A 134,283-nucleotide genomic window follows, 5' to 3' on the forward strand; every position below is an offset into this window, starting at 1 on the left:
TTATTTAATGTCATATTTCTCAAACAAGTTGATGAGTAACCTTGTAAAATGGAAAAAAAATAAAATCCATTTCAATATCAGTATTTCTGTGTTTTCAAAGTAAAGGACCTGCCTCATATTTAAAACTTTCATGATTTACATTTCCACAAATTTCCACTAAATAACAAATGGTATTTTCCTGGGGACATAAATGTCACCATATTGTAAGAATGACCCAAACAACATTTAAAACATTATACATATTGAATAAAAAATGCTTAACAGATTTGGAATGCTGTTAAATAATTATTTTTGAGAAAAATAATGAAATTTCACTGGTGATGTAATAAACTGTATTATATTATTGAGCATACTAAGATACAGTACATTGTGAACTGTACAGCCTAAGCTAAAGACAAGTAAGAGCTTCCTCAGTGACATTCCCAGAATACAGCTGTGAAAAGGCAACACAAATATTAGAATCTAAGGTTTTCTACAGTCCCTGATTTTGCCCATTATGACTATTGAATATTTTGGACTGTGAAGCTTAAGATTGTACCAACCTGTTTGTATTGCAATTTACATAATACATCAATATTTTATGTATATCCAGACATATTTTATGTTACATCATTATTAAATTATATTATTGTTATTGCTTTCCACCCTGTTATGCTTCACTACACACTATAAGGTCAGAATTTAACAATACCTCAATATAGTATGCATATGTTTGGGTTAACTTGTAGAGATTTAATTGTTCAACTAAACATAAAGAAATGTATGGTTATTCACCCTTTTTTCCTTTTCTTATGTTAAATAAAATGTTCCTTTTAAAAATAACACACAATTGACTTAATGATCATAGTTTCATAATTATTTGAAGAAAAAAAATTGAATGAAGGACATTTGGTGTCATTGAAAATGTACATTTATGTAAATACATACATTGTTAATGCTTTCAGATTATGTTTGTCTCGAACAGGGTGAAAATCTTATGGTCTAGTCTAGTATAAACAATCTGCCTACATTTATTAGGACTTTAATGACTGAGTTTGAACATTATGTTTTTCTGACAGTCAACCATTACCCTTTTCTGAAAGTATATAAGAAACATTTGCAAAATGTTTGAGGGTTCCAATGTCCCTATATAGTAGGAATGACCCGCTTATCAATTTTTATGACGTTAAATTATATACCTTTATTTTGAAACAGAACTAGAAGAATATTTGAATCCACTGTTTTGTTTTACTCTGGTTGTGGTTGAAAGTAGCTTATCTTGAGTTGTGTCGACGCATCCTGTATGGAACTAGAGTTAGCGATTTTCTGGATGTGTCAGTGATAGGAAACATTGGATTACATGAAAATACGTTTCACTATTTGAGGTATTTATTTGACATTACATATGCTAGCAACTCGTTATTGTATTTATTGTGTAGTATCGTCAAGTGACTGTTTACTTGAAAACCGTTAACAAACCACCATGGACTCTGCACAGATAAGTGAGATAGCTAGCTAACGGTTAGCTAATTAGCTAATAGGCTACCTATACAACAATTTTATTTCACGAGTGGTTTTATTTTCTTGGGGAAATATATGTCTCTCCTTTGATTCTTTAGATTTTACAAAATTAACGGTAGGTTTGTCTTTAAACTCGGTTTATAACTTTTGAGTTTAGTAAATTATCCGTAACCCGTAGCTAGCACATCCATATCTAATGTTATTGCACATTAAGTGGCTATTTCATTCATTCATGGCGTTATTGTTTTGCCATCATCTTGAGTGTTTTGATATGTTGTATAACAGACACTGCACGTTCCAGACAATTATGTCCAGACGTTATACTTTATCTTAAAATATTTCTATATGACAATTGTTGTGTTATGTTGCAGGAAAAGTCACAGGATTTCATAATGACAGGTTTGTATATTGGGTCAGCTATCGTTCATTCCGCCCACAAATGCTAGAATTCCACCATATTCAAGATTTCCTGTTGAACGTCTGCACTACCATCCCATTTGAAATCATTGGCAAATCCCTTTTCCTCTTTTCAGACCGAGTCAACAACTTCCCTCCACTGCCTCAGTTCCTGCGAATCAAGCCCTGCTTTTACCAAAATGTGGAGGAGGAGATCCCTGCCCCCCACAGGCAGCTAGTACGCAAGGTCTACAAACTCTGGATTTGTGAGTTAACACAAAATACTGGTTTTTGATTGAATGTGCTCCGGGCACTACTGTGTATCAGGGATGGAAATTAAATTTTTTATCCACCGGCCACTGTGGCTGGTGGATTTCAAAATCTACCAGCCACTCAATGTTTTTACCAGCCACTTTCTTGTTTTTAACCAACAACGTGAAGCGTGTTGACGACATACAGAGCAGTACATTATCAGATTTGTCTCGTCGTAAACTAACCAATTGCGGGACTACCCATTGTCTGCTTTTCTCCATCGTTCTTAAAAAAAAAAGCGGCTAGGTCTTTTTAGAAAAAAATAATTTGTCCAATTTGCGCGATGTACTCGCTTTTGTCCAACATGAATTGACAACCAGTGGACAAATGCAAGGTTATCGCTGGCTTCACCTACGCGCGATTCATCGAGGTTTCCCATAAGACGGATTATTAAACTTTATTCTTGATATTTAATGAGTTTATTCTCAAGATTGTATTTCGACTTTTTTCTCTAAATTTAACGAGTTTAATCTCGCATTATAATGACTTTAATGTCGAGATGGTTTTATTATTGCTTGGCACTAATCCTCTTCCGTAAAAGTGTCCGGGTGAAACCGTATGCTATTTTTTTTACCCGCCACGGTGGTCGGTAGGTGAAGCGAGTTTACCCGCCACAACACAAAATCACCCGCATTTGGCTGGTGGCGGGTGCTAATTTCCATCCTTGCTGTGTATGGAAAGTGATTCATTCAGATCTGAGTGAATGTGTGTCATTTGATTTTCTTGTTTCTCCATTCTGCAGTGTATTCAGTCACACTGTGTGTGAACGTGGTGTCGTGTATAGCTTGGTGGGCAGGAGGGGGAAGCGCAACAAATTTTGGCCTCTCCCTCCTCTGGCTTCTTCTCTTCAGTCCGTGCAGCTACACCTGCTGGTTTAGACCTCTTTACAAGGCTTTTCGGTAAGGTCCACTCCAGAACATACCAAGCACATTGTTTAAAAAAAAAAAAGTTTTCTTGACTAACGCCAAATCTCACTTTCGCTTTCCTAGGGCTGACAGTTCCTTCAACTTCATGGCCTTTTTCTTCATCTTCTTCTTCCAGTGTGTTCTTGCTCTCATTCAGACTGTGGGCATTTCTGGTTGGGGTGCTTGGTGAGTAGGACTAATGTGGCTAATCCAAATGGCTTACTTAGCAATAAAGATCACCTGTAGATTCTATATAAATACCTTTCACTTTCATTTCACTCATTACGCTGACATGCTGTGATTGGTGAATAACTGTACAGTATATGTAATTCAGTTTTCATGCCATGACAAAAATTAACCCACTGCTCCAAACACTCTGCCAAATCCTGAAAGTGGCTGGATCGCGACAGTGATGTTTTTCAGCTACAGCATTGGTTCTGCTGTAGTCATGCTATTTTCAGCGCTGCTCTTCACAGTGGTGACTGTGTTAATGGGACTGGTTCTCATTAGGGTGAGTCCAACACACCTACCCACACTCAATCCTGAAACATTTATGGAAACACACACAAACCAGAAATACATTTTTTGACCCTTTTTAGAGAAAGAGAAAAAAACTATTGTGATTTTGTCTGTGTGACTAGTTGGTTTGTCCGCTCTGCCGTTGTCAGGTTCACAGGATGTATCGTGGTGGAGGGGGCAGCTTTGAGCGTGCACAGGAAGAGTGGAGCACTGGACTCTGGAAGAGTGCCCCTGTTAGAGAGGCTGGCTTCAATGCAGTCACTGAAACTGGCCCAAGCCTACCCCAATACCCAGCTGCTGTGCCAAGCTACCCAGATAATGGCCCCTGGTGAAACACTAAGTGGGCTCTAGATGGCAACAGAGGACTATTTCTATGGCACGCAGCATAGCTAAAATCTTGACCACGGTAGTACAATCTCACATTGACATTATATGCATACCTGGAAATTTAGTATGAGAAAAACCAGCTGATTTAAAATAGATAGGGTATAATCAGCTGATTTTATTCAGAAGTACTTTGTAATTTGACTGACTTTAAATTTAAAGGGGCCACTGTTATAGACATTTTAGTGAAGAATATAAAGCTTTTCCATGGAAACTCGAAACACTTGGAAGAATGAAATGGATATGCAAAATATCCATTCATTGCAAATGTTTACATTTATTTATTCTTAAAATATGAACCTGATCTATTATATTTGGAAAAGTAACTTAATTTAAAAAAATCTAATAAATTGTAACAAGTTAATAAGAGGTGTAATATTTTAGGGTTTATTGCAGAAGCAGTAATACGACTCTTCATGAAGATTGTCGAAGGCTTGTGCCTTATGTTAAAATGTCTGAGACAGAAAAGGTGATTCCAAGTTGTCTGTGGTTTCCTTTTGACGGCCATATTCTGTGATCAATTCTTTCCAATTCAAACAAACACTTCTGCACTAATCAACAAAAAGTCTTAACACTACTTGACCTAAGTGACAGCAGTTCAAATAGTGCTCGGTTTTCATTTAGTGAGAGTGTATTTGGATATACATAGAACTGCACCTCAATTTATTTGAGCAACTTCTTGCGGTTCATTTGCTTTTGCCTTGTTTCTGAACTCAACACGCCTTAATTGTATGTGCAGTTCTTGCATGTAGAACGCATTTTGCTTGATTTTTGCCTTAACTACTCCTACATGTTTCAGTGTGTCTAGGCTCAGCCAATGAAATGTGTTGAAATGCATTTTCATCACCCATGCTTGCGGACTTATAAAAATATTGTATCCTTCTCATTCAACCTGAGCCTTTCCCCCCCCATACTCTTACAAAATAGTTGCACTGATCTCTCTTTGATTTTGGGTGGTCAGAGCTCTGTTGTGGAAGCACCCTATAGTCAGTATTTTATAACGAGGCTTAGGGCTCTGTTCAATCCTCCATTATGCAGTGTTTCCTGTAACTGCAGTCTCTGCTAACATGGAAAATTGATTTGGAAAAAGAACGAATTTCAATCACACTGTAATGCTGAACTTCCACAGTACAGATTGAAAAGGGCACTTAGTGCATTCCGGTCAGGAGCCCTTTGTTTACAATGTGAGAGTGGCAGCCACTCGTGGCCTACCTTTTCTTTGTGTCCCTCTCCAGCGTTAACTGCCATAATTAAGTTTGTGTTTTATCTTGTTTTTAATGCGTGTCATTCTGTAGTTCATATTGTCAACATTCTTTGAAATGTATTGCTGAAATGACTACATAAAAAAAATGGGAGTGAATATTCCTGTTCATACTACCTGATTGGTGTTACTCAGTTTCTTTCGTCATTTACAATTCACACATCTCTCCACAGGTTTTAGTGTATACTGCATTTAGTTCAGATTCTAAATCCACTTTGTTTATTAATTGCTTGGTTTTGTGGGATTCACACTTTTGTAAACCGCTTCAGGCACAACATATGTGTCTCTAAGCCATGGATTTCAAAGTCATTCTATGGAGGGCTGAGTGCATGTTTTTGCCCCAACCTTTTACTTGTTTAATTATCTTCACTAATTTGTTAGGAAATACCCTCACTTAGTTGTCTAGGTCTTAGTTGGCTTCCATTGAAAGGATAATGCCCAAATAGGGGAATCAGCTAGTTGGTTCAAAGCTACAACAAATGCATTTAACATCTAGGAGTCTCTTAGGAGAGGTGTTAGACCCACTTAGTACTTATCAACAATGAAGTTGAGAGGAGCGTCTATTTCCTAGTACAATAATTCTCTAAAGGTTGATTATAAAGATGTAGGTTGATGAACTACTGGCTGCATTCCTGTCTTTGTTGGCTGAAGTCCAAAATTACATCACAAATAAAAAGAACAACTGATATTTTGGTTGCTGTAAATTGGCAACAGTGTGCCTATTGAATCATCTTCGATTTCAGATCTTCAAACTAAAAATATAATATTAAATGGAACCCAAGTTAAGACTGCTCTCATTTGTCAATGGTCTTGGTGTGCATGGTAGCCACTAAGCCTAAACATTTTCTCCGTTTGCATGTTTTTGTCTCTGTTTTCAGATCTTCAACCAAAAAAGTATTACATGGATAAGTATAACCAAAAAAATATTCAATGGAACCTGAGTACATTTTTAAATGTTTTATTCCATAGACAAATTTCAGCAACAACCAATGCCCCCATGTGAAAACCATTGTGTGCCCTTATACTTAGTTTCTTGTGTGTAAAACCAAATGCTTCCTGTAGGTGTCGATGAACTACAATGCATTTCAACTGCTCTGATTTAACTGCTCCAATTGGCTTTACGGTCCATCCTGCTCAGGTAACAGAACAACACCTCTACCAACCTTTTGGTTATTTTTTTGGTGCTCTAAATGCTAGGCCATCAGTTACCCCGATGTGGACTTACACCAGGTGTGCTTCAGATTCTGCCAGCTTCTCTTAGAATTCTCTGATACAGAGCAGAATTTATGGTTCCTTGAAGGATGGCAAGTTTTCCAGGTCCTTATATTGCAAAACATCATACTTTCATCACCATGCTTGACCTGGAATATATTCTGTCAATTTTGTGAAAGGGTTTTCACTAGCCATTACACAACAAATACATGAATTTGATCATCTTTTTTTTTATATTGTATTCAGGTTACTGGGTTTTGATGGAAAATACAAATAAATAATACTTAATACAATATGTACACCTGTTTGACTGTACAAAATAGTTAATCGTGGGATTTAGTGATTTTGTTAAGAATGACTTAATCTCCTGTGTGTGCTGGCGTAAACATCCTGGTTAACCGAGCAGTGTGGTAAAAACAGAACAGCCTTTTCTTTGCAGGAAACATTACAATATTGGAGTGTTCCTGCACATGCTGTTGATATGTGATGACTTGCCAAGGCCATAAATGCATATCACGAAATTGGGAGGGTAGAAAAAAACGCACCACCTATCAAAGAAAGCATGTGTCTTTTCTCTATCTGCATATTCCAACCTTCATCACTCAAGCAGTGTGTTGGCTATTCATTCCCTCAACCCCTCCTAAGCCAATTTATTGTATTCAGAGATTCTAGCATGGAATTTGCTTTTACTTCTTTTCCTGCCACACATTTCAGAGCTTTCATGGATTTTGCCTCATGAAAAACAAAATAAATTCCACATACAGATGAAGTGGCTGAAATATTCTTACAAATATTTGCCTCTAACACAAGTAAATTAGCCAGACATGGCCTTAATCAGCTGCCTGGTGAAAGAAGAGCAAACTCCCAATGGGGTCAGATCTCCGATTCATCATGAATGTACCCCAAACCATCCACATTCATAGTGTTCCCTCCAGAGGAGAAGTTTTGCTCCCCATTCCCTTTTAAGGTAATGATAGCACAGTGATTATTGTTAGCATTATGAATGGGTGCAGTTCTCAGCGGCTTGATCTCTGAAGTCCGACTGTTTTGAATGTGCGTGTAGTTAATGGATGGGTTTTTCAACTGGCCAGCTCCTGAGGTCGCTGAGGACCTCTTTCTAAATTGTCCTTTATACAGGTTCCAGGCTACCAGGCCGACCAGCATCAGAGAGAGAATAGCCACCGCCACCTGCAGGCCTACAACCCTGTGATCCTCACTTCGTGAAGCAGGGGGCAGGGGGGGATCCAAAGGGTCCGTTTCCTCCGTTACCTCTGGTCCTGCGGTACTGTGGCCATAGGGGGGCTCTGTTGTCGTCTCACTCCCCCCCGTGTGTGTGTTGGGCTGCAACCGATAGATTGCCATAGTCCTGGTGATTGTCCTGCTGTTGACCTGTTCTTCAGACTCGCAGGTGTATTGGCCGGCGTCGTCGGCCGAGGCATTGAGGATAAGGAGGCCTTCGTTGTATATGTAATGCTTGGTGTCAGAGGGCAGAGGTTGTCCTGAGAAAATCCAGTGTACCACTGCCAGGTTGGAGTCAGGCTGGCATGGCAGCTTGATGTTGTTTCCAGGAAATAGGGTGTAATTCTCTGGCTTCACTGTCTCTGCAATATACACACAAAATCCAGTATTTGTATGTGCATCTACTCATCAATGTAAATACTAACTACAGTAATTCTGTACTCCAAAAATGTTGGTAGTGTGGTAAACAATTACATATTGTTAACCTGATTTGGGACATTTTGAGATATCACCCTCTTTAAGACTTTGAATAATTTTCCTGAAAAAGAAAGAACATTTACATTTAAGTAATTGAATTCATGAAAAAGTATAGTGTTGAAAAAATAATCACATCCCTAATTTAAATAGCTGGTGTTGCAGTTTTGGCCTACAGTCTCCTACATTAGAATTTTTGCAGATTCTTCTTTGCAGTACTGCTTCAACTGTGTCATGCTCGAGGGACTTTCTAAAAGCCCTTCCATAAACCTCAATTTTCTGTGTTTTGATAATTGTCCTGTTGCCAGATCTGTTTGTTTCAGCTTCAGCTTTTTGACAGATGGCCTCAATATGAATGGTACGAATATGAATATGGTACAATATGAAATTAATTGTTGACTCAATGTATGGCAAGTAGCCCAGGCCCTAAAATAGCAAATCTGCCCCAAATCTGGTTGGTATGAGGTTCTTGTGATGAAAGGCAGTGTTTTGATTTCACCAAACGTGGTAGTGTCTGGTGTTACGGCCAAACAACTCCACCTTTGACACACCTGTCCAGAACAAAATATGACTGTAGTTTTGGTCGTTACCCAGAGAAGTAGGAAGTGATTTCTGAGGCATATTTTGAGTTGGACACATCAGAGCAGAGGCCAGCAGACAGGTCCCAGCCACAGTAAGGGTCTCTGGCCAAGACACAGTCCAGACACAACTCATAGCGGCCGCAGTCACTCAGAGGCATCTGCACAGCTCCATAGTCTGAGCCTGTATACAGCTGACCCTGGGGCAGCCAGAACAAAAACACAAACAACAAATACCACATGAGTGTCAGCAGTTTCATGATTTTGCTCCAACCACTGTTATTGAAAACAATGACATGGGGTAATAGCATAGTCCTGGAATTCTCTATCGTACATACTAAGGATATGACTAACCATCTGTCTGGAGAAAAACAGGGAAACAACGAAGTGCCATTGATTGAAATAAAACCTTACATTGACATGAACGACCATATTATTATAAAAGCAACAAGGCATATTTTATTAAATGCTTTGTAACAGTGCTGCTATATTTGGGGTTTTAACCTGAGTTGCTGAGAACTTTGTGACAAATAAGCTTATTTAAAAGCACTACAGATATGATGTTTGATTGACATCCTGAGTTTGTGTTACCGTGCTTGAGGAGAGACGCATGGTCTTGATAGAATCTGGGGTCTGGTACAGCTGTATCTCCTCAATGATAAACATCTCCCCAGCATAGTTGACAGCCTTCTGCACATATCCATTCTCTGTCAGGAGAGGTGGTCACCCACATCAGCATCGGAGACCCACTATCACGAAACGGTTTGTGTTGGGTGTGTGGTTGTTGCATTTAGTACCTGTGCCAATGAACAACACTGCGTATCTCTCTCCGTCGAGAGCTAGCACGTTGTCCACCACAAGGCGTGTGAACTTGGCCCCTTTCTTGACCAGCAGCGGACGCCCAGTCAACGGGGGCACAGCGTCATCCATAAGAGGCCGGTCTCTGATGAACTGCAGGGTCTTGTCTGGCAGGTCCAGGGAGCTCATCATCCCATGGGACCGCGCTGCGTTGTTAATGCACTGTAAACAATATGATGACAGTAATTCTTGTGTGGATCTCTCTATTTGCAAATAAACTGTAGTAGCTAAAATGTCAAAAGGTACATTGTTGCCTTTTGTGGCCCAGTTTGATTCAAAATCATCACATCGATATATAAATGACACTTACAGCTCCAGGTCTAGGGGTGGGCACTTCTCCACTGTACATGACCCACTTCACATGGGACGTCTCAACAGTCACTGGTGTCTTAAACTTCCCTGTATCAAACAAGTGTCCTATGGCTGATATATTGTATGCACACACTGTAGACACGTCGGACGAGCTCCTAGAGAAAAATCACAGAAAAATGTGTTTGTTGTTTTCAAACATTCATTTTTAATCAAGTTCTTTGAAAACTGATTGGATGAAAGCAATGGTATATGTATGCAATAAGGTTTATGGTTTCATATACCGCAGCCAATCAGCATTCGGGATTCAAACCACCTGGTTTATAATAGCAGTTGACCACATGCCATGGGTATGAGATCACATGACTTGTTCACTGTTCTAATTGCGTTGGTAACCAGTTTGGAACAGTTAGAAGACATCTTGGGGGTCATATTTTGCCAATGTATCTAGTGCTATATCCTAACACTTCACGATGTGATATGCCAATGAAGAGCTCTCAAATAGTGTAAACTGTTCATATTCCAAAACCAGGTCACAAGGTCATGATAACCGTTATATTGAGAATCTCTAGCAGATTAAAAAACACAAACTCTGACTGAAACAATATTTTCACTGGGTTCCAGGGAGAATACTCACGACTGGGGAGTGAACACTGCATAGAAAACACTTTTGCCCCAGTCACTGTCTTTGACTAGGAAGACATCCTGTACAACAGAGGGCAGACTGGGCTCTGGTAGAGAGCAGTCCAGACGGGCCTTCAGGAATGACGTCCACTTTCTCTGGAGAGTCCGCTGGCCACCCATATCCTTCTATATAGACACACAAAAAACAAAATGTACACATACAAATGATACACACATTGTGAGAGACAGTGGTTCTAGTCATAAAATGGTAAGACTTGTAGGGAAGGGTTCCAGTCACACACTATACCCTTTCTTTTATTATCATAAAGTACCATGCATTCACCAATAAAAGTGCCCAGACGTGCACTTCTACCAACTTAAATCAACGTAAATATGAAGCATGTTGCTACCTTGCAAACACGGGCCACTCTTGACACCACAAGCTTGTTGTAGAAGTCATACTCCACAGCGTTTTCACTGAAGAACAGGTAGACTTTATCATCATCGCCCTCTGGGTTGTTCATGCTCTCTGGGACAAGGTCCATGTACACAAAGTTGGGCTCTGAAAACCATAAACACTTATTGTACTATTTTACAGGAGCAGTTGAGGTGTCACAATTGAAAACACAGAGCAAACAGAATCTAGGCTATTACAGACCAGTATATGCGAAATTCCAAATGGATAGATGTGTTGGTTTCCTCTTTAGGTGCACAAACACCTAAATGTCATTACCTATGGTGTTTAGCAGTATCAACTAAATGATAACTCACCGTTAAGCCATGAACTCTTGAACTCAGTGCGTAGTGAAGAATTGGAGCTGCGAAGAACCACAGGCTCAGATCCCAGGAAGTTGATAGACGTAGCAGAGTACAGGTCATTTCCTGCCAGATAAGTGGGATGACAAGAGTTACAAGGGGAACAAAGAATGTTCAAGCAAAGTGACATTGTGTGTTTTTAGGAAAACAGATGCAGGGAGACAGTATAGACAGCAGAGATGCATTGAGTTCAGTGAGAGAACCAGGGGCGCCGCTGTGGAGGGAAGCATATGGTTTTGGAGGCCAAAGCGTTAACCCCTCAAGCTGCCTCCAGTCTCTGGCTGCACCAGGAAATGCAGTCACTTTAATTTGCAGTTGGAGGATTTTCCACATCACAGGGTGCACTGCTCTGTCCTCTTGTGAGAACAGATGAGCAGAGACTGACTGAGTCCCGGTACATACCAACCATGATGGAAGAGTATCTCTGGAAGGGATCAAAGGGGCATTTCCCTTTTCCCTCTTCCAACGTATTCTCCAGCGTCAGTTTTCCTTCAGAGTATGTCTGAAACAAAGCAACTATTTAGTTTGATGAATTCCCTTTTTCATTCCAGGTGTCTACATTATGCCATTTCACACAGTAAATGTTCAGCGTTACAGCTGCCTGTGTATAGCAGTCACTTCCGGTTTAGCCCAAGCTATACTTACCATGTAATCACAGATGGGGCTGAAAGCATTAGTCCCGCACACATACATTCGGCTGTGATCTACTTTATGTAGCGTCCGTATGTAGTTACGGCATTCAATCTGCAACATCATAGCAGTGATAAATATCATGGTAGGCATATGAATGGATCTGGTTCTGTTTGTTACTTCTTTAGTTGGTGTCAGATAAACAACTGGTAGAATGACACTTTACCTAGTGTGTGGGGGAAATCATTTGTGGTTAAAAGAGGCCCTTACCTCAGCGTGTTTCCCTTTGTATTTACAATCTTTCTGTTTCTCATCCGTGACCTGCCAATATACCTGAAGAAAAAGACTGATTGTTGCATTGGTTGCAGGCAATAAAGGATTAATGACAATATAACAGGATAACTGAATAGCTGAATTAAACATTGGTTCCTACCACAGCTTTCTTGATGGAGATATCAGAGATGTTCAATGCATAGACAACCTCTCGAGCCCCAAGAAGCAGCAGGCCCAGATCTTCTCGAACCAACATGGTGGAGTAGTTCCAAATCCCCTCCTCTCTGAACAGCTTCATATTGTCTAAACAAACAAAAACATGCAGAACAACTCAATGACAGAGTGGCTCACAGTTATAGAGGTTGTCACCAGCTATTCAGGACACCCCAACTGCAGACTATATGGGAACAGAAAATGTTTTTTCCAAGGCAGAGTCACCAGTTGAATTGCATTGGATTAAGTCATGTCCCCCCCCCCCCACTAATTTCAGCACGACGTTCCCTTTTGTAAGCGGACCTGAATCATGTTTGGGTGTACTTTTCCCCACATTGCTGATTAAATATTAAATATCTTTCCACTGACTTTCAGTATTTCAGGAAAAAGATGCAGTTCACTACAGTACGCCATGAAGGAAACGGGAGAGAGAGAGAGGATGGCTTACTCTGGTAGAGGACACTTTTCCGTGGGATACAGTTCAGAGTGTTGTATTCACTGAGAGACAGAGGAAGGAACAATCCACAAAAAACCCCCATGGCGGTGAAAGGAGACATTGCGTGCGGTCCAGGTCTAATTCTTGGGCTGCACATGCACAATAACATACGGTAGATCAACAGTTCATGTCTCTATGGAGACCCCAGTCTTAGGATTCCAGTGGTTGATAGACATGTTTGTATCATCCTCCAATATAAATGCTTGCTTGCCGCTGCTACCTCCACTGTATCTCAGGAGAGAGTCCATGCCGTTCCAGGTACTGTCTTAGCATGCGGTAGCTCAAACTTCTTGAAGCAGGAGGTCTTTATATTGGTCCAGAGGCTCTGATCTGACGAAATGAAAAGATAATACATGAGACATAACACTTAAGACTTCATGTCCTCTAAAAACAAAACATACACACTGACAAGCCAAAATATAACAACCACCTGCCTAATATGCTGCTGGTCCTCTGTGCGCCACTAAAACTCTCCTGACCTACTGAGGCATGGACTCTACAAGACCCTTGAAGGTGTCTTGTGGTATCTGGCACCAAGACATTAGCAGCAGATCATTTGGAGGGCAAGTCATCACCTTGAACTCCTCGTAATGTTTTTCAAACCCTTCCCAAATATCGTGTGCAGTGTGGGAGGGTGCAGTATCCTGTTGAAAGAAGCCACTGCCATCAGGGAGTACCATTGCATAGTACACAGCATCACCAGGGACCCTACACACGCATGCCACAATCTATTTGCTTTCCTCCCACCTGACAGTCGGTACAGGTCTCTCCGTTCTCGCACCAGCAGGCTCAGGAATAGTTTCTTTCCATCTGCTGTAACCCTGTACATTTTCTGTCAATTTGTGAATTTTCCACTGCAGATTTAGAACTGCCATGTCTAATGCATTTGCATTAATTGCACACCTATTCATTTCACTTGTATATACATGTACTTGTAAATCTTTCTGCACTCTTCTATTTGCACTTCTGGTTAGACGCAAAATGCATTTCATTGTACTATACTTATACTGTTCTATATCTAATCTAATCATTGCCATGAAGGGGTGTACCTGCAACAATGTTTAGGTAGGTAGCACGTGTCAAATTGACGTCCACATGAATGCCTGGACCCAGGGTTTCCCAGCAGAACATCGCCCAGAGCATCACATTCCCTCCACCCGCTTATCTTCCCACAGTGCATCCTGGTGCCATGACTTCCCCAGGTAAACGGTGCCAACGTCCAAGGCCGTCCACATGATGTAAAACAAAACAGGACTCATCGGACGGGCAACCTTCTTCCACTGCTCCAAGGTCCAGTTCCGATGCTTGCATGCTTACTGTAGACACTTTTGACAGGGTTTACAGCGGTCTTCATGGGTATTCTGACCAGACTGTGGCTACACAGCCCCACACACAGCAGGGTGCAATGCACTGTGTTGTGACACATTCCTCCCAGTAACAACAATTCAAAATGTCTGTGACTTGTGCCACAGTAGAATGTCGGTTCGGACCAGGCGGGATAGCCTTCGTTGCCTTCGTGAATTGACGAGCCATGGGGGCCCAACACCCCGTCGTCGGTTTGTGGTTTGTCCCTCCTCGGACCACTGTCGGTAGGTACTCACCACTGATGCCCAGGAGTACCACGCAAGCTTTGCCGTTTTGGATATGCTCTGACCCAGTTGTCCCAATTTGGCCCTTGTCAAAGTCGCTCAGGACTCATTTCTCAGGACTGCCCATTTCTCCTGCATCCAACACGTTTACTACAAGATCTGATGTTTTTCGCTTACCATCTAATCCTGTAACTGATTCACAGATTTGAATACTTTAACTCTGGTCATTACAATTTTTTCTGACCTGAGAATTTGAACAAACACTTGTTCCTGTTAAGACTAAACAAGGCCCCAAGCAGTTCTCATAAAGCAGGTCACATGCACTAGAAAATGTCTTGTTTTTTTATGTTCAAAACAAACATACAAACATATTAAAGCCCCTACAGGAATGTTTATACAGAAAGGCAGGTTTTCCCTCTAAACCTCCCAAAAGACTCTGATAATATACAAATAAAATCAGAGTCGGGCAGACTAGGTGCTTGCTACTCCACACCTTTTGTGAAAACACCTCTTACAACCGTCATGCTGGTTCCTTGTTTTTACTTCAAACAGAAACAAGCTGGTGCAAGTAAAGGAGTTCTCAACAGTCAGCAGAGCTGGAATAACTCACATGCTTTATGCCTCAGGCACTGGGAGGTCTAGTTAAGCAAGGCAGCTGGTAAAAATGTCTACAGGTTGTTATTCACTGTTTGATTGATACTTTTAAGCAGTGAAGACAGTACATGCCTACAACAATACTCAGAAGACTGCAGTTGCTCACTCTTCAGATGTGTTCCTTTTCATTCATCTAGAAAGTGCAACATTCTCTACCAAGCCCGATGGATGTCTTGTCAAAAGGGCAATGCTGTTTGTTTTGTGGTCACGACAAGCAGCCAATGTAGAATTTGTCATTTACAGCTTGCCAGAAATCTACCGAGTTTATGTTTAAGTAAGAAACCATCAAAAAAAGTGTTTATCACCACAATACCATGTAAATATTTTTGAGTAAATATTTTTTTAAACTGGTGACAAAATGTTAAAGTCTTTGTATCGCATTAGAGAGTATTATGGATAGATCAGGTTGTTTGTTCTATTATGGATGAAACAGAGCAGACGTCTTTATAGAAAATACAGTGAGTGGTCACCACTGCCATAGCTGTACTGGCTTCTGATTGTGATGACAGAATAGAAACACACTATGTAAAATACAAATACTAAATATTTTTTATGACAGAGCCCCCGGGCCCGGATCTCCTGCACCCCCGATAGTTACACGCATGGTGGTCACCCAAACCCACAGACAGTGAGTCACCAGGCCATGGCTGGCTACCCTTTTGAGCTTTTAAAGCACAACATTTAAAAATGGAAGAGACAAACCACGTATACATTTTCTGAAACCTTGAATAATGGATTTGCAGAGGTTCAAAACGATCCCATGTAAAGTGCATGCTGAATCAAAAAGTTTTCAATGTTTTACCATTACCATTTTAGTTAAATGTTTAATGAAATTGTCACCAACTGAAAATATGGGTTTTATGTAGGCATGCACTGATAAGACAATATTTGTCCGATACTGATAGCCCAAGTTCAACCGGCTGATGTCAATGCAGATGTTTTTGATATTTCTGTACGTATATGTACTCTGGCAAAAAATGAAGAAATTCAAGTCATTTCTATATATTTTAATAACAAAGGACTCATAAAACATAAGTCTGCTATCTCTGGTCTCTTGGACATCCCACACCTACCGGATGGCTGCTCCCACCAAAGCAAGTCAAAGGTTTCCTTTGTCCTGACACCCCAATGATGGAAACAGTTCCTAGCAGACCCAGCCCATCTTCCGGAAACCTCAGAGAACCCTCAGAGTGTTTCAAAAATGATTCCACATACAACCCCAAAGTAATCTGTTCTTTCAATTTCACATCTATGATATTTCAGATTGACATTTAAAAATGTTTACTAAGTAGTTTAGATTCTGCAAAATACTGTTTAAAGAAACTTTAGTGATGCAATTCATATTTTTTCTCACAGTAACTTTTCTTTTCTTTAACTTCTGTCATTGTGAAATAATTGGCATCTTGGTAAACTGGCTTCCCTGTGTGTTCTATGTGGCTGAAATTAAACAGGAAACTGGCTATGGGAGTGAGTTCAGCTCTGATCCTCCTTGTCCTAGCCACTGTTGTGAAACACCATTATGTGGAAAACACCCAGTTCAGGCTAAGGACATGTTATTGCTAGCTCAGATAACTAGAGCAAAGAATTTCATCAAAACGACAGCAGTCCATCAGATTTGGTGAGAAAGTTAAATGAGTTAGTTAGAAATAGACAAATCTATTTGCTGTTAATGCCTCGGACCAGGCCGTGCTAGAAGCATGGCAGATAACCAAACATTTGACCAGGAACTTTGATAGATTTAATCCCTAGTAAACAAGGTCAAAAACAATGTTGTTCTGACTATGTTTTTCCTGACAATTATCTCAAATTATTCCTTGGGGCATCACCAATAGAGAAAAGTTTATTTAAATTCAGTTTGCAAATGGACCGATATCCCCTATTAGTATGTTGAGAGTTGCTTCAGGAGACATATACTGTATGCTACAACAATCTATAAATGCAAAGACACAAAAGTAACAAAACCTGTTTTGTTTCCTTATACCTCATCTTTCATTACAAGCCCAGTTTTAACCATTTTGGCACAAGCCCTGAAACATACCTGGCTTGGCAGCCTATGCACCACAGGCAAGTCTCAGCAGGAGTTGGGAGACAAAGAAAAAGATGAACTCCTTTAAATCTCAGACTGTAAACAGACACTCCTCCTGAATAGTGACTAGTTGTGACACAACGTAATGGGAACACCCAACTGCTGCCAACTGACAGAGACGCTATTTGATTGAGCAGGTCACAATTTTCCACTGGTAATATCAGGCTCATGTCCACTGGTTAAGTCTAGCCCTATTGATTTAAAGCATTGACACCAATGTTCCCCGCCACTGAGCATGTTATGTGGCCACTAGCAACTGAGATAGAATTGGATATAATGTGATCACAACAGCTGCATGTCACTGATCACTTTTAGTGTTCACTATTTCTGAGCACACAGTATAACATTTTTAAATAGATTGCATTCAAGTAAAATTCCTTATTTTGTAAATAATAAGATACATTTACATTTTAGTCATTTAACAAACATTCTTATCCAAAGCAGCTTACATTGGCAATTAGATTTAATGGTCTTGTGCAGGGCCAAAATTACAGAATATTTACTTTTCCCACTCAATCAAGCAATCTTTCAGTTACTGCTGCTCTAACCACGATGCTATCCCCTAATTGTATGTTGTATAATTTTCAACTTTAAATGTTTGACTTGACTGTGATTCATCTGCTGACTCAACCCATTAATTAAACCTCACACCTGGTTGCTGTATACATTCAGTTCACAAAAGTACACCTGACAAGACTGAATCAAACATTTATACTACTGATTTGAGAATTTTACATTTACTGCATTTGCTGACAGCAAAATCTGAAAATACTTCAGTAACATGATAAGAATATATCTGTCATCTCCAAGTCGCGCCACACACACACACACACACACACACACAAACAGCTCAAAAGAGGGAACAGACATTTCTGTGCACTTTAAAGACTCAATAAGGAGTCATAATACAAAATACAGAGAAGCATACTTTTCTAAAGTTTTTTTGTAGTTTTTTCTATTTTCAAAGCATCCTCACCATGACACAATAACTGATGTTGTTTCCACAATCCCATTATAAATCACTGTCTCCTTCAGGTGGGCATAACTGTTAAGCATGTTCTATTGTCAAGATTGCTAACTTAGTTACAACCTGGTTTCCAAAAAAGGTGGGATGCTGCGTAAAACGCAAATAAAAACAGAATGCAATGATGTCCAAATTAGTTATTCCTGTGTTTAATTGACAATAGTACAAAGACAACATATCAAATGTTGAAACTGATAAACTTTATAAATTTGTGAAAAATACAGGCCCATTTTCGAATTTGATGCTAGTAACACGTTTCAAAAAAGTTAGGACAGGGGCATGTTAACCACTGTGTGGCATTACCTCTTTTAACAATACTCTGTAAGGGTTTGGGAACTGAGGAGACCAGTTGCAGTGAAAGTGAAATGTATTCCCATTCTTGCTTAATATAGAATTTCAGCTGCTCAACAGTTCGGGTCTCCTTTGTCATATTTTTCATTTCATAATGTGCCAAATGTTTTCATTGGGTGACAGGTCTGGACTTCATGCAGGCCAGTTTAGCACCTGGACTCTTTTATTACGGATCCATGCTGTTGTAATACGTGCAGAATGTGTCTTGGCATTGTCTTGCTGAAATAAGCAAGGCCTTTCCTGTAAAGGATGTCATCTGGATGGCAGCATATATGTTGCTCCAAAACCTGCATATATTGTTCAGCAATAATGGTACCTTCACAGATTTGCAAGTCACCAATGTCATGTGCACTAATGCACCCCCATACCATCACAGATGCTGGCTTTTGAACTGTGCACGGATAAGGAGTTGCATTGGACCCAGAGAAGGTGGCAGTGGTTCAGGATCTTGTTTATACAGTACATGTTTTCTTCGTTGTATGGTTGAGTTTTCATTTGCATTTTGGAACCAGCGACATACTGTGTTCAGAGACAATGGTTTTCAGAAGTGTTCCTGAGCCCTGCAGTGATTTCTACTACAGAATCAAGTCTGTTTTTAATGCAGTGCTGTTTGAGGGCCCAGAGATCACGGCCATCCAGTAATGGTTTTTGGCCTTGTCCCTTGCATACAGAGATTTCTCCAGATTCTCTGAATCTTTTAATGATATTATGTACCATAAATAATGAGATCCCCAAACTCTTTACAATTTTACGTTGAGAAACATTCTTAAATTGTTGCACTATTTGCCCACGCAGTCTTTTACAGAGTGGTGAACCTCACCCCATCCTCACTTCTGACAGACCCATCCTCTCTGGCTTGATCTTTTAATACCCAATCATGTTACTGACATGTTGCCAATTCACCTAATTAGTTGTGTGATATTCCACCAAGTTTAGTTTTCTAGCAATACACAACTTTTCCAGTCTTTTGTTGCCTCTGTCCCTACTCTTTTGAAATGTGTTGCTGGCATCAAATTCAAAATGGGCATATATTTTTCAAGAAACAATAAAATGTAGCAGTTTTTACATTTGATATGTTGTCTTTGTGCTATTTTCGATTTAATATATTGTTTAAATTATTTGCTCATCATTGCGTTCTGTTTAAATTTACATTTTCCGCAACGTCCCAATTTTTTTTCAAACAGAGTTGTATATAATACAATATTACAGTGAAACATATTGTATTCACAGTCACAGCTTGTAATTTTATAGTGCAAAGAAAGGACGTATGAGTGCACTGAAATGCACTGAAGTAAGCGTGCAAAACATTGATATGTCCCAAAAGGTTATGTACTCTTATAATCTTCACCCAGTACAGCCAGAAAAAGACTGGCTATCCCTCAGAGTCAGATTCCTCTCTAGGTTTCTTCACACTAGGGAGTTTTTTCTTGCCATTGTGCATAAGATTCTTGTTGTTGCTTGTTCTTTGGGATTTCAGGCTGGGTGAAGCACTTCGTGACAACTCCTGATGTAAAAGGGGCTTAATATGATTGATTGAATATACCACAGTAACTTTATTCACAATACATAAAAATAGGAACATTTGATTCAGAACAACACAGGATGTATCTTCATGTCATGTTGTAACTGTAAATCAAACAGTGATTTACATTCACATTGAGTATAACATGTTTTTTAAATAATGACAACTGCACAAATTTAAATTTAAACTCATGGTTTGCTTGCATAGCATCAACAACGCAATATATTATTATAATATTTGATCTCTCCTTTTTAATTGATACATAAAGTCTGTTTAATTTCCAGCATTTCTCAGACTGAAACAACATTTTTAATAGCTGCCACGGTATTCGCGGTGATTCTCATTTAAACCAAAGTAAATTCATTTATTTTAATTGCTTGTTTTTAAAATGTATATATGGCATCACAAATGTTAATACATGCAATCTGGTTGAACCTCTGTTCATAGTTTGAACAGTGTAAGAAGAGACCTGAAAGTTTTTGTGTAAAAAATAATAATATTCAAGTCTATTGGCGTTTTCCTCAAATAGAAGTACGAATTGTACAGTTGTCATTGCTTTGCAACTAGACCTAAAAACACAACTGTGATTAGATTTAGAAACAAAGACAGATGGAAAGACAGGTGGAAAAATATACAATATACTTCAATTGCTATAATTAGTTAACGGGAATAATATTGACACTTATTTTGTTATAGGCCTATTGTTAATTATTAAGTCAGGTAAGGATGAAAGGGCGCCAATCAAGTGAAGTGGCTCAAATGGTTTTGCTTCAGGACCCAGTTAAAACCAATTCACTCGCGAACCAATATTTGCATGGTGATTCTTTTGTATATGAGGGCTTTATGGAAAAGGAAAGAATGCTAAATTGACAGTGAATGTAGGAATGTTATTACGCAAGGGAACAACGTTTGTAATTGTCATTAATTTTCATATAGCTTGTATTAATGATCAATAATCTGGGCAAGCTCTGAGATCACAACATGCGGCTGAACATATAGAGCACATGAAAATACTGCGTTAAGTATGTTTTCACATAATTATGTCATAGTGCATGTTCATTTTAATTCAAGTGTGTTTAAATTCATACTAGAGGTGTCCTAAATACTGAAAATTAAAAAAGAAACAAAAACGTGGTTGACCAAAGCACCCATTCAAAACCGTAGTGACCCAGCTGAAAACCAATGCACTAACCTTAACATTTTTAAAACGAATCACCAAGGTGTCCACCGCCGGGAGTTAATGACGTGTATGATAATCTTGTTACAGCACCTCACCTGATATCAAGGTGACTGAGAATAACTTTCCTATCTATAAACTATGAACAATGACACAACAAATGCAGCTCGCGTAAATTACAAAATCTATCAAAGACTCACCTGTAACATTGGTATTTATTCTCAGTAAAAGATCTAAATTCTTCATTTGACACCGATATGATTTTTCGTCTTCGCCTGTAAAACGTTTGCTGGCTAGTGAGTTAGATTATCCATGTAGGCTGGTGATAAATCGTTAACAAACGAACGGCTCTTTTCAGAACGGCTCTTTTGGTGAACACTTGGCTCTGAATCGGATTGGCGATTCATGATTTTCTTATTTTCTTTAGCACAAACAACGATTACTTACTAATAACTCACTACAGTATCAATTTAAGATTGCATATCCGCACGAAAAAAACAAGATGACTACATTTCAGGAAAGCGCAAATGTGAGTTGCAGCAAATGTATCCAGTAACGTTGGTTAAAAAATAGGCGAACTAATAAATAGGACATGGAACTGATTTGAACATCAATTTCATGCTCAACCCATGCCTAATTCTATATATATTTACCTTAACATTGGTGATTTCCTCTTCTCGTCGTGCTAGGGTTATTTTTAATAATTATATACGAAGAGCATTTGGGAACCAAGTGAGACGGTTCTTTCAGGTGAACTGGGTCATAAGAGCCGAATCACTGAAACGACTCGAAATGCCCAACGCTAATGGGCTTGGCTCCTCAAAGCACCTGGCTGGAACTAGCTGAGTGTCACGTAACCATGTTTTTCTGCTGGAAGTTGATTTAACGTTCGACTGGCACATCTGCCTTTTTTGATAATGTTAACATTTGAAGTGACCATGTTTTTTCTGTTGGATATTGATTAAACGTTCCACTGACACCATTACTGTTTTTCTATGGTGATAACAGTGGAAGTTGCCTGGTAGACTCCGTGTCACCTGCGTTTTAAATGAGACTGGTCAAAGTTGGGACTGGTCAAAGTTGAGCTGTAATGAAAAAAGGCACCACAACATAAAACACATTTCACCCTGGCACTGCACTGGAAAAATATATTGCATCCCCTCCCTCACAGAAATTAGAATACTTGTAATACTGTTATTGTGTATGTTAAATCAGGTTTGATAAATATAATGTAGAATAATTAACATAGACATGTTTAGATTAATAATCTGACCAAAATGCCCATTTCTGTTAGGCACTGCATAGGCTACATCATAATTCAGAATTTTTTAAAACTTTTTAACCATTACCATTCCTTTTAAACATACTTATATAATAAATATTTCATCTCATTTTATAAGTCATACCTTTCAACGTAGCCTAGTCAAAATCCACCTAGAGATTATTTAGAGATTGCCGTTAATCAGCATTATTTTCCCTTATGTTCTATTGGTCATTGTACAAAAAAAGCAGAAAGAAGGTAAAAAAAATATGTTCATCAACATTTTAAGCCAAACATAGAAGTAATAATATATTGTAAAACCTAAGTAAACAATTAAAACACACATCTCTCCAATAAAAATAATATAATAATTGGTTGTTACATATTTTATTAGTTCAGCATTATGTAAACACATTAAGAAAATATGGACATATGGAATTGAATTAGGAATTATTGCACATTAGCTTTTTTTTTTAATAGCTTTCATTCTTCTGCATGGTTAGACATTTAAAATCTATTTCTGAAAAAAGCCCTTATTTTAATTATTGCAAAATTAGCCTTTACACAACATTTTCTAAATTGAGTAGGCTACTACGGCATGCCATCTGCTGGAAAAATAAGGAAGCGCAGCCCCCCAAAATGTTTTTTCAAATATGAGCTCCTGTTGCTGGGAACATTGAAATCTTAACTCAGTCTCTTGGTGATTTCAATGAGGTTACAAGTCAACATAACATTTTAGACAAAGCAATATTTGACGCTGTTCACTCCATTAACTTGCAGAATGAGGGATCGAAGAGAATTTCACCGGAATACCCTCACTGAGAGAGCAGGTTGTTAACGTGAGTCTGCACCAGACTCTCTGGTGAAGAAAGTTCTTTATAAATACTGTCTTTGCTTTGTCATAGCATCCAGCATATTCAATACCTGAACAAATCACCTGTTCCTAACAATGTAAGACATTCCAGAACAGAGTCAAGTTAACTCACAATAGATTAAATTACTTGCTGAGAATAATCAGAATTCCTAAGAGAGGACATTTTGGAATTATAAATTGTCTTAAGTTTTTGGACTCCATTTGCTGCCATTGGCCTGGGATGGAGTTGGAATTCTAAGCTGTCTACAGTTATGAACGCGAGGTGGATTTGGATTCCTGATGAGTTTGTTGTCAAAGGCTGTGCTGAGTTCTTCAAGAGCAGAAATCTTCTGGTTGTCCATCTGTTTTCCTGGACGTGGGGAGGGCTGTTTTTTTGCAGGTGGAGGCATATTCGTATAGATCGGATTCTCTAGAAATACACAATACAAGGTATTATAACAATAATATATAGAATAAGCAATCAATTGATTTAAGCTAAATTAAAATAATTATTCGTGTTGTGTGCTTTATAAATGATTGATTATATTTGTTTAGCAGCTGCACCGTTAAGAATGCATTATTACGGGGGCAGAGTAGAGAAGACACAGTTAAACTGCAAAGAATGAGGCTATAACCACAGGTAGTGAGACTAACACTGACATGTAATTTTTACTTTTCCCCCATCTCTGTCTCTAAGCCTCTAACCACATACCACCCGCTTTCTCATTCAACACATTCAAGGGGCTGTGAAAAGACAGACCTTATTAGTTGCTCTGTAAATGAAAGCAGGTTTGCTGTTTTTTTTTTTTTTACTGCTGTTGCTCTCCATCTTTCTATGATATGTATCTTTATTACATTGTCTTTCATCTTTTGCTTTGCTCAGATCATCCTCCCCCTCTTTAAACTACTTTTCTCTGCAATAGGAAGTTACAAGATATGGTTTGAGTTTGAAACAGTTTAAACTGTGTTTCCTAACTGCATAAATTCTCACATTCAAACCATACCTGAAAAAAACTGATTTTGATTCCTCAGCTCTTTGTAGTTATTGGCCAATCTCCAACCTTCCAATTTTAAGCAAAATACTGGAGGAATTTTTTTAAACACCAGCATTTTTTGCGCAACCTGAATTTCAGAAATTCCCTGTCTGGTTTTCTAGCCCACCATTGCACTGAGATGGCCTTTGTAAAAGTGGTACATTATCTTAGAATCAACGCAATGGTGCAACTTAACATATGACAGACATGCTTTTAAGCTGTACCCAGTAGGTCTATCAAACTGGCCTCCAACTATCCTAAAGCCTAGTAGCAAGACACATGGAGGAAGCCTTTAGTTTTTATGCCCCCAGCCTGCCAGAAAAGATGAGAGGGGTCAAAACTGGATACAGTTGTGTTCAGAAGTTTGCATACCGTGGCAGAAATTGTGAAATATTTGCATTGATTTTGAAAATATGAATGATTATGCAAGCATTTTTTAAATTGTATTTAAGGATAGTGATCATATGAAGCCATTTATTACCACATAGTTGTTTGGCTCCTTTTACAATCATAATAATAACAGAAATCACCCAAATGGCCCTGATAAAAAATGTACATAGCCTTGAATGTTTGGCCTTGTTACAGACACACAAGGTGACACACACAGGTGAAAATGGCAATTAAAGGTGAATTTTCCACACCTGTGGCTTTTTAAATTGCAATTAGTGTTTGTGTATAAATAGTCAATGAGTTTGTTAGCTCTAGCTAGATAATGAACCATGGGGAGCAGAAAATAACTGTCAAAAGACCTGCATAACAAGGTAATGGAACTTTATAAAGATGGAAGAGGATATAAAAGGATATCCAAAGCCTTGCAAATGCCAGTCAGTACTGTTCAATCACTTATTAAGAAGTGAAAAGTTTGGGGATCTCTTGATACCAAGCCAAGGTCAGGTAGACCAAGAAAGATTTCAGCCAAAACTGCCAGAAGAATTGTTTGGGATACAAAGAAAAACACACAGGCAACCTCAGGAGACATACATGGTGCTCTGGAAAAAGACAGTGTGGTTGTTTCAAGGAGCACAATAAGAAGATACTTTAACAAATATGAGCTGCATGGTCGAGTTGCACGAAAGAAGCCTTTACTGCACCAATGTCACAAAAAAGCCCATTTACAATATGCCCGACAACACCTTGACACACCTCACAGCTTCTGGCACACTGTAATTTGGAGAGATGAGACCAAAATAGAGCTTTATGGTCACAACCATAAGTGCTGTGTTTGGAGAAGGGTCAACAAGGCCTATAGTGAATAGAATACCATCCCCACTGTGAAGCATGGTGGTGGCTTACTGATGTTTTGGGGGTGTGTGAACTCTAAAGGTACAAGGAATCGTGTGAAAATTGATGGCAACGAAAATGCATGAAAGCTGCGCATGGGACGACCTTAAGCACAAGGCCAAGTTGACCCTCCAGTGGTTAAAGCAGAAAAAGGTGAAGGTTCTGGAATGGCCCTCACAGTCTCCTGACCTTAATATCATCGAGACACTGGGGAGATCTCAAACGTGCGGTTCATGCAAGATCACCAAAGACTTTGCATGACCTGGAGACATTTTGGCAAGAAAAATGGGTAGCTATACCACCTGCAAGAATTTGGGGCCTCATAGACAACTATTACAAAAGACTGCACACTGCCATTGATACTAAAGGGGGCAATACACAGTATTAAGAATAAGGGTATGCAGACTTTTGAACAGGGGTCAGTCAATTATTTTCTTTGCCATGTTTTGTTTTATGATTGTGCCATTCTGTTATTACCTACAGTTGAATGTGAATCCCATAAGAAATAATAGACAGGTTTTACCTGCTTACACAATTCTCCAAGGGTATGCAAAATACACTGTATTTTTTAATCAAATCAATCATTACTTTTAAATAGTGCATTTCACTGTGCTTAACAAGTAAAATTGAGAAAAAATTTAGTATAATATAGTGCAAATAAAATATATGTAGGTAAAGAATTGTTAAGTACGATAATAGTAAAAACTGCCTAAGAATGAGTGCATAAGAATAAAAATATATACAACACAATACAATATGTAAATGCATTGATATGATTAGGTTTACTTTTAACACCTTTTAAAAGGCAAGGCTAAAATGGTGAATTTTCTGTATACCTCCGATTTTCAGGCAAGCTGTTCCAAAGAACAGGCCAATAGTGGCTTTAAGAGGCTTCACTAAACATTTTGGTTCTGAGCTTTGGGACAACTGGACATAAATGTAAAAAGCATGTCAGACATATTTGGGTGCCATTAAGTGTGTACAAAAATCAATAATGCAATTTTGGCTGTTTTTTTTCTCTTTGTTAGAAAATATGCTGCTGAATTATGAATGAATTACTGACAAAGACAAGCAGAAATTGCAGTGGTATTTATCCTTCTTTAGTTGCAAAAAATGCTCTACCATCCATTTATTTATGTCAGCAATGCATTAAATCAGGTGTCAATAGGGCTATAATTATCATGGCATACAGACATATATATAGTCTTGTATCAACAGCGAAGCTGTGAAAATCATGGTGGTCATAGGTAGCAGACATATTGATCAGTATAGGTCCCAACATTGAACTTTCAGGGACCCCACTTTTGATCTCTTTTTACATTAAACATGAGAGGCCATCCCAATATGTGTAGTCTGTCAACCTTATGATCTATAGCATCAAAAGTTAAAAACAGTAGTACAAGGAAGTACAAGGAAATGCGCTATACAAAATGCATCAAGTAAATTAAGATTAACGTGACTTGTAATGGGTGCATTGTTATAGTAAAAAAGTATGTACCTCTTCTCATGCGTCTCTTTCGTTCGAATAACATCCAGAATGTGACCACTAGAATGATCAGTATGGCACCCAATACTCCCACTGCTACCCACACCTTCCAGTCTAAAGGCACACTCACAGAGGAAGGGGAAGATGAAGTTACTGCTTGTGGAAAGACAAGTCGGAAAAGCTGCTGTTACGGTAGATATCAAAAGGATACACATCATTATTGAAAATTCAAATGTTCGTGCTGCAATCAAGAAAAATAATTTTCACCTTTAGAAAGATCTTGTAACCAACAATGTTTAAGTGAAAAACAAATAGATAATATCTAAGACAAATTATAAGAAATACACAACTGCAAATTAATTGGCAAATTGATTAACACTTTGTGGTAACACATTTTGCTTGGATTACAGCAGCAGTCCGTTTGCGTAAGTCTCTCTTAACATAACAACCCTGGATTTAGTTATTTTAGCCCTACACTTCTTTTTTGCAAGCCATTCTTTGTTTGATTTGGCATGTAGTGCTTCATTGTGGTGTTGAAAGATTTTTTTGTGTCAGAGGGCAGCAGGGTTTGTGCCAAAATACCTTTGATATTTGTTTCTATTTATTGTTAGTTCTATCCTGACCAGAATGTCACATCTGTACATAATATGTATTATTCCTTTGAAATACATGTTATTTTTTTTTATCCCTCTCCGCATTTGCAGCTTTCAACAAAACAATCTGATAGATCTTTTATTAGCTCCTGGTGGACCATGGCTATCTTTGCAGTGTGCAGCCAATTAATACTACAGAAACAGATCATTTTATTTAGAGCTAATCAGAAATATTTCAGTTGATGTCAGTTGAGAGTAAATTATCTTTGTACATTATTTGAAATGTGATCTCTAAACAGAGCTATGAGCCCCATTATAAAGGGTGGGTACGCTTATGAAACCAAGGCATAATTTTGTATAATTTTACCAAGGAATCATCCATATCTATCCATCAATGTTCCAATTTAATATTGTTTATTACAAAATGTTAATAGGGTGGAAAACATTTCTGACATGATTTGCATAAAGAAAAGCTGCATTTCAATAAAAGTGTGTAGAAGACCTTTTATAACTGCTGTTTATATTCTAAAAATGTGTCTTGTGGCAATCTATTGTAAATAGCGTGGTAGACCTTAATATTTCAAAACACTGAAGCAATACATTTTCTATCTATAACAAATTAAAAGGTAAATACAGAACAGACTTCAGAGCAAATATCTCTTCCTCAATTCTGTATTGTATTTGAAGTATTATGCATGGATGTATCTATTTACATTTAGTCATTTAGCATAAAATGTTATCCATTCTGATTACAGTCGGGAGACCTACCTGGGGAATAAGTGGGATCTTTCCTCTTGGCTGCTGTAGAAAGAGCATAATGAGATTTAAGAATAAATTATGTGCAGCTTCTACGAAATTATTCTGGAAAGAATGCTTCCCCTAATAACTTTTACCTGGAAGTGTGTATTATAGAAATTGATTCAATTGTTACTTACTAACTGTGACTTTAGTTCCATTGCTGCAGTTTTGTTTCAAGATGGGAATCTCTACACTAATTTTGCAATAGTACCATCCACTGTCATTGTATGTGACCTGTTTAAGGTTTAATGCTGACCAAGTGTCCTTTGTTGTTATACTGTTGTCATTCAGTTTCTTTGCAGAGGTCATGTCATTGCAGCTTAATTTGTTATTTTGGTGAAAAATCCAGTTTACGCTGATACGCTGCAGGTTCTGAAAACTGCAATTGAGGGTGAGATCAGAGCCAAGAACAACGTTTTCTTCTCTTGGTGGCTGATTTAGAATCACAGTGCTCAAAGCAGCCTTCACCGTTTCTGTTGAGGGCACCAAAGAGATTTACTGTTAGTCTGGTTAATTAGTTTACTGTATGTGCCAACAGATCAGGGGCAAAGTAGAGCAAAATCTATGGAGTATGATTGGAACTGCAAAAAACAAATCCAGCTGTTATAATGACTAGATAATCAAACTTAGACTAGACATTGATGAGTTGAAGAGCAAGGAATAGTAATCCTACCCAATAAAAGCAGGAGAAGGGTCACTTCTTTCCAGATGTCCATCGTGTGGTCATAACGGTGGTCTTCTGAGTGTGTTCCTGTATATAGCTACGGTACCTCTCTTAGTGAGAAAAGGAAGTGTGGGTGGAAGGAGGTGCTTAACATTTACTGTTTGCTGAAACCACTCATGGGGAAATGAGGGATGGTGGATGTGCACAACAACCATAACCACTGACAGGCTACATGCAATGAACTAATGCTCAGTTGGTAAACTCAGTACCCAAAAGATGGCTGTACATTCACAGGTCCACAGAGGTTGGTGCTGTATGCATTTTGTATACAGCACCAACATGTAAGGGCTTACGATGTCTATGTTTGTATATGCGGTCAAACAGATCTTGTGGGTTGGGGTACCAAAGTGTTACCCTTTGCCACTACAATCAATGATAGTACGATTGGAATATTGGTGTGACTTCCTGTGACAAAACCATTGTTTTGTGTGTGTCGGGGGGGGGAAGGGTTGTGTTTTTTCTACATTTATGCCCGGCAATCAGAGTTAATGAACTTATTTTTTGGACCACAACACCAGTGATTGACAAAACTATGCTAAATATCATGAAAGTTTACATTTAAAATAGGCTTTGTCACTTAATGTTTTCTTAAAATAAACATTAGTAGACACATTTTGTCTTTTTCTTTATATAATAATGTGTTACTTATGTGGTATGAAGAAAAATGGGGTGAGCCACACCACACAGGAAACAGAAAGCATAAAAATTTTTTTTATCTGAAACCCATGGTCTAAATGAGACTTTTTGTGACATATTTGGATATTGAAAATAATTCATAAATTATTTTGAATCTGTCAAGTTGTCAAGGTGAAAATAGGTTCTGTCTTTGAACAAGACAATTAACTGTAATTGCTCCAAGACTATTAACATTTATGCTACTTCACCCCTGATTGGCTGCTTAGTCCTGTCCACTCTGTTCTAACAAACAGAAGACATACAGTACATATGCCTACCGCTTAGCATTCAGGCCTAATAGCTGGATTTTGACCTCATCACACCAGGGAATCTTTTTGCACATGCTCTCAGAATCCTTCGAGGCCTTTTACTCTACCATTAAGACCTGATTGATAGAGTGCTTCAGAGATGTTTGTCCTTCTGGCAGGTTCTGCCATCTCTGCAGAGAAATCCTGAAGCTCTGCTAGAGTGGCCATTGGGTTCTTGGTCACCTCCCTGACCAAGGCCCTTATTGGCCAGTGACTGAGGTTGACCAGGTGACCAGCGTGGGAACGTGAGTGGATGAACAGGGAATGACTGGGATGTGAAGCGTCTTTGGTAATGCTGCAGGCTCTCCTCAGCCATCTGATAGATGTTCTAGATGGGTGAGAGCACAGATCCTGCAGTATGTGGAGATAATGCCATAGGGAGTAAAGAGAGTAAGACGTGTCAGCTCAAATAGACAGCATGTTTCTGATTGGAAATATGGACGGTGATGAGTGCATGTGCGATGACTACATTTGTCTTGCACTCCTTTGAAACAACATCATCTAAGTGTAAAAAACAATTACAACTTATATAGGAAAATTGTAGCAGAAAAATCTGCCATTTCACTTCTCAGGCTTCCACTGCACTCTGTTTTAATACAGTAGGCTAGAATCAGATGTCACTTTTATTTTGCCTTCTAAACCAATAATTTGTTTGAATGCTGAGACTTTGCAGCTGGAAAATGATTTCAGATGGATAATCATATGACCAGAGTGCTCCTTGAACCCATACCCATACCTATACATAACCTTAACTCTCACAATAAATGTAGTCTTCAAATTTGCGACTTCTGGGCAGATCATCCTTGAAGACATGTTTGAGAAAGTTAAACTCCCATTTCTTGGCACTGTTATTGTAGTATACTGTAGAACATGGCGCTTAGCTCCTTTTGAATGTAATTATAAATCTTAATTTTCAACACAATGACTGGAGTTTCTTTCTTAATTCCACAATTAATGGAAAAGATCATGTCAAAGGCAAAATCTTCACTGAAGTGTGATTCAAATGCTACAAATGGTAAAATATTTTAGGATATGCATCTGACACAGAGCTAATCCTTATAGGTGGAAATGAATGAACTTCCATTTGTACGTTTTATTGATAAAGTGTTTCTCACTCCAACTATTTTAACTATGACTTAAACTGTCTGATAACGATTTCATTACTGGATTGGCTTGGCTCCTAGTTGTTTCTGATTTTGCCAAGTTGGGCTATAAGAAAAGCCTGCAGGTATTTCAGACCAGTCATTTAAAGCAATGGTTTTAGCAAAGGTTCACATGCAACAAACAATAGAAAACGACACTACCCAGAGTTCCACTATAACGCGTCTGCGCAAAGCACACGACCGCCATAGGCGTTGGACGAAAGATGCAATGCACTCCAGCAGCATCAGTACCAGCCTAGTAATCAATGTGCTGCAAATAACTGGAAAAGAGAACACGGCGAAGAAAATACATTTTTGCTGATACACCGACACCGGTTCATTGGACCGGCGAGATGGGAGATCAGAAGGTAGTATGCAGGCTTACTTCTCGAACAGGTGTTTTGTGTTTGCGGCGGTAGCAGGGCGTACAAAGAAAGGGGAGCGGGGAGGACTTGGACTTTGTTGCCTACATCATTGCTTGCAATATGAAACGCTAAAATGTTTAATTGTTATTGATTGAAAGGAGGTCCTTATTTCTTGGAGGTAAATCGACAATTTACCTTTCGATGCAATGCATTTGTTCTCTTCTAGAGGACACTCGTTCGTGAGAAAAACTGCGCCTGGCCGTGACAGGTCCCCGAATAGTCATTGATTAAACGTGTTAATGTACACCAATCCAATAAACATTCTTAGCAATCGGTTTACGTTTTTGTTCCTATCTGCCGAGCCAGACGTTGAGATACTATTCTAGTGGGTGCAGAATGTCACATTATACATATTATTGGGGCCTGACGCATTACGCTATATGAATAATATCAATGCCTCGAGGAGTGTATGAACTCACTTGACGGCCGTAGGACTGGACCTTGGAAATATATCTTATAATTTCCTTAAATCTGTTTCTTGTTTTATTCGTACAGTGAGTCAACTTGGCTATGTAAAGATAGGGTGTTCATAATGCCTAAATGATGGGTTAAACACAACCACTGGAAACATAATTAAATTATTGATGCACATACTTACGGTCTTGTAGCAAGATGTACACCCTGGCCTTAGTTAACACAGAAATATATCACAAACATCCTTAGATGCCTTATATTAGATGTAGATGTGGAAGAGTGAAACGTTACTTGACGCCATTGCACGTGGTGAACAGTCTCATATTCAGGTTTCAACCCACCGGTTTTACATTGCCGTCCAAAGGGGACGTCCATCGATTATTCTCAGGCAAACCCTTTAAACTGTATGTCTCTTTCTGCAGGAATCGCTCCGTAAGATCACCACCACCCTAGCTCTGAAAAATGAGGAGATAACAAACTTCATATGCTGTCTGAAACAGAGCCTGGAGAACCTGGAGGTGCACACATATAGACAGCCTATATAGACAGCCTACAGTATTCCAATCGCTAATTATTTTGTCTGTCTGTGCAAGTGTTAAATTGTCAGTATGTTTACAACACAACACTTTTACCAACCTATTATTCATACTATACCATTCAGACTGGGGTGCTCAGATAGTGTATCCATGAACTAATTCCTCCTCTGTTGATCCCAGAGTAACTCCAGCCGTGTCCAGGAGGACTTGGAGGCAGAGTTCAACACCCTCCACTCAGTCCTCGATGAGCTGAAGGACAGCATGGTCACCCGGATCAAACAGGAGAGGGCCAGCCGCACCTATGAACTGCAGGTTAGTTAATCGTTAATGGGCTTTCACAGGAGAAAGATTTTACATGCTTATGCATTTCAATTTTTGAGGTTCCAATATTTCATTTATTAATATTCTACATTATAACTATTTGTATGACTTCCCCAGGGTATCCAATCATAAGATGAACTCATGATCAGTGTAGCATGACTCATTCTCAGGGTCAGAATCAGGATAACTATTTGTGAGTAAAACCATGTGGAGACCTATTCAGGGGTGGGGGGGAGAGATTTTGCAGTGAAAGGCATCATGTGTTGGGGTCCAAAAGGATTGTCCTGTCTGTGTGTGTGATCCTGTTCATCTGTCAGTCAAAGCCACAGCTTATGCAGCTGTGTAATGACATCAAATCACTTGTTCATTTGGGAGGTGTATGATCGATGTCCTCTGCAACAGATCATAGTAGGTTAATTGAAAATGTGACTTGTTAATTCAACTCAAACAACAATTTTTGCTAACTTTTTTCTGTGATGGGAAACCTCTCACACACACACAGAACAGCTCAGAATACGTTTAAGGAAATGTTTGCTACTCTTTCTCTCAGAATCAGTTGAGCGCGTGCTCAAAGGCCTTAGAGAGCTCAGAAGAGCTTTTGGAGGTAGCCAATCAGACTCTCTGCTCCACAGAAGCAAACGACTTTAATCAGGTAAGGCCTGGAAAGCTCTAAAACCAGATTTTCTGCCCCACATTTTATGCAATAATGCCCCAGTTAATTTTATTGCCCCTTTGTCATTCTGTCGTGGTTGTTTGTGCAACAGAGATGTAATGTTTATACTGTAATTGTAAAGCTTTGTCTGCAACTCAGTTTTCTTTGGTCCGTATCTCTCTTCTCCTCCCCTCTGGTTCTTCTCCTTTCCTTCTCTGCTTCTCTCCAGGCGGCCAAAGACATTAAGGATAGGTATAGTACACTGCTGTCTTTTTCTAGAGTATGTTGTTAACCCCTTAACCATCAGCTTACCCAAAGTCCCACATTAAAACCAGATCTAGATTGTAAACCGTCATGCTATAGCAGACCCTTTCATCACCGCTCTCTGTTTCGCCTCTCCAAATGTATAGTTAACTTACACATACAACAACTGCAATTGGAAGAAAATGGTTAATTCAACTGAGAGAAAAGGAAAACTTCAGTCATTTTGGGAAAAACTAATTGTCTCTAAAATAGTACAAAATATCATAAGAACAGAAGGGTTTGGAGGATCAACTACAAGCACAGAAGAATGTAACACCTATAAAAAATGGGAAAATTTTAGTTTAGAATAACTTAGAACCAAAATATTCTCTATCTCTCTCCTCCTCTCTGTTCTGTCTGTCCCAAACATGTGAGTATTTCAGAGCACATGTGCCAGTTCCTCCCAGTTTGGGTAGTGTCAGTTCTGCTTTTCGGTTTCATGTATGTCCAGTGTTCATGAGTGTGTGTGTTTGTGGTGCTGTGTAGGTAGCATACTAGGGCTGTAGTAACCCTATTTTAATTGGTCATTTACTGCACTCACTAACATGTCATTTCAGTCCTTCAGGGGGTTGAATAATGAGGCATGTCTCACTCTCTGTGTCTTTGTCTGGGGGAGAGCAGTGTGACAATGGCCCCAGCCTTCCGTTTGTCGCTGAAAGCCAAAGCCAGTGACAGCATGAGTCACATGATGGTGGACTTCACCCAAGAGAGGGAGATACTGAAGGCCATCAAGTTCCTCCCGGGTCAGTCTGTCAACTGTCATGTCTGCAGAAGCACAACATTACATAGATGTGTTGTCTTAATTCTGTCAAAGGGCTAATAGTGACATTGAGACTGTGACAGTGTTGATATAGATCCGTCAGGAAGCAGGACACCCTCTGTCTCTCTCCACAGTGCCTGCCACCCCGGAGATTTTGTTGTCTGAGTGCCAGGTGTGTGACAACACCGTGACTGTATTGTGGGCTCTGCCGGAGCCGGACGCAAAGATAGATCACTATGACCTGGAGTACCGCCGCACCAACCACGAGGGGCCGCCCAGAGCCCGGGAAGACTACCCCTGGATGGTGGTGGAGGGCATTCGGGAGACAGAGTACACCCTCACAGGTAGGAGTTTAATTAGGGTTCGAGTGAGGAGAGGTTTAGGGTTGATATGGGGTAGGGTTGAGTAGAGGGTTAAATTTGGGTTTGTGACAGGTTTATGTGCACAGGAATGTGCACATGAAGATCGGTCCATACAATGGTCAATGTATAATTACTACAAGCCTATCTTTGGAAGCAGTACCCCGGGATGAGCATATCAAGATGCTGTCGTGTTTGTGTGATTCCAGGGCTCCGCTTCGAGACGCGCTACATGACGTTCCGTGTGAAGGCATGTAACAAGGCCGTGGCAGGAGAGTTCTCTGAGCCGGTTACTCTGGAGACACATGGTGAGTGAACTGGACACGTTCTTTGCCTTGGACTGGTGTTTCTCCACCCTGCTCCTGGGAGCCCCCCTGCCCTGCAGGTTTGAGATAAATCTGCCCTGCAGGTTGTACAGGAAACATTTGTATGGATTTCTGTTCTTACACTTTAGCTACACTGGCCACACACTTTGTGTTGCTATTTAGCCATGTTCATTTTGTATTTTCCCCATCAGAGACAGGTTAAAATACGAAAACCAAGTGTGAATCAATTTTGTTCTTTCAGAGGCAGGTTACATTGCTTTCTATCCTCGAAAAAATTGTAAGGACACAAAGCAAGACTTGCAGTACACCGACCGTTTCAAACAGACCCAAGTTTATTTTTGCATTTGGCAATGCAAATGCTTATTGATGCGCCTGAGCTTTGTGGATTAAATGATCCTTCTCCTCTCCCTGCAGCGTTCTTGTTTAAGCTGGATGCAGGCTCGGCCCATCAAAACCTGAAAGTGGAGGACCTCAGTGTGGAGTGGGACAGCTGTGGAGGAAAGGTTGTCCAGGACATCCGTAAAGACAAGAACAGAACCAACCAGTCTCCCATGCACTCCCCTGCCAGGTCAGAAACACGAATCCTGTGTGTGTGTTTGTGTGTAGAATGAAAGTCGATGCATTTGTTACAACTTGGGCCTCCTCCTACTGACTCTCCCTCTCGTCGCCCAGGACGGCCATGAATTCACCAAAGAGAGTGCCCTCTGCTCGGGTTGGCCGAGACCGTTTCACTGCCGAGTCGTACACTGTCCTAGGAGACACCTTTATTGATGCAGGCCAACAGTACTGGGAGGTGCGGTTCGATAAGGAGAGCAAGGCATTCGCTGTGGGCCTGGCCCTGCGCAACCTTGGCCGCTTTGACCAGCTGGGCAAGAGCAACGCCTCGTGGTGCATCCACCTGAACAACTGGCTACAGCAGAGCCTCACAGCCAAGCACAACAACAAGGCCCGCACCCTGGACTGTCAAATCCCTGACCGCATAGGAGTCTACTGCAACTATGAAGAGGGTGAGACGGACCCCCAGACACACCCCAGACAGAGCTCCTTCCCACCTGATGCTCTAGCACTCGAGCGCCACAACTCAGACTTACATACAGGGCAGAACACAGGGTTCAATCTTCATTAAATAGAATTAAGTTGGTCTGGAGTAAAGATTAAGCCAGGAATGGGTTGGGTAATGTAATCAAATGAACATGTTCATTGGAGCCTAGCTGCTGTCTGTATCTTACTGTCCATTGTTTCTTTCTACTGGTGTAGCTATGCTACTTTAATTGCAAACTTCCACAGAGTTAGTGATTACATTTTTCTCTTCATCCAGGTGTTCTGTCCTTCTACAATGCCAGGACCAAGACACTGATGCACACCTTTAGAACCAAGTTCACTCAGCCTGTTGTTCCAGCCTTCTCGGTGAGAAACGTTTCATTTAGTGTACTTTGTTTCACAATCTAACAGTGGTATGAAATTAAAACCACTATCTTACAGTTTTTTTAGTCACTTTGGTACTATTATCAATAGTAGTGTTTCAAAACTCTTAGAACAAGACTCCAAACGGAGATCATACTTGCAAACCATTAAATTAAATCTTGCATTTAAAACTTTCATTTGGATTGTAAACTTTCACTGCAAGATCAGTGGTCCAACCACTAAGCTTTTGGTGAAATACAACGAGATAATTTGTTAATTCATCAACACATAACATAGTGCAATCCTTTCATAGTGCAAATAATTTTAACAATCAGTTAGTCCAAGACCAAACAACATAAGTTTCAAAATGACATGTTTCAAAATGACTCATTGAAGTGCTAAAGGTCTGTTACAGATTAGGTAAAACCTTTCCTATCATAATTGACAGAAAATAATTTCCATAATTTCTATCCCATAATCATTTAATAATGTTTTGTCTAATCAGTTGTAGCAAATACTATCACAAAGAAACAAAATAAATATCATTGTTTTAAACACACTACACTTATTTGCGTCAGTTCTGTCTTTGGTGTTTGGCCATGATATATTGTCCACATCACAATGAATATCTTAATTTTTCATACAATGCGGGAATAGATTTTTTGGCATGGCAAATACATATGTGATATTGGTCACCTTTGATGTCATGACATGGCTTATCCATGAGCTGTAGGAGGGTGACATGCTCATGGGGATGGCAGTCATTGACCTTCCACCTCCATAATATAAAGGAGATTACAGGGCAGGTCTAGGAACAGGAATTAGGGATTGGCCCAAAACCATTCCGGAATCACTTCTGAATGGTGGAACCAACATTATCACACACAATTTCAATGAGTTCCTCAATGAGGTGTGCAACTCCAGCATTGTAAGACCCAGGAAGTGTCACATGTTACCAGTTGTGGTTACCAGTGTGAATGGCAATCATGTACTGTATATGACAGTATGGTGTAGTACATAGGCAGTGCTGTGGTATTTCGTGTCTCACACTACCAACACCAAGGTTGTGGGTTTGAATGCCACTGAGGTCACATACAAATCTATGGCATTAGGGTGGTGAATCTGTACATTTCCATCTGAACATAGTAGGCAAAACAATGTAAAATACAGTATATTTACCAAATGGTTGAGTGATGATTAATTGGGAACAATGAGCATAGCGATAATAAAAGGTATTTTAACAATAGAGAAGAAAATCTCATCAAAAGTTATGCATGTATGTTTCATGTCAGTGTGAAACTTCTTTGTAGATGGTTTATTTCTGCACTCAGTCAATATCCGAGGTACACAGAGTTGTGAAAAACGGTATCTATTGTGGTTCTGTTGTGTTTATCTGATCTGTTGTGGTTTTTGTACTAAGAATGATGAAATATTACCAATATTACTTTTGTGAATATTACCAAAGTGTACCAAAAAAACGATAAAACCTAAATCACGGCTTGAGATTCGTTTGTGTCCTGGTGCCCCCTGCAGGTGTGGAATGGGAGTTTCTCGGTTCAGACGGGTCTGCAGGTGCCTGGTGCAGTGCAGAGTGGCCAGAGGAAGAACAGTGGTACTAGCAGCTCCAACGCCAGCCTCACCTAGACCCAACTGGGTCCCGGCCTCAACCGCTGCAGCAGAACTTTACCCCATAAAGGCCATGTGGTGCTGCCCATCACATGCCCGAATGCCACTACACGCCACGCCTGCCCGGGTTCCTGCTCTGCCTCATCGCATTCAGCTCACTACACTCCCTGTGCCTTCCAGAGGGGCAGTCATCCGCATACACACGTATGCAGAACTGTATCTTAAATTTAATTCATATCTATAATCAAACAAAGGCCAAAAGACCATCACCCAGTCACCAGTGTGTTAAATGCTAGGCACAGAGTTAATATTTCAATGCTAGTGACATAGACCCCCATGCAACTGAAAACAAATCTACAAGTTCATATAACGTGGTTGTCCTAGAGTATTCATTAACATACACTGAATGTTCAGAATCCCATGCTTCTAATTTCACTAGTTGCTTCTCAGTATAGAATCACCCATATTTACCTGCATAACCCAAATAATTTAGTAGCAAAGTTAACCCAACTGCTTAGAACTACTATAAACACTAGGTTAATTCAACATAAGGAATGTATTGAATTCTACATTGCCAGCAGGTGTGTGGATGCAGAGGTGGAGATGCTGTACTGCTGACTAGAGTTGAGGAAGTGTATGTATGGAGGAGCATGAGTCAGATGTACTGAATAGGAGTGCGTTTGTAATGTACTGTAACGTGTTCCTCTATTTTGTCACGTTTATTCCCCAGATGAGCAGCCTTTTATGCTGTTTACAAATGTTAATGGCCGTCCTTATTCATGTCACCTGATGTCTAAACTAAGCGCTGGGGTGCGATGGTTTTAAATGTAGTCCGAATGACATTCTTGTCATGTCGATGCCTCGTATGAATATAACCTGCAATGCAAATGCCTCCACTTGAGTTTTTAACTTTGATAGGTTAAAACAATGTAAATATTCCTTTAATTTTTCCACTACAGTTTGTCATCCACTGAGTTAATAAAGCAGTAAGAAAGTCCTGTGTTTCTCTGTACATTGACAAAAATAAGTATTTCAGGAATATAAATTACATTTTAAAAGACAGGGTACATTTTCTTTGTATACAATAATATTGACAGGATATGGTACCTATGGTTTTTGTCAAGTCTTTTGACCAATCAGATCAGAGCTGAAAAAGATGTGAAAAGATCAGATGTAAGTAATGAAAAAAACTATTAACGGAATATATATCTTAATTGGGCTGCCTGTTTGGACAGCCTAACACCTTCACTGACAATTATCTGTTGTACAACTAGTAGATGGTCCCAGTAATGGTAGATTTTTTTGATCAAGCCAGAAAACAAAAAAGGAACAAACAAAGAAACAAAACTGACAGTTATAGACATATTTGACACTGAAGGCCTATTAGAAAATCTATTCACTTATATAATGTGCAAATATACAAACACTTGGTATGGATAATGTGGCATTTACATGGTGATTTACAGTCCATTCATTTGCTAGTGTGTTGTTTGGACAAAGCGATCCAGGAAGAAGGAATCAATATGGTGTTAATCTTCTAGTCTAGGCTGACACCCAGCTGACAAGAAGCAGAGACTTAATCTTCCAGTCCAGGAGAAAAGGGTAGGGCAGCTCAAAGAGGATGAGTGGAAAAGGTCCAACATGCATTTTCTTTCCTGATTATGTCCATATTCTGATGGTGCACACATTTTAAGACATGTTTGGGCAATTGAAAGCATTGCAATCTGATTGGGATCATATATTAAGTGTAAACCGATCAGGACAAGATCAGGATGATGCATGTTGGTGGCAGGTATAAATGGGGCTACTGTTTTTGCAGTAGTTGTAGGTGGCTGAGGAACAGGTTTGTTCACTGCCTGATTGTCTAAGCTGCCAGAAGATGTCACTGTTCATGGGCACGCCTCTTCTCCAACTTAAGTTTCAGCTCCTCAGACAAGGCTGAAAGATGAAAGTCAAGATAACAGCATTTAGGAATTTAACTTTGGATTTAACGGATGGAACTCTTGTTAATGGTTTGAAAATATAAGGACGGAAAACAAATGCTGGGCTTACTCTGTGCAATAGTGTCTGGTAGGAGAGAAGTCAACCTGGCATCCAGAGTGTCTGTTACGGTGTGAGTGGTGCTACGAGGTGTAACAACCGGGGGCTTCAGGGCCTTCCTCTCAGTTCCTAAAACACAGAGGGAGAACATCTTCACTGATTCCCAAAGGGAATATTCACTGTCAGACAAGCAGCAGATTTTAATAGCAAGACCTAAACCATGGCCATGTGAAAATCTGCATCCCTTTGCCATCTTGGTTGTTCCTATACGGCTCCTCACCCTGAATGTAGATTATGGGCCATGGGAAATTATAATCCATGCTGTTTTTCACCATTACAAACGCTAGCACAAAACCAATGGATGTAGAGTGAGCCATTTTAAAGGGTCTCTTCCTTGTGGAAGAGAGTAGGTTTCATGTATACTAAGAAACGAAATAAGCACACATCTCAGTTCTGTATTATTGTCGGTCTGTTTTATTTGCATGGTTTACATAAAAGATTTACAAATGTCTAACCATGCGTATTCCAGAATAATTTGTCTAAAATAAATCTTGAGTTTTCTTATACTTTTCATGTTTAGGAACAAATCATGTATTTCTGTTTAGCCACATTAAGTATGGGTTTTAAAATGCATTTCTGTGCACCAGAGCAGTAGAGGATACTATCCCACTATGTCTGAGATCTTTGGAGTAGTAGGGCACCAGCAGTTTCAAGACAGTGGGACTCACTTGGTAGACAGAAGGGAAGAGGCTGAGGTGGTTTAACAGGCAACTTGGCAAAGTCCTCCTCCGCTTCCCCTGAAAAAGCGACAGAGTCTGAGGAATTAAGTACTACCTAAAGAGCGTCCGAAGACACGGGCGTTGGGAAGGCTACCAGGAATGTACTCACGGTGATCGTTGAGGTAAAGTCTCCTGTCTGTTTCTGACTGAGACTCTGGAAATGGCATACGATCCCTTTGACCTGGAATAAAACACAATAACCATCTTTTCATGACAACTTATTGAATCTGATAAACATATCCACTTCAAAGACAACACATTTATCATTTGACGCTTGAGAAGTGTTTGTGTGTGTGTGTGTGTGCGTGCGTGTGTGTGTGCGTGCGTGTGTATGTGGGTGCATGTACTGATTTCCGTAATCAGGATGGAGGTCCCAGTTAGGTGGGTATGTACTGTGTACCTGGTTTGGGAGGGGGGGCAGGGACTGTCACAGATGGGGTGGGGGCACGGCGGGTAAATTCTACGCTGTTCTCCTCTCTTCTCTCTCCATTCTCCTCATTCACATGAACAAATGCTGTGAAAACAGAGGATGATTGTTCTGACCGGCATGACGGAAAAGTAACAGAATCACACTAAAAACGTAGAAACAAGCCCTTTCTTACTGATGCTCTCTTCGTAGGTTCCCTCCATAATAAAGGGTGTCAAAGCTCCACCCGTCTTCTCCACCAGACAGCTGATGACATCATGAAGCGTGTCACAGTGGATCTACCGGCAGAACCATTATTTTTAAATAACATATTCCTAACATATTCCTAACATATTCCTAACTCTCACATGAAGTGCACTTGCTATATTCACTTTTACTTGTTAATTTGGATATAAGCATATAAATGTGATTAAGATGTTAAAACTGTTCCCTACTCTACTCAGTGCTTGTTTTCTCACTTAAAAAAATGTAGTGGTCCCTCTCTACCTTGGTCTGTTTGAGGCCAATGGAGAGTGGAGGTCTTCCATCAGACAACAGAAGACTTTGCGGCTTATGTTGACCAACATAAATGTGGCTTTTGTATAGAAAACTATTTCTGGTAAAAGATGTTGTAAAACACTATCATTCCACTATTACTATAGATATACTAAAATGCATTATGTATAATAAAATTCTACATAATGCCCCTTCTGCATGTAAGAAAGCTGAAAACAGACTGTGTCGATGTGAAAATCACATACCGTGTCAGAAATAAATCTAAAATGTTTAAAGATCGGCTAAAGCAGAACTAAGAAAAAGCCACCATGACAGAAAGCACTAATGTAAGTAAGATGTATTATCATGGTGATTAGCTTTTCTACAGAAAGACAGACAACTCAGTGTGTTATGGTTTATTGTCTTGCGAGAACCTGTGGAATGTTTCATCAGTGTTTCCCTGACCTTTCCCTTGCACTGTGTTAACCTGCCGTTCAAAGTCTTTCTATGATCATTCTGATGATCATAGAAAACAAGAAAAGTGGAATCAAAAATAAGTTCAATAAATAATGATGTCATACAAGGTTCTAATACATTAATTACAAAAAAAAAATATTGTTTCAAGTGTGTGTCCAATACATCTGTATTGAGGAAGGGAAAAGCAGAATTGTGGGATTCAGGAAGAGCTCTGAAACACTCACAGGAGTCTCTAGATCAATGGCGAATGCTCCATCCTGGGTCCTTGACACACGATAGTGTCTGAATATAGACCTGACGGGAAAGAGATCCAGTGTCAGTTAGAGGCACATTAATGAGTAGTAAGTAATAATCTACTGTTGTCTAATCGATCACATGAGCAAATCCAGCTCTGGAAAAAATGAAGACCACTGCACCTTTTTCTTTCCTTTCCAAAAAAGTTGAAAAGGAAGGTTTTGAGCGAGGAACGGAAGGGTTAAAATTAACAGACCACTGCAAACTGAACGCTTCTGTTCCTCACTCAAAACTTTCCTTTTCAGCTTTTTTGGAAAGGAAAGAAAAAGGTGCAGTGGTCTCTTCATTTTTTCCTGAGCTGTAAATAAGGGCATGCGCATTCAGGTGGTTCAGCACGTGTATGGGCTATCATGGACACTGGGAACGTGATGTCAGTTTTCTTTGATTCAACAGCAGACGTCATTGGCCAGACGTCATTGGCCTGACGTCATTGGCCAGACGTCATTGGCCTGACGTCATTGGCCAGACGTCATTGGCCAGACGTCATTGGCCAGACGTCATTGGCCAGACGTCATTGGCCAGACGTCATTGGCCAGACGTCATTGGCCAGACGTCATTGGCCAGACGTCATTGGCCTGACGTCATTGGCCAGACGTCATTGGCCAGACGTCATTGGCCAGACGTCATTGGCCAGACGTCATTGGCCAGACGTCATTGGCCAGACGTCATTGGCCAGACGTCATTGGCCAGACGTCATTGGCCAGACGTCATTGGCCCGGAGTGAGGGGGAATAGGGAAAAGCGTACCCGCAGAGTTCCTGTCGGGTGGATACGGCAAACGAGGCGCCGTCCCTGCCGGGCCGCAGCAGCAGGTTTCCACTCTCCGGGTGCTTCTCCAGCACCATCTCTGCCTCAGTACGAGACACAGGATGGTAACACCTGCAACGCAGAGCCTCAAAATGTAACACGTCTGAACAGCAGATATCAAAGGCCTAGACCATCATGCAACTTGAATCCCACTGTCGTCCCTCAGTCCAGCCGCTAGCGTCCACTCACGCTGGCATGTCCTCTATGAGGCTGAGGTAGAGGTTGGAGCTGGATGCTACAGCAGTAGCGGCGGGGGCAGGGTGTGCGGTTTTCCGTCTCTCCCTCTCGGCCTCCACAGTCTCCCTCAGCATATGGATCTGGCCTGGCAGGAGGTTGAGTGAGTCGGGGACTGACAGCTGGGGGTGGTGACACAACAAGGTTTTACCATCATTGACACTGAGAAATGCTGGAAATGCTTCAGGCCGTAATGACTAACATGTGATGTAATGCCATTGCTTCTAATGCCGTCATCATCAAATTCCACAGACAGATAATTACACGGTGTTACATCAACATTCACCCTGAGTGAGACTTGCTCACTTTGCAAAGCAAACTTTAGTGCACCCCCCTCTTCAGTGTCTGAGGAACTTTTTCTTATGTCATGATTAAATAAATCTCATGATCTTCCCAAAACAAGGGTAAATATATATATATTTTATTCAAAGGTCCTATCTGGACTGCCTGAAGATTACTGACCACCACAATATGAATTAATATTATGGCAAAAATTGTTCTGGCCTGTGGAGAGCACAGCTCATAGCCAAGGGATCAGCTCATAGCTTGGGGATCAGCTCATAGTCTGGAATCATGTAGATTACACTGAAATACATTTACTAAATTACAGTATAATCCTGTCTGTACAAAAACAAATGACATCGTCAAGGTCAGTAAACAGCAAGCCTTTCACTATTTCTTCAAATACATTTGTGGGATTGTGGGAATACTGTTTGATTTAGGCGCTGTCGCCGTAATGTTGGTGAACTATGACTTTTAATGGCCAACTGTTTTATTGATTTGACATGGGAATATGTGCATTTCTTTATAATGAATACATCTACTGTGGGAAAAAGATTTGCTTTCTCACCGTGAACAACAATGATTTTCAGCTTGCTCAATGCTATACTTGCAAACTCTCAAGTGTTATTTAAAAGCCTAATTACCAGGCTATGGGCCCAGAGTCAACTGAATTATTCTTAGTTTGCTGACCAGGTGTTACAAGGAAGAACAAGCCTATTGGGACGTATGTGACCTGCTTGTCATCATTTTACACAAACCTCAACTACAGAGTAGATGAAACCTTTCCATAGTTCGCGAGTCTCTAAACTGGGGGCCTGTAAAAGAAAGGGAGTGAGAGAATACATAAAACCACTGAGAAAATAGTATTGTAAAAGACTGAGGAAAAAAATAACCTCTGCCCTTACAGTGATTTTGATTTCTCTGTCCTTCATGTGCAGGATAAGTTTGGCTGCCTCCAGATTTTTGTCCCGACTGCAATCATCTTTCAAGGAGATGAATTCACTGAGATCCAGTTTCTCCACATACTGTTAAAACAAGCCGAGTTGAGCGTAAAATAATACTTGGGAGTGCCCACCACTCCCAATACATCCACCACTGTCACATTTACAACTATCACATGTCCTCATGTCTCTTGTCATTCACTCACAGTGTTTTCTTTGCTGTTGTTGAAGAAAAGAAGAGTGTTTCCACACAGGCATGTCCATAATTTCCGAGACACCTGGATAGACAGACAGAGAGAGGCCTGTTGATCAAAACAACATTGAATGACAGACCATGAGGACATAAATACGCCTTCTGACCAGAGACCATACAGTATGACCTGTTAGACCCTTTGTTTGGCACCATTGTGACATTTCAAGATTTTATTCCGTTTTTTAACTCTTATCTAGAAATTAAAGCAGCTGCCTGAAGAAAGTGCTGGACCATACGGCAGTTTGAAAAAAGGTTGAAATAGAAGGTTAATATGCGATGTTTCAAATGTACAACACACAGAGCCATGAGATACGCTTCCATTCACTGTCAACAGTGAAGCTGTTATGTAACATCTGGCCAACTGACATAGTGTTGAGAGTGTAGCGACGGAACTGTTTTTTTTAAGTTGCGAAAAGAATTCTTGCCAGAATACATTTTATGAATTTCCATTTGAGTGACCAAACAACATTGTCTGCTTTATGTCCCAGTTGTTAGCCACAGTGTCATCGCTAACTTCCTAATCTGGCCCCATTTCCATCATGGTCACTAAATCATGTCCCCCTTTCCAAATACAATGCAAATACATATGATTTTTTTTATTATTGTTTATTAGCTCGATCTTACAGTCAATCAAATCATATGTATCTAAAATTGCCATCAAGGAATAATTGTGATTTTCAAAAACGTGCGTGCAACAATCATTGGCCGAAAATCTTATTAACAAAATCAAATTGATGTATAATCATGTGAAAAATAAGTACACCCCTTGGAAAGTTGTGATACGTAATCTTCATTTCAACATTACTGACAGATAAAGTTAAAGTTTGAATAAAAAATAAACGAACCCCTAGCTTCAATAGCTTGATTTGCCTCCTTTGACTGAAAGAACTTCAGCGCTTCATATTGTGTTTTTTTGTAACTGTCCATCAGTCTCTTACATTGACTGGAAGGAATTTTTGCCCACTCTTCTTTACAGTCCTGCTTTAACTATGTAATACTCAACCTTTGACTTGTCTGTCCAGAACAAATTTTTCCACATTGTTTTTACCTAGGGGTTATTTGAGTCTAGGAACGTCTTTTGGTGAGCTATTGGCCTGGGACGACTTGTAGAATGTAGATTGCCAGTGGTTCTGAATTTTCTCTAATTTGTAAATTATCTGTCTGACTGTGGAATTATGCACTTTGAAATGCTTTATTTTTTTAGTGTAAGTTAAAGCTAATGAAGAACATTTTATTCACAGCCTTTTTTGTTCATTTTTACCTAGGGTTCCAATGATTCTGGAGGGCACTGAATCTCATCTTACCTGGTGTAAGTTCTGGCATAAATTGCTGGCAATAATCACCCAAATGGGTGCTACATGTTTGATGTGGAAAAGGTGATGTTCCCAACTTACTATAAAAATACCTTCAGTTGTCAAAAAATAAACAACATCTTATTATTAGTAAGCTCTGGGTGAGCACAGTATACAGTTACTGATAACTGGACTTCCTTCATGCATATCCTGTTAACTTGCCTGACTCACACTGAGTTCCCATCAAGACTTTGTGGTTTGTAGATTCAATTATGGTAAATAACACACCCTATTCTAAAATAGGACAATAGAGTAACAAAAGAAAATAAGAAAAAGTTTGTTAATCTCTCTCCCTCAGTGACACCAGCCGTATATTTTCTTAATGGCTCTGTGTATCCTAGTAGATAAACCAGTTCCGAAAAATTTCCTTCTGTACTTACAGGGAAAGAAAAACACCCTACCAGAAACCATTTCAAATGCCTGCTCCACCCATTAGCTAGGAATGTCTGAACTTTAGCCTAGGTCATATACCTTACATAAGAAAAGTAAATCAATATTTTTAGTTGAAGAATTGTTTCACAATCAAATAGTTTCATATCGCTAGGCCTGCATGAGCACAGATTTAAACCATACCCAATTGGAATCATGATTTGGAACCGTCCTATAAGATTCTAATGTTTCCATATTGGTCTAGTTCGTATAAGAACCATTCCTATATGATTCTTGGGCTTTTCTAAGAGTTCTTACTGGAACTAATACCATAAGATCTCTACAAGACTTCTCTAGCATAATTTTCATACAACATGCAACATCTCCAGTTACAATCCCAGGATGGTTCCAAATCATCATAAAAATCCAATGCAATTGTTGACTGACGTAGAATCGTTGCAATTTTGAGAATTGCCAATTAACTTGGCACATTAGTGAATCTTGCTTTTTATCCAACCTGTCTTTTGAGACACAAAATGTGTAGGGCGAGGCATCCTGAGTGTCGTCATTTAACTTACACAATTGGGCTAAATGGATTTCCAGTTAATAATTTTGCTCTAAATTACGAGATTACGTAGTCTTGTGTTGAATACAGCAAAATATAGACAGCCCATAATTAAACTACATGTATTAAAAGAATAGCCTCCATAAAGTAAGAACATTATACCTTGTCTTGGAATGATCTCTTCTCCAGGAATCCTTCGTAATAACAATATGGAATCTGGTAGCGCCTGGCTCGCTTCGTGGCCGCCATCAATTTCGTGCGCCCACGATCACTTTACGCAGGGTGATCGTGGCTCCCCGCTCTGTTGGTAAATTGGTTTGACAACGTCTGTGACTGGGTGGACTTGGAAGTAAAAAAAATATAGCAAAATTACCCGTGAGGTAATTGGTTGTCCAGCTGTAGTTTGTAGAAACATTAACTACGTGCGCGAGTGTACTCTGACGTGCGGATTGAAACAGTGATGCTTTCAGTGAATGCTTACGTTTCTAAACGTTCAGTTACAACGTTAACAATGCTGTACTGAACGATCAGTTGAAAAACTGCGGCTTTGGGTTGTGGAACGCCATCGTCAATTCACGCCATAATTCGCCACACCCACCGAACGGGAGCAAAGTAACTGAGTCGGTGGACGACGGAATCAAGTCAATTGGAGCTGAGGCTGCGTCAGTGGGCTCCAGCAACCCTACTTCCCGGAGCTATGGTGATATCTATTTCTGATTCTTAACAACTTGCTCGCTCAACTACGTTTAGACAATAGTCCATGTGTCAGGGGGTATGCACACTTGTTCTCTACCTTGGTTCTGGTCTTCTACATTTATTGAACATTTATTGATCAATAAAATGTATTTATTCGATTACTAACCCCAAAACCTGGATGCTGGCCACCACCCTCCAAGGGTACTATCGACTTATTTGCGAGCAGTAGGCTATTCGAACTCTGGTCTTGCAATGATGCAGATAATTGCGAGGTACTTTACTACTGTCCCACTAAAGGGGGTACAGCTGCATCCTAGGTCAAAACCTTTTAAACTCAGTGGGAAAACGTTAGATAGCCCATAGCTGTAGGAAATTGTCACCATATGAAACTTTGCCCTTTGATTTTTCTATTCTAGTGATTTGCTTTAACCAACACACACTAGCCGATTCTACATGTGTATGTTTAACAGAGCACACCCTCTTTGTGAAAAAATACATTGCAATGTGTTAACTAACAATGTTTTTAACTTTGCTATTGCTAGCTAATGACAATAAGTAGATGATGATAATGGCGAAGTTGTTTCATATTTTATCCTATGGTATGCTTTGTTATGTTGTAATTTGGCTTTTGTCTATACACATTTGGAAATAACAGGAATACTACATAACACACTCCAAAAAGCAATAATGTCCCTAACCAGATACCCAACTGTAGTCTACTTAATTACTAGCCCGACTCTACACACGTGTTTTTTTTAGTTTTTCTCAGAATCCATGTCTTCTGTGTAAGATAAAGAGGATAATTAAAGACATTTGTTCTTAGCATTTTTGCTAATCTTTGCCAAGGGTGCCAACAATTGTTAAAGGCACTGTAAATAAACACTAAATTGACGTGTGGATGAAAACAAAATCTGGGTATAATTCCTTATTTTTGGGGAACTGCTTCAAATGTCTAATCTATCATCCCAGTTAACAGCTTTACTAAATATAAGCCTGGCCTGTGTTATGGTAATCGTAGTCTGAAGCTAATGCCAGGGTCTGATGTGTCTTTCACAAGATACCAAATCTTAACAGGTGGTTAAGTAGGTGGTTCGAATCATGAATGCTGTTTTGGCTTGTATCAGTGGTACATGAGACTGTATGCCTACCCCACGAGTATGATATCAATCAACTTTCTACAAACTGTTACCAAACTGGGTAACAGTTTGTAATAGCAAAAATACATGTCGGGGTTTGTGTTATATGTCCATGAGCTGTGCGATGTGTTGTCCCTAAGAAATTTGAGTCATTATTGTTCAACGCTCGATCGTCCAGTAAAAATAACTCTTGTTGGTGGAGATTTGCTGCCCTCCTCTGGATTTGTTAATTTATTGCTTTTAGAGATTGAGGAACCTCGCGAGGAAAAAATAAGCGAGGGGGAGCTGCGTAAGACTGTAGAGAGGAGGGGTAAATATATGGAAAGTAAGCGCTAGGGATGCGGTTTGGACAAGGTTAACTTATTTATAAAAGGTTTGATAGTAAATGTCTCTTCAGCTAGTTATTTGACGTATTTATTATTGGCATGAGTTCAATGTTATTTTTATTAATGTGTTTTATGTAGAAACATCATCGAATGGACAGACTACCCACATAGCGGCTGGCTCAAAGCACCGAGCGACACTATCTTTCCGGAAGCAGGAATTGATAAACTGAAGATCTAATTCAGTACTTGTAATTACTAATTTACAGATACATATATATTTAAAAAAATATCAAACTATGTCGGATAGCGAGCAGAGATTTGTGTAGTAACCGATGGGAAATGTAGGGTAGCCTAAAATAAAAATCGCTTTAGTTTACGGGTAGAGTGACAAGGACGAGAGTGAGGAGAAAGAAAGGGGAGGGGAAATGTCATTAAAGCAACACAACAAGGAAACTACACTGCAGACACAGACGCCTTCATTTTTTTGTTTTTGAATAGCCTAATAGATAGCCAGCCAGTTTGTCGAAGTGTGTTCATTGAATCTATTCTGAGCATTGCTTTAAAGTGCTCTGAAAAGAAAACCTCTTGACGGAGTCGGAAATAAAGCCGGTTTTGGACGCTTTCAGAGAAATGGGTGAGAATGACAAAATAGTGATTTTAATTATAATACTGGGGGAAATTAATCTCGAGCAGCAGGCCTCGCGTTCCAGAGATGCAGAAATAACCATTGGTCTGAAAACAACAACAAAGAGCATCCATATTTAATCACATTTGAAACCCGGTAATTAATAAAACAGCAAATTAGATAAAATCAGTTGTCTAAAAATTTCCTATATATTTTATTATACTTGTTTTTGTTTAGTCTGACCACACAAAAGGACGGTGTCTCACAAAGGCCCCACTGTTATATACTTAAGGGCTGTCACAAAAGATCACTAGTAGCAACTAATTAGCTATGTCACACAACTTAACTTAATTTTTTACAGATTGTTACAATATATTAACAATGATTTATCTGGGTCAGCAAGTGGCTTCTTAACCTTAAGATTTCATGACCTCTAGTCTACAAGTTCAGATCTTTTTCATTCAGAATCAGGTATATAATGTTATTTTGGATTCATAACATTCTCTGGTAACCCATTTTATGTCAAGGTAATTTGACCATAATCATGATTTAATTTGGACAATGTAATTTGTATACCCCAAGAGTTGGTTCTTTCAAACGTAAGGGCCAAAGCCTACATTACCCACATACTGTATGCATTATCAGTCGTTTTTTAAAATGTATATGTGTTTTCTAAGAGGACACCATTCTGTTGTATAGGGCCAAGGCCTACAATAACTATACATGCATTATGTGTAAAAGTGTGTGTGTGTGTGTATATATCTGTGTTCAAAGGCTCTGAGCCACCCTCATCTCCACAGGTGGTGGAGGAGGGAGGAGAGGAAGAGGAGGAGGAGCTTAGTGGAGGAGAGGAGTCAGAATTGAGGACCCCCTCTGGGCGTGGCTCACTGCTGACAAGGAGAGGCATCACCCTGAGAGTGCTGCTGAAGGACGGCCTGGTGGAGCCTGGAGACGGCGTTCTCACCATACACTACCTGGTAATGATTATAATATGATGTCCATACACTAATAACATGTTTAAAATATGTATTACACATAATAATAGATTAATACGATAGCTTGTAGTAAACGTTCTTATTAAAATGTATTAGGTGTCAAAATGTGTTTTCCATTGGATCTCAGAACACTTTACATTGTAGGACATGCAGTCAATATCCATACTCAAATGTTTCAACCCATTGCATTGCCCTGCAGCAGCCTAAAGATCCATCCTTCTCTCACTCTCTCTCTCACTCCACCCAGGGTAAAAAGTTTGTAGGCGACCTGTTGAATGACGGGAAGATCCGCTGGGTGGAAACAGGGCAGATATTCAACTCTCCCAGTGCCTGGGCCACGCACTGCAAACGCCTGGTCAATCCTGCCAAGAAGTCAGGCTGTGGATGGGCCTCGGTGCGATACCGGGGCCAGAAACTAGTGCAGTACAAGACCAGTTGGCTGCACAAGTACCAGCCCAGCGCAGACATGGTGAGGAGGGGCGGTGCTGGTGAGGAGGGGTGAGGAGGAGTACAGAGAGGATGGGTAGTGATGAGGAGAGTGGGAGGTGCTGAGGAGGGGTGGTGGTCATATATAGCTTGTATAGAGTATGACTCTTGCATCACCAGTATTGTAGGTTCGATTCACACGTGGGGGGTGGGGGTGGGGGTTTTGAATGAAAATGTGCAGAGTAGGAGTGAGAGAAGGGGTGATGGAAGGAAACGAGGGGGTTTGATGATACAGAAACTGTCAAGGAAAAACAGGAAGTGTTGATGAAAGTGGAAAACTGGGAGGGAATGAAATGCCAAAGAACTCTCACATCCCTCCCTCGTCCTCTGGTCAGAGCTTGGTGAGCGAGGGAGAGGATGACGAACTGGGAGATGAGGAGGAGGAAGAGGGGAAGACGGCAGTGACGACAGATGACCGGAACAAAAAGAACAAACCAGAGCTGCATGGTAAGACACATTACAGGTACATACATGTATTCCACTGCCTACTTATTGCTGTACCATCATACAGAGAGTTTTAAAGTGCCATTCTACAGCTTTTTCTTATCTAGCTTAGTCTATGAGCCATGTTAGTTGTAGTGGAATTTTTCAGATATTACAAGCACAAACATTTATAAGGTAAGCAATGGAACTTTGGATAAAACTTTCTTATGCTACGGCACAAAAAGTGGAAAATTAGGTAAAACGTGAAAATAAATTACAAATCCATTAATTATCTGTTAGCAATGGCACTAAGCAATCGAAATAGTGAAAATTGGAGACAATGAAATGGGAATGTTTTAGATGTTATCTAATGTGCTGTCTTGAACAGATGTCAGCCTAGTCCCAAGAAGAGGCGACAGAGAGAGGATCCCCGTTAGATACTGCACTCTGGGTCCTCGGGATGCTGCACGGTATCGTAGTGCTTTTTCTAGCTGAAGTCTCCGTAATGCAGATGAGTTAGCATGAACCCTCTGAAAGACGGAGGCAGGGTACAATATTGTTCTTTTGGGAACAAACATATAAAAATACACAATGTACCTCCTGATGGAAACAAATGATCTCACGTGGTACTGTTTGATATCTTTTGGCTTCATGGGCTGGGACAAAAGAGAAAATGTTCAAAACAGACCACTTATATCAGCAGGCACTTTGCTGATATATGATATAGTTTATTGTTATATGTAGCCTATACTACTACTATTACTTATTTACATATTCAAAAATTCATTAAAAATAAATTTGATAGTACGCAGGGGTACATGTCAGTACATGTACTTGGCTTTTTATAATCCAGTGTTGAAAAATAGTCCGCTGTTATTTGTGGTGCAAATATTCAGAGCATCTGGGTAAAATAAGTCATATGCAGTCGTATGTTGCAACCGGAAGGCAAAAGTCAGCAAGTTAATGTTGACCCTTTTCATATTTTCCTCAAGGCGGTGTTCAGAAAACCCCTATTGGTTCCTCAGACATTCCATGTATTGGAACAATTCCAGAGCTAGCTAACATTCCAAGTAATCAACACCATGACTAGATAAATCAGGACAGCTAATTGAAGACATTTGTAAACATTTGAGGGTCCAAAGGATTGGTTAGAACAAGATATTCAATTAGCTCAAAAGGTACAAACTCCAAATGGAAAAAAGTTACTCTGTGCCTGTAAGTACAATTCATATTTTTTGGAGGAGTGAAAACTAATCCAACACATTGTATTTCACCAGGGATCCACACACGTTGGTGGAGTTATCGGCTTTCTCAGCCATCAACAGATTTCAGCCCTTCAATGTGGCGGTATCTAGCAATGTGCTGCTTCTCATGGTATTTATGAGTCATACAGTAGGAAAAATACTGAAAGTGGAGTTATGGTTTGAGTTGTTTTTGGGAAATGTAACAGAAGTTTGTTTGTCTTCAGGATTTCCATTGTCATCTCACCACCAGTGAGGTGGTGGGCTACCTGGGAGGACGATGGGACACCAACACACAACGTGAATATTTCAAAAAACAGAAACATGATCTGGCACTCCTCAGGCTTTGCTTTAGTAATGATGTGATGACATTCTCTGTGCCCTTTGCTTGCAGTCCTGACAGTTTTAAGAGCATTTCCCTGTCGCACGCGATTGGCAGACAGAGATTCTGCCTCTGCTGTTGAGGAAGAGGTAAGGCGTAGTATCACTGCTACATACGGTGAAGGCCCGCAAAACACCAGCCTTAACGTCAACAGTGAAGAGGCCACTCAGGGATACACTCAGGGATGCTGGCAGAGTTCTTCCTCTGTCCAGTGTCTGTTATTTAGACCATCTTAATTTTTAATGGCCAGTCTGAAATATGTCATTTTCTTTGTAGCACTGCCTAGAAAGCCAGCATCCTTCACTGGTGACGTTGAGACTGGTGTTTTGCGGGTACAATTTAATGAAGCTGCCAGTTGAGGACCTATGAGGTGTCCGTTTCGCGTTTCTGTGAAGGGAGTACTACACATTGTTGTACGAGATCTTCCGTTTCTTGGCAATTTCTCGCATTGGAATAGCCTTAATTTCTCAGAAAAAGAATAGACTGATGAGTTTCAAAAGAAAGTTCTTTGTTTCTTGCCATTTTGAGCCGGTAATCAAACCCAGAAATGCTGATGCTGAAGATACTAAACTAGTCTAAAGAAGGCAAGTTTTATTTCTTCTTTAATGAGCACAACTGTTTTCAGCAGTGCTAACATAATTGCAAAAGGGTTTTCAAATGATCAAATAGCCTTTTAAAATTACGAACTTGGGCTAGCGAACACAGATGGCTGCTGATAATGGGCCTCTGTACACTTATGTAGATAATCCATTAACAATCAACCGTTTCCAGCTACAATAGTCATTTACAACAATTTATTAACAATGTCTACACTGTATTTCAGATCAATTTGATATTATTTCATGGCCAAAAGTTTGATATGCTTTTCTTTCATAAACAAGGAAAGTTCAAAGTGACCCCAAACTCTTGAACGGTGGTGTATATGATACACATATGATCCAGCCATAATTGTGAGTTTTTTTAACAATTCCTTTTTCAGATCTGCCAGAATCTGTTCATGCGAGGGCTGTCATTAGTGGGCTGGTATCACAGTCACCCTCGAGGCCCCGCCCTGCCATCCCTGCAGGACATCGACTCCCAGATGGACCACCAGCTGAGGCTGCAGGGGAGCAGCAACGGCTTCCAGCCCTGCCTAGGCATCATCTGCGGTCAGTACTGGGTCATAGAACGGTGCAGTGGAACAATAGGGAGAACACAAGGCAACAGCTGGCCCTTACACTGACATCCCCATGTGTCCCTATTGTCAGGCCCTTATTACCACGGGAACCAAGGTGTGGCGTCCACTATAACGCCCTTCTGGGTAGTCCCACCGCCTGAGGTGAGTGCAGCTTTGACCGGAACAACAGGTTCCTGTAGAGTTCAAGATGAGGTAAATGCCTGTCAACTCGCCACCATTCCTCTATCCACAGCAAAGGCCCAATGACTACGGCATCCCGGTGGCGGTGGAGGTGACCTATGTACAAGACAACTTCCTGACCAGCGATGTCCTCAATGAGATGGTACTGTTTGCAGATGTCGCTGTCATCATAATAACCATACCTATGCAAATGAATTCAGCTGTTGGTGATCTACACCAGTGTTTCCCAATCCTGGTTCTCGGGACCCAAAAGGGCGCATGTTTTAGTTTTTGCCTTAGCACTCACCTGTTTTCAAATGAAAGGCCTGATGATAGGTTGATACGCCACTCAAGCCACTCGCGTGTGTAAGTGGTAGGACCAGGATTGGGAAACGGTGATCCACACTGTTGTGACTGTTCTTGTATTCAATTTCTGGTCCACAGATGCTGCTGGTGGACTTCTACAAAGCAGCCCCTGACTTGGTGCAGTTCCATCAGTTCTGGTGTCCTGACACCACCATGATGGACAAAATCAAGGTCTGCTCACTTTAACGGTTAACAAGAAGATACGGCATGCTGTGACCTTGGGCCAGTATTTAACGCATGATGCTAATGCCTGTTATCTAAATGATCCCATCGCTCACCAGATTTCACCAGATTTCCATCAAACCATATTGTGCCAAGCCCTGGGGTTAAGACTTGTCCTTGAATTCGACATCAGATGTATATGCATCTCATTTGCATGAAGTTTGAGTTGCCAGTTAGTTAGGATTTCCTCCTAACTTGTTCCTTTGTCTTTTTTCAGGGCTCTTTGAGTGGCCATGCCCCCAAAGACCAGGCCTACTGTCAGATCCTGGAGCACGTCTACAACCAGCTCCTCAACACACACTGACCTCGAATGACACCCTGATCCCTAGATAGTGCACTCATTTAGACCAGAGCCAGGTGGCACCCTGTTCCCTAGATAGTGCACTCATTTAGACCAGAGCCAGGTGGCACCCTGTTCCCTAGATAGTGCACTCATTTAGACCAGAGCCAGGTGGCACCCTGTTCCCTAGATAGTGCACTCATTTAGACCAGAGCCAGGTGGCACCCTGATCCCCATGTAGGGCATTACTTCTGTAGGTCTCCATACAGGGAATAGGCACCCTGAGGAGCCTCTCTGATGTCACCAACCTAAATGAATGGTTTGCAACTGAAGCAAAACAGAATGAAAGCTTGCAAGACTTTAGGTGCATAAGGCTTAGATAGTAGGCTCCACACAAATGTTGGTTGTCATTGGTGTCCTTCGTCTAAGTGCTATAACTGCTGCCCTGGCTTCAGACATACTGCTGAACATGCACTGCCCTGACCGGGGGAATGCCCAGGGGGTGAGTGAACAGCTCTCCATGGCCTTTTCTGTTGACGAAATCAACATCAGACTGATGCTTTTACAGTATATGACCGGGTTAGTGCTGTAAATGTGTCCCATACTGTCTGCTGCCAGTGTCTGACGTCAGACTGTTGTTGAAGTGGACTTGGAAATTCGTCCAGTTCTATTACCTGTGGTATATTTATCCAAACTGTGGTCTGTGACATGTGGAAGTACTGATGTGAAAACAAATGCCTTGAACCTGCTGAAACGTAATGTTAGCTAATACATTAAACACACTGGAACTACCTCTGTCTGCTCAGTGTTAGTGCTAATAATGCTTCAGAAAGAGCTACACTGCAACTGTTGGCCCACAAACTATTTAACGTTCCAAAATCATACATTTTACAACAGATTTTTCACTCTGTTGGCTTGTGATTTGAGTATTTCAGTTACTGGTGAACAAATGTGCCCCATACAAGAAAAAATAAATCTAAAAGGTAAACATTATTGTTTAAAATCCACATCCTTTCATACATGAACTGTTTGGTCCAAAGAGTTTCAGTTGATTGACTTCTTTTAACTGACATTTCTTAATCAGTCCATAGACTCAGTTTTTTTTTTCTCCATTTATTCAAAGTCAGGAGAACAAGTACAAATATTTTGATACAACAAGACAAGATATTGCGGTTAAATTTGACATACAATCTTAAAATGACAAACCAAAAGTGAAAAGAACAAACTAAAAGACATACACAGTACTGGATAGACCTACATGCAAAGATTAATTAGGTTTTGTATATAAAAAATAATACTATTGAGTGCCAGAACTAGCTTTCTTTTTTTTTGTTCAAATCTTATTCTGGTTCTGTAATGAATCTAACAGAAAAATACATTTTATGTGTAGTGTGTCAAAGGCACCTGTGTACATTTGAAAAGACCACTTGTACACATTAAAGTGCCAGGCTGGGAATGAACAGAACCTTTGGAACAGAAACGTATTACCATTGTAAGTAGCTTGGTTATTTTGGTTGTATTAGTCTTTCCCTCCTTCCTTTCCCAAAGGCACTAAAGCACCCTTAACTATGACATCTCTTTGTTTTGGACTTGTGTGTGTGTGATCCAGTCAGCACCAAGTTGCTTCTAACCTGTCCACCACTTCACTCTGCTACTGAACCACGAGCAGGCCTGTAAACGTGTAGGAGAGATCTCACATCGGACGGTGTGAGACAGAGCAGAGCGATGCACGGAGGCAGCACACTCGAGGAGAGGAGTATTTTAACTGTTACGATGGATGAAAGTAGCCTGGGCCTCAAAATGGTGGGGAGAAGAATATGTGAATGACAGAATGCACGCTCTGCACAAGGGTTTCTCCCCTCATAGTATGCATCTTGGTTTCACAGGCTTTTCCATCACAAATAAAATAAGAGGGTTTCTTGCTATATATTATTTTTCCCGTTGAGTCCTCTTTCACATCCCTCCACAGTATTTGGCCTCTAATGTGGTCCTGTCCAGCAGTACAAACACAAAGTCCAGTCTAGAACCAAACCCTCAAAGCATGAGCCCCTGGGAGAAACATGAACAGCGTAGTATAATGCTAATACAGAAAGGGACTGGCATTTTACTGATTCCTAAAGATGTTCACAGTCATTAAACACCCATGCACATGAAAACCGCACGTGTTCTATGTGATGAAGGCGCTGCCAGCAGCATGGTTACCTACAGAAGCACAAGAACAAGCAAAATAAACTATTGACTACGAGACGCGAAAACAAGAAAACAAATGGTGTCACCATATCACCGTGAAGCAAATACACTTCGGTATTACTTTTCACTTCGGGCTGTCCTTTAAACGAAAAGACGAATAGACACAAAGTAAAACACGCAGGCATATATGTCGCTAGCGTTACTAAATGTGCAGAAGACCACCTCGGTGGTTCAGCGTTTCTCTTATGTTAGTGTTTGAATGTGGGTCTTCTGTTCTCAGCAGGGGTTTCAGTCTATCATTATGCCTCGGTTTAGACAAACTCTCATTAGAGGCTGAAGACTACAGTCCCTCATACATCCACAAAAGCACTGCAGGACAAAGTTGCAATTTAACGGTTTAGCTCATGCATCCTACTGTACATGAGGAAAAAGAAATGATGAAAGAGGCTGAAACCAGACCTGAGATCAGACCGTAGAAAAACTAAACAATGTCTGAGGCTGTTTGCGCTGTCTTAGTGCTCAGGCATACAAGATGTACATATGGTGTTGTAAATCTGCTGACTGGAAAATAATCGCCACTACATTGCTGTAGTAATTTACTGAGGATGGTTGCCTACACCTGACCAGCAGGAGGCTCTAGAGTCCAGTCAAAATCCACCATTTAATAGGCTGAAATACTTTCCTCAGAGATAAGGGAAGTATTCAGAGTCTATATTGAAATGTGGGACCTAAAGAAATGCATGATGTGCATTAAAACGTCTTTTTAAATGAAAATGAAAGTAAGACTACCAGGTTTTTACTGAGTCAGAACCAGCTAAACAAATGTAAATGCATTTAACTGCTTATTGGTACGTAACTTCACATTAGCTAATAGATTTTGACTGTCGGCATTTTAATTAATTTCATTCCAAACCACCCTTTCCTATAGGGATATCTGTGGATCCAAAACATTTGACAGTAAAACGTTAATAGTCTTCAGTCTGGTTGTTCGTGTCTGTGTCCTTCTGTCCGTCTTCTGTTTTTGGTTTGGGTCAAAGGTCATATTAAAATCTCAGAACTCGAATGTGAGGCCACCATCTTCTCTCCTTGAAATGTCAAAATGACAAAGTGCCAAAGAGTACAGGCAGGTCTGATGATACTGATGATGGTGAAGATGAGGATGAATACTAAGATCTGTCTTAGAGATTCTCATTCCCTCCATCTCCCCCCCCCTCACCTTCCATCCACCCCCCCCGCCCCCCGCCCCCCACCTTCTCAACAGACCATTCTAGTGTGGCAGGGGGACAACGATTTCCACGTAGTTGAGGGGGAAGAATCCTGATTGGCCGTGCAGCATGCCTTCATACCAGTTCTCGTCGATCTGATTGGTCAGTGTGATAATGTCGCCCTCCTTGAAGCCAAGCTCTCCTTCGTTCTCTGGGTCAAAGTCATACAGGGCCTTACAGCAGGGCTGGTCTGAGACTGAAGGACAGAAGAGAGGAAAGAGTGGAAAACGGGTGGAGGTGTGAGTAGATCATACAGGCTAGCTCTCCCCTCCCTTGGCGGGCTGACAGAGCGGACGCAGTGTCACGCTGAATATAGGTGTGGTTCACACTGCAGTTTTAGCATTAGTATGTGGCTGGCTCAGACAGTGTTAGCGGCCGATACGTGAAACAGCGCTACAGAGATGACAAACCTGCTCCCTACCCACTCAGTCCTGTGTTGTTCTTAGCTGTGGTCTGCAAGAGCTCAGGGACTAAAGTGACTGGAAGGAGCACAGAATGTCCACCTCCTAAACATGCCTGTCAGTCTAAAGAAACACACACCCACACACAAACCACACGTGCATAAAGGTAATAGGCAGTGGTCTGATGTCAAAATCCCAGTGACAGTGTTCTGAATCCTCTCTTTGGCCCCCCCCCCCCCTCCCCAGTGCAGTTCTTCTGACCCCCCGTGCTCTTTTCTATCCATCCATTTCTGCCAGCACTCATGGCCATGGCTCCATGTACACACCAGGCTCTGTCTCCAAACAATTTCCTCTTTGTATCAGTTCACCCCACAGGCAGTTGGCACAGGGCAGGACCCACTGTCTATGGAGAACCACCCATCACCGTCTCTGGGACATTTCATTGTGGGTCAGAACACATCTTCACCCCATCACTCTAGAAGCCTTCCTATACACCCTAACCCAAAGATGTATCACGTCTAGTAGAATTATTCAACCCATCTCTCTGTAACAGGCACATGGTGAATCTATTGGAAACTGAATATGCTTTACACTTCCAGTAGCTTTCACACACCCAGCTGGCCTTTTGAGGTGTTGGTTCAGTCCAGGGGCTGTAATGACAGGACTGTGGTCTGGGATGGAACCCCACTGTGTGTGTGTGTGTGTGTGTGCGTGGGTGTTTCTGTGCCATTTCAGAGGAAGTAAGTGTCTCCAACGCAGGTTAATAAACAGCTTTTTTCTACAAAACCTCTATGCTTTTTTGAAAAAAGCTGATAAATGTTGTAATCATCATAAACCTAGCTGTGATCCATCCTGTAATAAAAGTGTCTGTTGTTTTGCCTGACTGCCTCGCCTGCATCCTCTGCTGTAATGCCTCCACCTCTGTGTTCACTTGATTATGGGATAAGTCTCTATATTTTAATTTCTCAATTGTCATTACTGAGCAAAATGTGCAGTCTGCCTACCTGACCAGGTGAGTGTAGCAGATTTAACCTTTTTCTATTTTATACACATTTTTACCTCCTCCTCATCAAATTCGATTTGATCTATGGCCCGGTCTCATCACAAACTTTCCCAACTGTATGTGTTCAGTATGTGTTCTAATTAGAGTTGGTGACCTGGTTAATGTGCTTGGAGTTTCCAGGGACATATCATTGCACAAAAAATTTATTAGTAATATAATTTAATTGCATAGATTATACACTCACCTAAAGGATTATTAGGAACACCATACTAATACTGTGTTTGACCCCCTTTGGCCTTCAGAACTGCCATAATTCTATGTGGCATTGATTCAACAAGGTGCTGAAAGCATTCTTTAAAAATGTTGGCCCATATTGATAGGATAGCATCTTGCAGATTTGTGGGATGCACATCCAGGGCACGAAGCTCCCGTTCCACCACATCCCAAAGATGCTCTATTGGGTTAAGATCTGGTGACTGTGGGGGCCATTTCAGTACAGTGAACTCATTGTCATGTTCAAGAATCCAATTTGAAATGATTCAAGCTTTGTGACATGGTGCATTATCCTGCTGGAAGTAGCCATCAGAGGATGGGTACATGGTGGTCATAAAGGGATGGACATGGTCAGAAACAATGCTCAGGTAGGCCGTGGCATTTAAACGATGCCCAATTGGCACTAAGGGGCCTAAAGTGTGCCAAGAAAACATCCCCTACATCATTACACCACCACCACCAGCCTGCACAGTGGTAACAAGGCATGATGGATCCATGTTCTCATTCTGTTTACGCCAAATTTTGACTCTACCATCTGAATGTCTCAACAGAAATCGAGACTCATCAGACCAGGCAACATTCTTCCAGTCTTCAACTGTCCAATTTTGGTGAGCTCGTGCAAATAGTAGCCTCTTTTTCCTATTTTTAGTGGAGATGAGTTGGACCCCGGTGGGGTCTTCTTCTGTTGTAGCCCATCCGCCTCAAGGTTGTGCGTGTTGTGGCTTCACAAATGCTTTGCTGCATACCTCGGTTGTAACGAGTGGTTATTTCAGTCAGCTTGAATCAGTCGGCCCATTCTCTTCAGACCTCTAGCATCAACAAGGCATTTTCGCCCACAGGACTGCCGCATACTGGATGTTTTTCCCTTTTCACACCTTTCTTTGTAAACCCTAGAAATGGTTGTGTGCGAAAATCCCAGTAACTGAGCAGATTGTGAAATACTCAGATCGGCCCGTCTGGCACCAACAACCATGCCACGCTCAAAATTGCTTAAATCATCTTTCTTTCCCATTCTGACATTCAGTTTGGAGTTCAGGAGATTGTCTTGACCAGGACCACACCCCTAAATGCATTGAAGCAACTGCCATGTGATTGGTTGATTAGATAATTGCATTAATGAGAAATTGAACAGGTGTTCCTAATAATCCTTTAGGTGAGTGTATATCATCGTTATAGATTATCTTTGGGCCTAGGCCAATAAAATTGTGCTGCATTAAAATACAGCCTGAAAATATTTTCATTTTCAACAACTCCACTCTTAAATGCCCAGACTTCCCTCTCCCTAGACACTTCCTCCAGCGTGTCCTAGGTCTTCCCTGGGGTCTCCTCCCGGTGGGACAGGACCGGAACACCTTCCCAGGAAGGCGTTCCGGAGGTATCCGAAACAGATGCCCAACCCACCTCAGCTGACCCCTCTCGATGTGGAGGAGCAGCAGCTCTACTCCGAGCTCCTCCCGGGTGACCAAGCTTCTCACCCTATCTCTAAGGGATCGCCCAGCCACCCTCCGGAGAAAGCTCTTTTCAGCCGCCTGTACCCGGGTTCTTGTCCTTTCGGTCATGACCCAAAGCTCATGACCAGAGGTGAGAGTAGGAACGTAGATTGACCGGTAAATCGAGATCTTCGCCTTGCGACTCAGCTCTTTCTTCACCACGACAGACCGATACATCGACCGCATTACTGCAGAAGCTGCACCGATCCGTCTGTCAATCTCCCGTTCCATCCTTCCCTCACTCGTGAACAAGACCCCTAGATACTTAAACTCCTCCACTTGAGGCAGGCACTCTCCACCAACCTGAAGTGGGCAAGCCACCCTTTTCCGACTGAGGACCATGGCCTCGGATTTGGAGGTACTGATTCTCATCCCCACCGCTTCACACTCGGCTGCAAACCGTCCCAGTGCATGCTGAAGGTCCTGGTTTGAAGGGGCCAACACGACAACATCATCCGCAAAGAGCAGAGACGAAATCGTGTGGTCCCCAAACCTGACACCCTCCGGCCCCTGGCTGCGCCTAGAAATTCTGTCCATAAAAATTACAAACAGAACCGGCGACAATGGGCAGCCCTGCCGGAGTCCAACATGCACAGGGTGTCTGACTTACTGCCGGCAATGCGGACCAAGCGTAGAGGTGATCCCGACTATCTCTAGTTGGAACCTCTCAACCTCACGCACAATCTCAGGCTCCTTCCCCCCCAGTGAAGTGAAGTTCCACATCCCTAGAACTAGTTTCCGTGTCCAGGGATCGGGTTGTCTAGGCCCCCGCCTTCGACTGCCGCCCTATCCTCTGCACACCGACCCCTTATGGTCCCTCCTGCAGGTGGTGAGCCCACGGGAAGGCGGCCCCACATCGCTCCTTCGGACTGAGCCCGACCGGACCCCATGGGGAAAGGCCCGGCCACCAGGCGCTCGCATACGAAAATAGATGAATGTTTAATTTAACTGTCATTAGGACCACTTCACTTGACCCCTGAACTACTGTGCCTGCTGTATGCACCTGGCAAAACAGCACCTGCATACCTTCAGCACCGGCATACCTTCAGCACCGGCATACCTTCAGCACCGGCATACCTTCAGCACCGGCATACCTTCAGCACCGGCATACCTTCAGCACAAGATTTAATGCAAACACGGCAAACCAGCCCAACAGCTGTCAGTGGACACGACAGGAAACAAGCAAAAACGGCTACAATACATTTCCCACAAAAAGATTATCGGAAATGATTAGTCATTAATTAAATATATTAAAGAACAACAGGTGATATTATGAATAGGGGTTTGCTACAATAATAGCAAGGACCAAATTGAAGTACTTGATTTTCTGAGCCCCACACTCATGCACTACAGGCAAAAGAAATCCAGGTGTAAAGCTTTGACACATAGCCTAGCTGTTACCGATGGGCCGGCGTCCATCATTCCACACAGAGCAGCTTGGCTGCAGTCTCTCTGACAAACAAACACATTAACATCCTCTGACTCACGTCTCATTTTGCGAAATGACAATCGTGCGTGGAGGAAGGGTGACTCTGATGATGTCACAGGAAGAAAGGAACAAGGTCAAAAAATAGGAGATCAACCAGCTGATAGCTGCCTGCATCCTCCTCCAGTTCAATGTCTCTCAAACACACACCTACACATACTATAAGACATCCTATAAGACACATACACACCCCTACACATACGCATGGACACATCCTAAAAGACACACACACACCCCTACACATCCTATAAGACATAAACACACCCCTACACATAAGCATGGACACATCCTATTAGACACAAACACACCCCTACACATCCTATAAGACACATACACACCCCTACACATACACATTGACACATCCTACAAGACACACACACACCCCTACACACCCTATAAGACATAAACACACCCCTACACATACGCATGGACACATCCTATTAGACACAAACACCCTCCTACACATCCTATAAGACACATACGCATGGACACATCCTACAAGACACACACACACACCCCTACACATCCTATAAGATAAACACACCCCTACACATACGCATGGACACATCCTATTAGACACAAACACCCTCCTACACATCCTATAAGACACATACGCATGGACACATCCTACAAGACACACACACACACCCCTACACATCCTATAAGACATAAACACACCCCTACACATACGCATGGACACATCCTATTAGACACATACACACCCCTACACATACGCATTGACACATCCTACAAGACACACACCCCTACACATCCTATAAGATATAAACACACCCCTACACATACGCATGGACACATCCTATTAGACACAAACACACTCCTACACATCCTATAAGACACATACGCATGGACACATCCTATAAGACACAAACACACCCCTACACACGCATGGACACATCCTATAAGACACAAACACACCCCTACACATCCTATAAGACACAAACACACCCCTACACACGCATGGACACATCCTATAAGACACAAACACACCCCTACACATCCTATAAGACACAAACACATCCCTACACATACGCATGGACACATCCTATAAGACACAAACACACCCCTACACATCCTATAAGACACAAACACATCCCTACACATACGCATGGACACATCCTATAAGACACATACACATTCATACCACACTAAAAAGTATGCCAGAAAATGTCTGCAGTAGTAATAGTTAAATAATTTACAAATATACAGAAATCTATATTCCCTGAGCTGATACAGAAGGCAGGTAGGCTGCATGTGTCTGTCTTACCAGAGTTGCGGGAGGCCGGTGGTGCCACAGAGCTTTGGTAACCACCATTGGTTGATTGGTTGTCGCTTTCAAAATCAAAGATGGGTTTGGGCTTAGGCGTGTACTCGCGACGTGGTCGGTTTTGGGCCTCGTTCATCCTGAAGAGAGCAGAGAGAGCAATCTAGCAGATCTACATGGGATGGTTTTTCAAACGTTATCTCCCCATGTTCGGACTATCTGTGGGAGGTAGGTGAGTAACAAGGACATTATGCTTGGAAATGAACCTCCCCCTCCACCAGTCCATTTCAGACACGCTGATTTGTCCAAAAACAGAATGGATTCCCATTATTCAGTGCACTATTAAAGCATTGAGATGTTGACGAACAACTGAAATATATTTGAAAAACACCATGTGATCAAGGGCCTTGGATGTGTCCATGCAAATCCACTGAAGGACATGTTGACACAGACTGTGGTGAGGACACGCAGGCTTGCTGTGACTACGCTGGGGCTCAGGGTCGGGCAGGGGGCTACCTGACCTCAGTGTACAGAAATGCAAGGCAGTGGAAGACCTGGCTAAGGGGCGTGTGGAGTGGTTTACATACCTATCCCTGAGTTTATCCGAGAGCTCCTCCAGGATCTGTGTGGCCTGTCGGTGGTACTGCAACTGGGACTCGACCAAAGATGACAGCTGGCTGACCTGCTCTATCTGTACAGAGAAGGCTATGGTTACTGCACTGCAGATGGACAGAGGCCAGCACACTAAAACAGTCACACAGACACCCCCACAAGGACCCAGTCAACGGTGTGGGTAACAGGAGTGGTATTCCCTTGGATAGCCAGTATCATATTGCTGTTAATAAATAATCTGTTGTACTGGGTTAGTGAGAGAAGTGTTATGTATTTACCTAGGGCGGGCAGGTCAGTCATAGTAATTATGAACCATGGAGCTGTTCAGCTCATAAACACTGTATATAAGATATGGAAAATAAGATATTGATTACTGACCTCAGCTTGTTCACAACACCCCATGAAGAAGTTTGCCATTTACCAGTAAAGCTAATTAAAGAAATGAACTTTAGCCCATAGATGGCACTGCTTCCCCCAATTCAAACTGGCCTGTCACTGAGGAATTATGATTTCTTAGGAAATCATAGGCTACATTCCAAATCACCCCCTTCTCCTATTTGTACATTCACTTGTCCTCTGTTACATGAACAAGGGTCCCAAAGCAGAGAAAGCCTAATATAGAAAGTGTAGTGGCTCATCAGAGCCTCCATGGCCACTTCCGACAAGTCTGCAACAATGCAGTTTTTATTAGTAAATTTAATCCCATTCACTATATATTTTACATACAAATGTATACAATGGAAAAGTCTCTGCTCCACAACAGTGTAGTATGTTGTTTTCTGTAGAGGTGAGCCAATTTAGTTGACAGGCTGATTGTTTGGCTCTTGGTTAACCAATCATTTTATAGTCAAGCACTCAAAATTGTTAGGTTGGTTCTGGGTTGACCAACATTTTTTAATTCTAGCAGTCTAAGCTACGTTTGGTTGTTAGGCTCTTGGTTAACCGAGATTTATATAGTCAAGAAGTCAGAATAATGTTTTGTTGTTAGGCTCTTGGTTAACCGAGATTTATATAGTCAAGACGTGGAGGCTGTGGGAGTGGAAACTGCGGGTATGTCACAGACAGGGTTGGGTAGGTTACTTTTTAAATGTAATCCGTTACAGTTACAAGTTACCTGTCCACGTTTCTAATCAGTAACGTAACTTTTATTACTCAAACTCAGTAACATAATCTGATTACTTTGAATAACTTTTAGATTACTTTCATATTAATAGGCATTGGAAAACAAATAGGAATAGCCTATAATCAACTGAACACCTTTTGCGGGATCAATCAATTTTAGAGTTTACATAGCTGGCCAAAAACAAAATTCACATTTTACCTTATGGGTTGTGTAGGCTACAGTGCCATAGGAAATGAGTTGCTAAACCATTGCTTTTTACTTTAATATGATAGGGCTACATCCAGAGGCTTTGCTAGGATCACAATACATCAAATGCAAAATAATCATCTTTTGGCAGAGTGCTTCCCAACACACCTTTTCTCCTCAAATGTCATGGTAAATTCCATATAATGCTTTATCTTGAAGGCAGCGCCATCTAACAAACAGCTATCTAACAAATAGTTGCCTAATCTATTAAACAATTCCTGTAAAAGATATTCGGTGCAACTCGTCCTGGCTGTGTTGTTCGGTGCATTTGACAAATAATCCTTGAAAAATATATAACACCGTGTAGGCCTATTGCCTATCATTGTTCTGAGAATGATGTGTAGAGTAGATAACCAAATAACATTTTATATGACTCTGCTAATATTATCGAAGATAATAAACCAAAACCGGAGAAATGGAAACTATCGCTTCCTCTGTCACTAAACTGGTTATGCGTGTCCACCTTTGCGGATGATGATCACACACAACTGAGGCGCGCCGTCCATATTTTGGTTCAAATAACGATGTTTTCAGAACATGAAATAATAAACTCAAACATACAACGTGTCATAATTATTCCGCGCCCCTATTGTTTTTCAATTGAAGTAATCCAAAAGTAATCATACATTTTTTGGAAAAGTATCCGATTACAATATTTTGGTTGGTAACGTAACAGAATAGAGTTACTGTTATTTTGTAATCCGTTACTCCCCAACTCTGGTCACAGACTATCATTGTAGGCCTGGGGTTCTAGAAATGAATCTACAATTAATGAAATTAAACATATGTAATTATTATTACGCAATCTACTACAGATTCATCTGACAGAACTGGGGAATATTGTATGATATTAGTGGAGAAAAAGGTCCGTGCCCAGTTGACAAATAGCACTGGCTTGAAGTGACAGTCATTTTGGAACCGGACAGAATGCTATCTATATGATTCCTAAAACCTCTGCTGCATTCAGGAAGGCTGTAATATTCTGGTAGTTTTTGACACCAGAGAAGTTACATAATCCCCCTAGATAATATCTGACAAACATGAATGACCTCAGCAGAAAACTGCAAACATATCTTACATGATGAAAAATAATGGCTGATTTTGGCAACATAACCATAGGCTAGATTTTAGCAGCAATTCTGTTTTTGCATTTGAAAGACAGAAATGTCAGGAGTGTAAAGGCTGAATCTGAAATGATTGGGTCTTATCTTGATTGCTCTTATTATTATTATTTATTTATTATTATTATTATTTATTTTTATGGTTACTCTTCAAAAGAGACAGAAAATATCTATCAATCAATTGGTTGTGAGAACTGGTGACTATTGGAAGTTTGTATCTTGTAAAACTACAGGAAGGAATTGTATATCAGAATGTCATGCTTACTCTATTATTTCGGAATTGCATTGCTCAAGTCATCAGTGCAATCTCGTTGCTACTGACAACAGAGGGCCCTCCCACTAAGTTGATCGGTTAAGAGACTGCTTAGATACCCACAGATTAACATCCGATTGGTGGTAAGCTGCTTCTTTATTGGGGGACAGGCCGACAAGCACAGTAAGGTATTCCACTTACGTCAGTCTCCAGTATGTTGTACATGCTGGTCTCTGCCACCTCTTTAGACTCGTGGAACTTCTCCAGGGCCTGTCTCAGCTCCTCGTCTGGGATCTTTCCCTGGCGCTTCTTTTTATAGTCATAGTCCAGACGCCTGCCCTCCAGCTTCTTCAGATGGTGCTGATATATGGAGGGGGAAGGTAGAGGACAGGAAGGAGAACATGGGAAGATTTACACCACACACACAGTCAAGTTGATCCACTCCCCCCCCACACCCCCCACCCCCAGTCAAATTGAGATGACAAACTGATTGCGTTCAGGCTGCAGAGGTGCGTAATGTGTTTAAGCACCTGTATCTCTCTGAGGTCCTTGTCACACAGGTTCTGTAATGGATCGATGAAGTTTTGTTTGACATCAATGTCTAGAGAGTCTTTGACCTCTGCTAGCCTCTTCATGGTCTCCCCAGCGTCAACTAGAGCCCCACCTGGAACACAGCAGGGCTCCAACCTGAGTCACATGAACATACTAAAAACGACACACCATGACAGACAGCGTCCAACACAACACACAGACAGACGCACATGATACGTACCGAAGTTGGTTTCCTCCCCTAGGTCCCGGCCGTACTTCACCATACACTCTCCAAGCAGGCCCTCGGCCTGGGGATACCCAGGGTTCTTCACCTGGCCTCTGATCTTAGACATGGTGTTCAACATTGACAGCTTTGCCCGCGATGCTGAAAGGCAGATGAGAAGGTGGACAGAGGGAGTGGTTGAGAGGTGCTTCTTCAATGTGGGTCCAATCGATAAATGTTATACTCATTTCCACTGGAGGTTGACGAGGTCCTTATCCAGTCCACCTGGTGTGATATCTCACCTGGGTTGGGCTGCAGATACTCAGAGGTTTTGGAGATGACCTCCACCACAGCTTTGTTGGTCACATCTACTTTCTACAAAACACAGGGGAGGGAACATCACTGAAAACCACGAGGAAATATAAAACAATGTCATCCAGTGAATGTCCTCCAAATCACGTATTTGGGATGAGAGAAGTGGGGTGAATTACTGTTAAATAAGACAACATTAACCGTGTGTAACAGAGCTAGCATATGACATGAGTGTCTGCAGTTTACATGTATGCATTGATGTGCCAGGCCACTCTCACATTGGTCAGTGCTGCCATGTTGTTTTAGGTACTAATCTGAAGGATTTGGCTTTGAGCAAGCACAGATGCCGCTATCCACGGCACACAGAGAGACTGATCAATAAGTACAGAAACCATTTGGTTGCAGTGATTTCTGCTAATATTGGTGTAACCAGTCTGAATCTAGGGGGAAACAGGAGTTACTGGGTGTTTCATTCATAAAATAAATATCAAAATGTTGCATTGTTTTGTTCAGGTTCCCCTGTGACCTAATAATAGTGTATAATGCCCAAGAAATTCCAACAATTACAAAACTCTGAGGAAAAATACATTTTCATGGCACTGAGGTATAATGTAAAAAGGCCTATACCCTACATTATATTTAAACAGTAATTTCAAGGGTCAACTTTGGAAAACCACTGACTAGTTGCATTGGTACCAACATTCTTTTGCATTCAAGGTGTGTACACATACCTGCCTCACGTCGACTGGAAAACAGTCTATAGAATGTGTTCCTATAAATATTTCAGGATTACTGTGTTTATTCCTAAAAATACTTTAGGACTTGAAAATCTTTCTTTTAAAATACACTGAGTTAAGAAGCTAAAGATTAAAACGTGTTTCTTTTATAGAAATCATGTTAGTCACATGAGCATAGAAATTAAGTTTTGCAAGCAACTTTTATGTCCCTCTTAGATTATGTTTGATGTGCTATGTATGCATGCCTCAGCTTTGACATAGACATGTACATCTGGATGTAGTCAATTATCCATCCTGGAGCTTTATCACTGCTGAAAATGTTCTTATACTTACTAAAATCAGCTGGGATTCTCAGAACTCTAGAATGGACATGCATTGGTTTGTGTGTTTATATAAAATTGTGATGTAGAAACATCTTGATTAAGTAACATCAAACCTTTGTTGAAAGAACAGTAGTTTAAAAAAAATAAAATAAAAAACTGTCAAGCAATAGAGCCTGTGCATCCCATCAACTAGATTATAGAATAATGGGAACATGTGTGCACAATCAGCACTTGCTTGTAGCGGGAGTGGTCAGTGACTCAGAGGAAAAGGGCTTTTTTGTGTGCTAATGAACATTTACAAATACAAAACCAATATTCACACAAATTGTGTGTGAACATTTTGGGACAAACATGCAGCCACTAAGTACATTCCCTTTTGCCCGATTGTTTAGTTTACTTATCCCAGGTAATTCGGAAACCAGAGCGTTAACCTATTACATCAAGACCGATACTGTGATTGTGCCATTTGTGTTTCTGTGAAATATGTCTCTGGTACTCTATATGAATGTGCCTAATATATGTCATTCGCACAAATTAGCCTACTGTAGGTAATAAAATCAATACCCTTTCCAAATCTTTGAAGTCTTCATCCAGTTTGGTTCCCTCTGCACCACCGACCTTCTCACTGACCATCTGCAGAGCGGTAGGGAGAGAAGCAGGTCAGTACCTAATAACTGAGTTAATCAGAAAGGTCTTTACACAGATACCACTTTTTCCTTCTCTTCCTAGAGCCTTACTCAGTCCAACCAGGAAATGCCTTCAATGGTTTGCATATTTTACCAATAACAGCACTCCCTCCACATAAAAAAAACAAACAGCAGATGCAGAGCGTAGCAATTTCATGCTACAGTTTGGGAAACATACATGTACCGTTACACCTTCACCACGTTCTACAGTTCAAACGAGCCTCACGGTAAACCGTTACTTTGTCGGCACATTTCCTTGAAAAGCTGGAAATTTCACCGCCTATTTAAATTCTAAACGAAATAACTGCTGCCACAAAAACAAGAGAATCAATCCGACCGATTCCACCATTCTCACAGTCAAGGTTCTAATAGCAGACCTAATAACCGTTTACTCTCAACTGACACTGGAATCCTTATGGTGGAATCCTGTAGTTTATTTTGCTGAATGGTAGTAGTCTATCATCACAGCTCAAAACTGTAAACATGCGCTACAGAACGTCCCTCATATTTACTCCAACATGTTGGAACTTGTGGTAAGACACCACTGCGTGTGAGACACCACTATGTGAATGCCATCCATCAGTTACAGCTGCTACCTTCACCCTCCATCTTGACTCCTGTGACTACTCCTTTTTATACTAGCACTTTTAACAAGGTACATGTGTAAAACAAATGTACCCTCCCCCACCTGGGCTTGTTCCCTACATTTTTCCTTTTTTCTTATTAAATTAAAAGCAGAGCTTCTCTTGCTTCCTCACTGTATCAGACAACAACACAGCATCGCCCCACCCCACGGGATACCCAGTCACACACCAGCAAGGGTCTCCAAAGTGTTTGAACGTGATCACAAGTCAAAAACTAGCTTAGCCGTGGCATATAGGAACACAGCGCTTAGCCGTGGCATATAGGAACACAGCGCTTAGCCGTGGCATATAGGAACACAGCGCTTAGCCGTGGCATATAGGAACACAGCGCTTAGCCGTGGCATATAGGAACACAGCGCTTAGCCGTGGCATATAGGAACACAGCGCTTAGCCGTGGCATATAGGAACACAGCGCTTAGCCGTGGCATATAGGAACACAGCGCTTAGCTGTGGTATACTGGCAATATATCACAAACCTGAGATGCCTTTTATTGTTCTTATAAACTGGTTACCAATGCAATTAGATCAATAAATAGTGATATCATAGCTGTGGTATATGAGACCGTATACCACGGGTATCAGCTAATCAGCACTCTGGGTTCAAACCACCACAGTTTAAGGGAAAATAACTATGGTGTCATTTAAAATCTGAATTCAGGTAAAACTGTTCCTAAACAGTTTTCTCTGGGGTATTTTTCAGTCTTTAAATTATGTTGCTCAACAATAATTGGTGGATTTGGAGGACCCTGGATGAGAGGCTTTTGAGTAATGAACATAAAACAGGCACTGTGAATCCCACTATGAATACCACTGTGAATCCCACTATGAATCCCACTATGAATCCCACTATGAATACCACTATGAATACCACTATGAATACCACTGTGATTCCTGCATCTAACATTAACTAGACTGAATTTAAACAGTAACAAGATTTGTCCCCTCCTCTACCCTAAACAAACAAAAACGTAATAGTATTAGCCAGTCCAGGGTGATTTAAGGTAGGGGAATAGTATTAGCCAGTCCAGGGTGGTTTAAGGTAGGGGAATAGTATTAGCCAGTCTAGGGTGGTTTAAGGTAGGGGAATAGTATTAGCCAGCCCAGGGTGGTTTAAGGTAGGGGAATAGTATTAGCCAGCCCAGGGTGGTTTAAGGTAGGGGAATAGTATTAGCCAGCCCAGGGTGGTTTAAGGTAGGGGAATAGTATTAGCCAGTCCAGGGTGGTTTAAGGTAGGGGAATAGTATTAGCCAGTCCAGGGTGGTTTAAGGTAGGGGAATAGTATTAGCCAGTCCAGGGTGGTTTAAGGTAGGGGAATAGTATTAGCCAGTCCAGGGTGGTTTAAGGTAGGGGAATAGTATTAGCCAGTCCAGGGTGGTTTAAGGTAGGGGAATAGTATTAGCCAGTCCAGGGTGGTTTAAGGTAGGGGAATAGTATTAGCCAGTCCAGGGTGGTTTAAGGTAGGGGAATAGTATTAGCCAGTCCAGGGTGGTTTAAGGTAGGGGAATAGTATTAGCCAGTCCAGGGTGGTTTAAGGTAGGGGAATAGTATTAGCCAGTCCAGGGTGGTTTAAGGTAGGGGAATAGTATTAGCCAGTCCAGGGTGGTTTAAGGTAGGGGAATAGTATTAGCCAGTCCAGGGTGGTTTAAGGTAGGGGAATAGTATTAGCCAGTCCAGGGCGGTTTAAGGTAGGGGAATAGTATTAGCCAGTCCAGGGTGGTTTAAGGTAGGGGAATAGTATTAGCCAGTCCAGGGTGGTTTAAGGTAGGGGAATAGTATTAGCCAGTCCAGGGTGGTTTAAGGTAGGGGAATAGTATTAGCCAGTCTAGGGAGGTTTAAGGTAGGGGAATACAGTCCCTGACAAAAGTCTTGTTGCTTATCTACTTTGTAGAAACACCTGCTATTAACCTGACTTTTAATTAATCAATTGGTGTTAGAAATGGCTCATATGAAAAGCTAAAACCCTCCCAAATGATGTTTAATGCACTGAAATAAATTAGTTTAACTGAAAAAAGATTTATCATTTAATCAAGACCGAAAGGTCAGATTTTGGTAAGACAAAAGTTTTGTCGCCTATACAGAAATTTAACAAATTTACTGCAAATACAAAAATGTGTCAGCAAATTAAGTAGTGGTGCTGTGAGATCCAAATTCAATATCTTGTATGACTTCCATGAGCTTGAAGGACTGCATCCATGCGGTTTGGCAAGGATTCATACAATTTATTGATTAAGTCATCAGGAATAGCAAAGAAAGCAGTCTTGCATTCCTCCCAGAGTTCATCAATATTCTTTGGTTTTGTCTTCCATGCGTCCTCTTTCATCCTACCCCACATATGCTCAATGATGTTCATGTCTGGGGACTGGGCTGGCCAATCCTGGAGCATCTTGATCTTCTTTGCCTTGAGGAACTTTGATGTGGAGATGGAAGTATGCGATGGAGCACCATCCTGCTGCAGAATTTGGCCTATTTTATGGTTAGGAATATAAGAAGTAGCTAAGATTTCTCGGTATTTTAGACTATTGATATTGCCTTCCACCCTGCAGATCTCTCGCACACCCCCATACTGGATGTATCCCCAGACCATGATTTTTCCACCACCGAACTTCACTGTTTTCTGGGTGAATCTCGGATCCATGCAGGCTCCAGTAGGTCTCCTGCAATATTTGCGGCGACTGTGGTGTAATTCAACAGAAGATTCATCTGAAAAATCCACCTTCTTCCACTTTTCCAGCATCCATCCTTTTAGCAGGCTGTGGGCCTTGGCAAATGCCATTGTCTTTTGTTTAGTGCTGGCTTCTGGGCACTGATTCGACCATGGAGGCCATTTCGAGACAGAATCCGACAAACTGTTCTGGTTGACACAGGGACTTCAGGTGACCAGGTCTCGTGGAGCTCTGCTGCAGTGGAAAAGGGGCTGGCCTTGGATTTTCGAGCCAACAAACGGTCCTCTCGAGCAGTTGTCTTGCGGGGTCTGCCTGACCTGGGCTTGTCAAAAACGTCTCCAGTGTCTTCAAATGTTTTTTTTATCCTCGGTACTTGACGCTGAGACACATTGAAGGTGTCTGCCACATCAGCAGTGGATCTGATCTTCATCCTCTTGATAATATTTAAAACTTTGGTCTCGGGGTGAATCTTAGGCATGTTTGCAGAGGTCTAGTTGCAGTTGATGTGAAGGTCTAGTGTACTGGGGTTGTTTTTATACACACCTGAGACCTAATTGATCCATTATTAGTCACAGGTGAAGCTCATATGACAAGGCGACAACACTTATGTCTTTGCAAAAATTGACTCAATGGGCTTTACCAAGCTGTGAATATTAGAATACTTTTTGACAGTTTAGTTTTGCACTGAAACATTATTACAAAAGCTGTTGGGATTAGAATGAGCCATTTCTTGTAAAGACATCCTGATTAGAAATATATTTCAGCGGCACTTCAGCTCAATTTGTACACAAGCGACAAGACTTTTGTCAGGGACTGTAGTATTAGCCAGTCCAGGGTTATTCAGGGTAAGGGAATAGTGCTCTGTGTCTAAAGTGCGTATGAGTCAATTCAAACTGATATACAGACAAGCTTTAAAGATTTAACAGGGAACACCTCAGGCACATGTAACAATTTTGTAGAAAACTTTTAAAATGTTTAAAAATGTTAATGCCACAGTCACTTGAACACTTTCCATACATATATGCAAGTGGCAATTTATACCAAGAAATTGTGTCACAGCTTATTTCAAAGTATTTCCGCCCTTTATTTCATGGAATATGAATCATCACATTTATTCCAACATTGCACAGCAACAATGAGGAGCCGCGAGCACTGTAGCCTAGAAAAGTGATGAAATATTCACTTTTAGAATCCTGCACACTAACATAACACCAGCAAATGATGTCTATTTACCTGGAAAGGTTTATCACAATTAACATGTTCTCAGGTCACATACTGTATCCATCCCAGTTTAAAACCTTCTCTTGCATTATAAACCAAGATATTGTATATAATTGTTAGGCTACAGGTAATTCTCTGGCAATAGAGTAGCCAACATATACCTCCCACTCCTACTATGCCAGTCCGTAACATGGTAAAGACTTAACAAAAAACAACAGTCTACAGGGACAAAGAGACGGTTCTACAGCAGCAGAGAGTGTCAGTAACAAAGCACCACATCTATACGCTACTCCTGCCCTGCCTGAGGCCATAACACCACAGGCCATGTGACCCAATGCCGGAAGAAGTTCACTCTAACAAGAGGAGGTGTGTTAGAGATTTCTACCTCTTTCAGATTAAATCACTGAAATCCCTTCCCTGTGCAAATTCGATATCACACTAATTAGGCTGGTATCAGGCATTTGGTGGGTGCAGTATTTACAACCGTACCTTTTAGACAACAGTAATAAACAGGGCCTTGAGTTTTGTCTATTTGGTGTAAGCCAGAGAATGGATAAACTCAAATAGGCATCTAGCTGTGTTAGTCCACTGAGGGAAGGAAAAGAGTAGGGATAGCCAACTTTGGTCCTCAAGGTCAGAAACACAGAAACAGTTTTTTTGTTATAACAGCCTAGTCAATTGCATTCTCGTTTTGCCCTAGATGTGACTCGTATTTGATAAGGAGTAAATAGAGAAATTATTTTGTAGCTCTTCCTAGAATCTAAAGATCTACTGTGGTAATAAAGATCATAAAGTGGCAGTTTTTGCCTTTTATAGGGCTAAAACTAGTTGGTGTGAAGTGATCTTTAAAATAGCATACCTGCAGGCTAGATGATTAAAAAGTATATTGGAATAACTTGTAATTAGGAATTGAGTCACATTTAAGCTACGCATTGAGGCAGACACACAAGGCCACATAAGAAACCGTTGCTTCTCTGCCCGTGAGATGAAGACGGGAGAGGGCACAGCACTGACGCCTGAAAGTAATATTTATTTGACAGAGAATAGTCTTATTGTATTATCGGAATCAAGACTGCGTGATAGGGAGTCAGCTGCCTACTTAACAATGGGCCAACCTCTGCCAGGCTCTCTCCTATTATACCACATTATAAAACAAACATCTGTCTCACACCTGAATCAACAAAACTCATCACGCAGCCACTCACGTAACACTTCTGACCAAGTGAACATGATACGAATAACGGGATTCTTGAAAAGCTTGTTAACATTAGCAACATCTGAAATATATATTTTTAGTGGTCAACGTATAACGCTGCTATAGGCAAACTCTCGCCTCCCTCTTCCCCACTCCATTGCTCCAATAAAGCACATAATGTAATGAATCTCTCTTACTGAAACTTGTTTTACTGAAAACAAATTACATGGACAAAATGATTGGGACCCAAGATCTTGGTTGCACAGCCTTTGGGAAAGTTAACTACAGGAAAGTGCACTGCTGGAACACCCACAACTCTTGTCAGCTACCCAGTGTCTGGACATGAGGCTGAACATGGCACACACCTTTATTATTAATAGCTGATTTCAAGATGCCTTTCAAAAGTTCAAGTACCTAAGCACCAGAGACAGCAAAGCCTGATCGACCTCTTCCACATTTCACTGTGGTTAGGGTTTTTCTTTTCTTTGAACACTGCATTTGGTATTCTATAAACATAGGTCAAAACTGCTTTGACAAAGATCTCCACTTTTGTTGAATCAGATCACAGCATCCTTTCAGAGAAACATTTAGGCTTGTTTAGATTTTTTTTAGATAGTTTTTTTAACAGACAATATAAAACTAAATGGATTGACAAGAACGCATTTTCTTCAGTTTATATTACAAAGAACTATAGAATTGGCAATATCTGACACTCATGGCATGATCCATCAGTAACAGTAATGCTTTTACGTGAGGCACTGTTTGACTATAAACAAATTCTATGTGCACAATAATATTGTCGGTTTAGTGGTTCTAACGTTACATTAACACGCAGTTCAATCGCGCATTCAAAAAGAACGATGTCTCACTTCAAAACAACTCATACCATAAAGCCAAACTAAAAGGAGCTCTGAAAAGCAGACAATGGTACACTTGTTACAGATTAAAATATGCTGAGCACTACTCAACCTCTGTTGACATGGCTCCAATGTGTTCTCTCAGGTGTGCACGCATCACTGTTGTGCTCCCATGCCATAAAAGTCAAGCGTTGCACATTCTTTGGAAAAATGTCTTCAATGTGGTGCAGAAGAGGAGTTGAAGATGTCTTTCCACTGCCACAGCCTCTGCCATTTTATTTTAATTTTTTTTAAGCTGTGCCCCACACAGATCTGACTAATTGTTTCAACCTAATTTATCATCATCAACGTTGTCAATTCGTTTTTTAACCGCCCTGATCACTACCTTTAAGACTTCTAGGTTAACTGTACTGTGGGTTGTGCTGGGTGAAACTGCTCTTCAGGTCAGCGTGCAGATCATTAGAAAATTGTGCAAGGTGCTTTGTCAGCTGTTTGAACCAAAATTCAACATCTGAGGTGGGATATCTAAGCGTAGCCATATCTTAGCCAGTTCCATGGACTGCAAATGTCTTTATAATATTTGTGGAGTGTGCCAACAGGAATTCCAAAGTCCAGGGAGATCGTCCATGTTTGGGGATAATTTTGTTTCAGACAGTTCTTTACTCTCAAACATCTTAACAATGGTAAAGGGAGCAGAATGTCATGTTGTTCCTCAAACCATGTTAAGTAGCACATTACACTATGTGGGCACCTTCCATTTCACCACAGTTGAAATAAATAAATCAGTAAATAAGGATGACTGGCCGCAAACCTAATTATTTTTTTATTATCCAAATAAATTTAGTCTAGGCAGTTAAAGAGGAATTGTGTAGAATCCTGCTGGCAATGTTTCCAAGACTGAATTTGAAACAATGCCAAGACTCGTCTCCTCTTCCCTTACCAAATGAGACTGGAGTAGTATTTGTTATTCTACATGGAAAATTAGCAGGTTATGGTGGTAGTACTTTGAGTGTCTCAAGCAGGGCTGCCAGACCACGTTCATGGAGACATACTGTCCTGTAGGTTCTCTCCCAAACAGCAGTTGCGAATAACCTGATTTAGCTAGATCTCCAGCAAATTATTATAATTAGGTGTGTTTTGGGTAGGAAAGAAAATCTCCAGGATGGTAGATTTCCAGGAAAAGGATTGGGCGCAACTATGAGACAACAAGTCTGTGCAAACTGATAGACAGACCAGCAAGAACGATTCAGTGGGGAACCTCGCAGGCACTTGGAACAATTTTGCAGAAAAAAATATTTTAAACCTTAACTTAAGACTTTTACTACAGATGTCTGTCATTTACAGCAGTAATACAGTAAAAACCTTACAAATGGTTCATATGAAAACATACCATTTAACTTGATGAAATACCCCATTAAAGTTTAAATTAGTTTATTAGGTAACCAAGACTGAAAGCAGGTCAGGGTTGCCAGATTCTAATAAAATGCACAATGACCACCACAAATAAACATGCCCTATGAATTTTTAAGATTTCAAAGATGACCACTTAGAAGTTAAATACTGGTGAAAAAAAACAACTTATCAAGAAAAACAACACCAAACTGGTAAGATTTGAATTGTGTGTTTCTGGGGAGCGATTGCCCATTTAACCATAATGTAGGCCTATCATAGTACCCTACTATATACAGCAAATCCAACTGAACAATCCTACAATAAAAAATTTATGATACAGCCAAGTATGTGGTAATCAAAGCAGGCCTACCTAAAAATATTATTATTTTGGGCAGGGACACCTTTATTAATGGGTGTTGTTCTTGAACATTTACATAAGGTACAGTCATTTTAAATTGTTCATTTTCTATGGACAGTGCGAAGAGCGCACGTAAGAAACAACTGAAAATCATACCTCCTACTACAGAGCCTATACAGAATTGTTCAAAGTGGACTACCCTCTGCTCTGCCTATTGTTATTTGCATATTCAAGCTTGCCTAAAATATACAATATGGCCCCCCTTAAAGGGCTTATTTACATTACAATCTCAGTAGCTTGTAATAATTTTAAACAAATATTTCTAACATTAACTTATAACATTAACTGCAGATGTCTGTCAGTAAAAATCTTACATATGTCCCCTTCAGTGTATGCTTGAATACAATTGTTACATTGCCATACTCATATGCAAGTTGCAATTCATACAAAGTAAATTGTGTCATAGCTTATATCAAAGTATTCCCGACGTTTAGTTTCATGGAATATGAATCATCACATTTACCCCACGTTTCACAGCAACAGTGAGGAGCAGCAAGCACTGTAACTTAGAAAAGTGACAACATATAAAGTGACAATATCCTCCCCATATAAAGTGACAATTGGTTAAACCACCCATTCATAAATTAATTGAAATGTAGCAATATACCACACTCAGAGTAATACGTTTACACATTACCTTTTAGAAACATTATGTAAAATGCACATTATTGGTTGTTTTTGGTGTAAATATTCAGAGTGGCTGGTATACTCAAGCAATAAATCTACATTATTCCCTGAAATGTATCTAACGGCTTGTTCACATTACCAAACATTTTCCGAAACATATTGAAGACTTGAGACGCTACATTAATTTGTTGCATAAACTTGCTGATATCAACAGGCGAGGACACAACTATCCGAACAAGGAGTATGAACATTGTGAATCATGTGCTATAGCCTTCGCAGCCACCAGATCTCTACCCAACTGAAAACATCTGGGAGATTTTGAAACGACATGTTAGACAGCACTCTCCACCACACTCATCTTCAAAACATCAAATGCAGTAATATCTTTTGGAAGCATGGTGTTCCACCCCTCCAGTATTCTAGAGACTCGTAGAATCTATACCAAGGCGGACTGAGGGTGTTCTGGCTGCCCGACACATTACTGAGATTATTATTATGTTGGTATTTCCTTTAATTTGTGACTTTGTCTGTAGATGTATATTGAATCAGCACCTACATTTCTGAATAATATCAAGTTGTCCCTTACAGGAAAAGTAGAAAGCAGTAACTCCCCCATTACTGACAAATACTTAACCTTTAAATCACATGCATGCTTTCATGTTCTTGGCCTAAAGAGTGCATCCAGTTGTGGGCTGAAATGATGGCTTGTTGGCTTTAGTCAATATAATTCTATTTTTAAAGGGATAGTTTGTCCTAGATTTATAGTTGGGTGAAATAACACTTACCTTGAATTTTCTTGAAGACCCATGGAGTCATCATTCATGACAAGCCATCATTCTCCTCAACCCCAGCCTGGAATTATCATTATTCGAGTCATCCAAATTCATGAATTGAAACAGAAAAAAAAACACTTCAAACTAAATTCAGTAATCTGTTGTGCAGGCATCGATTTTTTGGACTGCATACTGACAAAACAGCTGGCGGAATTTGGTGACATCAAACTGGCATTATGCAAAATACATTCTGTAGCTACCAAACACAGCTTCTGTTATTCGACAATGATGTTATTTGCAGCTAGCAAATGCAAAGTGGTTGTTCTTGAAAAAATCTGTATTGATACCAATTTGTGAACAAAACTGACCGGTACACAAGGAAGCATCTGTTCAGTTAGATTTATATAGTAACAATGAAAACATCATTTTGAGGAACACAACATTGACAGGTTATTTGAGGTAAACTGCACCACTAGTCTTAGTTGGAATTGGTTTGGAGTAGGTTTCCACTTGCAGTGCAACTTTTGTTTTAATTCATGAATTTGGACAATGCTAATTCCAGGCTGGGACAGAATTGAATGTCTTGTTGTGAAAAATGACTCCATGGGCCTTCAAGAACAACTCAACGTGTTGTCAAATATGAATCTAGGACGCTAAGTTCATCCTGCATATATAATCTATAACAGGGGGTATACCCTACAAGGTTTTCTGCTAGTAGAAACCTTGTAGGGTATACCCCCTGTTATAGATTAGGTTTTCTGCTAGTAGCATATGGAAGTGTAGATCAGCATGTGGCTTTTGCAACGTTATATTCTGAAGTGCCTATTCTAAGTTGTTTAAGCGTAACAAATTGTAAATTAAAAAAACAAACCAATGTAATCAAATAGAATATACAAATCCTACTGTCTCTTACCTGGCTTTTTTGTGTGTCTTCTTGCCAAACACCGCCAACCATATAATTACAAAAAAGCTAAGTTAGCTAATGATGCCAAAATAATTATATCCTTCTTTTTTAGTGTGACATTGCAGAGACATTGTTTTTGGGTGCGACCACATTTTTGGCTGGAGCCACCAACTAATAAAAGTTAAAATCACCAGTGCCTCAGGGCAAGGATATTCATGTTGTCATTTGAAACACTGGAGGCAAACATACTCTGCAATGTTTAACTAACTTGCCAAATGTCAAACTCTGATTACATGAAGCTAGAAAGTCACTTACTAGGAACTGGAACTCAAGCCAATTTTAATCATATGCTTACTATCATATCGTCTGGTAGTCTTAGTTGACCACTGGCAGACAAGCTGTCAAATTAGGGTTATTTTTCAGTAACTCAGTTTGAAAAGGGGATAGCATCATAACAATACAGATTATTTAGTCACAAGTACAGTGTCATGGGTAGTTAACATGTAGACAGCGCCCTGCATTTGCTACTAAAATATCCTAAATTAACAGACAGCGACTTTTGTAGCCTACAAAAAATGGCAGGGTTTAATTTATTCTGCTCAGATATATGAGGCAGAGGCTTGGGCCAGCTGAACAGCATGGATAAAGATAAAGAGACACAGGGATTCAGCAGAAGACACTGTTCATAAAAAAGAAAGAGCAGCAACTATGTAAACAGCATAGCAGAAAGCAGTAGAAAGTGCTTGATGTGGAGTGGCACAAAGGCTTGTTTAATTTATTGAAATAAGTAACAAATGTGAGGGATGCCAGGCAATGAAATCATTGCAACATCTCCTTGACTCACAGGACTCAAGGAGGAGAACCATTTCAGGGTATACTACAGTCGAATTGCATAACCATTACAGGGTCAACGTCACTGTAAACGTTAAAGGAGTTTTGCATAATTGGGGAAACATTTTAAGGTTTTCATAAGGCCCGAGATCAACCATCTGTAGACCAAACTGTGACCCACCTTTTCCTGTAGCATTCCAAACAACTTCCCTGTGGATAACCCAAATTATGCTGACGGAAAGTAAAAGGGCTTCAATTAAGTTATTGACAGTCATTAAGTACTATATATGATCCTTGGTGTGTTCAATCAATTTCATGTGCATGCCATGTTTGAACAATGTAGTGAACAGCAAGGAGTTCAGTTAGAAAACATGGGTGAGTGGGGTGCTGCAGATTCTAAAGCCAACTTCCTGCATTCCAGAACATTCGAAAAAAAACGTGTTACAGAAAACAGATGAAACCAGTTCTTACAATTAGGCCCATTTCCAAACACATGCCATCACTGTTAGTGACCGCACTACTACATGCTCCGAATATAGGCTACATGTTATATTGGGCCTTGCAGAGGGGTTTTAGATTTACTGTTGATATCAGGAAATATTGAAGTAGTTGGGCAAGGAAGTGCAACTGCATGCAGTCTAATTAGGAAAATCACACCCTTGTTCATCTCTCAACACCTTGATTCATCAGAAAAAAACAGACACGTGAACAAACCGCAGTTCTGCCCCTCCATATTCTCTTCCAGATAGATCAACCCTTTTCCCTGACTCCTCATATCCCCCTATTTATCTAACCAAAGGGGTCTCCTAACAGGAAGTCGAAGTAGAAAGCAAATGTATTTCCTGCTGAGATCAGCATGGGACAGGAAGAAACTGACTAAAAAGTATTTTAAAAGTCAAAAGAACTGAGATTGGACACAGCTTCAACTGAGGAAAATAAACTAGGCTATGAACCCATACTACCAAAAATGTATTGGCAATCTTATAAATGTAAATAATGATAAGGTATTCTACTTGTCACACTTTTGACTGAATCCAATTCAGAGCTGTAAATTGAATTAATTCCTGGAGATTAAGTACAGTAGTAGTGCCTAGTGACGAAAAACAATGGGTTATAATTCAATTAACACCAAAATTGATATCCGTGGCGTCCGGTTTTTCAAAACCAAATCTAGCTGTCTTTTGCTGATCGAATAAAGTGAAATGCATAAAAATAGAACAAATATTATATTTATATAATAAATATTATATTTTACAACAAGAATGATGTATATGGATGTGGCTAATCCTAACGAATGTGCGAAATCCAGGTAGCTAAGCTAACTTGGAAAAAAGGACACAGGCCAGATCAGCAGTACTGACAGAAAGTCAGTAACTACACAGCGTTAGCAGTGACAGTTGACAAACTTTACATGAACCATCATCATTACTAGCTAGGTAACGTTTAACTCTGCTGTGTAACATACGATACACGGCTAAAATGCTACAGGTACAGTACAGTAGCAAACTAACTTAATTTGCTAACGTTAGCCCGGACCACTGTTAGGGAATAATTAGAATGTAAGGTAACTCGTTGCTAGCTAACACAGTCGTTACAGTGGTGGTAGCTGGACAACTTATTTTCTATGAATAAGAAAACCACCATGTCTAGCTTAACTACAGATTACCAACGTTCACGTCAGAATTACATTATTAAGCATCAAAAGTTCAAGTTAGCAAGCGAAACTCACGTAAACGCTAAGAAAATCAAATACACTTGTTTTTAAATCCAGCGATTGTTGTACAGTATAAGTTAACATTGTAACGATCAGGCTTTTAAAACATACGATTTAGCTATGTATGAATTAAACAGGCTCGCAAAAACGAAATACTGTACATAAATTGTGTATAAAAACGAACTTGCTAACGTTACCAGGCTACTGTATTATGCTAACAACAGTTATTCGGAGTGGAGTACAGTAAAATTGTTTGCTAACCTGGCTGGCTTTATAAAACTGCTTCTTGAAGCCCGCTACAGACATATTGGAGCCGGACAGTTCTTCACTTTTTCCGGAGGATTAAAGTTGAGACAGTATCGTAGCTAGTTGTTGTGCTAAATTGTTAGCTAGCGGCAGTATTCCGTGGTCCTTGTGGAGTGGTCATAGGATTGTGCTATCGTCGATCAAACCTTGGTCAGGAGAACACGGCCAACAGATATCTGCGGACTGAACACGTCTACGAGGATTTTCTGTGGTTCACGAGCCTGACTGCAAATACGCCTGTACGCGCACGCGGATTTCTATACAGTGCAGATAGGGTTTGAAAGCCTTGTCGACTACGTATGAGTTTATCCTTGCAATCTATACGTTTGCAAAGCTGCACAAATCCATCAACTTGACGCCCACAAAAATTCCTGCACTGCATTCTTAAGTCCACAGATGTTCTTTCCATAAGCAAGTGCACAGCGCCCACTATCGCAAGAAAATAACAGTAGCGCTGTGTTTCCGCAGTGTCAGACGTGTTCGTAAATCTTTTCTCTTTCTGAAATACTTTAGTGGAAAATAAATTGTAAGAATTATGCACTGAAACATGATCAAGGAACTGTAACTTTCATGAAAACCACCACAGCCGAGCCCCCCGATCCCCAGAATGCAGCATTGATAGAATCTTGATCAGCTGCTTGACCTCTTGTAGGGCAGCATCCCAATGTCAATAGCATCGGCTTCAGGTGGTGGTGTGAACCGCGGAGTTCATCGCGGGGCCGAGCTCTCTGCCATACATGGCCTCTACACCTGGTGGTACAAGAGGAAGGCCCTAAAAATAGCCAAAAACTCCTGTCTCGGAAGTGGTAGACTGCTATACTAGTGCATTGAAAATGAAGCTTTTTTTCATGTAAGGGCTAAAATCAAGACAAATCATGTCGTACCTTTTTCCGTCTAAGAGTTTAAGTGAGAAAAAAATTGAAGTGAGAAACAAATGGATGATCTAAATAAAACTTTCAATAAAATCAGCTTTTCCAGTAAGATTTCCTTGAAGGTTTCCTGGCTACGTACTGCTGAAATAGTCAAATAATAGGATATTATTGTTGAAAGGCACAAATCAGGAGAAGGATATAAAATATTTATTAGGCATTACATATATCATGGAACACGGAAGACCATCTTCAAGAATTGGAGACAAGGTGGCCCCACCAGGGCATTGCAAAGATGTCCCTCCAAGATTTATCACAGAACAAGAAGAAATCTCATCAGCGAGGCTACCAAAAGCTAACAGGAACCTTAAATAAGCTGCTGGCCCTAACCTCTGCTGACCTACTAACCTCTTAAAATAAAATCTAAAATTATAATAATTATAAAAAAACAGTGAAAAAGCTAAAGATCAATTTTGTGGTTACTTTGTTTAAGATGATTTCTATTCTCATAAGATAATTTTTTAAATTGTAACAATACTAGAGAACTATATAACATTTCTACCATACTGAAGGAACAGGTGTCTTGAGTGTTTGGAAAATGAGTGTCAAGATTGGCCAAAGCCCCTCAATTCTATTGACATGTAAGCTTTATTTAAGATACATTCTGGGTGTGTCCAAACTTTTGACAGGCACTGTATGAAAATAAAGGAAACACCAACATTGTGTCTTAATGGTAACTTGTCCCACCTGAAGTCACAGTCAAATTTGATGTGACATACTAGATTATACACATACCTTGAACTTCATAGGAGGGATGTTGTTTCCTTGAGTATGGTGTAGTGTTTCACAATTTCTCATAGATTATCACTGAAAATGCTACATGTTTTGGTGGGTTCTGTGTTGTTGTCAGATTTTGATTTAAATATTAACAATTAACCTACCTATGTATATTATTAATAAACTTTTATGAATACATTTTTATGGTTAGGAACATTCAAAACACAAGTAAGCACACAACTTTAATTGTAAAAAGACTTTTATTACATTCTGAAATCCACATATCATATCCCCATTGTACAACAATAATGTTAAAAACCTCTTAGGCTTCATATACCTAACATATCTTAAATTATATCTTATTAAAATCTATGTATGTAGATTTCAATAATAATCTGAAAATAGAATGAATACATGATAAACATAAGGATCATGACAAAATAGTAACTTTTATGGTGATATTCTTAAAAATAATCTTAAAAAATAGAATTACAACTCTCCAAGACAAAAAGGAGGACACTAAACTGAGGAGAAAAAAGACAGGACAGAAATAAAGAAAGAAAAGATCACAACAAAACCAACACAGCATTCAAAACCTTAAATTCATTTTTAAATGTCATTACATTTTAGATCCTCTTTCATCTACAATTCAAGCTCTAAGGTCCTGTAATAATATTAATATTAGACAGGGGTAACATCTTTGATACTTCTGTGATCAACATTCACAAGAACATGTAGGCCTACTGTGCACAGTGATGAAGGTTTTAAGGTCCTCTATTGGGTGCAAGCTGTCTGAATCAGCAAACCGATGAAGACACTTAAGGAGCCCAGCTATCTCCCTGAGTGACTGAGTGGAAATCTAACTGTACACCATGAGAACTGCCTCCAAAGACATAACCCTACACACTTACAAAAGCATTTACACTTAGTTACAATCTTATAAACCATGAACTCATGTCAGTTAATACTAGTTCTGTGTATAAGTTGGGTGTTGTTGAGAGAACTTGAAACCTTGTGTGCTGTGCCTTTAAAGGATCTCTGGCTGGAGTGCTTTTCAAGTCTACTGAGCCATCTGTTAAGGCCCTCCTAACTGAAATCGGGAAAGACATTATTGCACAGTCCCATTACGACACTGTTAAGCACCCCAACAAACATATACCACTACATACCAACAATAAGAACAGCACTGTTCCAGCAGTGCAAAATGATTTTTTCCCCCATAAATATAATTGGACAGAAAATATCCAAGGCCTATAAGCGATTGTCTCATCTTGTGGTAAAAGTAATGAAAGTATTCTGTTTTGAGCAGACTGTTCACACAGCAGCATGTCGATGTACAGTCTTTGTACTGACGGCGTTAAGTTAGCATTTTTTTGAATAATAAAAGCCCCTTTGAGAACTGTTAAAAAGTAACATCCTGCCACACCCAATATCCATTTTCCTATACTGAGATGTTTAACTTTGACTTCCTGATAGAGATTAACTAAAGGCTGCTCTTTCATTGAATACTTTTTTTTTTCACAAAAGAACAGCATCGAAAAAATATACCTGCAAAAAAATATGTTTGTTTATGTATATATAGAATTGTCATTGAAATTGCATTGCAAATTTTGAAATCCCATTCTTTCTCATCTGAATGTAGAAACTCAGGGGGTAGCTGATGGTTCTGTGAACCGTTTCTTCTGCCAAAAGTGTTTGGGAAAGGGTGAGGTAAAAGGGGGTGGGTTAGAGAAGACATCATTAACAATGTCAATACATCTTTAGACCAGTCTGAAACATAAAGACTGCTTTTCCCTGGAGGACTGGACATAGTCCCCTCCTGCCCCCTACTGGTTACATTAGATCTTTTCACACCCCCTTCCCCACTGTTATTGTTGCTAAGGCTGTCACACAGGAAAGTGTTTTGCCACCTGTTTTGTTTTCTTCATATCTTCTGCCTCCTTGGACTCACAAACCCTAGGCTTGTAGGGGAGAGGGACTTCCTGAAGCTCTCTGGGAGCCATCTGCTTCAGTGGCAGCTGCCATGCCTATCAGTGGCGGGAGGATGTTACACTTCTGTTTCAGGAGAACAATCAGCAGTTTTGAATTGGAACCCTTAGTTTCTTGGTAGCATAAAAAAAAAAATCTGAATGGAGAGCTGAAGATGGAGGGCTGATCGGTGACTTAGAGCTATTTGTTTTAAGTGCTATTCACCAAATCATTTTCCTTCCCAGTATGGACAGACAGTCTGCGAGACTGGTACACATTCATCACACTGTCCTGGTGAACCCATTTCTTTATTTGTCTTCATTTAATTGCCTTTGTTAAACCAGGTAAATCTTTGAGTAAGCATCCTCTTTAACCATGACTACCTGAATCATTCTATCTTATAAACCTCCTTCCCTCTCAAAATCCCTCTCTCTATTGAGTAAATATACTGTAAGAAACATCTAAAAAATACTTTCAAAATACTTCTGTTACTACTCTCTCTTGCTCTCTCTAAGTGGCATTTGCAAAGGAAAAAGGTAATGGGACTGAGGTCTTTGGATTGTGTCTGAAAAAATAAAGAGCAAAAAATATCAGTGTATGAATGTGTAAATGTGAAATGAATGTGTAAATGTAAAATGAATGTGTAGGTCAGCATAAGCATTTGCATGATAATAGACACCTTGGGTCTCCTTGTCCATGTCTTGCATGCTAAAAACCTTTTTGCCTGTCTGTTTGATCTTGGTCCCTTGAAACAGTTTGTTCATACATACAAAACTGTGGGCACTGCCAAAAAGGAGCTGTGAAACTGCAATGGAAATATAATAAAAATAGACTACACCGCAACTCTTCCATGGCGAAGGTTGGTATATAGTTAATTCCATGTCAAGCTTAGGGCTGCATGTCTGCGAGGTACATTCAAAATTAGCTTAGAAAGACATGGAGAACAGGGAAAGAAGTCAAACTCGTTATAGATGACTTTAGCTTAAGTGAGATCTCAAACTCTCTTTGAAAGAACATCTGAGATTGCAAAATGAAATCTCAGAACTGTTTCACTCCGCCAAAATAGGTAGCATGCACATAGTAACCAGCACCTAGTGTTGAATCGTATAGCATGGACTGGCTTACAGTCCAAGCAGCTCCATAGGGTGGAGGTCTGAGGTGAGAGTAGAGTGTCAAAAGGTGTAGCATGCAGGATTGTCACTGAGCTGCTCGTTGCTTCACTGTTGTCAAGTTCCTCTCCCTCTGTAATTCTCCTTCCCAACAAATTTCTGTCTCTATATGAATCACTTTCATATCTGAACTGATTTTTAACCGATTGTGGAGTCTGGATAGTTGATTTCACTGATGAACACCTCGCGGTACAGTGGTGGGAAATTGTACACTGTCTCTGGGTGGAGTAGATGGAAAAACTCAAGCTTGTCAATGTGGAGATTGCAGATGGACTTCATCGTGGGAAGTTTGGACACCATCTTAAAAGGTAGGAGAGAGAAAGTAAAAAATATTTTTACCACAAATCCATTTACAAACATGAATCATGAATAAAGGAATATGTTATAATTTGTCAAAATGTACCTTTGCCAGTTTCTCCTCTGATGAGCCACTTCTGTGTAGACAATGCTGCAGAGCCAGATAGACTTTCTCTTGAAGCTTCTGTACCTGTTGGCTGTCTGTCAGCCATGGTCGGTCTGGAGGTAACGAATTGAAATAACCAGTTATTCACTGTTGGTTTTCCCTCTAAAATGCCACAACAAGTGGAGAAGAGTCATTTTGGACAAATAGGGCAGAACCCTACCAGTTATTCTGGTATTAATTAGTCTGACATTCAAATACTAGCAAGCAATAATATACTATGTAAATAATAAAACAACATACTTGCTCTCTTTCCCTTCAAATTATTGTCTTGGTACATTTCATTTGAGTAAATAACCAAAAACAGGCGCTTCAAAATTCCACTCTTTCTGCATTGCTCAGTGCTTTCTGAGGAGCTAATAGACAAAACGACTGGTGTAGGCGTTGTTCAATTTCTCTGGCTCTGCTTGATTAGGTCAGGGTCTGTCACTCATAGGTACACTATATCACTATATAATATACTTGTATGCTAGCATAGTGTTGGCCCCTTGGACGATTTCATAAATTTAGTGTTTGAAGGATTTAAAACATTGGATAAGTTTGCCAACAAAATGTCTGACTTCTTGGCCAAATGAACAAAACTGGGGGCAAAAAACAGTTTGGCGGTGCAGTGGTAACCATTGTGATAACCCCATAGCTTTGCTGTTGGGGAAGGTTCAAGAATTACTTATATTGTTTTTATCCATGGTTTACATGATCAAATCACCACTGCTATTTTCTACAGTCTGATTCTGACTTTCGACATTCCACCAGTCAAAGGGAGATGGTGTAAAAAGCTTACCTGGAGAAAGGAGAACAGAAGCACTGAACAGAGCCATCTCCTCTTCAGACAGCTGCAGACGACTCAGGCTCTTGGCCAGGTCAAACACGGCCCCCACAAGGTCATCACAACCTGTGTGGAAGCATGGGGAAAAACAGATGTCATCAAAACCAAAATGCTTGTCTGTAGCTACAGTAATGAACAGTTCATCTAGCATTTCTACACTATGTGGGTGTGTGAATAACTGAGTATATTTCTGCTGGAATGTTCTCAATATGGTTTCATAGGAGAGACTCACCGAGTGCTTTGAAGGTTTGTGCACTGGCAAACTTGCCATCAAACAGAATAGTGTTATTGATGGGGTTGTAGGCGCGACACATGCGAATCAAAAGCACATCCAGACATCCTGAGAGGAGACCATAATAATACCACACACAGGGGGAGGAAGCAGGAAAGAGAGGAAAGGAAAACAAAGTATTGTTCAATGTGTACACACAAATAAAATGTGTATTTATAACATTTATTGAATTTCAATAAATAACATTAAGAAAAAAATATACACAACCGTTCAAAAGTTTGGGGTCACTTAGAAATGTCCTTGTTTTCCATGAAAACAGAATGAAATTAGTTTGAATTGGAAACATAACAAACGGATATGAGATACAGTCATTCACAAGGTTAGAAATAATGATATCTATTTGAAATAATAATTGTGTCCTTCAAACTTTGCTTTTATCAAAGAATCCTCCATTTGCAGCAATTACAGCCTTGCAGACATTTGGCATTCTAGTTGTCAATTTGTTAAGGTAGTTTGAAGAGATTTCACCCCATGTTTCCTGAAGCACCTCCCACAAGTTGGATTGGCTTGATGGGCACTTCTTACAAAACATAAGGTCATAACACTTTTTTCCAATCTTACTCAGTCAAGTGTCAATTGTTTTCTTTTTATTGACCAGTCTGAGACATGGCTTTTTCTTTGCAGGCCAGCATACCGGAGTCGCCTCTTCACTTTTTACATTGAGACAGGTGTTTTGATGTTTTAAATGAAGCTGTCAGTTGAGGACCTGTGAGGCATCTGTTTCTATACTTCTATAATGTATTCCTCTTGCTCAGTTGTCCACCGGGGCCTCCCACTCCTCTTTCTATTCTGGTTAGAGCCAGTTTGTGCTGTTCTGTGAAGGGAGTGTATCACACTGTTGTATGAGATCATCAGTTTCTTGGCAATTTCCCGCATTGGAATAGCCTTAATTTCTCAGAACAAGAGTAGACTGACAAGTTTCAGAAGAAAGTTCTTTGTTTCTGGCCATTTTGAGCCTGTAACCAAACCCAAAATTGCTGATGCTCCAGATACTCAAGACTTAAGTAGATATTCTATAAAAAATCAGGCATTTCCAGGTATAGTAGTCATTTACAAAATTAACAATGTCTACGCTGTATTTCTGATAAATTATTCTGATAGTTATTTTAAAGGACAAAAAAAAGTATATTTTCTTTCGAAAACAAGGCAATTTCTAAGTGACCCAGTAGTGTTGACACTGAACCGTAGCTTATATAGTTACAATACAAATGAATGAACATTTGTAAACAATAATGATTAACAGGAAGTGTGTGTAAGAAGAGAAACAAAAACCGTAGTAAAAAAAAAAGTTTTGTCCAGCAATATGAATGCATGTAAGTCAAATATGATATTGTGTATTAACGTAGCACTAAGATATTGAAATGCAGTTAATTATTTCACCTACAGGTTGCATGAACAGGAATGATGCTTTAAGGTTAAGAAAGAGCTGTTTCATGAGGCCATGGAATGAGTTTTGGAATGTACTCATCCTATGTCCTAACAGTAGGTACTGACCTGCTTTGAGAAGAATGATCTGGTCATTCTGACAGAGGTCCATGAATCCAGTGATACGCTTGGCAAACTCTACCACATACTGGATGGCATTGGTGATGTGGATGGCACACTGCTGCCACATGACCTCTGCAGGCTGAAAGAGATACCAGAGGGATGTGAATGTAAAATATATTTTGTGAATAGCACATAGTGTGATTAAACAATATGGCACAAGAGGGTAAGTGTGTGGCCAACATACCAGTGCTAAAAGCTGTAAAAATACAAGGCATTGCGGAATGCCTGGATACAGCACTTAGCCGTGGTATATTGACAATATATCATAAAAGATGCCTCATTGCTATTATAAACACATTAACCACAGCTTTTAGCTAATCAGCATTCAGCATTGGAACCACCTGGTTTTATAATAGTAAACTGGTCCATGAGCTCAAGAAATTGATGTTACCTTGCTCTGAAAGCTGCGCGTCTCCTCAGGGGTGTACACAGACCAGTACAGCTTCTTTAGCTCTTCACTCCCATACTGACTTGTCTCTAGGTGAGACTTCACCACACTTGCTGTTACACACTCTAGAGGTGACGAGACGTGTGGGTTAGCTTTCCACCACCCTCAATGAAAAACAACCAACTGAAAGCAAGACTCACTGGATGAGAGGTCACAATAAATGTTCCTCAATATAGTTAGTGCTAGTAAGACTAAATGTCAATTGCAGTTTTATTTTTTAAATGACTAATGTAAGATGCCATACCTATGTCAAGCATGGAGCACCCCTCAGGTAAAGGGTTGAGCAGCGCATGGGTGAAAAGACCGGACTCATGCAGAAGCTGGTACTCGTGCTTAATGTGGTGGTTGCCGTCTCCAATGTCTAGTCCGTTCTGTTCGGGTGAGCTCTGAGAGGAGGTGCTGCTTCCCCCGCTGCCCCCCATCATCTCCAGATTGCAGTACTCTCCTCCGGCTCCCTCTGGTGTAAGGGGCAGGTCTAACAGCAAGCCGTCCGGTAAGGTGGTAATGTCGCTGAGGTCGCTGAGGGCAGCACTGGAGCCTCTGCTGTATGCCCGGCCGTGACCTCCAACCTCACCTTCCTCCTCGCAGACAGTCGCTAACTCCTGGGAAGCCTGGTGCTTCTGGACCTCAGCATACAGGCTGTCTCTCTGCTTTTTTGACATGCGGCCAAACTTCACAGCTGTATCAGGAAAGTAAATGGAGATTCAGTCAATAACCAGGTTTGGAAGAATAAACTAACTGGAGCCAAAATACAACTCGCTAAATTACAAATATAGAATCAAATCCAGTGATAATTGTATTTCATTACATCACATGCTGTGCCTCTGGGATGATTCCAGATGGGATTTCACACAGTGTAACACAACCCCATAGATGGCCTTTCAGCAAGACCCGGAGAACAGGCAGCCAGGCTGTGGTCCTCTCTGGACTGACCTTGGTCGGTGTGTTGTGTGTGTGTGTGGGAATGGGGGAGCAAGTTCACAGTTTCACACTCACCATCACGACTCATGCCTAGGGCCAGGCACTTCTGCAACCGACAGTGTTGGCAACGATTCCGATTGGTGCGGTCAATCAGACAGGTCCTTTGGCGGGAGCAGGAGTACATAGCATTGTTCTGCTGGCTGCGTCTAAAGAAGCCCTGCATATACACACACACATATTCTCAGAATCTGTTGAAGGTATTTTTGAGGTATGATAGTATGCAGATTTAAAAAGAAGAGTGTTGTGGAGTAAACTGACGTCTGGGGCACTCTTTGGTAGCTCACCTTGCAGCCTTCACAGGTGATTACACCATAGTGAATCCCTGATGATTTGTCCCCACAGATCTTGCAGGGTATCACTTCAATTTGTGCTTGAAAGAGAGAGGGAAGGAATAGTTAATGCATTGCTTACTTAACCCATTTAAACCTGCTAGTTGCATTATTGAGTGGAGCATAATTTGATATTGTAACAGAGAGAAACACATGGAACAGACACAGTGCCAATGTTCTGGGTCATAGGGGGCATTTATTTAAAAAAGTGGTAGAGGAAAGTTAAACGAAACATGAAACTAATGGGGCAGGGTACAGCATCCCACTAGATCTTCTTTCCTCTTCTTCCACTGCTGACTGTGACCAGAGCTGCTTTTGTAGGGCCCCTTTATCCTACCCCTGTCAAGACCTAACTGACAGCATGTGTGCCAGTGTGGTGGCCGTTAATACAGCCCCAAAAGGTTTTGCATGTCAGCAATCAAGAGATTTTAAGATAAAGAAACGGCATGAGTTAAACACATTTTCCATCATTTAAATTTAACATTTTGGGAATTTTAGGAAAAATGGATGAATTAAATTACACTTTTTGGGTGATCCTTTCTATTAAGACTGTAGGACCGATTTAATACTCTGTAATAAAATAGAACTTCTCTATGTGTTGGATTTGGGTTAAGACCTCTATCACATGGACATTTTTTGGTGAGAGTTAGGACCTAGTGAGACTGTGTGAGAAAGTGCAGGACAGGTGGAGCTACGGTTTGAAAAACATCACCATAAAACATAAACCCTATCAAATTGGAAGTCAGTCTTTACTCCAAACTTCTACCCTGACACTGAACAGTATAAACGATATGAACAAAAAACTTTATCAGTGCATGAAGCCATTCTGCAGTGTTTTACTGATAAAAAAAACATTATATGTAGGCAATAAAAATATGAAATGCATTAAAACAAGCAGTTTAACAGTCTGTGACAATGTGTGGGGGCCTCAGCCCTTCAATCTCTGGAACAGACTGTTCTCTTCATTATGCTGTTTATCTACAGTGGATATAAAAAGTCTAGACACCCCTGTAAAAATGCCAGGTTCTTGTGATGTAATAGAATGAGACAAAGATAAATTATGTCAGAACTTTTTCCACCTTAAATGTGACCTATAAAGTGAACAATTCAATTGAAAAACAAACTGAAATCTTTGAGGGGGAAAAGTCTAAAATAAAAAACTCACAAAAACCTGGTTGCATAAGTGTGCACACCTTTAAACTAATACTTTGTTGGAGCGCATTTTGATTTTATTACAGCACTCAGTTGTTTAGCATGGCACATCTTGAAGTGGCAATATTTGCTGACTCTTTTTTGTAAAAGAGCTCCTAATCTGTCCGATTGCAAGGACATCTCCTGCGCACAGCCCTCTTCAGATCACCCAATAGATGTTCAATTGGATTCAGGTGTGGGCTCTGGCTGGGCCATTCCAAAACGTTAATCTTCTTCTGGTGAAGCCATGATTTTGTGGATTTGGATGTGTGCTTTGGGTCATTGTTGTGCTGAAAGGTGAACTTCCTCTTCATGTTCAGCTGTCTAACGGACGACTGAAGGTTTTGTGCTAAAATTGCCTGGTATTTGGAACTGTTCATAATTCCCTCCACCCTGACAAAGGCCCTGATTCCAGCTGAAGAAAAACAGCCCCAATCCTGCCACCACCACGTTACACTGTGGGTATGGTGTCCTTTGGGTGATGTGCAATGTTGTTTTTGCGCCAAACATACCTAATGTAATTATGGCCAAAAAGTTCAATCTTGGTTTCATCAGACCATAACAAATTTTTGCCCGTGCTTTTGGTGGACTTCATGTTTGTTTTTGCAAACTTCAGCCAGGGTTGGATGTTTTTCTTTGTAAGAAAAGGTCTTGCCACCCTACCCCATAGCCCATTCATATGAAGAATATGGGAGATTGTTGTCACATGTAGCACACAGCCAGTACTTGCCAGAAATTCCTGCAGTTCCTTTAATTTTGTTGTAAGCATCTTGGAAGCCTCTCTGACAAGTTTTCTTCTCATCTTTTCATAAATTTTGGAGGGATGTCCAGTTCTTGGTAATGTCTCTGTTGTGACATATTTTCTCCACTTGATGATGACTTTCTTCACTGTGTTCCATGGTATATCTAATGCTTTGGAAATTCGTTTGTACCCTTCTCCTGACTGATATCTTTCAACAATGAGATCCCTCTAAAGCTTTGGAAGCTCTCTGCGGACCATGGCTTTTGCTCTGAGATGCAACTAAGAAAATGTCAGAGAAATCCTACTAGAACTGCTGAACTTTATTTGTGATTAATCAGTCACTTTAAATGATGGCAGGTGTGTAATGACTTCTATTTAACATGAGTTTAAATGTGATTGGTTAATTCTGAACACAGCCACATCCCCAGTTATAAGAGGGTGTGCACACTTATGCAACCAGGTTATTGTAAGGTTTTTATTTTTTTATTTTCACCCCTTGAAGATTTCAGTTTGTTTTTCAATTGAATTGTTCACATTATAGGTCACATTAAAAGTGGAAAAAGTTCTGACATGATTTATCTTTGTTTCATTCTTTTACATCTGGCATTTTAACAGGGGTGTGTAGACTTTTTATATCCACTGTAAGTGCTAGGGCCTTCTGTGGCTGAGAACATCAGGACAATTGCATTTACCAGGACCTATGGTGATAAAGTTTCACTGGTTCTGTACCTTCACCGATTGGTTGTTTTATTGTGTTTGCTTTGACTCTTGGTTGTCTTCTATTATTTCTTTTGTAAATAACTTTGCAACGCATTTAGTAACATTTAATTTGCATTTACCAGGACCTATGGTGATAAAGTTTCACTGGTTCTGTACCTTCACCGATTGGTTGTTTTATTGTTTGCTTTGACTCTTGGTTGTCTTCTATAATTTTTTTTGTAACATTTCATTTGCATTTACCAGGACCTATGGTGATTAAGTTTCACTTGTTCTGTACCTTCACCGATTGGTTGTTTTATTGTGTTTGCTTTGACTCACGGTTGTCTTCTATTATTTATTTTGTAAATAACTTTGCAACGCATTTAGTAACATTTAATTTGCAGGCGACAACTTTCCCAGCTCATCAGGAAACAACTCACACTCATCCAATCACCCGAGGGAGGCTGTGGGTAGATAAGTGCGTCACACACAGGGTGCTAAGCAAATTAATTACCAGCCGACTATGAAGTGGAAATCTCAGCTTCATAGATAGGAAGGGAGGAAAGAACAGGATACATTTTCCTGTTCTCAACTATTACAGCTGTGTCAGTAGGAGTCTTTTGAATAATTTGAGGAGATATTTGAGTGTTTTCCCTGTATAGAATTCCAACTGACCTATCAAGAGCAACTAGGGAAATAAATAAATAAAGGAAGTGGAAAAAAACACTCTCTCTCTGCTTTCGTTCTCTCGTCCCTGGCCCCCACCACACTCCCTGTTATATAACTGAAGTCTGGCCGTTTTCCACGAACACACTCATTCGGGGTAGGTCACCTTAGCAACGCGGTGACGAATCTTCCCCTCCCTTCCCTATCGCTCCTATTGGTTCCCGCGTCCATAGCTTTGTCTCTGATATGCTACCTGACATGTCGTTCAGCTTTGCAGCCCAGTCAGGCTATGAGAGAGAAGAAGCTGTTCTACTCACACACTTTCCCATTCAGCAAGGGGAAGCGCTTTGGGTGGCAGCCTGGCAAGGCTTGTAATCTGATTACTTTCTTTCCTGTTTTAAGATGGAACCAAATCTGATTGAATCACTGACAGGGGATTGGAAATGTTCACAGGCTTAAGAAAACGGTCTGTATTTGATTAGTGAAATATTGATGATCACCTAAGAAACTGTATTGTAAGTAGAGCTGTAGGATATCCACTAACATTCTCCACTTATTTAACACCAGGGAGGTCAAGAGGATTTTCATAGTATCTACCATACAAAATATTCTGAAGGGGCCCTAAATGTAACTCACACTGGTGCCCAACTTGTGGCAACATGTCAACTATTTGAGTGCCGTTTCAGCTGTCTTGGCCCAGTCCATAAATCTATTTATACCTCTAGCATGGCCAAGTGTAATGGGCTGTTTGGACATGTCACAGTTACATAAAGTGCTTATGGCTTCAACACCTGAATACTTTTCACACCACTCCAAAAGACAGCCAGTTAATTTTAGGAAAATGTATTAATCATGTAAAAGTAAATGGCATGTAATGTACACAAAGCATCATTCCGCACATACCACACCTTACTAAGGAAGAATATCTGCAAAATTGCTAGACAGTGTTTCAAGAATTATGAGTTCTTACGAGCATTAGTCAGTGTGTAAGGGAAACTTTGACTTGAAGTCATGCTCTGTCAACAAATGTTTACATAAGGACCATTTCCTTTTACTCTCATGAATGCAATCTCTAGGCAAACCAAAAATTCACAATTCCATGCATTGGCCAGCTAGTTAGCAAGCAATGTGTGTGAGCAGCGTTTCAACATTTAAATAATGTTGAAACGCTTTTGGAACAATCCTATAGGATTCTTATTGTAGGATTTATTCCTATTGTTAGGAAAGTTTTGTAGAACTCTTATAGTTTTTTTCCTATAAAGAAAAAAAAAGAACCCTATAGGACTGGTTCCTATACGTTCCTAATGAAAACTAAAAATCTTATAGGATCCAAATCATAGAAAATCCTAAATGACTTTTTGAATCGGCAATTGTTTCCATTACTTTGCAAGAACTTTGTCTTTTGTGGAGAAATTAGGAAAAAAATATTTCTTAGGTAATGTTGTTGATGTCTGCAGAGGGTTTCTGGTTCGAACCCAGGTTGGGGCACAAAGAGTTGAGAGCTGTTTAACTGATGTCACCACAATCTGCAGACAATGGTGACTGAAGGTGGAAATGGATAACATTTGTAGTGAGGTAAAGCATGTAGTGGTTGTCCTGTAGCTTGAGGTATCTTCTGAGGCAACTCTGTGTCAGTCAGTTTGCTTGTCCCAGCAGAAATGTCTGCAGTTTAACAGACTTTGCTCTCTTATCTTACCTAACAAAACTGCTCAACTGGAGTCAGAAGGTCCTAATAACCTTGCACTTTGTATTTACTTATGGGTGCTTTCTATATAAAACATGGAAAACCTTGTGCGAAGTGCTCTTGTACTAGAGTAACTTAAGCTGCCAATATGTATGCACATTTAATACATTTAAGGCCACTTAACCTATGAAACTAGAGAGCGGAATTCTTGATATGTTTAGCAATAACGTCTCCATATCGTTTGACAAGACTTTAGCCTCTCTCAAAGGTACATGTTAGTTTTCTTTTTTTTGTCGGTAGCAATAAAATAAAAGCACCACCTTGTGTACACAGACTTTAAAATTTGCTAAAAATTCTATGGATAAAACTGACCAAATGTAATCATCCAAAATCCATAAATTACATTGCGATAATGTAGCAGATGCTTTCATCCAAAATGTCACAGTAGTGAATGCATATTTATACGGGTCTGACGTGGGACTTAAACCCACAACCCTGGCATTGCAAATGCTCTGCTCTACCAACTGAGCCACATGGGACTAAAGCAAACATTAACCCTAAAGCAAACATTTTAGCCATCACAGCTACAAGGATGCACTTGCATGATTAGAAACTAGTTTAGAAACTAAAACGTAACTTATAGACATCCGAACACCAACTAAAGTATACTGAAAATATGTGAACTGCAGCCGGATGGTTTTCAGTTTGAATGCCGGTTCTGACGGGAATAATTTAACAAGAAGTAGGCTGGCACCTGGAGGTTGGGTGGGATTAAATCCTAGATACTCTTTCATGCTGTTGTCCCATTGGTCAAGGCAGGTAACGCATGACAACCATTGCTCTACAGGGCCAAGTGGTTGTACCCAGCTTCAACAAGTCCAGCCAGTATTCTATATGTACATGTGTCTTTCAAAGGGGTCACACTCTTCAATTCTGCACAGGAGGGTTCAGTTATTCCTCTTGAAATAAGGGCTGTATGTTAACTGCCAATTATGGTGAATGAGTTAGCAGCTACATTTTAATCAATAAAAACTACTAAATATTCAGTAGAAAGAGAAATTATGTCCCAAAATTCGTCTATTTGTTTCTCAAAGCATCCATATTTTCTGTTTCATTCATACATTTGCAGCTTTTGCTTTGACTGTTTTGCATAGCATTTGTTCTTGGCATGGGTGAGGTTTATGGCTTTATTTTTATGTATCAAATGTTCACTTCTATTTTCCTCTATGTATTTAACTTTACTGATATATATCATCTTGAGTGTGACATATCAATATGCATTTCCCTGACAGTCCTAAAATACACCATAGGTATAATCTTGTATGGTTATCCCCACCACTGGAACACATTTAGGGCTGTGCTACAACCACAGTTCCACACATCATATACACAAGTATTTACTCAGTTTGAAAGGACAGCTTTCCAGCAATGCAGGACATGCAACATGTGCAGTATATTTGAAAATGCCATGTGAAATTTACATTTTCCATGTTGAAATCAACATTACAATTACAATGTTTTGCTGCTGTAGGATTATTTTCATACTGTAGTAAACTGGTTCAAATTAAGATACTCCACCTGTATAATCTGACTCTGCTCCCAGACAAATAGTCTGACTGTACTTTGGGCCAGCAGTTTTTTATTTTATGGGGTGAAACTCCTGGCCCTAGTCTAGTCATAATGAATGAGGAATCAAGGGAGAATGCCATCCAGGCTCGACAGGGCAAAAGTTAAAACTTCAGTGGAAAGTTAGCGGCAAGTTGTTAAAGAGAGGCACCTTCACACATACTTTAGCCCCACTGTGAACATCGGACAAACAATCACTTGGCTTGTTTACATTACACTATATTTTCCGAGACATATTGAAGAAGATGCTGGATTATTTGATGCTGGATTATTTTCTTCAATTGTGAAGGCATTTGTTTTGGAACTGTATCAAGTTTCTGTGTGGTGCGCAGTTTTTCTAGATTTTCCTACGGTTTCACAGACACAATACTGCTTGGCATGTCTTGAACATGCCAGTGTACATTCAAAAGCTGTGGAAATGATTATGCAAACTCAAGATAAGTCTATCTAGTGTTTTTTTCTCCTTTTCGTAATGTAAACAAGCCCTAGAGTTTGATCAACAGCGCCCCTGGGAGCAGAGAGTTGGCAGAGCTCTACTTTGTTGTCGATACCTTGCTAAATTTATGTCCTACATGGCTGTAGCACAGAATGGGTAGTGTCCATTGAGTGTGACTGTGACATTGCCATTGGCAGGATCCATCCAAAGTCAGAGAGGTGTATATGATCAGAGAGAATGCAATACAGGAAAAATTGAATCTACTTATTGATGCAGGCAGTAATTGAAAACCAGTGACATATATTCTGATTGAAAACAATTATTTGTTTTGTATCTGCATACAAACATCCACAATCAGCCAACACATGAAGGGAAGACCATGTTTTCAACTTTTGTGAAGAAATTATTTGCCATAGATTCCCCATTCAATAAAAAAAAGAATCATGCATTCTCTTTTGACAAAGACCTAAATGTATTAGTATAATTGCTTTACCTGAACTACTTTGAAATGCTCAAACGGATTGTGTGGACATTAGGAAACACATTTGTAAACTAAAAATTTTTTTTTATATAAAACTTATTGGTTGATAGAAATGTTTTGCTTATGCACCAGCTAAGGCTCAGTTGTTGACAGACAACCACATGGGCTAGCACATCAGCACATGTCATGAAACCTCAGCTCTACCATCATTCTGTTACCACAGTTTGTTTTCTCCACTGCTTACGAATGTCCACTTTGAACTAATAGACTAATGAAAGATGCCATGCCTCCCCAGTCCCCACACATCCTCCCTGAATGCTGTGTAATCTTCATTGACAGAACTAGGTCAATGGAACAGCAGACTATAACACTGCCTCAGTTCGTCCACAGAGTTTCTAGATGAGTTACTCTCTCTTACACTGACCACCTTCTCTTACACTGGGTCACTGGGATAGAGAAAACAACAACATTTAATATATTGCAACTCTCACATAAAATCAGCATTCTCACATTTTGTGGGATGGTTTTATTTTATCATTTTTATAATACATTAATAAATATAGCCTATGTAATACAATTAAATATTAAGTGGCTAACCAGAGTCACTTACACAGTAGGCCTACTGATTAAGGCAAATAGAGATGAACAAACATAATCTTTGTTAATGTAATAACAAATAGATTACACGATTATATAATGATTCTCGTGAAATGCCATTTCAATCACTCCTCCTCCTCCCCTTTCTTACATAACCAAAAAACGCTTGCCGCCAATTGCTGGCGAAACAAGGTAACTACATCGAAATTCTTATTGCCATCCTGCATGCAAATGCAAACAAATCGTCTTTGAAGTTGATTCAAACAATAGCGCACGTTCATGTATGAAAGCCATAAGTATACATATAACCTATGGGAAGTAGAATTCGCAAGTAAATGCATATAAGATTTGATAACATTTTATTTAGATTATATTTTTTAATTCAGTTGTAAAATGCAATATATGTTATTTTTAGCTTAACTTTGTATATTTAGATGGGGCAGCCAGCGAATAGGTTACTTGTCTCAAAGCACGCTATCTCATGCAAAGCTGCGTCGTCGTCATTTCCATGCGTGGCCGGTTTCAACACACGCACTTCACATCTGACAGTCGCCTACAGCCAATGCTTTTGCAGAGTAATTCCCATACAAATAATCATTGTTCTCATACAAACAATATTTTTTATTTGGCACAAACATAAACCTTTAATGATTAGAATATGTAAACTTACCTCTCATATTCTTGATAATTGTATTTGACTCATAAAACTCCAGATAATGAAAATAAAATGGAGGTATATAAATATGATCTATGCTTTTTCGCTCCAAAAAGGAGCTGTTGAAAAATGTAAAAACAACAAATCCTCATATGTTCACAAGTAGCTGATCTGTGAAACAGATTAAATATCGAGAATGTCTTTAAGCTATTTTGCGAAGTCTATTTACTCCGTGAAGCCCAAGTATTCTTCTGTGACTCAGCGTGGACTTTATGCTACAAAATATTGCAGCGAACTCCAAGTCTTCCAACCTCTTTCCTGGACTAGTGCTCACTGTCTTTTTTTCGCTCGCTGCTCTAACCTACTTTCAGCGCGTGGACTCTCACATGATCTCGTTCTACTGGCCCGCCTCTTGCCCGTGAAGGCCGCGCGCGCCCCTTCCGCGTGCTGGGCTCTCTCGTGCGTGGGAAAGTGTGGCAGTGTGTCACAGGAGCAACTTGGTGGGAAATAGAAAGTAGACTTATTTGAGGGCAGATCTGGTGTCTGACGTTTTTTCTTTTTTTCTTTTCAATGCAGTGAAGATATAGACAACAAGGTGAATGTGGCTTCTCATTAAAGGTGAATTTATAATTTCACTTGAAAGTGTTCACTGTATTTTTGTGTATTTTGTGCATGGATTGCTGAACCACAACGGGTCCGGGGTTGTGGTTCAGCATGGGGGATTTCGGAAGTTCAAGCACACTATTTATTTTCTGGCCTTCTCTTGTTTTGCTTTAATTTAGCAAGTTAAAATATTTAAACATGCTGTTATTCAGAAATGTAAGATATCATTGATTTAAACAGACTGATATTTTCATATCACATATAATTTATTTCTTGCTACTATTGTTATTCGAAGAGAGACTGTATCATTTCATTTGTATTTACCCACAACAGTATTTGCACATTCTTTTAAATTACTTATTTTTTGTTTACCTAAATTTATGTTTTTTGGGAAGCATTTCAGTCTTAGTAGACACCTTTTGTTAACAAACACAAGACAAATGCATCTTGATTTGACTTAATCTTTTCCTATTTAACAGAAGACTACTGTTTGGCTATGAAATAGGACCATGCACTTAATTATTGTATCCATAAATCCATCCTGTCCAAAAACGTAATCCTCAAGCGTTGAAATTATTGCATCCTCTGGTCTTTTAGACTGCTCTAATGAAGGTGGTAAATTACCTTTTAATGTTATCAGACCATGGTTCTGTATCTTTCCTCAAGGTTCTTGACCTTAGCGCTGCCTTCAACACCACTGACCACTCCCTTCTTTTGGAGAGATTGGAAACCCATATTGGTCTACGCAGGAACATTCTTCCCTGGTTTAAATCCTAAAAAACTGTAAGGGACTTGACATTATTAACTTTTTTGGTGTTAATCAGTGGCAAAAACCCTGGATAATAAAATATATCAATTTACATTTCTTGTTGTAACACAACAAAACGTGAAAAAATCCATGGGTGGGTGAATATTTTGAGAGCCACTGTATATCTGACATGCCAGGAGGTGTTACTAGTTTAACACAGCTTTGCACAGGGAAGAAACATTTTGCTTCTGAGAATGTATAATACCTTTGTCATATGAATGTTCATTTAGATTATCCCTTAGGCTACTTGTCTTGGATTACAATGCAGGGTAAAGCTGTGCTGACTCTACTAAGATTCTTATGAAGAAGAAAAAATATATAAAGTAAGAGATACATTTAAAGATCAAATTATAATTTCACAAAATGTATGTTGTGAGGCCCACATGCAGGCCTTTAAATGAATAACTTGTTGGGTTAATGCTAAAGTATTGGAAATAAAAAAAAACAAGTTCCAAGTTAATCTTTGGCAATCAATGGTAACATTGTTAATTTATACTTTTGGCAAGTTGGGTGGGGCTGACCTTACCCCAAAATCAAGTGACAACAGGTTTGAGTCGGGTTTTCTTTTGTAGACAGACACATTTAATAGTAGAAACTGCAACTCTTTTCTGACTTCTAATATTCCTGTGACTTTACAAGTGGTTCCTTCACAAACTGATAAGCAGCACCTGTTTTAAAGGGGTCAGAGAGACAGATAATTATTCCCTCAGTCGCCGTGGGTTATGTGTGATTGCCGGTTACTTACACTGGGCTGCTGCTGGGTCCTGCGTCACCATGGAACTGCCACAGGTAATATAATAACTGTATATAAACAAATGTATACATAGTAATACTTTTTACACAATCACCTCCTCCAAAACCGCTAGCAAATTTTTGACATATTATCCATTTATCTAATTTTAATGTAATAGCACTTAATGTAGTGTAACACACTAAATAGTAGTGTAACACACTAAATAGTATAATACACACACAAAATGTGTATATACTATGTAACGTCTACTCCTGAGACTGGGTTGCAAAGGGGCGGGTAAAATCTTTCTGTCATTTCTTGTTTGCTAAAGTTCTACTCTCTCCTGTTTGCTAAAATTCGCAATTTCTGTTCAAACGAGAAAACAAACACTAAATAGTGTAGAGAATCATTATGCCATTTAAATCAATATGAAAAATTCTACATACTTTCTTTAATAAATGCAAAAAATATATTATCAACATTGGCTTTATATTCAAGTAACTCTGCCCAAGACAAATTGCTTTTAACAGTTTTGTCAGCTGGCCTAAGATTTTGCACAGTACAGTATCTACATGAACAATATTAAATGCTGAAACCTGCATTTTAAGGATGTCTTCAAAAAAGAGACTGGGACATCACAGAAACAACAATGGTAATCACTAAAGTGATTGTTTTGTCACAATCGGAGGGAGGTAGATCACAGGTGCAGCTCAAAAACGAATGTAAAAACAAAAGAGGATATAAACAATGACCAGAAAACACATGAGGGAAGAATTACATTAAATAGGGAAGGTGATCAGGAACACAGGTGAGGGCAATGATGACGAGAAGCATGTTTCATAAAACTCCAATGGAGAAAACCTAAACAATGGCTTTCTAGCACTTGTGAACAGACAAAAACTACAATAATATTGATGTTGAACATAGACACTCGATTGTGGGTGAGACCAATGCTCTACGTATCAATGTAACTGGTTGAGATCTTAAAAAACTGCATGGGACCTTGCGTTCCTCTGGAACCGGACCCTGGTGAAGCACGTGCAATATGTACTGTAGAACCTTCAGAGTTGCCTGACTAGTGCTCTTCTCATCTAGATACTCAGTTCTTGAGGACCATATGATGTAAATGTGCAGTTATAAGGAGAGGAGATAGTAAGTTGGTTAGTGGAATAGAGCTGAAACAGACAGAGCTCCCAGTTCACAACCCTCTATATCACTTTCTCCAAAAACACACTTCTTTCTCAGTTCCACCCCTTTCTCTCATTTTCTTCTGCTTTCTGCATTTTGTTTCCCTGGAGGACCAAATGTGTGAGTTGCTTCAGCATCCACTGATTTTATACCTTCTAATGCCTGGAACATCAATTCAAAAATGTACTATCACCACCCATTGTGTTCTATATTTCAGCATCTCTCACCCTTACACATTCAGGCATTCGCCAGTTTGGAAGAAAGATAACATCAACAAAATTGCATTTGGGTCTTTATTTGCACTGTGCTTCCTTTGCGATGCTTACATTGACGAAACACTGTAAGAATTTTTGCATTATCCTCTTTCCAAACCTCTCCTTCCTCCTATTTATCTTTGTCTGTGAATGTTTTCCTTCCTGTCTGAATGTTTCGTCCTCTTCATCCTGTTTCCTCAATTACATATTCTCAGGATCTCACCTCTCTTTCCTCTGCAGTAGGCAGACATATCCACAGTCCCTATCCTGCATTCACAGACGACGTCATTGACCCCCTGACCCTCGCTGTTATGTAACCACTGCGATGCCTAAATTAGAGCGGGAAAGAGGGAGGGGCCGGCGAGGCTTAAGACAGGCACGTAGGCCAAAGCTCTCCAGATTATTACAGCATGTAACAAGAGGTACGGAGGGAGAGAGGGAGAGAGATTACAGCATCGATAAAAAGGAGGGAGAGAGATTACAGCATCGAGAGAAAGGAGGGTGAGAGATTACCGCATCGAGAAAAAACAGGGTGAGAGATTACAGCATCGAGAAAAAAGAGGGAGAGAGATTACAACATCGAGAAAAAAGGGGGAGAGAGATTACAGCATAAAGACATAGGCGGAAACATGGGTAGAAGGATCGAGCAAAAGCAAGAGAGAGTGAGAGTAGATTGTACCATGATGGAGAGGGGAATCTCAGTGCAAATTGGAAAAAAGGGAAAATCTAACAAACGGCTATTATATGAAGTGCTTAAGGTTAGACGCATGCTTTGACAGGGCAAAAATTATTTTGACCGTTTGGAGGGGGATCAGAGAGCTCTCTACCACCCCACAGTGGATAAAGCACAGGATTATTTTAGGATCCTGCTCTCTGTACTGTAATCCTCTCTACTCCCTTCTCCCTCATCCTGCTAAACCCCCTCTCTTCTCCCGTTTCACATGCACACTAATCCCTCTCTGTTTTTCTATGGGTCTATAATCTAGTTTGGCTCTGCCCCTCCCACCACCTCCTCTAATGGGCTCTGTAGGTCAGTGTGCCATACAAAACAAAATCACAGCAATGACTCTCCTGTCCTTTTGCCACCTCTCCACTCCTTCACAGCCCAAGGGTTTGTGGCTCAAATGGAATGACTGTGGTACTGCATGCATGCTTTGGCAGTCACTGCAGTTTGTATTCATCTCTTCACAGAGGACAAGATGAGCTGTTCATTTGGCTGCACTCAAAAAAACTAGTTATTTAAACTCTTCATCTATGCCTGTTGGGTTTAACACTTTTTTTTGTGTGTGTAGGAGTAGGTTTATCTCAAATAATATGTTTTTGCCACAGCTTCTATTTGCCATGGCCAGTGAAAAGGCAAATAAGAAATGACGAATAAGAATCATCCTTTATCTTTCAGACTGATTCAAAAGATCTCAGACAAATGTAAAAATAAATTGCTAGCAGCTGTCAGTGTCTGAGATTTGTCAGCAGTGATCATGTCATTTATGTGAAATACAATTGAAACGTAATTAAAGTAATAATTATAAACAAAGTAATAATGGTTCTAGCTCCTAACCTCTCAATGCACAAAGTGACTTGGCTATGTTGTATCTTCACATGGCCGTTCTTATTATTGCTAATCAGATGACAACAGTTTGTCAAACCAGGGAGAGTTCTGTTTTCTCCAAGATCTCTCCTTCGCAGTTGATAACTCCATGATGTTGCGGAATGCAAAGAAACATGGCACTACCTTGGACAAGGTCTGTCTCTGCAAACATCAAGATGCGTCCTCCCTCCTGCAGGTTCATGATCTACAACATTTGCTGAGTATGACAGTTCCTTACACAGGGAGCAAGTCCAGGATCTTGTTATAATATGTCTGAACTACTTCAGCTTACTGTTGATTGGGCTCCATGCCTGTTCCATCAATACCCTGCAACTTATGCAGAATGCTGCGGCCCATCCGGTGTCCAAACTTCCCAGGTTTTTCTGTCTCCGTGCTCCACAACTCCTTTCAGTTGAAGTTGAAGTCTAATAAGTGGTGACCATGGTGCTTCCCTACAGCATGGGGAATTGCCCCCCTACATTCAGATATGTACAGTGGGGAGAACAAGTATTTGATACACTGCCTATTCTGCAGGTTTTCCTACTTACAAAGCATGTATAGATCTGTAATTCTTATCATAGGTGAACTTCAACTGTGAGAGACGGAATCTAAAACGAAAATCCAGAAAATCACATTGTATGATTGTTATATAATTAATTTGCATTTTATTGCATGACATAAGTATTTGATCACCTACCAACCAGTAAGAATTCTGGCTCTCACAGACCTGTTCGTTTTTCTTTAAGAAGCCCTCCTGTTCTCCACTCATTACCTGTATTAACTGCATCTGTTTGAACTCGTTACCTGTATAAAAGACACCTGTCCACACACTCAATCAAACAGACTCCAACCTCTCCACAATGGCCAAGACCAGAGAGCTGTGCAAGGACATCAGGGATAAAATTGTAGACCTACACAAGGCTGGGATGGGCTACAGGACAATAGGCAAGCAGCTTTGTGAGAAGGCAACAACTGTTGGTGCAATTATTAGAAAATGGAAGAAGTTCAAGATGACGGTCAATCTCCCTCGGTCTGGGGCTCCATGCAAGATCTCACCTCGTGGGGCTTCAATGATCATGAGGAAGGTAAGGGATCAGCCCAGAACTACATTGCAGGATCTGGTCAATGACCTGAAGAGAGCTGGGACCACAGTCTCAAAGAAAACCATTAGTAACACACTACGCCATCATGTATTCTATCAGAGCAGTGCATGGAAGGTCCCCCTGCTCAAGCCAGCGCATGTCCAGGCCTGTCTGAAGCTCCGTAAGAAGTGGCTCCGTAAGAAGCATCTCAAGGTCCTGGAGTGGCCTAGCCAGTCTCCTGACCTGAACCCAATAGATAATCTTTGGAGGGAACTGAAAGTCCGTAGTGCCCAGCGACAGCCCTGAAACCTGAAGGATCTGGAGTCTGAATGGAGGAGTGGGCCAAAATCCCTGCTGCAGTGTGTGCAAACCTGGTCAAGAACTACAGGAAATGTGTGATCTCTGTAATTGCAAACAAAGGTTTCTGTACCAAATATTAAGTTCTGCTTTTCTGATGTATCAAATACTTATGTCATGCAATAAAATGAAAATTAATTATAAAAAAATTATACAATGTGAATTTCTGGATTTTTGTTTTTGATTCCGTCATTTACCGTTGAAGAGTACCTATGCTTGAAGAGTACCTATGACTTCTACATGCTTTGTAAGTGGGAAAACCTGCATAATCGGCAGTGTATCAAATACTTGTTCTCCCCACTGCACATCACACTGCACATCATCCAACCAAAACCATACCCACAGTGAAGCATGGTGGTGGCAGCATCATGCTTTGAGGTTGTTTTTCTTCAGCTCGAGCCAGGGCCTTAGTCAGGGTGGAGGGAATTATGAACAGTTCCCAATACCAGGCAATTTTGGCATGTATTCTTTCCACAAGAAAACTTACATTATAAAGCAAAGTCTTTTTTGGCTGTTATTCTTTTTCCTACTTCTGTCTTCCCTCATGGAACAATATTGCTTAACATCCAACATGGCAACCAGGCATCCACTTTGTCAACAACCAGAGTTGAAAAGTCAGCAAGGAGGTCAAGTTCAAGGGGAAGAGTGGAATGGGCACGTGTCAGGAAATATGTGAGCCATACCAAGGGTCAGAGGTCTTGTTTTAGGCAGGGCAATGCCAAGTTGGTCTTGCATTAGAGTGCTGTGGAGAAAGAGGAAAAGATTAGATTTCTTCTCAGTATCATCTTCAGAGTATAAGAGAACAGTGTAGAGAGAGGTAGTGGAGAGAGTGAAGAGAGAAATTAGCGTCAACAACCTGTTACTCTGAAGACGATACTGAGAAGAGATCTCGTCTTTCCAGCAGGCTTCCATGACAACACCCAGGGCCCCCAACCCTGTGGCCTGACTGTAATGAATCATCTGGCTTGAAGGTCATCTAACTGGGGTGGTTGTGTTTGCTCTCTTTTCAGAACAGATCAAGTTTAATTTATGGTTACACTATATTACAGTCCCTTAATGAACAAATTGCTGTCAGTTTGTGAAGAATTTACTATAATTTTTAAATAATTCTCTAATTTCTATTAATTAATACACATTTTTAATACAATTTATTTCTTTATTCAGTCATTTCTTTCTTTATTGAGTGATCTTATGAATGTGAGAGCATGTATTTACATATACCTTAGCTGATGCTTAATGTACATTCATATATTTACTAATTATTGATGAATGGTTTTGCTGACCCTAATCTCATAACTGCTACTCAAAACTGGACCAGTGAGCAGGCAAATCCAATAGGTAAAGATGTAAACTACACAAGAAAGAATAATATATTTATTTATTACATCGGAAAGACATTAATTTCAGTTCGGAATTTGCTAAATTTAAATTGAATTGACCCGAAACTTCTGTTTCTGCAATAACAAAATCTCCAAGACATTCAAAGAAATTTTTATCCAGTCAGTTTAAATTCTATAGCATTTCAATCCAGTCAGTTTGAATTCAATCGTTTTTCAATTCAGGATGTAAACTGATATTCCAATATCAACTCAAATTGTTGTCAATGTTTCCTATGATCAAATATTATTGACTGAATTGTAGCTTATTCTAATTGTCCATGACAAATGTGACCAGCTACCCAGACGTGGGGAACTGCCATGGTGATTGGGATTTGTTTATCTCAGATGAATCAGTGTGATATAACCTCTATGACTACTGACCTACTTACCGAGTTGACACCTAAACCCACTATGGAAAATACTCATCCAAATATACTGTATCACATTTATACAATGGCAAACCATAGCGGAGACTCTGAAAACAGTGGCATTTAGAAGTCCAGTGTTAGTCAGGCTTGTGGACCGTGGTTACACAAGCAAATGCAAAAATGGGCACCGGCATCAACACACACACACACACACACACACACCCACACCCAGTTGATAAACGGGAAAACATGCTAGAAATAAGTAATAGGCATATTTCTCTGCCCGCTCCAATTTTCTTCTCCCTTCATCCATACATTTGATATCGCTCGCCATCTCTGGCCCGGTGGCCTAATTCTGTCCCACCTAACCCCCCCCCCCCCACAATCCTGATGCCTTCCAGACACCATCTGGTGAAACAAACTCGGTCAATCTATTGATCTGGTCTCGCTTTCTCTATGCCTCTCTTATCTTCACTTAGCATTCTCAATAATTGTCCTCCATTTTGTTTAACTCTCCCTTTCTCCTCATAAAGCAAACATATGGTCTCCCCTTTCTACTTCATCTGTTTACTGACCTCCATATCAACTCTTACTTCATACGACATCAAATGACTCTGTCAGTACCCCTGCCACTTGCATCCACTCTATCCCTTTATGTAGTATCCAAACAATGAAGTTGTACTTTGAAGTAGTCGTGTCATCTTACATTTTCTAGCCTTTGTAGCCTTAACAGTTTTGTTTTCAAACTCTCTGCAGACTTAACCTTTTTTTAAATATTTTTTCTGTTTCTTAGTTGATGTGTCGTCTGTTCATAGGCTAGCTGGCTATGAATCTGGCTAGATTGCTGTAGGCTTCACAATATGTTTAGTATGCTGTTTCAACCTGCAACGCCTCTCTGGCTCCTTTCTAAAAAGTGCTGCATTGCTCGATTTATGTGCTGTCTTTTCCTCTTGTTTTATTAGAATCATATGATGGAGTGTTTTGGTTACCAGTAGAAAAAAGGCCATTGAAAGAAAGGCCCCTGGCAGTGAGTGGTATGGAGGACTAAATGTGCCCTGGTATGGTAGTTGTCTGTGCGGACATTGGAACCACTGGTCCAACATTAACACAACCAAGACGATTTATGACACACACAAGAAAAACAACATAACAAATTTAATTTTTTGCTAATTGCAATACACTGTTTGCTGTCTTTAGGTTGGATTGCCCATGTGTTTGTTTTTATACTGGTCGTACCAAAAGAAGGCTAAAGGACAGACTAGCAGAACATAAATACACTATCAAAACAATTTATGAGAACTATCCCATGGCCGTATACTAAAAGAAAAGTAGGCCATGGCAATCTAGACCATGGCAATCTAGACAAAATCATGTCCATAGAGGAAACTGCAACCAATAAGAGGTGGGCTAACAGGCTTACATGTCTCTGAAACATTCTGGATGTTCATACTCAAAGCTAATGAACCATTTGGGCTTAACAAAGAAACAGATTTCACCCCTTTTCTGTGACATGTTAATGTCATTTGGTTGAACAATTAAATGCATACACTGAAAATACCTAGATGTATTTGTTTGACTACTTCAATTTTTTATGTACACAACCGTTCAAATGTTTGGGGTCACTTGGAAATGTCCTTGTTTTTGAAAGAAAAGCACATTTCTTAATGGACATTCTATTAAAATAACCTCAAATTGATCAGAAATACTGTGTAGACTCTGTACGCCTATGTAGATATTCCATTAAAAAAAATCTGTTTCCAGCTAGAATAGTCATTTACAACATTAACAATGTCTACCCTGTATTTCTGATACATTTTGATGGACAACATTTCTGATTATTTTAATGGACAAGGACTAGGACATTTTGGACAAGAACTAGGAGAACAACTAGTGAATGGTTGTGAATGGTTGTGTATAGACTTAAACCCTTAAGTAACAAATCGTTAACGTGGGGATGCAGAGGCAGCATAATTCGTTTTTTCATCTCTTTGGGGGAAATTTCAAGGTAGACTAGTCAACTCAAGTTTAATAAACACATGATCCCACTCACAATATAACATGTCCAATTGGTCATGTTTGGGTGTAGAATGGCTGCTACATTTATTTAAGAGTTTTCGCTTGGGTGTGTCATGAGTTATGTAATATTACGAAAGCTGAATCACTACTCTAGAGGAACTGGAGAACTTGCCTTGAGCTGTGTGTGTTTTGTCCAGCCTGCATGACCTAAACTAGCCCTGTCTCTCCAGATGTTTTTTGAAGACTCTGTGACATCCCTTGTCATGACTTGAGAGTGCTGGCCACTGAGCTATAGAAGAACAGTGCTGGCCCTACACAGGGACACACTCCTCTGGCCGTCCCTTCCCACCTTATGGCACACTATGCAACAGCATATGTATTATGAATTCATTATTACACACATTTTCGAAATCATTGCCATGGTGGCCATGACGCCAAAGTAACCCAAAAAAATTGCTAGCAATGTAGCGGACACGGCATCACTGCATCTTGTTCTTGTCTACTTGATGGAGATCTCACTTCTGAACTGCATTAGTTGGCTGTAAAGTGTTCAATCCCAGTCAGCATCCAATATTGCAGTCCAATCAGAACAGCTCAACCTAGTGGAACTAAGTCCCACCCCTATTGCATTTGCTTAATGCAAAAACAAATGCAAATAAAAATGAAAATATAAATTGGTATTTTCTTATTAATATATTTATTTATATTTATATTATATATATATATACAATTAGTGCCCCATACTCCAGACACCTATCTGTGCAGAAACACTTTGAAACATAAAATGAGATATGAGGCTTATGATTCAAATGAGACACATGAGGCTCATGATTCAAATGAGACCATTAAAGTTTCATTATACTAATAATGCAGTGAGTTAATGTACTTTCACAGCTTGAGTCATCTGATCTCTAGGATAAGAAAGCTGAATAAAACCATGCCTGACTGCTAGGAGTGGGTAGAGCACTGAAAATCTTACAAAAAATCTATTACTTTGTAATTTGCGCAAGTGAAGTGTTCTGCTCTTACCAGGGAACAATAGTCACATTATCACACCAGTCAAATGGCTCCTACACAATAACACTGATTTATTTGCGCAGTGGGACATTTCAGATTGAAAGACATTTTAGCTGGATGATCGTATGACATATGACAGTACCCATTCATCATCAAATAAAAAGGACATCACATGGAAATGGAAAACTAAGTTGATTTGGTCTCTTGATCTTCAAAGGTGCAAAATTTACTGTTTTTAAGGTTAATTCATGCTAATTATGCAAATGTAGGTCGGCACTGTTGATACCCATTTAACATTTTAGGTTGGCATAACCACTGGCGAAACCACCGGGTTGGCAAGGGGTAGCAGGTGCCACCCTACAAAAATGTCTTGCCACCCCACTCACCACCCCAGTTGTCAGGAGTGTCTGCTATAATATATTCATATTTAATTTTATTGAATAGTAATCTCTATGGTAACCCGTTCCATAGAGAGTGGGGACTCAAATATCTTTGAGTCCCCCCTTCCCTGCAAAATGGTTGAGTCCGGGAGTCTGCCTGCTCCTGTCACTGTGCTGCTCCCCCTCCCTTCCAGTGAAAACAACACCGTGCAACGGAGCAGTCAGGATCGCACTAGTCTAGCAAAGAAGATACTGCTGCACGTGTTAACTAAATGTACAATACAAAATTTAGTCTTATAATTTTGCATTGGCAGCAGCCATTTATTATAGTTTAGATATGTCTGGTATTGTCTACTAGCTAATGTATTGCAATCGTCAATATTATTGGTTAAGTTCGCGAGCTAGCAAATTTGCAGATGAAGTAGCTCTCCATCATTACCATGTAATGCTTGTCATGATAGCTAGCTAAGGGGCATTGAACAATGTTGATGTAGCTTGCTATGGATAAGTAAATGGTTATTTTCATCTGTGGAAAAAGTTAAGGTTTATTTACAAGAATTCTAAATTAGACATCTCTGGATATCTATATAACATCAACAAAATGTGATATGGTCATATGTGATTAACAGCTGTAATTTAAGTTATGTTAGTATATTAAACTGCTACTCTATAACTTCAGTAGCCTATATTTAGTGTTTGCGTATTTCAAGCAATATAAGGCATTCATTTTCAGGATGCATTGATTTATGCTTCTGCACCAAGCGGCGAACTTCGAGACTGGAAAATGAAGCCTACCTGGAAGTGCCAAAAACTGCAATTGATCGAATGGCCACGTGAGGCTGGCCTCCAAAAGAGAGCAATCTCCAGAGATCTATGGCAAAATGCCCAACTTTACAGCAGAAGTAAATAAATGTTTACAGCCTGGTCCAACATTTTTTTGTGTGTATATTGCTTATTTCCCCCTTTTTGACAACTGTGGGGGGAATTTAAACTCATCCGTTTAAATTATATTAAGTCTTATAAATAAGGGGTGTGACCTATTGAGTGACTGGTGTGGTGCTGGCACTGTCACTCGTGTCACTCCTTGCGGTTTTTCCTTTCTGGTATCGCTCCACTTCTGCTTCTGCTTCTGGAAGCTAACTCCAGTCACTAACAAGTAACTTTATAATCAAGTGACATCCAAATAAACGACTCATGACCACACAGTCTATGCTCATAACTAAAGTAATGTGAAAATCTTACGTCTAATCTGTGAGTCTCGTCCTATTTTTTACAGTCTATCGTCTCGAAAAAATCTAGAGTTGCAAAATTACCACATTTATATATAAAAATAACACTGAAGCATTTTAAACAAACATTTCGTTTTGTTGTATAGTTTCAGGTTAACTTGCCTTAAGTGTAAGGTGGTAACTTTGCGGTGACTGTCTACCAACTGCCGGCTAACAACAACTAGCAACGCAGAGTCGCATACTGGTAGCATTTAGCCTAGGTTCTTAGCCTTTGCTAACTTGATACCTTGGCAACCAGGCACCTCAGCTGCACCCATTTTCCACCTCTATTCCCATTTTTGGTTATCCGGGAGATAGGCCGAGTGATGCACTGCCAAAATGGCGATGGCCATCTAATACAAAAATCTGCTTCAAAACAGGTCTTCAGACACTTATGGGTGACGTCACAGTTACTACATCCATATTTGTTTTACAGTCTATATTCTGCACTTGGCAGAATAATATAAACAATGTGTCCAAGTAAAATACTGCATCTTTTTCCTCAATTTGCAAGTTGCATATGTAATACTTAGGAAACTCTCAATACTCATAGAGATCTTGCACATTCGAAAGTCTCCTACCAAACACTGAACACATAAACATCGAAGTGTAGAACATGTGTGATACTTATTAGCAAGACATTCCACTGTCCATTTTCAGAAGCTGGATTTAAAATGAAGATCCTGTAAATAAAATGGACATAGCCAAAAATAGAATGATATGCCACCCTTGAATTTCTACTTGCCACCTTTCTGACACCCCAGTAATGTTTTTCAGAACCACCACTGGGCATAACCTAAACATGTGAAACAAAGTCGGTTTGGTCTCTGTAGCTTCAATGGTTCTAGAGAAAGTGCAAATGTTAATATCCCATTAGTCAATGAAAAATTACAATGAAGAAATTAATGTGGACCAGTCTACATGTTTTAAAGTTTGAACAGCTATTCTATGTTAAATGTGTAAGAGGTGATCTTTTCAAATAATAATAATAACTATGAGAAATATGTAGAAGATTGAACTTGGGTCTCTTGCTACGTTAGCCCCAGTAATTTACTTTGGTGAGAGTACAAGTACAGCCCACAGAGAGTGACTGGAAAAGTACTAATTTCTCAACGAACTTACTTAAATACATGTAACACATTACTACCCATCTTTGCTGACTATGTAACATACAGTGTGGGAGCCAGTTAGGTTGTGTTTTGGCTTTGAATTTCCCTCAATACAGAAACTCAAGTGTTGGTTTGGGGTTTTGGGGGGCCAGAGCTCATTTGTTAATGTCATCTTGAATGCACAAAATAATTTTAAAATTACCAGTCAGCACAATTGTCTAGGCAATAATTACAATGTCATTCCCCCCAAAAATGTATACACAGCATGTCCAACAGGCAAAAAACACAGACTCCCTATAATTTGAAACAGATTGTACAATAAACTAAGACAAACTTTACCTCATTGATGTACAGCAAATGCAATAAAAGGTTGATTTAGTGTGGTATAGAATAAAACTCCCACTCTTGAATTTTGTACATAGTTACTGTATGTATGTTAAAGGTGTATGGGGTTTGAAGTGAGTGATACAGGATACCATACCCTGCCTCTTAAACTCAGTAGAAAAGCATGAAATGGAGTAGAAGCGTGGTCTCACACACCAGAAAGATTGGAGATGGGAGCTCTGACCTACTTATAGCACAGTTCTGAGGAAACGTACCACACATATACACTCAAGAACACACACACACGCACAGACCAATGGTCAATAGCTGGAATCAAAAGTCTTAGAATTGAATGAGTGAATCAGATTTTCTAAGGCTGTTGTTGTAGGATTGACCTGCAGTATGAATGTGTTGTTGTGTAATCCTCAGCCTCTGACAGATGTGAAAAAACCTTACCCCTTTAGCATTTATTGGTGATTACATATATATCATGTTTATTTGTGTGGTAATAATATTATTATTACTTCATATATGTGTATGAGTACTGCTCAAGCTATTCTCTTTATTTTTAGGCACTTTCTTTTTCACGTTGAAGAGAAAATATTATTACGAAAACAATTGAGTGGGTATGTAATTTCCTGCTCATAAATCCTTAACGTCAGAAATGTCCTAAGAGAGCTTAATTTAATCCTCGGTGGGGAGATTGAATTTAGAACAAGATTAGATCCCCAGTGACACTACAGCCACTTTATTGTCTTTTTCATTCTCTGCAAAGAACAAACAGGTACCTGTTAGACTTGACCGGAGGGATCCAGGCTTTTGAGTGTCCTTTGAAATCAATGCTCTCATTCTGTAATAAGCTTACTTAACGTTAACCTCCTTGTGATACTACACACATAATCGCCTTTTTCCTTCTCGGTTTGCCCCTATCCAACACATAGCTAGATCTGCTTTTCTGACACACAAATCCAAAAGATTTTTCAGTTATATATACTGTAGTTCAATTTTATGTAATATCTTTATCCACCTTTTGCTCTCGATTTTTATTGGGAGAAACATCCTTTGCCAGTCTCTGGTAGTTTGAGCTATCCAGAGAAAAGTAAGATTTATTTACATACATTTTGTGAGTAGTTTTTCCTCTTTTTCATTAGTTTAGCTTGATGGAAGCCTTGCCAGAAACTCAGAATAATAGATTAGTCTTATCAGAGAATGACTTAGGTAACCTGGATGAGGATTTCTTTGTTTCTCTAGACCTCTGGATAATCCATAGGTCCTAAGATATCCCTGCTCTCTCATTGCCTTTTCCAGATGCAGGATCTTCAGTGGATCACTCAGTTGCCAGATAATCTTTTTGACTTTTCAGACTTATAATCGCTTACAAAAATGCCCATTAAATTTAATCCAAATCATTCACATCTTGTTTCAGGATGATTTCTCTGCAATAGAAAACTGTCTGTAATTCAAATACTATGTGTAGTTATCTACAATGCATAATATAAAACAGATAATATCCAATCCAATATGAAGTGTAGCCCAGACCTGACAGGCTAGCTCTGAGCAATAAAATCACACAACAACAAAGGATGCACTGTTGTGTTTTTTATGTTTTGCATAGAGGCCTTGTGATTGTTAATAATCTTGTGATCTGATCTTGTGATCAGTTGAACTGTCTGTGCAGTGAGTGTAAATATTAAGATTCTACACTGTGTTATTACTCTTTGAGGTGTGAAAGTGCAAACCCAATGATTTCCATGGCTCTTAAGTGGTTAATTATAAATCATTCCGAACTGCAGGTTGAGATAACTGAAATGGACAGCGAGTGCCTTATGAGCAATGCAATGCAATGTATATATGAATAATCTGATAACAAATATACAGAGAATCAGAAAAAACATTTAATTTAAAAGGGGAGACAACAGGGTCTGACGCCGCAGCCACTAATACCCCTCTCGTTACAAGCCAAGGTCTTTCAGTATCCTTTTGATATCTGTCCTCCCTCTGTTCTCTTCCTCTCCAATTCTATCTTTCTAATCTATTTTTTATTATTACGGCGTCCATGTCTGTTTAGGTTGTTAGTGTGCTATCGTTATATTTCTCTGTGTCACAGAGACATGAAATGCCTCTCCGTTTCACTCTCAGAAGATATCAAAAACACTTCCAAAGGGTTGTTTGGCCTACAGATATCATACACAAACTTTTTTGGGTCATGTAGAAACCTTTTCACAGACATGGAAACAAAAATATCTCTACATGAAATGAAAAGTTTGGAGGCAGAAATATTCTATACCAGGAAGAACTAGTTTACCACAAAGAACCAGAAGATTCTGAGAATGTAATGCCTCTTCCTACATTTCTGTGTATAAGAATATACTAATGGAAGGTTTTCATCTCTGCTGCTGTTTTATATACTGTACACCTGTTACTAGACCAGTCGGCTTGTGTCTTGCATTGTCATGGAGATGCATTCTGTTTCCATGCAGTCACTGGTGGTCTGGGTGATTAGAAGTTACATGGAAATCAATGACCCAGTACATCACTAATTAGCCAAGTGCTTCTGGGTAGCTGTGCTGAGATAAAAAACCCATCATTACATCATCCCAGGCGTCATGTTTGCTTAACATATGCTACAATAGAAGGTGCAACAGTTCTTGGTTAGTCATTAAGTAGGACACTGACAGAGTTGTTTCTCCTATTTTCCTACTACAGTATATAGGCTTACAGTATAAGGTCAAAGCATAATTTTTTTTTATCTTACCCAATGTATAATGTCACACAGCTGAGAATAATAAGGGATTATTTAAGTGGTTATACAACCATGTTTCATAAAATGCAAATAAAAACAGAATGCAATGATGTGCAAATCATTTATCCCTGTATTTAAATGAAAATAGTACAAAGACAACATATCAAATGTTGAAACTGAGAAATGTTATTGACTTTGGAAAAATAGATGCCCATTTTGAAATTGAAGCCAGCAACACATTTAAAAAAAGATTGGTCAGGGGCATGTTAACCACTGTGTTGCATCAGCTCTACTTTAACAATACTCTGTGAGTGTTTGGGAACTGAGGAGACCAACTGCTGCAGTTTTAAAAGTGAAGTGTTTTACAATTCTTACTGCTGCTCAACAGTTAGGTGTCTCATACATACATACATCTTCTTCCGCTTCATCCGGGGCCGGGTCGTGGGGGCAGCAGTCTAAGCAGAGATGCACAGACTTCCCTCTCCCCAGACACTTCCTCCAGCTCATCCGGGGGGACACCGAGGCGTTCCCAGGCCAGCCGGGAGACATAGTCCCTCCAGCGTGTCCTAGGTCTTCCCTGGGGTCTCCTCCCGGTGGGACGGGACTGGAACACCTTCCCAGGAAGGCGTTCTGGAGGCATCCGAAACAGATGCCCAAGCCACCTCAACTGACCCCTCTCGATGTGGAGGAGCGGCGGCTCTACTCTGAGCTCCTCCCGGGTGACTGAGCTTCTCACCCTATCTCTAAGGGATCGCCCAGCCACCCTGCGGAGAAAGCTCATTTCGGCCGCCTGTATCCGGGATCTTGTCCTTTCGGTCATGACCCAAAGCTCATGACCATAGGTGAGAGTAGGAACGTAGATTGACCAGTAAATCGAGAGCTTCGCCTTGCGGCACAGCTCTTTCTTCACCACGACAGACCGATACATCGACCGCATTACTGCAGAAGCTTCACCGATCCATCTGTCAATCTCCCATTCCATTCTTCCCTCACTCGTGAACAAGACCCCTAGATACTTAAACTCCTCCACTTGAGGCAGGCACTCTCCACCAACCTGAAGTGGGCAAGCCACCCTTTTCCGACTGAGGACCATGGCCTTGGATTTGGAGGCCCCTGGCTGCGCCTAGAAATTCTGTCCATAAAAATTACAAACAGAACCGGCGACAAAGGGCAGCCCTGCCGGAGTCCAACATGCACTGGGAACAAGTCTGACTTACTGCCGGCAATGCGGACCAAGCTCCTGTTTCGGTCGTACCGGGACCTGACAGCCCTTAGCAAAGGACCCAGGACCCCATATTCCCGAAGCACCCTCCACAGGATGCCGCGAGGGACACAGTCGAATGCCTTCTCCAAATCCACAAAACACATGTGGATTGGTTGGGCAAACTCCCATGAACCCTCTAGCACCCTGTAGAGGGTATAGAGCTGGTCCAGTGTTCCACGGCCCGGACGAAAACCACACTGTTCCTCCTAAATCCGAGGTTCTACTATCGGCCATATTCTCCTCTCCAGTACCCTGGCATAGACTTTCCCGGGGAGCCTGAGAAGTGTGATCCCCCTGTAGTTGGAACACACCCTCCGGTCCCCCTTCTTAAAAAAAGGGACCACCACCCGGTCTGCCATCCCAGAGGCACTGTCCCTGACTGCCACCCGGTGTTGCACAGGCGTGTCAACCAAGACAGCCCCACAACATCCAGAGACTTGAGGTACTCAGGGCGGATCTCATCCACCCCCGGTGCCTTGCCACCGAGGAGTTTCTTGACTACCTCTGTGACTTCAGCCCGGGTGATGAACGAGTCCACCTCTAAAACCGCATCCTCTGCTTCCTCAATGAAAGACGTGACGGCGGGATTGAGGAGATCCTCGAAGTACTCCTTCCACCGCCCGACGACATCCCCAGTTGAGGTCAACAGCTGCCCACCTCTACTGTAAACAGCGTTGGTAGGGCACTGTTTCCCTCTCCTGAGGCACCAGACAGTTTGCCAGAATCTCTTCGAGGCCAGCCGATAGTCCTTCTCCATGGCCTCACCGAACTCCTCCCAGGCCCTAGTTTTTGCCTCCACAACCACCAGTCCACTTGGCGGTACCTGTCAGCTGCCTCAGGAGTCCCACAAGCCAACCAGGCCTGATAGGACTCCTTCTTCAGCTTGACGGCATCTCTTACTTTCGGTGTCCACCACCGGGTTCGGGGATTGCCGCCTCGACAGGCACCGGAGACCTTATGGCCACAGCTCAGAGCGGCCGCTTCGACAATGGCGGTGGAGAACATGGTCCACTCGGACTCAATATCTCCAGCCTCCCTCGGAATCCAGTCGAAGCTCTGCCGGAGTTGGGAGTTAAAGATCTCTCTGACAGGAGACTCGGCCAGATGTTCCCAGCAGACCCTTACAGTACGCTTGGGTCTGCCGAGTCTGTCCTGGTGGTGATCAGTTGACAGCTCCGCCCCTCTCTTCACCCGAGTGTCCAAGACATACGGCCGCAGGTCAGATGAAACGATAACAAAGTCGATCATCGACCTACGGCCTAGGGTGTCCTGGTGCCACGTGCACTGATGGACACCCTTATGCTTGAACATGGTGTTCGTTATGGACAAACTGTGACTAGCACAGAAGTCCAATAACTGAACACCGCTCGGGTTCAGATCAGGGGGGCCGTTCCTCCCAATCACGCCCCTCCAGGTGTCACTGTCGTTGTCCACGTGGGCGTTGAAGTCCCCCAGTAGAACGATAGAGTCCCCAGTCGGAGCACTTTCCAGCACCCCTCCCAGAGACTCCAAGAAGGTCGGGTACTCTGCACTGCCGTTCGGCCCGTAGGCACAAACAACAGTGAGAGACCTATCCCCGACCCGTAGGCGCAGGGAAACGACCCTCTCGTTCACCGGGGTAAACTCCAACACATGGCGGCAGAGCTGGGGAGCTATAAGCAAACCCACACCAGCCCGCCGCCTCTCACCATGGACAACTCCAGAGTGGTGAAGAGTCCATCCTCTCTCAAGGAGTGTGGTTCCAGAGCCCAAGCCGTGCGTAAAGGTGATCCTCTAGTCGGAACCTCTCAACCTCACGCACGATCTCAGGCTCCTTCCCCGCCAGCGAAGTGATGTTCCACGTCCCTAGAGCTAGTTTCCGTGTCCAGGGATCAGGTTGTCGAGGCCCCCGCCTTCGACTGCTGCCCGATCCTCTCCGCACCGACCCCTTATGGTCCCTCCTGTAGGTGGTGAGCCCACGGGAAGGCGGCCCCACGTCGCTCGTTCGGGCTGAGCCCGGCCGGGCCCCATGTGGAAAGGCCCGGCCAACAAGCGCTCGCATACGAGCCCCAACCCCGGGCCTGGCTCCAGGGTGGGGCCCCGGCTGTGCCATACCGGACGACGTCACGGTGCTTGAAATGTAATTCATCATTAAAGGGTTTTGAACCGCTCTTAGTCTGACCTGTCGCCTAGGACCTGTTTATATATAGCATATAGCCCCAGACAACATAGCTCCTAGGGTCACTCGGGTACTCAAACCCCTCCACCACGTTAAGGTGGCAGTTCATGGAAGGGCAGTTCGGGGTCTCTTTTTTCATATTTTTTTCCTTTCATAATGTGCTAAATGTTCTCAATGGGTGACAGGTCTGGACTGCAGGCAGGCCAGTTTAGCACCCGGACTGTTTAACTATGGAGCCCTGCTGTTGTAATACATGCAGAATGTGGTTTGGCATTGTCTTGCTGATATAAGCAAGGCCTTCCCTGAAAAAGACGTTGTCTGAATGGTAGCATATGTTGCTCCAAAACCTGTATATATTGTTCAGCATTAATGGTGCCTTTACAGATGTGCAAGTCCCCATGCCATGTGAACTAAAGCAACCCCATACCATCACGAATGGTGGCTTTTCAACTGTGTACTGATAACAAACTGGATGGTCCCTCTTCTCTTTAGTCTGGAGGACGCGGCGTCCATGATTCCCAAAAATAATTTCTTATTTTGATTCGTCAGACCACAGAACAGTTTTACAATTTGCCTCAGTCCATCTTAAATTAGCTCGGGCCACAGAGTGGGGGGCAGTGTTTCTGGATCCACCTATATGTGGTTTCTATGAGTTTTAACTTCCATTTGTAGATATAGTGACATACTGTTTTGACAGACAACGGTTTTTGGATGTGTTCCTGAGCTTGTGTAGTGATGTCCACAACAGAATTGTGTCTGTTTTTAATGCAGTGCCCTCTGAGGGCCCAAAGATCACTCCCATCCAATATTGGATTTTGGCCTAGTCCATTACTTCAAGAGATCTCCCCAGAATCTCTGAATGTTTTAATAATATTATGTACCGTAGATAATGACATCCCCAAACTTTAAGCAAATTTTACGTTGAAAAACCTTATTCTTAAATTGTTTTCACAGAGTGGTAAACCCCTCCCCATCTTCACTTCTGAAAAACTCATCCTTTATGAGATGCTCTTTTTACACCCAATCAGGTTACTGACCGGTTGTAAATTAACCTAATTAGTTATGAGATATTCCACTAGGTATTTCTTAGCATTAGACAATGTTTCCTGTCTTTTGTTGCCCCAGTACCAGCTTTTTTGAAACGTGTTGCTGGAATCAAATTCAAAGTGGGCACACATTTTTCAAGCAACAATCACATTTCTTAGTTTCAACATTTGATATATTTTGATATGTCTTTGTACTATTTTCTATTGAATATAAGGTTTAAATGATTTGCACATTATTGCATTCTGTTTTTCTTTACATTATACACAGCATCCCAACTTTTTTGGAAACTGGGTTGTACTGTATATCAGCATTGGTAAAATGCAATTTAAATGGAGGCACATTTCCCACACTCACTAAGACATTCTTGTACAGTGCAGATTGGTGTGAAATAGAGAATCCTGTACCTACGAACTAAGTAGCACAAACATTTGCCTGGTACTGAACTGGCCCTCTGCAAATGTAGTCAACCTTAGTCTACAGTTAAACTGGCTCTGCTCTGCAACCTTAGTCTACAGTTAAACTAGCCCTGCTCTGCAACCTTAGTCTACAATTAAAATGGCCCTGCTCTGCAATCCTAGTCTACAATTAAACTGGCCTTGCTCTGCAACCTCAGTCTAGAATTAAACTGGCCCTGCTCTGCAACCTCAGTCTAGAATTAAACTGGCCCTGCTCTGCAACCTCAGTCTAGAATTAAACTGGCCCTGCTCTGCAACCTTAGTCTACAATTAAACTGGCCCTACCCTGCAACTTTAGTCTACAGTTAAACTGGCCCTGCTCTGCAACCTTTGCATGCAATCTTCAACTTCCATGCTTTCTACCGACATTACAATGAATGTTTAGTTACAGTAATGTCTTCTTACTTTAGGTTATGTCTATGTTTTGGAGATACAAGCTTGGAGCTCCAAGTAATTTATGAGCTGGACGACTGTGTCACCATCCACATTCCCCTTTTTGAGTTGCTGCACAAAGTGCTCCTCAATGCCTGAGGGAAGCACCTGTCGTGATTAGCATTAGTGATGCAATTCAGCCCACTGAAGAACCCTGCAAAAAGTAAGGGCAGTGTGGCCCGGTCCCTGATAAGGGTAGTGTGGTCTGTGAAGAGAACCCACTACATAATTTACTTAGAGCTCCTTTCGGTATTCCTATTTCTAAAGCATGTCTGACTGTTAGTGATGGGCCAGCATGTACTGGTAAGGACCCATAGAAAAGCGATGGTGGTTCAATCTGTAGGCGAGGAGCCCAAAAATGACATCGCTTTCTAAGTCTAGGGTGTAGAGAAGTGGATTTTCCTCTAAGAATTTGCCTGTGCTGTGCTCCATTCTGTTCTTTTCAACCATTTAAAAAGTTTGAATGTTAAACACAACCAAACCATGACATAACCTGCTTGAAAATAAAGAGGCAGTTACAGAATAGTTTGTAGTGTTTAATTTGTCCCAAACACTAGGTAACCAAATTGTTTCATTATTACTTCAGTGCCATGGCAGATACCGAATTTTCTGGATAATTTTTCTGTATATTTGTAGTCTCTTATTTCCTTTGCTGTTTAAATCGTTATTGTGGCTTTACTATAATTTTTGTAGGTCTGGTATTAGTTTTCTCCCTTTACAGCAATTTAATTTTGTTGCCATTTTAAAGTCACCCATGGCCTCATGGTGACATTCCTGAGCAGCTTCTTGTCCTGCCACTTAATTTAAAAGGATGACTGTATCTTTCATTAATTTGTGTGCTTTAATGCATGATCCAAATCATAACATTACTGAAGGGGTATAACTACAAATGAGATTTGTCTAAGTTTATAAATCACTTGAACTTGTTGGACTCTCTATGCATGCTCTCTCTGGGAGAGCAGGGTCAAGCTAGCACGAGTCAGAGGGTTACATTCCTCTCCCCACAAGTGGATAATTTACATCAAAAACAAATGTTTTTTCAAAGTGAAAACACAAAACTGGGATTTCCCAATCATTCGTGGTACATACTATACAGATTTTTTGTGATGAATGTTGAGAGTTTTAAAGTTGACCTTTTCTAACATTTCCTCCAAAGACTTGGCTTTGGCAGTAAGTCTTTGTAGTTGAATCTGTGCTTGAAATGTAATACTTAAAGATGCCTGCCAGGACCAAAAATGTCTCAGAAAATGTCTTTGCAAATTGGAATTTCATGTTTACCTGGGGTATGATAGTGATTCTACAGATAAAAAACATATGACATACCCTACATAAAATGGGATGTTTTTAAAAACTGTTTGTAATTCCAAGAATCTTTCTGATGTTGGGCCTATCTGGGTGAGAAGAAGGGTTAGTCATTTCAAACGTAATGTCAACTTCTATCATTTTACAACTTAATAATACTGCAAATGATATATGGCCACTTGTTATAAATTGGGTGCTTCAAATCCTCATGCTGATTAGTTGATAGCCATAGTATATGAGACCATATACCACAGGTAAGACATCACTTTTTAATGCTGTAATTGCAGTTGTAACCAGTAACAGCTTTATTTTTGCCACTCATCCCTGAAGACCACTTTTGTGAAGCACCGGGGCTACTGTTACATTATGCACAGTGTCTCCCACCTCAGCCATGAAAGACTGGAACTCCTTTAGAGGTGACTGGAACTCCTTTAGAGGTGACTGGAACTCCTTTAGAGGTGCCCGGAACTCCTTTAGAGGTGCCCGGAACTCCTTTAGAGGTGCCCGGAACTCCTTTAGAGGTGCCCGGAACTCCTTTAGAGGTGCCCGGAACTCCTTTAGAGGTGCCCGGAACTCCTTTAGAGGTGACTGGAACTCATTTAGAGGTGCCTGGAACTCCTTTATAGGTGACTGGAACTCCTTTATAGGTGACTGGAACTCCTTTAGAGGTGCCTGGAACTCCTTTAGAGGTGCCTGGAACTCCTTTAGAGGTGACTGGAACTCCTTTAGAGGTGACTGGAACTCCTTTGGAGGTGCCTGGAACTCCTTTAGAGGTGACTGGAACTCCTTTAGAGGTGCCTGGAACTCCTTTAGAGGTGCCTGGAACTCCTTTAGAGGTGACTGGAACTCCTTTAGAGGTGTATGGAACTCCTTTAGAGGTGCCTGGAACTCCTTTAGAGGTGCCTGGAACTCCTTTAGAGGTGACTGAAACTCCTTAGGAGGTGCCATTAGCCTCTTGGATGCCTCCCTGACTGTCCTTCTAACCCAGATACACATTTCGTTTTTTTCTAGACAGATTCACCGTTATGCCATATGCCAATGTGTTAATTGCTTGACTTTTAATGTTAATTTCTTGACTTTAATGTGCTCTGGGGGTTTTCAAAGTCTTGGAAATATTTTTATATTCTATCCCAGATTGGTGCTTTTGAAGAACCTAATTCCGGGTTTGCTTTGACTATTCCTTTGTCTTCATGAAAGGTTGAAATCATGTGAAACAACTGCACACAGGTGGACTCCTCTCAACTAACAACTGACTTGTAAACACAATTGGTTGCACCACAGCCCATTCAGGTGTCCCATAACAAAGGGGCTTCTGCAGTTTATTATTTTCTGTTTTGTATTTGTAATGAATTTAAAACATAATTTGTTGATTTTTATTTTGTTTTGACATTAAGGACTTTATAACTTACTTTTTCGTCAAGTGAAAAGACGAGAGAATTGTGTAACATGTTTGTCTATCCCTAACAAATCCTAATGCATAGTTCGAAAATCCACCAGAAATAGTTGCACTATCAGTAAACAGTTTCATTTTGGCCTTCCTATATAGCTACTGAAGGTTGTTGCCAGCGAAGTGTCTATCCAGAACAAATCCTCTTTTGCACTGGCCGTTTTAACAGCTAATTAGCCATTCGTGAATGACATTATTAAATTTCTATTAAATTTACATTCGAATGCAATTCTGCCTGCGCCGGGTTCCTCCTCTCCACCATCTTGACACAATCAATAAAAATTACAATAACTTACTTTTTCTTCAAGTGAAAAGACGAGACAAACGTGTAGCGAAGTGTTTGTCTATACTGAACAAATCCTAATATCTACCCGGACTGTTATATTCTTGGCTTCCAATTACGTAGCTACTGAAGGTTGTATAGCTTGCGAAACTTTTGTCTGTCCTGAACAAATTCTAAGGCATAACGTGTTTTGATTGTGATGGGAGTCAAACGCTGGACCTGTTTTTCTGTGATCCGCGTCTCTAACCACTACGCTATTTAACAAGAGTCAGTCACTCGCTCTTCTAGGCCGGCTCCGCTTACGTGGTCTGGCAAAAAACAATAGTGACACGCATATATATATATATATAACAGTATATATATAACAGTATATATAACAGTATATATAGAGGAATAAAGGCTAAATTGTATTAGCAAAAGCCATTTGTAGTGAGTGCCACCACCGTCAGTCAGCAACATTTCTTAAATGTAGATTTGCATGACCCGTTCTGCTGACTCCACTGACCTTCAATGATTGAATGTCTCTCCACAGTCACGACTAACAGTATAGTCTTTTGTCAGCCAATTGTTTTAAGACACTCATCTCTTCAACAGCAGATGGACAACCATCATGTTAAGTGCCTTTCAGTGAGACTAGGGCTGTGATTGTGTATTGTGGTCAGCCATTATCTTTCCAACTGGAAAAATGATATTAGGATTTATCACCTATTCTCATTGAGGTTTCTTATGAATCAACATGGTAAATGTCAACAAGAAAACCTGGAAGCCAAACCCAGTTCAGAAGGGATTACTTTTCAATCACTCAAACACTTATTAGATTACAACATAACAATAATCAGCAAGCCAAATCCTGACACAGTGACACACATTCCCAGCAGCCTCAAAGCCCCCTGCTCTTTAAGTAACTCTATTGTGAGGGAGTGAATTGTGTCCTTGTTTTACTGGTGAGCAGTAAAAATCCCTACAAGAAGAGTAAAACAAGTCAAATTAGACCTTGAGGTGATGGACACAGGGGACACAGGATGGAGCAGCAGCATTGTAGAATATTACAGTATTAAAACAAAAGATCAGCTGGTCAGAAAAGTACAGGTTTGTGGACCATGGTCAAAAGAGAAGAATTAGGGTCGGTAGTATTTAAGTTGGTAGAACGAAATTCTAAGAAGTTAATAGAACCATCAAATGAAGTCCTTACAACCATACTGATTGCAAGAATACTGAATGATCTAGCTTTGCTCCAAATCTTTTCAGCAATAGACAATTTATTCTCCCATTTTCTGTCTCAGCGTCACACTTCTTCAGAAATCTGACCTCTGAACTCAGTCTCCATGACGATTCTTTTTTTCCACACCAACCTACTCGACCAGACAAAGGCAGAAGCTGCCTGTAATCATAGTTTGTCACATAACAGATAAACACCTTTGTCTGACTAGCTGTAACAAAAAAAGAGGACAATCATTTTCTTTGAAAATTGGAAATGGTGAGGGAAGAATGAGGTTCTGAAAAGAACAAACATCAACCCGGCAAACAATTCAAGGTTGTGCGAACAATTTTATGTCACATTTAAGGTGGAACACCCTACAAGCAGATGTTCAGAAGCAGAGCCAGAACAAAACCCAAGGCTGCATACAGCCATTTTGAACACCCCTGAGTCATCATGTTGGGGTAACTGAGGTATATTGTGCTCTCTGGTTGTCTTTTGGAGATTCCCCCAAATCAAATGTACAGTTTTTTTAACCAGTAAATTCAGTCTGTTTTAATGCTGTCTACTTGTTAAAACTGCAAGGAGTCAAACATTTGCTGCCCTCTTGACAACAGACATAGGAAGACTGTGGTTAATTTGCATTTCAAGGTATGGAACTGTGTAGCTTTAATACCACCAGATAAAAATAACCAAATGTATTTGCTGTGAAAGCCCTGAAATGTTGTATGAAATTACTTTGTCATTGTGCCCAAGCACATTAAGAGTACCTCAATACAATGTGGTTTCATTTGTATTGTCTGTACTGTGATAAATCTAGACCAAGTCACATTTTGGTTTGCCGGTTAACATCTAAAATGCTTTGGTTCCTGAAACACAAGCTAAGATCTGGCTTAGTCAACTGGAGAAAAACGTGTTTCCATAACAACTGTAGCCCATAATTTAGTATAGGCTGCATAAGCAAGTAGGCCTCATGGCATGATCTAAAACACCATAGAAATGCATTCCTCTGCTGATAAAATGTCAGTTTCCCTGCAGGGAGACATTGTTCAATGCTATTCAGCACCAAGTCATCCAAGTAATCATAAACAGTGAGATTTAGGCCAAACATCTTAGGCCTGCTGTGTAAAACAACATTTTCATTGGGCATAGATATATGTTATTACTGGACCTCTCTGCTTATCATGTTTGTTCCTCATGTCATGTTTTCACAGTCCTTATACATCTGCCTTTAACTGTAACCAGTTGTTATTTTAACATGGGTGTCAAATAGACAAACCTTTTGTAGTGAAATACCCCCTTGGGGAAGAAGACACTCCTTTTGAAGGACTTCCCAGGTACAAGCAAGCAAGTACATTAAGACATACCTTGAATCCTACACTTATAGTGTATAATATATGACGGATGACTATTGAAGCCCTATGTGTTAAACCCAGCCAGTCCCACAGTCTGTAGCACTGACTGGCATGCTTTGAGAAGGACTCACTTTTTCCAGTTGGTTTCATTCTGACTATGGATTTAGGAATTAAGATTTCATTAGGGGGCTTTTTTAGCAACTGTCAAAAGCCGCCACTCTTCCTGTGATCCACACAAAACAGAATAGAAAAGAACATAACATAATACAACATCTACAGACAATGTGTAAATGCAGAAATACATACAATTCAAAATAACAATACGTTAATAGAAGTTAAATGATAATACATTAAAAGACTACATGGATTTGAAATTATAATACATAAATAATCACCGCAACCAATGATCTTCTAGTCCTTCAGGGATGTCCTGTCCACTTCATGGCCTCTTCAATCACTGTTGACAATTCCAGTGTCCACCATACTGGGTATTTAAATATTGGGCAAATATATTTATTAAATACATATATATTTCTGTACAAATATTCAAATTAAGCCTCATATTTACATGCAGTTGGCTATCATTTTTTAGTGAAGAAGTTCTGCAAGGAGCTGATTCCAGGAAGATCCAAGAAAAGACAGAACCAAGACTTACTCTCTCAGAACAAGAACAAATTAATTGCTTTCTTTAAAGGAAATATACGTACATCTGTATATACATATTAATTATTCTTAAAAATAGCCTGGTTCCACAGAACAATTTCCTACCATGTAGGTGTCGCCTGAAAGGAATAGTTGTACAACGCTTTTGTAGATCTAACATTTTGGCAGGCTAATGTCTCCCTCATGTGTTCAGGTTGGTCATTTCACCCATCTTCTGCTCGGTTCCTAAAGTACATTTCCATTTAGATTTGATGATTGATATTGACATGGTTTGTATTTAAATATTAACATTCATATTCTTTGTATAAGAATACTGAAATGGTTTCTAAAATCAGAGAATTTTTTTTGAGACAATGTAAGTCAAAATCAAACATAGCCCAGATTCTGGAGAGGACTGTTACAAGGAAAGCCCTAGAGACTACTGTGCTAGATTAAGACCTGATCAATATCCAAACTCATATTGATTGTGTAATTCTATAATCCTTTACCGGATGCATTGTTGTCAGTCTTACTGTAAATTTGCCCTGGCCTTTGTGTATGATCTGCTCTGCATGTTTGAATAATGTGTAGGGAGCCTCTATGTCTGTGTTGATGCTGGAAAGCTAACCAATAGATAAAGCATTAAACCAAATGACCTTTTCCTTCTTTCTGAGATGCCTGATGATTATTGGTGTGATTTTCTTTGAAGTGTCTCAGGTGCTTGGAGCTGTTCTTAAATTCAGAGCGTTGGCAGATTGTCCATTTGTAAATACTGAGTGATTCACCCTTGGAGTCAAGCACCCAAACTGAAGGTCGGGTTAAAAGTTACATTTTGGATGGACCTTGTTTAGAATTGACAACAAAAATTGTTCACATTTTTATGAAATCTTTTAACTTTCAGACAGAAATGAGAGAACACCTCACTTAACATTTCACTTGTCCTGGAAAAGCTAGTTATACAGTTTTCATGTCATGAAGTGGATTTATGACCAACTGTGTTACTGGCAACAATTTAATGCAGTTATTTTGCCAATGTTTACTTATGCCTGCCATACAAACGGGTGTCAGGTCATTTGTAAATCCATCCATTATGTTGCCACCTGGCACTCAAACCAGAGTAGACTGAGATAATTTACGAACGCAATCTACGCATATCAGCTAGAGGGCCATCAAATTTCACCCTGTGTCTCTGTCTTTTACTATATATACTGAGGATGTTTACCCAATTCCACCTGAATACTAAAATAATCTGAATACACAGAACAGGGCCATGAGCGCGTGAGACCACAGGGAGCTCAGCTTCGGGTCGACCCAGCAGTGTCTGCTGGGCTGGCATTGGTCCAATCCCTTCAGCTTCATCACATGAATGTGCCTCTGGCTTGGCTGATTGATTCTGAGATTTATGAAAACATGTGACACAAGCGGGGCAGACAGGGCTCCGGCTCCA

At 40.4% G+C, this 134,283-nt stretch overlaps 8 protein-coding genes across 15 annotated transcripts; 3 read left to right on the forward strand and 5 right to left on the reverse strand.

The window, feature by feature from the left end:
• Positions 1–1,225: 1,225 nt before the first annotated feature.
• On the forward strand, positions 1,226–5,398 carry scamp4 (secretory carrier membrane protein 4). 2 transcript variants are annotated; one of them, XM_034293603.1, is made up of 7 exons: positions 1,226–1,364; positions 1,872–1,899; positions 2,034–2,162; positions 2,951–3,107; positions 3,198–3,299; positions 3,507–3,663; positions 3,708–5,398. In XM_034293603.1, exons 2-7 carry the CDS (start codon positions 1,893–1,895, stop codon positions 3,981–3,983), a joined length of 828 nt encoding a protein of 275 aa, XP_034149494.1. In that variant the 5' UTR covers positions 1,226–1,364; positions 1,872–1,892; the 3' UTR covers positions 3,984–5,398. The 2 variants fall into 2 exon arrangements, with proteins under 2 accessions (XP_034149494.1, XP_010870064.1); XM_010871762.3 differs by having other exon boundaries at positions 1,229–1,364; positions 3,507–3,624; positions 3,782–5,398.
• An 821-nt stretch (positions 5,399–6,219) lies between these two features.
• On the reverse strand, positions 6,220–21,721 carry si:ch211-129c21.1 (uncharacterized protein LOC563087 homolog). Of its 5 annotated transcripts, none has more exons than XM_029121808.2 (15): positions 21,603–21,721; positions 12,952–13,329; positions 12,451–12,593; positions 12,288–12,350; positions 12,033–12,131; positions 11,790–11,889; positions 11,343–11,453; positions 10,982–11,133; positions 10,585–10,757; positions 9,949–10,105; positions 9,578–9,800; positions 9,372–9,487; positions 8,793–8,980; positions 8,214–8,266; positions 6,220–8,090 (listed from the first exon to the last, which is right to left on the reverse strand). In XM_029121808.2, the coding sequence occupies exons 2-15, from the start codon at positions 13,106–13,108 to the stop codon at positions 7,363–7,365; spliced, it is 2,463 nt and encodes an 820-aa protein (XP_028977641.1). In that variant the 5' UTR covers positions 13,109–13,329; positions 21,603–21,721; the 3' UTR covers positions 6,220–7,362. The 5 variants fall into 5 exon arrangements, with proteins under 5 accessions (XP_028977641.1, XP_012990560.1, XP_028977642.1 ...); XM_013135106.4 differs by having other exon boundaries at positions 12,952–13,324; positions 21,603–21,706; XM_029121809.2 differs by lacking the exon at positions 21,603–21,721 and adding an exon at positions 21,418–21,437.
• A 1,321-nt stretch (positions 21,722–23,042) lies between these two features.
• Positions 23,043–29,498, reverse strand: LOC105011605. The gene is made up of 5 exons (XM_010871768.3): positions 29,382–29,498; positions 28,846–29,181; positions 28,679–28,711; positions 27,330–27,431; positions 23,043–23,946 (listed from the first exon to the last, which is right to left on the reverse strand). Exons 1-5 carry the CDS (start codon positions 29,422–29,424, stop codon positions 23,720–23,722), a joined length of 741 nt encoding a protein of 246 aa, XP_010870070.2. The 5' UTR covers positions 29,425–29,498; the 3' UTR covers positions 23,043–23,719.
• A 2,227-nt stretch (positions 29,499–31,725) lies between these two features.
• fsd1 (fibronectin type III and SPRY domain containing 1) lies at positions 31,726–39,680 on the forward strand. Its single transcript, XM_010871771.3, has 12 exons — positions 31,726–31,925; positions 32,819–32,914; positions 33,113–33,244; positions 33,804–33,905; positions 34,135–34,157; positions 34,830–34,951; positions 35,103–35,312; positions 35,537–35,635; positions 36,068–36,221; positions 36,326–36,660; positions 36,972–37,060; positions 38,591–39,680. Exons 1-12 carry the CDS (start codon positions 31,911–31,913, stop codon positions 38,699–38,701), a joined length of 1,488 nt encoding a protein of 495 aa, XP_010870073.1. The 5' UTR covers positions 31,726–31,910; the 3' UTR covers positions 38,702–39,680.
• stap2b (signal transducing adaptor family member 2b) lies at positions 39,607–48,556 on the reverse strand. The gene is made up of 13 exons (XM_010871770.4): positions 48,139–48,556; positions 45,644–45,715; positions 45,402–45,521; positions 45,255–45,311; positions 44,170–44,336; positions 43,921–44,052; positions 43,105–43,174; positions 42,105–42,207; positions 41,903–42,016; positions 41,612–41,683; positions 41,452–41,520; positions 40,736–40,852; positions 39,607–40,621 (listed from the first exon to the last, which is right to left on the reverse strand). Exons 1-13 carry the CDS (start codon positions 48,223–48,225, stop codon positions 40,566–40,568), a joined length of 1,236 nt encoding a protein of 411 aa, XP_010870072.2. The 5' UTR covers positions 48,226–48,556; the 3' UTR covers positions 39,607–40,565.
• Positions 48,557–50,031: 1,475 nt separating this feature from the next.
• mpnd (MPN domain containing) lies at positions 50,032–57,281 on the forward strand. 2 transcript variants are annotated; one of them, XM_029121829.2, is made up of 14 exons: positions 50,032–50,768; positions 51,534–51,736; positions 52,002–52,223; positions 52,576–52,687; positions 53,052–53,133; positions 53,941–54,037; positions 54,132–54,204; positions 54,299–54,375; positions 55,266–55,434; positions 55,534–55,604; positions 55,696–55,785; positions 56,067–56,159; positions 56,428–56,539; positions 56,587–57,281. In XM_029121829.2, the coding sequence occupies exons 1-13, from the start codon at positions 50,765–50,767 to the stop codon at positions 56,512–56,514; spliced, it is 1,380 nt and encodes a 459-aa protein (XP_028977662.1). In that variant the 5' UTR covers positions 50,032–50,764; the 3' UTR covers positions 56,515–56,539; positions 56,587–57,281. The 2 variants fall into 2 exon arrangements, 1 of the variants encoding a protein (XP_028977662.1); XR_004576086.1 differs by having other exon boundaries at positions 50,070–50,768; positions 56,428–56,614; positions 56,709–57,281.
• A 2,631-nt stretch (positions 57,282–59,912) lies between these two features.
• Positions 59,913–85,891, reverse strand: sh3gl1b (SH3-domain GRB2-like 1b). Of its 2 annotated transcripts, XM_029121830.2 has the most exons (10): positions 85,548–85,891; positions 71,926–71,994; positions 70,292–70,364; positions 70,008–70,151; positions 69,766–69,899; positions 69,437–69,595; positions 66,468–66,571; positions 65,884–66,020; positions 64,600–64,644; positions 59,913–60,141 (listed from the first exon to the last, which is right to left on the reverse strand). In XM_029121830.2, exons 1-10 carry the CDS (start codon positions 85,590–85,592, stop codon positions 59,948–59,950), a joined length of 1,104 nt encoding a protein of 367 aa, XP_028977663.1. In that variant the 5' UTR covers positions 85,593–85,891; the 3' UTR covers positions 59,913–59,947. The 2 variants fall into 2 exon arrangements, with proteins under 2 accessions (XP_028977663.1, XP_028977664.1); XM_029121831.2 differs by lacking the exon at positions 64,600–64,644 and having other exon boundaries at positions 85,548–85,888.
• Positions 85,892–89,495: 3,604 nt separating this feature from the next.
• rorca (RAR-related orphan receptor C a) lies at positions 89,496–104,413 on the reverse strand. The gene is made up of 10 exons (XM_010871773.3): positions 104,052–104,413; positions 95,215–95,300; positions 94,946–95,087; positions 94,194–94,628; positions 93,893–94,014; positions 93,448–93,580; positions 91,894–92,001; positions 91,617–91,727; positions 90,779–90,891; positions 89,496–90,675 (listed from the first exon to the last, which is right to left on the reverse strand). Exons 1-10 carry the CDS (start codon positions 104,056–104,058, stop codon positions 90,514–90,516), a joined length of 1,419 nt encoding a protein of 472 aa, XP_010870075.2. The 5' UTR covers positions 104,059–104,413; the 3' UTR covers positions 89,496–90,513.
• Between the last annotated feature and the right edge of the window lie 29,870 nt (positions 104,414–134,283).

The sequence above is a fragment of the Esox lucius genome, chromosome 8 (genome assembly GCF_011004845.1).
Source record: "Esox lucius isolate fEsoLuc1 chromosome 8, fEsoLuc1.pri, whole genome shotgun sequence".
Classification (NCBI taxonomy): domain Eukaryota; kingdom Metazoa; phylum Chordata; class Actinopteri; order Esociformes; family Esocidae; genus Esox; species Esox lucius.

Coding starts and splice junctions, on each gene's coding strand:
- stap2b (XM_010871770.4), bottom strand. CDS start 48,225: ATGGCGGCCACGAAGCGAGCCAGGCGCTACCAGATTCCATATTGTTAT. Junction 42,208..43,104: donor CCATTGATCTAGAGACTCCT/GTGAGTGTTTCA, acceptor TTCTGCCGGTAG/ATCCACTGTGACACGCTTCA. Junction 41,521..41,611: donor ACTTTACCTCAACGATCACC/GTGAGTACATTC, acceptor TCGCTTTTTCAG/GGGAAGCGGAGGAGGACTTT.
- fsd1 (XM_010871771.3), top strand. Junction 36,222..36,325: donor CCCATGCACTCCCCTGCCAG/GTCAGAAACACG, acceptor CTCGTCGCCCAG/GACGGCCATGAATTCACCAA. Junction 36,661..36,971: donor CTACTGCAACTATGAAGAGG/GTGAGACGGACC, acceptor CTCTTCATCCAG/GTGTTCTGTCCTTCTACAAT.
- sh3gl1b (XM_029121830.2), bottom strand. CDS start 85,592: ATGTCTGTAGCGGGCTTCAAGAAGCAGTTTTATAAAGCCAGCCAG. Junction 69,596..69,765: donor AGGACCTCAGAGAGATACAG/GTGCTTAAACAC, acceptor TCCATATATCAG/CACCATCTGAAGAAGCTGGA. Junction 64,645..65,883: donor ACCGGCCTCCCGCAACTCTG/GTAAGACAGACA, acceptor TGACATCATCAG/AGTCACCCTTCCTCCACGCA.
- LOC105011605 (XM_010871768.3), bottom strand. CDS start 29,424: ATGGACATCTGGAAAGAAGTGACCCTTCTCCTGCTTTTATTGG. Junction 29,182..29,381: donor CCTTCTCCTGCTTTTATTGG/GTAGGATTACTA, acceptor TGCCCTCAACAG/AAACGGTGAAGGCTGCTTTG. Junction 23,947..27,329: donor AAAGAGACGCATGAGAAGAG/GTACATACTTTT, acceptor GTGTATTTCTAG/AGAATCCGATCTATACGAAT.
- scamp4 (XM_034293603.1), top strand. Junction 3,300..3,506: donor ATTTCTGGTTGGGGTGCTTG/GTGAGTAGGACT, acceptor AAATCCTGAAAG/TGGCTGGATCGCGACAGTGA. Junction 3,664..3,707: donor CCACACTCAATCCTGAAACA/TTTATGGAAACA, acceptor TTTTTGACCCTT/TTTAGAGAAAGAGAAAAAAA.
- rorca (XM_010871773.3), bottom strand. Junction 94,629..94,945: donor CCTAGGCATGAGTCGTGATG/GTGAGTGTGAAA, acceptor TTCCTGATACAG/CTGTGAAGTTTGGCCGCATG. Junction 93,581..93,892: donor CGCGCAGCTTTCAGAGCAAG/GTAACATCAATT, acceptor TATCTCTTTCAG/CCTGCAGAGGTCATGTGGCA.
- si:ch211-129c21.1 (XM_029121808.2), bottom strand. CDS start 13,108: ATGTTATTGTGCATGTGCAGCCCAAGAATTAGACCTGGACCGCACGCA. Junction 9,801..9,948: donor CCACCCCTAGACCTGGAGCT/GTAAGTGTCATT, acceptor TATTGTTTACAG/TGCATTAACAACGCAGCGCG. Junction 8,267..8,792: donor ATCACTTCCTACTTCTCTGG/GTAACGACCAAA, acceptor TTTCTTTTTCAG/GAAAATTATTCAAAGTCTTA.
- mpnd (XM_029121829.2), top strand. Junction 54,205..54,298: donor ATGGGACACCAACACACAAC/GTGAATATTTCA, acceptor CTTTGCTTGCAG/TCCTGACAGTTTTAAGAGCA. Junction 56,160..56,427: donor CCATGATGGACAAAATCAAG/GTCTGCTCACTT, acceptor GTCTTTTTTCAG/GGCTCTTTGAGTGGCCATGC.